Source organism: Pleurodeles waltl, chromosome 10, assembly GCF_031143425.1.
Source record: "Pleurodeles waltl isolate 20211129_DDA chromosome 10, aPleWal1.hap1.20221129, whole genome shotgun sequence".
NCBI classification, from domain to species: domain Eukaryota; kingdom Metazoa; phylum Chordata; class Amphibia; order Caudata; family Salamandridae; genus Pleurodeles; species Pleurodeles waltl.
The window spans coordinates 101,042,124-101,186,302 of NC_090449.1; the positions used below are offsets into that span (position 1 = coordinate 101,042,124).

The 144,179-nt window shown below is 44.1% G+C and overlaps 1 protein-coding gene across 1 annotated transcript; it reads left to right on the plus strand.

The window, feature by feature from the left end:
* The first annotated feature begins 1,468 nt into the window (after positions 1–1,468).
* GET4 (guided entry of tail-anchored proteins factor 4) lies at positions 1,469–115,728 on the plus strand. The gene is made up of 9 exons (XM_069209855.1): positions 1,469–1,691; positions 34,691–34,769; positions 37,283–37,364; positions 67,447–67,596; positions 98,027–98,165; positions 106,793–106,933; positions 107,023–107,098; positions 109,217–109,289; positions 114,326–115,728. The coding sequence occupies exons 1-9, from the start codon at positions 1,543–1,545 to the stop codon at positions 114,412–114,414; spliced, it is 978 nt and encodes a 325-aa protein (XP_069065956.1). The 5' UTR covers positions 1,469–1,542; the 3' UTR covers positions 114,415–115,728.
* Positions 115,729–144,179: the final 28,451 nt, after the last annotated feature.

The window sequence follows — 144,179 nt, forward strand, 5'->3', positions numbered from 1 at the left end:
TTTGTGCCAAATGGTTTTCTCTGGATAGGGTCCTGAATCCTGAAAATTCCAGCCATGACGGTCCTGTGTTAGCCTATGGAACACCCGGCTAGATAACTACTCTGCACCCGGGTGCTTGTGGGATTTCTGAAACTTACCTCTGGTAATTCCTTATTCCCTTAGCTCCTGGGATTCTAACACACACAGCTTGGTTTGGCACCTCCATTCTTATACCACTTTCTTAGTATATGGTTTGGCCCCCCTATAGGGTCCCATGTATTTCTATGCTTTTCTTGCTAAGTGTATATTTTGTGTGTAGATATCTCCAAGTGGAGATATACCAACATTAGTATAGAAGTAGTGTTGGAACAAAGAATACTTTATTTTTGTAACACCTGTTGTGGTTCTTTCTTGTGCGACAATCACTGACTACTGTGGTATTGTAAGTGCTTTACACTCCTCCTTGATAAGCCTGAGCTGCTCTCCACAGCTACCCCTAGAGAGCTTTGGTTATCTAGGCACCAAAACACTATCACTAAGTGTTGCCTGGACTCAGTATAGGGTGCCACACCATAGGTGTACAGCATAAACTGAGCCAACCTCCTACAAGTGTCATTTTGTCCACCATTACCTGTGAGTAAGAGTTATGGGTAGAGTGCTATGTATTTAGGTGTTTTCATGATAACATTACAGTTAGCTGTAGATTGGGGTGCACTACGCTTATATGTGATATTCTGTTACATATATATTTATATTAGGGGTCAGTGTGATATTTGTAGTCCGGTGGTGATGCAAAGATGTTTTCTATACATATTTTGTTACCTTTTCGCCTTATCGTTTATAAAGGCGCACAGTTTGTAGTAGTGTTGGTTAAATTATGCAGGGGTATTGCGTTGTGTAAATGAAAAGCTGTAGTCGAGCTGGCTAGAAGAGACTGTTATTGGAAGGGTCAAACTCATATTTTCTAGTTGGTAGTGTGTGGTAGAAAGGCCACTGAATTGCACAAACGTGGGTTATTTCTGAAATGAATTGCTGATGAGGATGCTACTCCGTTGTTCTACTTGCCCTAATGTATCACTTAAAGTGTTGTTACACATAAGGTACTAACATGTCACACATAAACAGGATGAGAATAGAGAAATGTCACACATAAGCAAAGCTAAAACTTGGCAGCTATTATCGCACCTACCTAAAATGTCGGTCTAGGGGTGCATCTCAGAGTTTGACCACTCTTATGTTAGAATAACCAGACGCCTTTTGCCTGTCTTTTTAAGACCAGTTTTGATTAATTAATTTTTAAATCAAAGTATCCGAAAAGCATTCACTTGCTCCAATTTAACAAAGACCGCAGCAATCCGTGTTATATTGTCTGAGAAGACACCGTTCAGGCATGGCTGCCACGTTGACGTATTTGGAAGAACCTAGACGCTACGAAAAATTAACTCTGCCCTCGGAAGTGACACGCCCGCTCCATCCTCACGAGCCACCGTAGCCAATCGGGAACAGGCTACGGAAGCCGGCAAGACGGCGTCCCCGCAGAGCCAGCCTTTAGTCTGGCCAATAATGTCCGCGATGATGTCGGAGCAGGAGGGTGCAAAGAACAGTGCTCGGAACCGGGGCGGCGTACAACGCGTGGAGGGAAAACTCCGAGCTAGTGTGGAGAAGGGGGACTACTATGAAGCGCACCAGATGTACCGCACCTTGTTCTTCAGGTAAGCCAGCTGGCGTCTCGCAACCAAAGCCTGGTCTTCCAGGGCTTTCTGTGCTCTAGTGTAGACTCACTGTCGTTAGGCCCGCCCCTCAGTCGCATTGGCCAGTTTTGCGGCGTTAGCGCGGATGTGACTTTCTGATAGGTCGGAAAAAATGCCAGTTTGGGGTAGGCCTTATTCTTTCCCATATAGAAAGTGTCAGTTGCTTTTGCGTCCTTTAAGTCTTTGGCCTTTGAGTGAGCATTGACCTTGCTCGTTGTCACATACGTACTGAGTGCCTTGTCCTAACCGCACCTTAGACGTGCCTTTATACACTGTTGAGCTGGGACTTAACGAGCTGTGCAATATATATAATTTATAGGAGGAGTTGGGAGAGAAGACGCAAGGAAACGCAGGTCAGCCTGCCACCACTGATCTTTTCACTAACCATGCTTGGTATGTGTTGAGTCTTTTTAACCCAGACCTGTAATGTTATAAGTACCACTCGAGTCTCAGAAGGCATTCGCATATTTGTTCAATAAAAGAAATTAGATTCCTTGACGGTGTCACCTCTGACATGAGACCGCTTGGATGCCATGGGATTCGAGAGCTCGTCTGAGCGTAAGGTCTCCACTTGTTGTGTACCCATTCCGGCTCCCCTCTCAGGGAGCGGGAACCGGTATCACAATTTAAAATGAATCCCAGTGGAAGCAATGTGGGCACGGGTCTAGGGAAAACCAGCTTCGCCGCTGTATGTGAATTCAGAGTAGCGATCCTCAATGTTTTGAAAAGGTACAGCACAGAAACTGGAATTTCACAGCTCCTTTTTGCCCGTGCGCTCCATATCTTTTAGTAGAGGTTGCCATCTGTGTTCCTGTTTAGAGCATAGTTTTTGAGCGGTGTCCACGCTGCTTCAAAAAGCTGCGTCTTAACGGACACTTCTCAGTATGTGAAAAACCTAAGAATCAACACAGACAGAAGGTTAGCAAGTGACAGCAGCAGGATTCCCAGAATGCTGATGTGGAGTATGATCTAAGCGAGAATGGTGTCAGAACTCAAAAAATCATCCAGCTATATCGTCTTCTCAGTGACTTAAACACCCACTTTGTAGATCTGACTGCAACTTAAATCGCATTTGAGACTTATGTGCGCATTTTGTGAGTGAGGCTGCTGTCATGCTATACCTGTTCTTTGACTAAGCAAAGATTGCGCTGCTGCTGACCGTATATGCAATGTGGAAGATTTGCGCTGCTATTGCTCAGACTGTCTGTACCTGTTCTCTGTAGCAGTGAAACCCGTACTGTTTCTAGCCAGGTGTAACTGTTTTATGAAGAATTATGTTTCCACTGTGTCCCCATTTTATGGAAAAAAATACCCATAGAATATACTGAATGCCCTTGGATATCATTCCCTATGAACCATTAACCTACAGTCGCGTGCAAGCTGTGTTCTCATAGAGGCAATATTTTAAAGGCCAAATGTGTTGACGGAAAAGAGAAACGGGATCTGTTGTTTGGTGACTCAAGTTAGTGGGCAGGTATATCCACAGGGCTCGTCAGCCAAGTTGTTGCTAGAATGAGCCAATCAAAGGTGAAGTGGAGCATACGGATTAGAATACTGGCACACATTTCTTTCAGGTACATTATGGTAAATTGTGTGCATGATAAATATCTTTAGTTTACTTTCAAATAGCAAAGAGTTTGCCCTTGTCGCCAGTGCTAGATATCCGTTTATCGACTCTCCAATATTTAATCACTGGTACACAATTTTAATATAAATCCTGAGATTTTAACAAATGGATAACATAAGTGTCTAAGTAGTATAACCTCACTCATATCGGGAACTCCTACCTGGAACATTATTGAGCCAATGAAGACTAGTGCTCTCAGATGTTTCCTACCACTAGATGTGAACTGACTGAAGCATGCCCATCTAGGTAAGCAAGGGTTCATCGCCTGATGTATGTACATGAATGTTTGGGTGTTCTGTGATGGGTTTCCCTGTTTCTTCCAGAAGTTTGTATTTTTTGCATGTTTGTCTTTTTTTAGAGTACATAACAGTTCTTCAACTTTTCTCTCTTCCTTTTTTAGTGTTAGCTATTTGAGTTGAACTTGTGCTATCGGTATGAGAGAGTATGATGTTCCTTCTTCAGCTGCTACCTGTCCTTTACGTATTGTTTGTTTTAGGGAAGTTTTCATTCCTGCTGTCCATGTTGTGCATAAGTGTTGTGTAGCTCTGTATAAAACTTTACACAAGACAAAACGATTTGTATTGCCCATGCTTGTTTTATTGCATGATCTGAAAGAAAGGGGGAATCCTCACAAAACATGAGAACATTTTTTCTCATCGCTTTTGTTGTAACTTGACAGTTCCATTCATAGGCTGCTACCATCTCGCTCTTTCTCCTCTCCCCCTCTCATAACATTCCCTTTTATAATGGTTTCCCCCTCTGCCTCAACTGTCATATGTGAGCATTCTACTCTGACTAGATTTCTGTGATGGCGAATAAAGCTACTTCGAAATGATCTGTGTGGAAATCTTTATTACGTATTCCTGAAGATTGTGATTACATTTTGGGATGATTTGAGCTGGGTTGGGGATGCGGTCCGGTTAAAAAAAAAATAAAAAAAAACATTTTTATTCAGTTGGGGGGGGGGGGGGGGGGGGAGGGTGGGTGGTAACGCCTACCTAACTGACCATCTGCCACCAGGTTGTGTTTCCAGAAGTTAGAAGTTCTGTGAAGGCGCAGAAGTGAAATCATGGTGAGCCTTGTTTACCCGCAACTGTGGCATCTAATTGGACAATGTAGCACACTGTGCTATGCACACATTTCACCGAACGAAGAGCGCATCATTGTGGATGGCGTGTCATGCTCGGTTATGCGCTAAGGAGTAGCGCCGACCCGGGTGTTTGTGCAGCGCCAGGTGGGGCTCTTCTATTCTCCTTCTGGAGTCATCGTGCTGTCTCATAATGGGGCGCTGCGCGTTAGGGTTGCAGTGCACTGACAGAGTTGTATGTGGGCTGCAGTACTGGAATAGTAACGGGCACTCAAGGTTAAAAGTGAGATATCTTAATGGAGCTATGTGTGGAATATAGTGTTGGTGTGCCACTGTTTCCATGTGTTAGCCTGGAGGTGCACTGGTGAAGCTGTGAGTAGGGCACAGCGTGGGAGTGGTATTGTCTCTGAACCACAGAAGCGAGGAGTCCTGAAGGGTGTGTGTGTGAGCCTCAGTACTGAGAAGAAATGTGCACTGAATGTTAGAATTGATGGATTCTGATGGAGCTGTGGGGGGTCCCATCAACAGTGGTGTTTGATGTTAGACTTGAGGGGCACTGGCTAAGCTGTGTTTTGCTTTTTTGGGTCCAGTTTCCTTAGCAGTGGGAATGAATATTAGAATCGAGCTGCTGTAACGGAACTGTATTTGAGCTTGGTCACAGCATAAGAAAGGAAGAGACCTTGCAGGGGGTAGAACCAAGGTGCACTGATGGAGCTGCTTGTGAGGTCCCAGTAATGGAACAGCAGTAAGTACTGACTGTAAGAACTGAGGGGTGGGGTTCTGGCACTGACATAGCTGAGGGCCTGGAGTGTGTGAACTGTGGTGCACTGATGGAGCTGCGTGAGAGGGATCCTCCACCCTTGCTCTAGGCACTGAGGACCACAGACAGGCACACTCGGTAGAGAAAAGCAAAGCCGAGAAAGGGCGGGAGCCAGGCAGCTGAGAGAGGGTGCAGAGAGCCCTTAAAGACCAATCTAAGAGCCTGATTTGTAGCCTGGTGTACAGCTAAGCTAAACTCGGAGCAAGAATGCTCTGAAAGTGAATAGGGAAGCTTCCATGGACAGGAGCAGGAAATAAAGTTTTTGTTTTTTAAGAGTCCCCTACAGACCAGATAAACAGGACAAAGCGTAATTACAGTTGGTCCCTGCTCCTACACAGAAAAAGGAGGAACAAACCGGCATGACTGACCACTAGCAAGCAAGGATTTTTAAATGACACTGAAACTAACAAAATAAATAGCTGGAATGCCAGAGAAGAAGTATAATTAAAAGTATTTAAGAGGTCATACGCTTACTCTCGACCTAATGATGAAGCTGAAAGCAAGTGAAGCGCTCCTCACAGAAGTGGATGGGAGGAGCACAAAATAATTCTGTCAGAATGGATTGCTTAGATTGGCAAAGACGTCCCCCAGCAAAACAAGAAACACAGTTTGAAGATGAGGCAATTTCAGCTGGAACGTTACTCAAGGTAGCAACATGGAGAAATACCATACTTGAAATATTGCAGTATAACTTTGCCTAGGGGTGCATCTTGAAGAGACTGCAAAGCCTGCCCAGGGTGTGTCTAACAGCACGAAGTTTCGGAAATGTTGCAATAACTGTACTTAAGGGGGTATCTTGAAGGCAGTGCAAGGCGATAATGGGACGCTGCACGCCCCATTGTTATGGTGTTTTGAGCAATACAGCCTAATGTCAAAAGTTTATTTCTGATGAAGGTTTATATGATAGTTGTACATGTTTTTAGTTAGAAGAAGGTAAACTGAAGTGCTTTAGTTATATGCAGGGCCACTGGAATTATATGGTAGCTAGTGACAAAATTATGAGACAGGGTTGACCAATTTATGTGGCAAGAAAAGTCAAGTAATGACTTTAAAATGCCAATAGCTCTGACTTTTTTAGCGCCGCATTTGCGTCATTTTTTGACACAAGCGGTGCATACTTGCAAAATACAATTGTATTTTGTAAGTTTGCGCCGTTTTTGCATCAAAAAGCGGCGTAAATACGGTGCTAAAAAAAGTTTAATATGGGCCTTAGTTTTTTTAAAGGATGCTCTACTAGTATCTATTAGAAACCATCTCAGACATTCTGGGGTTGTTTCATGTTAACGGTTAAGTTGTGTGGGGTGGGTGGCAGGGATGGGTGGGAAGGCAGATTCTTAGTGCCTAGTTGATTTTAATTAACAGTCCTCAGTCTTATTAGCGATGCTGACAACTGAATGGGGAAATTAGAGAGGAGGGATATGGCAAGCTCTATGCCAAGGTGCACCAATCCCACATCATTATTGACCAATTTCACCTTGCCTTTCTCTGGTGTCCTCTGTGCTTCTTCCTAGTGCTGGAGCATTGTGAAGCCAATATAATTTGCCCCCCCCTCTACCTGGGGAGAGTGAAAGGGATGTGGCATGGTTTTAACCATAGTGAAGCACCTATTACAGACGTGTGTCTCCTGTGGCACAGCCCTTCATGCTCTAGAAGGCGTAACTCTAATTCTCATTCCTTGCTTTGATCCGAAGATGAATGCTTCTATTTTCTGAATCCAACTGAAAGTATTTATTTAATTTGATTTGCACTGGAAAAAAACTATTAGATTTTGATGTCTAAAGGCATCACCGTATGGCCTCTGAGCATGTCAGATTACCTTTTAAGAGGACAATTGAAATTACGTTATGTTCAACAATGTCTATACACAATATAACCAGTATTCCGAAAGCATAGTATTATTGCAGAAATGTTCTTTTTCAAACACATTGGTGCTCCGCAATAGCAGACACACATTTGTAATGTGTGCTCCTTTATGGTTATTGCGAGGTTCTCTGGCTGGAAGGAACTTGTCAGCGTGCATGGTTGTGTCTAGTACGATTTCTCCCTACAAATAAGAGGAGTGTGGAGTTATAGGTTTACATCAATAATGCATTGCTGTCATGCGGGTTATGCCACAGTCAGTATCATTTTTGTAACTTTTATTTTCCTTTGTGTCTAGTCTGCCATTAATCTACCCAAGTTGAGTACAGGTGGGGTGGGGGGGGAGGTGGGGTCAAGGTTGATAATCCTCTGATCTTCACACCCCCTAGTAAAAGTAATGGCTCTGGAGTTTTAGGGAGGGAAGTTATTGAAGCAAGGCCAACTGCTAGCGGTGTTAGAGGAAGGCTGTAGTGCTGTTCTTACCTAAATTGCCGCAGAATATTGGCAAGTATTCTACTGATGGAGCTTCAGTGAATGGATGCATGAATATGACGACCATATGTATGGGTTCCTGACAGGTTGAGAAGTGAAAATGGAGGGCTCACCCTGAGCATTGAGGAGGTTAGTGCACCCAGAAGGATGACCAGAATCAATTCTGTTGTTGAGTAGGACACTCTTTATTGTGATGATTTATTTTTTTTTATTTATTTTTTTCTTCTTCTTCTTCTTCTTCCAGTTTCACATTGGATTGTACCTGTCTGGTGTGATGCGCCTCACCCCGCCCCGGTCTGACGCACCCCACCCTCCCCCAATTCAGTCCATTTCACCCCACTCAAACGACCCTGCCCCAATCAACCCCACTCTACTCCTATGCTCAGTGCACACCAACCCACTCCACCATGTTCAACCCGCTCTGTAACACTGCACTCTTGACACTGCTACAAACCACTGAACTCTACTCTCTCCTACTCCACGACATTATTCCAACAAATCAACTCTGCAGCACTACTCCCTATGACAATCCACACCGCAAACTTTTTGGCAGTGCTGAACAGCAAGCAGGCATACTGGTGTACAAAATGGCAAGAACACATTGCCAAACCAATAGCTCTTGTATAGGTGAGACCTGTTGGCTTTGCCAGTGCTTATTTTCTGCGCCGCAATTGCCACAAGAGACGCATGGTTAAGACCAATGCTTTTGTAACCTTGATATTTTTTTGTTTCTACCTGCAGGTTTTGTGCATAGAATCGGAATCTAGATATATTTTTTTGGATGTATCTGCATTTTTACGTAGTTGTAATGTGAGACAGGGTATTGTTCTTTGTCCCCCTTACCGACTCTGACTGCTGCGAGTTTTACTCGTGGAGTTAGAAGTCCTTTTTTCTTACTGGAAGAAAATCCTGCTTTTCGGTTATACAAGAGAGTATTTTGAACGCTGTTTACTTGGGTTATTGCAATGTCCACATGCTTTATCGTAGCCATTGAGTCGGACTTTAATGTGATAATGCATGTAAAGACAGGCTTGCGCACAGACTATTTGTGCCGTCCACTGTGTGCTGCATGTCACAGTAAACTTCAAAAAACACATGGCACAAACAGAAGAGGCTCAAAAAGTTTCTGCCTGTGTGGCTGCCCGCTTTACCAATGAGTGCTTGTTTCTGATTGTCAAGGATATATAGCCAGATATGGATCCCTTGCTCGCTGAGAAAAGGGACCCTAGCGCTGTCTCAGTGTTGAGGCCTATCAACCTGAAACCGGGGGTTACTTATTTTCCCATTCATGGGGGGGCACAACTCGGCAGTTGGGGTAAGAATGTTCCTGTTTGAGCGGGTCTCCCTGACTTCCATATGATTGGTTCCGGTCTGTCGTGACACAGTAGTTGCTTTTCTATGAGATTACACACACCCCTGTTAAATATTTGCAATACTTAACTGACAATGTCATTAACTGCAGTCATAAAAGGCCTGGTACTCCTGATGATGATGCTCAGTATTCCGTTTTTCTTTGGCACCTGGGCCCCCTTTTCTGGGTTGAAAGGGTGTTTCTTGTCAGCCAGTAGGGAGCTGCGGACCTCTTACAAAAGAAGGTACAGAACCAGTTATAAGTCCTCCACTCAATTTATTTCAACTGTAAGCATTTTGCAAACTTAAAAAAAAAAATACTTTTTAGCCTTTGTGAATGGTTGCCGACTTTTTAGTAGGTGAAGTAAAGTCTGGAAGACGTTTCAGGTGGTCTTGTGGGGCTTCACTGTACTGACTGGCGAACAATCCATAAGGCCTTGTAAGTGGAATAGGTCCTCTACCCTTAACAAGTGGACTTTATTTCTGCCTGCAGAAATCTGATCAGATTTTTTTTTTTAATTTCAAGCCACCCTGACACCTGAGTTTTTTTTTTGCCACGTGCCGTTCTTCAGATTTTTGGAAATGTTCCCATGGGAACAGTTGACCTACTGCAATCTGGAATTTAATATTGAGCACTGCAAGTCCTATGAAAGAGTGAGGGAAATGACATGGCTAATGTTCCCAAGTGACCGAGAAGGGGAAAAAATATTGCTGGCAGACGAGTTGATGATTTTCCCTCTGACCATCAGTATTTTGGCTTTGATGGCAGGTGTGTGACTTGGGGCCGGCAGTGGCAGTGTTTGTCCTGGGTACTAGGTATCTGAATTATTTAAGTATGACATTATTTTATATCACTGGATAGTTCTTAGTCAGGGTCGCTGGAATTATGCGATTGTGTGTCCCCAGCGATTTTCGCATAGTTACAGATTTGCCACATAATCCATCATCCGTTGCATAATCTGCACATTTTAACAAAAAATTTTTTTCTAGCTCAGACGGTTCAGAAGCTATTAAAGATGCAGCAACACATGTTGCTGAGTAGTATAAGGCTCTTTACAAAGGTTGACTAGTACTGAGTTGCCATCGCTATATTTGGGTGTTGAATTGATACTAATGACGTGCATCCAATGCCTAAACAGTGATAACAAGTTTGAAAATGACAAAATAATGAAGTAATACAATCACAAAAAGCACCGCATTATGCCACCGAATATGCCTTCTCTTGCAGCGCATTGTACTCAAACTTGCCGCATAATTTGACTGTCCCCTGCTGCATAATTCCAGTGGTCCTGGTGTCTGTTAAATATTGCCTGCTTTTACCTTTTATATGAAACTACATGTCGCTGAAGCACCATCGCTACCAGTAGTTATGAGGCAGTCTGTTATTACTGAACAGTGTCTTGATCTTGTCATCGTCATTTCACGGCCAAGGTAGCAAGGGTGAGTAATCACAGGCTTCTCAGGAGGATACTTGAGGGGGTGGGGGGTCGAGCTCAGAACTTGTCAGTCACCCAATGCTTCAATGTGCTTGTCTTTTAACGAAGGAGTGTACTTTTAAATTGTCTTCTTCTCTCTCTTTTTTTTATTTTTTTTTATTTAAATGTATCTTCATTGGCATTTGTACTTCACAAACTTTGTTCCAACATATGTGTGACACAAAAATTATGAAAATGGCATACAAAGCTGAAACAACACTGCTGATTAAACAAAGGGTGCAGCATAGTGGTACAGAAGAAAACATTTTGTTTATGTGAATTTCCGGTTTGAGATGGTTCTCTTATCAAGTGTCCTCCTCAGTCTGCTCTCCATTCACATCCATTGTGTAAAGTGACAAATCTGACAGTAGGTAGCACTTGAGCGGTCTCTTCAACTGGGGCACCCACAAAATGTGCTCTATGAATTGTAGGATTTCTGCACCCATTTGTCATTGGCCCATCTGAAGCACCAATAAGGGATTGATAAAAAGGGAGATCTAGCCTCAAAACTTCACTACCTTTCACCACAGACCTTAGTCACACCCCTCACCACTACCATCACCACTAATGTCATTCATCTTGCAATGTCAGAAAAAGCTTTTCAGCAGCCTTGATGACAAAATATGTAATAGATTTTCTAAAGCTGACCTTCTCTCTGTGCTGCACACTTAAGTGTCTGGATCTCCTTTTACCAGAATGCAGACAATACACTTTCATTGTCTGGGTAGACTGACCTCATCCTCCTGCGTGTGCTATATCAAAGCAGACACATCCCCCAAAAAATCTCCCTGGCTTCAGTACTCACAGGATCCTGCTACTGCATATGTGCTACATGCACCCTCCACATGACCCCATACTCTCAATATATGCACAGGATGTTGGTACATGATTCTGGTTATTCGCACGAGAGTGGAACATTACGCAAAGATTTGTCAGTGGCACTGGTAACTCCATCAGTCTCAAAACCTGATATGTTGCCTTCACTGCTTTATATGCTATACATGGGATGGGACAGTAGTCTTGTTTCCATTATGAGGGATTGCTTTGTGCCTTCCTCCAGGTCACATGACAGTTGCCAGACCTCACATAGTGAGGAGAGGCCTGGACCTCAGCGCGCCCTCTTAGATTCGTGTGATTCTAGGGCCAAAATAAAATTCAGGATACCTGATGCACTTTGAGATGCAGGGCAGGAGCACCATGCTGGGGACGTTTCTGCCCACAGCCTGTAACATAGTGTCATCTGATGGATAGCTTAGCCATCTAAAGCAAACACTTGTGAGACTCTGTGGTAACTGCATTTATATAGCGCTTACAGCCACTGACGAAGCATTAAAGCAGTTTGGTGGATTGCACCTACACCGTCGCCCAAAGGGTAGTGGTGAATAGAGTGATCATTAATTATCATTGTAGATTTGTTGGTTATTTGGTTAGTTTTGTGCTCTAAGTACAATGAAGCACTCACTCCTTTTTAGATGGAGGTGTATTAGAGTGAATTAATGCAAGTAAATAAAGAGGGGCGAACAAATAGGGTGGAAGAGGTTAGCTTAAAACAAAAAAAAAGGTTGAACTGAACGAGACTGATTTTATGGTGGGCAGATGAGTAGATAGATTAGAAAGGTTTTGCAGGAACTGTTAATCAGAGCTTGGGTGTGAATAGCTTTCTGAAGTATAGTAATGATTAAGGTCTCAGATATACAATAGAGTCAGGTGTACTCAGTCACAAAGTCACTTAGAGGAGAAAGCTTAGGGAGAGTATTTTTCAAATGGAAAGGTACGAGTGAAGCTAATGCCTAGTGAAAATCAAATTATTTTCATGCAGGGTTTCTTGGAATGTTGAGGTAGGATCCTTTCTGAGAAAGGATAGATTAGAAAGAAAGACTGAAAGTTGATTCCCTGTGGGCAGGTGATAAAAGTTGTTCAATCCTGGTTGTGATGTTATGTTATTGATATTGTTTGTTGTATATAGATAATGGTTATTATTGAAATGTTTCAACTTTGTGTCTGTTTATTAGTATCTAGTACTATGTCTGTTGGGATGTGGACAGTCACTGGGGTGTGCATTGATCACACCATTATGTGTTTGAGAAAGAATCATGAGTGTTGAGTTCCAAGGAGGTGTGGTTCTCCCTAATATTAGTTAGTTTGTTAAGGTGATTATACAGTGCCAACAAATATAATAGGACTGTGTGTTAATAAGAGCAGAACTTCAGATTGTGGGGACTGACTCCTTACATACCATCTGCAACTGTCAGCCCAATTCCTGGCTAACTCTTAGTGCCTCTCCTGAGCCCCTACCCTGACTGGGGTGGAAGGTGATTATGGCAACCTAACCATGACGCCCGACTCCCTAGGGAAGTCATGGAAACATATCTCACCCTTTTGTTGTATTACTCATGCATACCCACGTGAAACATAAGAGATACGAGAAGTTTCCAATACATTGGTTGAAACAATCATAAACTTGCGTAGGGATAATGAGCTGTGATTATTACGTAGATGTAGCAGAGTTATCAGCATTAGGGACATGGTAAAGATGATGAACAATACAACCATGGTGAATGAGTTTTAGAGGTTCCTACCTAAACCTAAGACTATACTGAGAGCATAAGAAGTGCACCCTTCTGCCTGCCCCAATCTATAGGGTTAACCTTAGCCCTATGCTTGGAAATTGAGTCCGGAGTTAGCATATAGTGTGAATGGCAAACCTCTCGGGAAGCAGGTCGATTATGGCCAGCTGAGCTGCATGTCAAACACCGCAATTGTCCCAGGATGGTCATGTCTGGAATGCCGTTCTGCCTTCTGAGTGAGTGCTTCATTTATATAATAAACTCACACTGTGTTAGTACAGCTCTGATGTAGCAAACAGGCTTAACAAGTAAGCAAATTAAAAGATAAACAATTTGCTTGAAAACAAGTGCCAAATTTAAACATTTGTGGAGGCTTCCAAAATGTCATTCATATTGCTAGTGTCAATGGAATCCAGAATGGATCCAGCTTCCGGAGGCGACAGAGGCCACCTTCTAAGAGGCCAACGGGAACACCCGCAAATTCATGACCTTAGATGGTACCATTTGCGTTGTAAGACCAATGTTGAGAACACCCTAGAAAGGACGCCAAAGACCGTTGAACACAGGCTGCACACAATAGAACCGTACTGGCTAGAAAGACAAAGACCAGTTTTCATTTAGTTCCTCCAATAAAGGTATGCCAAGGTACTGTATCATGTGTTCACAACACAGATGTGTGGTAGTTCCATCACCATTAGGCTTTAGGTGGGACATCTATTGTGAAGTAGCAAATGCAGAATTAAAATACCACCAGTTACGAATAACACAAGTGGTATGTCTCAAAATATGTTGAAAAACTGAATGTATGAAAGATGGAGTCACTCCAAAAAGTCTGGAAAATGCTGACAAACAGAGACAATTGCTTTAAACAGGTGTACAACACTCGCTGTGTTACATGCATTAAAGATGTGACTCACAAGTTCACCAAAATATCTTGGGAAGTTTTTAGTGTTTAACAGCGACTGTATTTGAGGACGACCTTGCAATTTACAATTCAAACGTTTCACAGGCAGATGTAGGTGGCACATTTTTCTGAAACAATAGTGCTTTCAGTCAGCCCAGCTTGTTGAAGTTAGCACTAAAAGTCTGAATGGAAGGCCACAAGCTAACTACCCTAATCTTATTCATGGAAGGAAACCGTACATTATCACAGCAGGTCACTATTTGAGTACGGACGCATAAGGGACACCTGCCCTCACAACAACCTTGATCATTCAGTATCAATTAACTTCCTTTGAAAGTAACTGAAACACATGGTGAATCCAGGAAACTAGGCCTCCCTTCAAGTACATGCCAGATTGGACATAGACACGTTACAAGCTCCGAGCAATGTGACCTGTTTACAGATCATTGAGTGGCACTTAGAAGTTTCACATTCATTTCCACTTAGAAAAACGTCCTTTTCCCCAATCATACATTTATAATCAAAGGTTAATTCTCACCCATGTATGAAACTCTTCCCTAAAACCTCATATCTACCTACCAGAAAAAGTTTTTATTCATGTTAACAAACGTAGAGTTTGGCACTGTGTATTAGCCATACTGCTGATGGTGTCCTCTGAGAGGAGAGAGAGATGTTTTTTTATTCCAGCTGACAAAGTGGAATGTTGTAACCATTGCTGACATAACTTTCCTGCACTGTAAATAGGGACAGTCCCTGTGTGCTGTGACTTTATATAGCAATGAGCTGGTCTGCTAGCTTTAAAACCCTGTGAAGATTTTGAAAACAAAAAAAAAAGAAATGTGCATGACAACCATGGGTGTCCACTAGCCGCAATAAGTGTGGTGTTAAATATACCATTCAGTACAATAGCATTGAACTGCTCTTCAGTGTAATTTACTAAACCTTGCCAGTTGTCAAAACGGGCACTTGAGAGAATACTGGGCAAATTTCTTTCTTTCATTTTTGCTAGACCTAGACAAGTAGTCTGATGCACTGTGTCATTTAGAAAAATCATCTGTATTGGATTTAGACACTCTTTAAATAAGGCACCTATTCCTTGCACTTGCCAATCTTTTGTTTCCCAAAATGATTTTAAATGAGTTTGCTCTTTCCAATATTCATTACCTTTTAATACCTAGTTGGGAAACAAATACATTTGAATACATTAATTTTGTGTTGGTCAGGATGGTTTCATTCCGTTTGAAGGTGTTAATTTGAAATAAGACAAGGATCTGAAGTGTCATGTCCAGAAAAATATGTGGGTTTATCTAAGTATGTTTTTGAACTACCTACTGGTGGAGTCGGGCAATGTTGCCATTGTCTATAGCTACAAATTGTGCGTGTAGTGCAAACTCTATTTAGTTTAAGATAAGCATGGTGATGATAACAAATCATTTAACCATAATTGACTGACTTTGTGTATATATCCCCCCCCCTCAAATACAGTACAATAGTTCAGAAAGCATTGAAGAAACTGTTTTTACATCCTAATCCTCTGACAAAGCACCTTGAGTCATCTCATCATCCATCACAGCTTTAAACATATGGAATTTGATTAGTCTCTGTAGGACCAAAGATATCATAGGGACCTTATCTGAAACAGTCCCATATGGAACTGGAACAGCAGTAATTTTTACAAGGGACAGGTCTCTTCTCACTTTTGTGAGAAGACAAATGAGGTGTCAGCACCTCAGCAACCAGCTCCACAGCAGAGCGTTCTGGAATATAATGCCAATTTATAAGCAAGAAGAAAACAGTCACAAATCCAACCCCCAAAAAGAGAGCAAATTAAGCAAGTATAATCCACTAATTGGATAATGGATAGATCAAATAAGTGTTTCAGTCAGTGAGGAAATGTGCTTATACCATGTTTGAAGTAGTAGAAGAATCATAAGAGAAGTCATCAGTGTTGACAAAGTACCCAGAAGCAGTCTGTGTAAAAACAGGCGCCTCAGCAGGTGAAAGAGAACTGGTAACCACCAAAGGTGGTTCATCATAAACAGCTCAGTTGCTTTGAGAAGTAGTGGAAAACTATAGACTTGTGTCTAGTGTATTTCATGTTTTTGCAGCGGTAACTGGAATCAACAAAGTTCATTCTTCGCCCTCCCCTGCCTAGGAGACACAACGTTGGGTGTTATTTAATACTCTGAGGTATTTCCTCTATGTTAGTGAGAGGAGTTAGGAAACTACCCAGGAGCCTTTGAGGCCTACTGTATAAGATCGGCCACATGATGCAATTTTACTCGATCAGTGGAGAGAAATTGTTTGTTTTTACATCCACCAAGTGGTAGCAAAATTGCAGTTCGTGTGCCTTGAATTCCGAGGACTGGCATCTGTGCACGGTATGATAGGCCAGATTCTTTCTTCACCGCAATATTTTCGCGAACCAGACCCCCAACTTTTGGACTCCAGCCAGTAGGTGCTGGTTGCTCCTTCACTCTTTCATTGGCAGCATGCATGGTAGAATGCTCCTCTCTGAACTCTTCAAGTTCCTGTAGGACAGTGGGACGTTTACTAATGTTAAAAGGTTATCTGCCCCCTCTAGAGGATCATCAAGATCTGGTTCATACATCTGATGCCAAACAGGAATTCATATGTGCGGCCACCCAAAGATGATCTAGGCAGATTTAGTGCTCTCTGGGCTCCATAACGGTAGGTGATGGATCCAACTACAACCTGAACCTAATACTCTAGCTGTTAAGGATTGCTTTAAGTCTCGTTTCTTTCTCTCCTATTGAATTTCCCTCAGGATGATATGGGGAGGAATAATGCAAAACCACCAGAGTTCCCATGGTGTCTGTGTATGCTATAGAGGCAAAAGCAGAGCCCTGGTCTGAGTACATATGTCCCAGTTAAGTCTTGCACATCTTTAATAACAGTGCGAGCTTCAGCCTATTTGCTGTGGCCACACCCAGAGAAATCTGGCGCAAGACTCTACGGCAAGTAGAATATATTTAAATTAACCATTTGAATTTAGGGGACTGCTATACTTTAGCTATACACACTGCAGTGGTTTGGTACTAGGAGGGGTATCTGCGGTGGACGTTTGATTGTGGAACCTTTTAATTTGTAAATGTCACAGCTAAAGACATACTGCTTTGCCTGTTCGTACAGGTCATGCCACCAAGTGTTTTTGTAGTAGAGAAACTAGCTGCCAGCATGGGAAGTTGCAGTCCCCGGGTGTGCAGCTATAATTAAATCTAGTCTGTGGTCTTAGTTGGTGATCACCCGATCACCTACTCCCGGAATGGTACATAAGGAATGTTTTGGGCACTTAAGTGGTAGGATTATCTTGCTGGATATGCTTTTGGAGTGCCGTGGCTTGAAGCATTAAAGCAACAATAATTTCTTCATCCACCCTCGTATGGGACCGAGTAACAGCAGCTGCAGTCTTAACTATAGATTTGGCTGCATCAGCAGCCAGTGAATTCCGTACAATGTGTACTCCAACACGGCAACTAAATGTGTGAATTACATGAGTCCGCGGCAGACTGCTTGAGTTCTGCCACTTTTTTTCCCTAAAGCACTTTATGCCTGATATTTATTTTAGAGTCTCTGAAACCATTTAGGTGTCGATGTAAATTTTCATTAAAAGACTGGACACAGTTGTACAAATCATACATTATAAGAGTGGGGAATTCAGGATCCATATGCTCCAGTGCCAGAATTAAAGCGTTGGGTTCAGCCCATGGTGCTGTGCAATCCCCTAGGGTCTGCGTAAAGGTTTATTAAGGGTGGAACTCTCATCTCTCCATGTACAGCTGGTCAAACCACAGAGTATTGGTGTTTGGTGCCTGTAGCAGGCTGCGCGGAACCATCATTGTATATATAATGTAAATTTGCGGATCAGGAGGCAAAATGTTAGTGGGCATGTGGTATTCTTGTTCATACTAAAGAAATTTTGAGTTTATAGTGGAGGGTCTACAACGAGAAGCTCATGAGCTACCAATAGCTCTCCAGCTATCTGTGAGTGGCCCTCCTGTGTGCAGCCCAGCCTCCTAATATAAAAGCTTTTGCTTGCTTGAATCATTTAAGTAAAGCAAAATTAAAAAGTGTGTATTTTCAGAACTCAAACTCCAGTTTGGAGAAAAATTGTTGCATTTCTAAAATGTATTTAAAGCTATTATTTGAGTTGGAGATATGTATTACTCATTTTCACCTCCTTGCCAGTGAGATTGCAGCTAAGGAATGTATGCATTACTCATGTAATATTTCATTTTCCTTTGTCAAAACCTGTCTTACATAACAGCTGTAAACCCTGCCTAATGCACTAATGTTATCATTGCTGATAATCTTGGATCAGGTGGTCACTATTACATTACTAATATTAGTAGCACAGGATGATTTTCATTGAACATAAGTAGCTTTTATTACAGAAAGGTTGGAGACCCCCTGAATGTGAGGCCTTTACGTTTGTAACACTGGCTTCTGATGGATACAACTACCTGTGGATTCCTCACCTAATGAATACTCCCATGGCGCCAGCATTCGCCGGAAATCTTCTTACTAGTCTCTGCACGTCGACGAGGACGTCACTCTAGCCCACGCGACGCCGTCTGACGTCATACAGGCAATAAGAGGTCCTCGACGACGTGCGGACGTCAGTTCCCTTTTTTCCGTGCATTCGAAACGGTTATCTTCGAGGGAGCAACTGTTACTTTTTTGGTTACAGTGTATTTTTGCTGCGTAGTCTTTCGCTGTGGTAATAATGTCGCAGAGAAAGTCTGGATTTAAGCCTTGTCGTGAGTGTGGAGGCAAGATGTCGGTGACGGATCCTCATTCCGATTGCCTTTGGTGTTTGAGCTCCGACCACGACGTCTCGACTTGTGATTCATGCCAGCACATGAATCCAAAGGCCCTCAAGGAACGTGAGGCGAAGCTGTTTATGGCTAAATCGAAGGAGAAGCATCACAAGAAGTCTTCTCCAAGACATCGGCGTCATCGAGACTCCCGGCGCCGTAGAGAATCTCGGCGTCATTCGAAGGAGACTCGTTCCAGGTCTTCGGATCGGCGCCGAAGGACATGGGAGATCAGTCCCACGGTTACGCCGCATCCTTCGACGCCGTTGCCCTCTCCGGCGTCTCCGACTTCACCTGGACAGGCGTCGGTGATTGAGGTATTGGAGCCTCAGGTGTTTTCTCCGGCGCAGACGCCGAGGTCGGGGTCGCCTCCGAGACAGGCACCTCAGTATCCGGCTTTTCCCACCCCTGGAGCCGATAGTTCCGCATTCTTGAATGCGATGTATGCCATCTTCCAACAGATGGCCCCAGGGGGTGCTCCGGCTGAGCCTTTGGCCTTTTCTTTGGGTGATCCTGCGCCTCTTCGGCCGGCACCCTTTATGCCCTTTCTCCCTTTTGGGAACGTGGGCTCGGCGCCAGTGTCGGCGCCGGTGGCCGCTCCGGTGGCTTCAGAAGGATTGGCCCCGGGGATTTCCATCCCGTCGACGTCGAAGTCGGGATTTCGGCCTGTGACTCCGGTGGGTCCATCTGCTTCAGCTGCTCTTTTGTCGGCGCCGAAGTTACCTGTGGCGCTGGACGCGGCGTCGGTGGCTTCTGAAGATCGGCGCCGATCTTCGACTTCGGCGGAGGCATTGTCGACTCCGCGTATTGAACAGCGACTTCATTCCAGGAGACGTGCTCTCCGTGTATTAGAAGAGCAGGAGTACCAACGAGCCCTGGAGGAAGGAGAGCTATAGGACTCGGGTGATGGGCTGCGTGGACTGGAGTCGGCCAGTGGGCTGGACACTTCCCCTGAGTGGGATCTTTCGTCCCCGGGGGAGTATACTGAGGAGGCCGCTTCCTTTCATGCAGTGGTACGGAAGGCAGCTAGTTTTTTGGACCTGCCTTTGCCGGTGGTGGAGGCTAAACAAAACCTTTTAACAGGTGCTACATCCGGCCTCAGCTGCGGCGGAGCCTCTGTTGCCATTTAATGACGCTCTGCTGGATCCGGTGATAGAGGTGTGGAAGAGGCCGGCATCTTCCCCAGCAGTTCATAGAGCCGTGGCCAGGAGGTATCGGGCGGCTCCGACTGACCCTGGGTTTCTATCTAGGCACCCTACGCCGGAGAGCTTGGTGGTGCAGGCCTCCTGTTCAGCCAAGTCAGCGACTGGTTCTTTCCCGACGGTGCCTGGGGACAGAGATTCAAAGAAGCTAGAGGCGCAGTCGAAGAAATTTTTTTCGTCCTGCAGTCTGGCGTTAAAAGCCACCAATGCAACCTGTATCCTGGGGAGGTATATTCGTGCTCTGATGGATGACATTTCCTCATCGTTTACAGAGCTTCCCCAGGGTCTTTTGGATCTTGTCTCAAATGCCCAGGCTGCTGCGACCCAGATTATCCAGACGGGACTGGATACCACCGACTCGGTAGCCAGAGCAATGGGCACAACTGTGGTGGCAAGGAGACAGGCCTGGCTCCGTAACTCGGGCTTTTCTGCAGATGTACAGTCCACATTGTTGGATCTCCCGTTTGATGGGGACAAACTGTTTGGAGCCAAGGCTGATTCGGCCTTGGAACGTTTTAAGGAAAGCAGGGCCACGGCTAAGTCGTTAGGGCTCCAAGCTCCTTCTTCCACGGCCTCTTCCAGATTTTTCAGGAGGTTTCGTGGATTTGGGCGTGGCTCTTCCTCCTCTTCCTTTCGGGGAAGATATCAGCAACCTGCCTCTTCCCATCCCTATAGATCTTTCAGGGGGAGAGGTAGGGTCCGCACCAGAGGAGCCTCTCAGCAGCACTCTGCCTCTTCCTCATCCTCTGGCGGGGTGCAGCAGGGGAAGCAGCCTTAGGCTTCCACCATTTCCCACTCACTCCTCTCCTGTAGGGGGAAGATTACAGCATTTTCTCACCAAATGGAAGACTGTTACAACGGACACTTGGGTTCTCAGTATTGTGGGAAAAGGCTACACCCTTCCCTTTCGGGAGTTCCCGCCCCTCATCCCGCCCCGCCCTTCTTATTGTTCAGAAGAACACCTCCTGTTGCTAGAACAGGAGGTACAAGCCCTCCTTTCCAAGGGCGCGGTGGAGTTGGTCCCAGAGCAGGAAAGGGGTCGAGGATGTTACTCAAGGTATTTCCTGGTTCCCAAGAAGGATGGTCGTTTGAGACCAATTCTGGACCTGAGGATCTTGAATTGGTTCCTCAAGCAGGAAAAATTCAAGATGCTGACCCTAGCACAGGTGCTTTTGGCGTTGAACAAGGAAGACTGGATGGTGTCTGTCGACTTGCAGGATGCTTACTTTCATATCCCGATACTCTAGTCACACAGGAAGTATCTCCGGTTTGTGGTGGGATCGCAACACTATCAGTTTGCGGTCCTTCCGTTTGGTCTTACTTCAGCACCTCGAGTCTTCACGAAGGTGATGTCGGTGGTTGCGGCAGAACTCAGAAGGAAGGGGATAGCAGTATTCCCTTACTTGGACGACTGGTTGATCAAAGCCAAGTCCCCGGAGCTTGTGTCGCATCATCTGCAGTCAACAACCCAGTTGTTGTTCGACCTGGGTTTTTCGGTGAACGAGCCCAAATCTCACCTAGAGCCCTCTCAGCGCCTCCTGTTCATAGGGGCAGTACTGGATACAACATTGGGTCGGGCCTTTCCTCCGCCTCAGCGGATTCAAGATATTCAGGATTTGGTTCCAATGTTTCGAAATGGAGCGGTAGTTCCAGTCCTCAAGGTCCTTCGTCTGCTCGGTCTGTTTGCCTCCTGCATTCTGTTGGTCACGCATGCTCGCTGGCACATGAGGGCTCTTCAGTGGTGCCTCCGAAGGCAGTGGTCTCAACACAAAGGGGATCTAGAGAGTACTGTCAAGATCTCCAGAGATGCTGCTGTGGATTTGAAGTGGTGGATTGCAAGCAACAATCTTTCACAAGGAAAGCCATTCCAGCAGTCGCCACCAGTGGCCACAGTCATAACGGATGCTTCCACTCTAGGGTGGGGAGCTCATCTGGGGGATCTGGAGATCAAAGGTCTTTGGTCTCCAGAGGAACAGATGTTTCACATCAATCTGTTAGAGTTACGGGCTGTACGTCTGGCTCTCAAGGCCTTCCTCCCTTCCCTTCGTGGTCAGTCGGTACAGGTCCTAACGGACAATACTACCACGATGTGGTACATAAACAAGCAGGGAGGAGTGGGGTCGTACCTTCTCTGCAGAGAAGCTCTTCGACTATGGTCCTGGGCAAAGGACCATCAGATTTGCTTGATAGCAAACCATCTGGCCGGAGTCTTGTGCGTGCGGACAGTCTCAGTCGCCAATTCTCGGCAGACCACGAGTGGCGTCTCCATCCAGATCAAGTCCGTTTAATCTTCCAGAGGTGGGGGTTTCCTCGGGTAGATCTGTTTGCCACTCGAGAGAACGCGCATTGTCCGTTATTCTGCAGCCTCCAGTATCCGATGCAGGGAGCGTTGGGGGACGCGTTTCAAATAACCTGGTGCGGCCAGTTGCTTTACGCGTTTCCTCCCATACCCTTGATTCCTCGAGTATTGAGGAAGATTCGCCAGGACCGGGCTCTAGTCATCCTAATAGCTCCGGATTGGCCAAGGAGGGTATGGTACTCCGACCTTCTCCAACTCTCAATGTGCCCTCCGCTCCGTCTCCCTTTCAGGGCAGACCTCCTCTCGCAGTCGCAGGGGCAGGTTCTACACCCCAACCTCCAGAGTCTGCACCTACATGCCTGGAGAGTGAACGGGGCAACCTGAGTTCCTTCTCTCTCCCGCCTGAGGTAGTGGATGTTATATTAGCGGCCAGGCGACACTCCCCTAAATCTATCTACGCTAATAGATGGTCTAAATTTGTTGCGTGGTGTGGAGAGAGGCAGATTGATCCTTTGCATGCTCATCTATCGGACGTTTTGTCTTTTGCTCTGTCTCTAGCGCAGAAAGGTTGTGCAGTGGCTACCATTAAGGGTTATTTATCGGCCTTGTCAGCCTTCATATGTCTTCCAGACCAACCATCTTTATTTAAATCCCCTATTGTTATCAGATTCCTGAAAGGTCTTCTAAATAAATATCCTCCAAAACCATTCGTTATGCCGCAATGGGATTTGTCCTTGGTCCTGACTTTCCTTATGGGGTCCCCTTTTGAACCTATGCATTCTTGCCCCTTAAGGTATTTGGTTTTAAAAACAGTCTTCCTGGTAGCTATAACATCAGCAAGGAGAGTGAGTGAGTTGCAGGCCTTATGAGTAAAGCCCCCTTATACAACTTTTTATGGGGATAAGGTGGTGTTGAGGACCAAGGCTGCTTTCCTCCCGAAGGTTGTTTCACCCTTCCATTTGGCTCAGGCAATTACTTTGTCCACGTTCTATCCTCCGCCTCATCCTTCCAAAGAGGAAGAAAGACTGCACCGTCTGGACCCAAAGAGAGCGTTGAGCTTCTTTATTGATAGAACAAAGGATTTCAGGCTGGAGGATCAGCTGTTTATTGGATACGTGGGCAAGAGGAGAGGAAAGGCAGTCCACAAGAGAACACTATCCAGGTGGGTTGTTCTTTGCATTAAAATCTGTTACTCTTTGGCAAAGAAGGATCCTCCTGAGGGCATTAGAGCTCATTCCACCAGAGCTAAGTCGGCCACTTCGGCCTTGGCCAGGGGTGTTCCTGTGGTTGACATCTGCAAGGCCGCAACTTGGTCGTCCCTTCACACTTTTGCAAAACATTACTGTTTGGATTCTGAGGTTAGAAGAGACGGCCATTTTGCACGGTCAGTGCTGCAGGATTTCTTGGTTTGACCATTTAGGCACCCACCGCCGGGCGTGGTACTGCTTTGGGACTCTATTCATTAGGTGAGGAATCCACAGGTAGTTGTATCCATCAGAAGAACGAGTTATTTACCTTCGGTAACGACTTTTCTGGTGGATACATTAGCTACCTGTGGATTCCTCACGGTCCCACCCGCCTCCCCGTTGCCTTTCTGGTCTTTCCAAGTAATCCTTGAGTGCGCTCCTCTTGGTCTTTGAGGGTGCAATGGATGTTGTATATAATATATTTATATATATGTATATATGTATATATCTTTGTGTATATACTTGATGTGTGTATATATTTTTAAAAAGAGAGTTATTTATATATATATATATATATATATATATATATATATATATATATATAAAAGATTTACAGTTATTCATGCAATGTTGTGTATTTTTACAATATAATGGGATGTTGCCTTGCTCTTTCATTGCATTGCCTGGTTGTTCTCATGCACGTAAAAAATGATTGGTACTGACGTCCGCACGTCGTCGAGGACCTCTTATTGCCTGTATGACGTCAGACGGCGTCGCGTGGGCTAGAGTGACGTCCTCGTCGACGTGCAGAGACTAGTAAGAAGATTTCCGTCGAATGCTGGCGCCATGGGAGTATTCATTAGGTGAGGAATCCACAGGTAGCTAATGTATCCACCAGAAAAGTCGTTACCGAAGGTAAGTAACTCGTTCTTTTGTGACAGCCTTGAAGACTGGGGCGGGAATAACGACAATTATGACTTTCCTTTGTCAGCCATCTAAACTGGAATCAGCATTTTTTCATTGGATGCAAAACTCTTTTCTGCATCTAAAGATAAATACGATTTAAATACAGTTGGCACTGTCACCTTCATTGAATGTGACATAACTAAATCCATTGCCACCCGGTATTATCTGGATGACCAAGTTTGTTTTATTGACATGTGTAAGTGTTGTGCTGCAAGCGTGTCAGTCTGAAATGATCTGAGCATGTGTGTACATTATGGTGTCCGATGTTTACTGGGGAAAAAAAAATAAGTCTGGGCAAATTAAATTGTACAATGGTTTTGTGTGTTTTTCACAATCTGGGATGTAGGTTCTACCAAACTAGAAGAATCCTGGCAAGTGTTGCAGTTTTTAATGGTATTTGTTGGATGCAGTTTTCAAGGACAAGTAATGCCAGGTTCCTCCCTCTTTGACTGACTCTTATCTGAACAAAAGGCCACTGAGAAGAGCAATTTTTATTTTCTCGAAGTTGAATTTGTAGCCATGTTCAGCAACTCCCAAAACAATGCCATGTACTCTTGTCAAATGAGTGTTTAAGTCATCGTCCGTCCAGTTCGTAATCGACGTAGGGCAGCAAAGAGTCGTGGTCTGTTCTTATACTCTTAATGGTGTCTGCGAAAACAGCGTTGTAACCCGAGCGCAGAAAATTGGTTAAATCCCTGCTTTCGGGCACCAGATTCTAGTAGAAAACTCCATTGACAATGTCCAGGGTTGTTTTGTATTTTTTATGGTCAATATTGTTCATTAATGCCGTACTGTGTGAATTTTGTATTGCAAATTTGTCTGTGGCTCTTTTTAAATGTATATAATCTAAGACTATTCTCTAGGAATGACCCGGCTTAGCTACTGGAAATATGGGGATGTTCGTGCAAGATACACAGGGTTCAATTACTCCCTGGTAATCAAGTCGTGAGAATTTCTCTCACAGAAGCTTTTGCTTCATGTTTTGTGGGGTATTGTGGTTGCACTTGCAGACTGGACCTTGTGAGTATTACACAAGGCGAGTCCTTATCCTGGCCCACATGGTTGCGGTGTAGTGCAAGAGCCCATTCTGCAGGATAGGCTTATTTTACGTCTTCAGGAACTGGACCGAGAAAGATAAAGGAGAGCTCTAACTCCTCATAAGGAAGAGTTCTAACAAACTCTGGAGGCAAATCCTTTTCAGACATTAGAATGTAATTACTGAGTTAGTGTTTCCCAGAAAATTACTTTAATTGTGCATTTTATCCCCCCCTCAATTTGTATTTTCAACTTATACACTATCTGGAGGGGTGACCCGCCGATCTGCGGTTTCGACTTGTATCTAGTCATTAGTTACTTTCACATTCAGAAACTCTTGATGATTCTAGTGAACTGTTGTAACCTCTGCCGCACTGTCTAGCAGAGTCACTGCCCAGTTCTGAAGTAATCAGTATGTGTGGAATACATAGCTGAAATTCCCTCAACCACCTTCTTTTTGAATTTGTATTTTTGTTGTGGACGTTTCTCTTCCTTTTATATGATGTCATACGAGTGTTGTGGGACCTTTTTTGATTTAATGTACTCTTGTCTGCGCCCTGACCGCTCCCCTCTATCAACCGATATATTGGATGAGTCCTGTAAGGAACAAGAAGGGAGTGTACTGATACCTATCAGTTTTTTTTTTTAATTGTCATGATGATGTAAAGTATAACGTTTTTCAGGGCTCTCAGTCTTTGAAGATTCTCCCCTTGATTTTTTTTTTTTTTTTTTTTTCTTCTTTGTTTATTCCAGCGAAGACTCTGGTGCCTGCTTTGTCTTGGTATTATCCTTTTCAGGATTACCTTTAAGCTACGTCTGATTTGGTCTGGCCCCTAGAATATCCCAACCTATGGTGTATAGGTTTCAGCAATAATTGTTGGTAGCCCACGCTCCTGACCAGTGTGAGGCTTTTTCGAACTGCCAGTGCTGCTGCTTCCGCTTTAATATTTCCTAAAATAATTGAGGATGCTGTAGCAGAATTGCCAATTAGTTTCATCCCTAAGTCCAGTGCCGGGCAGTCTCATATTCATTTTGAATCTGTTTTAACACATCTGGTAAAACAGCAAGAGATGGTGTACCGTGAGGTATGATGTAGTTTCAAGGTGGTGTTCTTATGGGAATGGCAGAGCCATGCCTTCTTTAATATTTCTAGAAACGTTCCTGTCTTTAAAGAGTTGCTTATAATATTTCTGCCTGGAGTAGATGCCAATATTAATTAAAGGTTATTTTTGAAAATGTATGAAGAACAGGTTTCTGAAGGGCGGCTAGCTAGGTCTTCAGATTCTGAAGGTTGAGTGTCTGTTTTGATTGTTGGCTTTATAGAATGTTAGGGGTTGTTTCTCTTGGTTGTTGGATAATAATCCAATTTGTCTACTTTGGTTAGATAATTAGTTTTTGGGTAATTGAACAAGTCTTGTTAAAATGAAGTACACATTTGAACTATCTCTGGATCTCAGAATTCCTATAGATTGCTTTGAATTTCCTTGGCTGGATATTTGGTATTGTTGATCCTACTTGAGTAGTGAATTTGTTTGGACCTTTGTATGATTTGTGCATTCTGGTATGTCTGTGTAGGGCCTTTTTATCCTGTGTCTTGTGCTTCCTGCACTAAAGTGTTGAGAGTAGTCCTTTTAGGTTTCTTCAGCTCTTCATTCATCCAAGAGACCAACTTCTGCCTTCTTTCAAAATTGTTTATGGAATTTATATGTCAACACTTGAGCCAAGCTCTCGCTGTTTGAAACTGTTCTGCCTGCTAGTTACTAGTATGTTTGGAGTAGGATAGTGTCCAGTTTGTTTGTGGGCACTAGTGTTGCAGTTGATAGCTTAAGTTTCAAGCACCTGTCAACTTATTTTTCAGTGTAACTGTCAGATAGCATAATGGGTAGTTGGTGACTGTTGATATATAAATGTCCCCTGCATGTTAAAGTGTTTATAACCCTGTTCTCAGTGATCTGCATATGAAGCTGGTATTCTGACTTAATGTTGGCGTCAGTACACACAAAATCATGTGTGCACACTGCTGGCCCGATCTGAAATTGACATTGAGGCCCAAGGTCAGTCTCTCCTGTTATGGAAAGGTTCCAAAAGCATGCACTTGGCTGGGCACACAACTGTTTTTTTCCCCTGGTCATGCACAGCAAGTTATGGTGCCTGCTCGCGTTTTTAGTGATCAGTATTTGAACAGGACTTTTTAACTGGTTGGGCATATGAGCTTGGTGCCTCCAGGCCACTTGAGTTAAGGTACTCACTTGTCATGAACTGGTACTGGGCTGACATTCCTGAGTGAATGTTGAGTGCCTGTATGCTAGCAGGCTTCCATATTGTTTGCAGCTGTGTATGTAAGTTGTTACCAGCGGGATTCCATTTGGATTGCCCCAGGCTGGACTTGGTACAAGATGAAGGTTGTGAAACAGCCCCTAGGGACTGGAGTGTCTCGCTGCTGAGGAGGTTGGTGTAGTTCTAGACACAGACATATGCAGGGTTGAGTTCCAGACTGGCTTTAAAAAAGTCTCAACTTTTTAGCAAGTGATTGGTGATCATTCTTTCCTGAATGCTGCCATTTGGTTAATGGTGGTGAGGCAGCAGGGACAATTGCTAGTGAAAGAAGTTGCTGAGGAGAGCCTAGACCCTTGGTTTTCCAATGAGTGGTCCATTGTAGAAGACTGGTCAGAGCTGGATGCAAATTCACTGACCGCGTTTGGTGACAAAATTGTCACTCTGCTGTGAGGGTCAACTCCCTCCCCAAAGGAAATCTCCACAGCAAAGGAAAGCTTAACTATGAAAAAACCCTGATAAACCTGTTTCTAAACTCAGACAGTGGATCTTCATACCTTGTCTGAAAATACACCATTAAAGTAGGTTACAAGCGTCCCCACTTTGTTCCAATTAGAGCTACTTCACTCCCCAAGAAGAAGTGTCACTGTGTTCCATGACTGGTATTTATGATAATCTGTTCCCAGAATGTGAGGGAGTCCTTGCCTGTCACTGCAGGTCTTCCCAGAAGAAGCTGAGGTTCTGCCAGTGACCCTGAGAGCTGCCTGCCGGCTGAGAGACAGTCGAAGAGAACATTGTCCACAAGGAATCTGCCACCCATATATGCAAACCAAGCTGCTGAGCCCTGTGTAAGGAGTAGTCCATAGGGGGTAGAGGAAATGCAGGAGAGCCCTCAGACCTGTGAAGGGTCTCCCTGCTAGACGGCAAAGTCAAATGTGACCTAGGAGAGGTTGTCTGGCTTGCCAGTGTCAGCTGCAGAGTGAAGAGTGCCTGATTCTGCCACGGAGAAGACACAGCCATCCTGCGCGATTCTACCTTTGGTGCACTTCAGTGATTACACTAGCGGGGATGTAGATCTTTGTGGCAGCAGGCTGACCATGTAGAGACTGAGGCAAGGTTACTTAAACATAAACCCAGGTGAACACCTGTGCTTGCCCTGTACCCAGATCTTGGTAACTTGGAGTGCACGCGCAATCGGGTAATTCTGTGCACATCAGCGACCTTTACTGTGAACGTTTTACTAACAAATTTTTTTGGGGGGGACAATTTATTAGTCATAGCTGTCCCCACACAAGAACTGCTTATTTACTACAGGCTAACCTGTAAGTCTTGGAACACTATGAAGCTGTTCTGCTGCAACATAGTGAACTTCCATTGTGAATACTTACATGTTGTAATTATGGACAGGACGTCTATCGTGTACCCCAATAGAATTGCTTACTCTGTTTCCCATTTCATTTGTGCTAAGGTTAAAATACTTAACCTTTCCTAAAAATACAAGGATTGGCCTGGATGCTACAATATTTCATCATTTGTTTAATTGTTTAAGGTCGCACTCTGGACACCCTACACAACATCCTTGAGCCACCTTGGTCTGCTCACTCTCGCTACCCTGAGAGTCCTATGCGGAAAAAGTGTACCTGGCCCAGTTTGCAGAGTTGGAGTAGGACAGGCTCCAGGACAGACCGCTCTCTCGTCTCCCCTTCCCAGCCAAGGTAACTGAAAAGGCTGTCAACATGCAACTCAGTTCCTTGAAGCAAACCAGGTCCTAGATCCCTCCCAGTCCGGATTAAGGAGCAACCACAGCACACAACTACAACATCTAAACAGCCCTCCTGGCATTCACCAACAACATCTTCGCCAAACTGGCCCACGGAGGCATGGCTGCCCTCATCCTCCTCGACCTCTCTGCCGCGTTCGACACAGTCTCCCAATCCGGTAAAGCACTGGAGTGGATTCTGTCCTTCCTCACCGGAAGAACCCAGAGTGTCAGACTCCCACCGTTCACCCCGGCACCCAAAGAAACATGCTGTGGAGTACTCCAGGGATCCTCATTAAGTCCGACCCTCTTCAACATCTACATGGCCCGCTCGCTAAAAATATTCAGACTGCACAGCCCAAACATTGTGTCCTACGCCGATGATACCCAACTAATTCTCTCCTTCACTGATGACCCATCAGCATCCAATAGATATTTCCATGACTGAATGAGAGCAGGCGCTGCTTGGATGGAAACCAGCTGCTTCAAACTCAACTCAGAGAAGACCGAGATCCTCGTAATTGGCTCCACCCCCTCTGCCTGGGTTGACCCTGGTGGGCAATCGCCCTAGGAAATACCCCCACCCCCTCCGACCACACACGCAACATGGGCATCATACTGAACTCCACTCTTTCCATGACCCACCAAATCAATGCAGTCTTATTGTCTTGCTTCAACACCCTGCACCTACTTGGGAAGATTTTCAAGTAGGTGCCACAAGACAAGAAAGACGATCATTCGCACTTGTCAGCAGCAAACTAGATGACTGCAGCACACTCTATGCTGGCATCACAAAGAAGCTCCAAACAAGACTACAGAGAATCCAGTAATCAGCAGCTAGACTCATCCTGAACATTCCCCACGACCGCTACATCCTCACCCACCTCAGAGACCTGCCCTGGCTCTTGGTAGACAAAACGCATTACCTGCTAGCTACTGGGGCACACCTACAAGGCACTGCACAACATAGGACCGGCCTACCTCAACCACCACTAGACCTTCTACACCCCCCATGCAGCACCGATCCTACCAACTCACCGCAATCCCCAGAATCAGGAAGGACATAGCTGGAGGCAGATCCTTCTCTTAAACTGCAGCCTACAAATGGAGCACACTCCCACTCAACCTCAGACAGGTCCCTTGCTGAAGCAGTTTTGGAACATCTCAAGACCTGGCTTTTTGAGTGAGCAGCACGCCCGCAACAGCGCCTTGAGACCCCACAAGTGATAAGTTGCTCTTTACAAGTGACTGATGATTGACACCACTGGCATATGACTTCAACCACCACGGTTGGGGCCCTGCAGCCTCTGTATGCCCTCCCAAATGGGGTCTGACAGTAACATTATCCTAATAACAAATCTACCAGTAGAGGTTGGATGACTTTGTGTTTGTTTGATTAAATCATCTTTTGCTGCGAAACCGTGTGTGTGTGTGTGTGTGTGTGTGTGTGTGTTTTTTTAATAATATGATTTCTGATCTTCAGACATTGTTCTGCTAGTCATTCACTCTTTGCTTCGTTCTACCGTATCAAAAAAGCTTAAGCAGTGTCAGTGCACACTGCATACATTTCCATTCCATAAAGAATTCCTCTCTACCATATCTGCTCGGACAATGTGTGCTTGATTTAAAATACACTGCAAGATTAAATATACTATGGTCTAAAATATATTATAATATAACGTAATATCAAGGGGAGTACTCTTAAATGTTATTTTGTTATTATTATTATTTTAACTTATGAAAGGTCACAGATGCTTCTGGGACACTGTTATTGAGGGCCCTTGCTGCAGCTTGCAGTGCTCCGCATTTTGAGCAGTCGCTGTCCGCGGTGGCTACCTTGAAAGGGCTTTTACCTTCTTTGCTAATAACAAAGAAACCCAGACACAATTCCAAGATGGCCGCTCCTGTATTCACATGCGTGCTGATGCATGAGGGGCCATCAAGTATTTTTTTTTTTTTTTTTATACTTAAGGGGCAAAACATTCCAAGGGGGCTGCCTCAAATCTTTGTTAGCATGTGGTCTTTTAGCTAGTTGCTAATTGTTAAATGTAAATAAGTTGTAAAGGCAGACAACTACCCTCTCCCAGCCTTGAAATCCCTCCCCTCTTAGCACTAATAAATACTTCCTTTCCCACTTGTTTTTTTTACTAAACATGACTTTCTTTTATGCAGCAAGTTGGAAAGTTTTATATACATTCAGCACTTCTTTCTTTACAAGCAGACTGGTGTGTTGAATGCAGATGTACACAGTTTAACATCTTTTCCCAGTTTTAATACCCAAATGTCATTATCCTCCTTGGAGGTTACTAGCCTGCAGCATGACTTTCGTATGCACACTCAAGCACCTTTGAAATGGTAGTCCATTTTAGCCTCAATGCTTTTTTTTTTGGCTTCTAGGGATCGTTAGACTGGTGATAATTCTTGACAGTGGTGACATGATAGTACTATTGTTACGAACTGTTTGTTGTGTGTTCTGAAATACAGATTGGTGTTAGCATATTCCTTGCTTACGGGATTAACAAAATAATTTTCTAAAAAAAATACTCTTATACGATTGTTTCCCTCTTTGTAGCTTCCATCACCTGTTCTCGGGACAATCAGAGAGACTCATTTTCTGGTCCTGATTAGTATTTTTACCACTGCCCTTAGTTGTTAAGTGTGTGCCTGTGTGTGTCAGTCACTCTTCAATGCACTGTTCTCACAAAACATTTGACTTGCGATGTCCTAACTGTTGTTGTAAATACTATTATTTTACATAGTACAAGTGGGGTAATATAAAACGGTATAAGCCATGCATGGAGCGGGCGTGAGTTAGGTTAATATAGTGTGGCTACCGAGCTGAATAAGCGGAGTATGGCTGTGCGTGAGTTATAATAATTTGAAGTTGTTGAGTAAAGTATATATTAAAGGTATAAGTTTAGAAGTTTGCATTTTTCTTTACTTTAACTTTTGTAGCTGAAGGATATATAAAGTTATATTTAATGTTGGTGTGTAAATTATAAATTTAAGGTATATCTATAGTTTAAACATTCCTAATGTTTGTGTATTTGTTTGGTTTGTATAAAAAGAATAAATACATTATTTTCCTAACCATCCTAAAGGTTCCAGAGACGACTTCTAAGGTGGGCTACCGCAAAAACTTGTGAATTTAGTTACACCAAATTTGTCAGGAAGCTGGCTCTTGGTCCGCAGACTGTGCTTTTTGTGATTTGGCGTAAATATATTCAGTAGTTTTTGAGAAATTAAGGCTGAAAAATAATTGTGTATCTGGATAGTTTGTTCCAGAGGAGTCTTTGGAGCGGTACTTTAAAAATAGAGCATTCTGATTGTCCGAGGGAGTTTTATGTCCCTTTGGCCATCTCGCTTCCACACAAACCAGACTCCCCTGGTTGCCAGCAACATGGGGAAAAATATTGCTGCCAACTTTTACAGGACTTGGGGACTTAGTCCCATGCCCTGAACTTTAAAAATAAATAAATGTGTGTGTATATGTGTATATATATGTGTGTGTGTGTGTGTGTGTGTGTGTGTGTGTGTGTGTGTGTGTGTGTGTGTGTGTGTGTGTGTGTGTGTGTATATATATATTTATTATGGGCAGGTTATGGTTATCCTGACCGCCTAAGCCCCATGGGTGGCAGCGGCACCCTCCATTACCCCCTCACACCCACCACCACTAATTCCCCCCCCCTGTTCTTTTCCCAACACCTCCCTTTTCCATACACAAACTAGACAAAAAAGCACTTTTTAAAAAAGTTTCATGGATGTTCGTCAAACGGCACCAAAGTTATTAGCAACACAAAAAAATACTTTCCTATGGAAACACAATCCTCACTATAACTACCCAGTGGTGAATATTTCCAAATATAAATATCCTTTTCTCGTAACATTTGGGTCCTTTCTCAAACTATTTCCCACTTATAAATTGTTAGTGTGTTCAATGGTTCTGTTAAAAAGTCTTCTAGTTGTACATTTGGTGTGCATGCTGACATTGTTTCTAAAGAAGCACTCATTCCTTACTTATATATGTACTTCACTTATACAGAAATAGGATGTTTAAGGCAGTATGAGTACTTGAAAAAAAAAAGCTGAGAGAATAGTTTGTCCCATTTTACTTCGGTCCTAAAGATAAGAGTATCTGCAGAAATGTTATATTTGACTTGGTTCGAGTTAGTTTATATTGTATTGTCGTCGTCTTTACACTGCTCCTTGAGGCTCAGTGAGAATGATCGTTTACAGCAAATCGTTTTGTAAGTTTGCATGTGACTTCATTTCACTCATCACTTTGTGCGGTAATTTTGGAAATGCTGTATGCTTGAGCTGTGTTATAAAGGACAATTTGGTTCTTGTATGGCTCAAGTATTTTTCCTGTATTTCACAAGAGTGGCATTTAAGGAAAGTTTTCTTAATATGTCCACCCTTAGGCATCTCTGTGAATTCTGTCCAGTGTGATATTTGAATGAGCATCCATACTAATTCAAGCATCTATTAGAACTACTCCTCCATTTTAGTACTCTTAATTGCTTCATTTTACTTTATCACCCCTTGTTAGTGCAGTGAGGTTAATCCCTCACTTCAAGTGGTGCAGTTGCAAGACTTCAAACACTGAATCAAATCAAATCATTGGGTGTTATTGGATAGAGAATTAACTTACAAGGGCAAAATCACTAAAGGATAGGCAAACCGACAAGGCACCTACCGTCATCCCTCCAACTTAGCATTGGCCACCTGATTTGATGATTTTTGTCTTATCATGTACTTAGATCAGTATTATTGCAGAGTGCAATACCCTGTCTTCCCAAGAAAAACCATGCCCCTTTTTGGAGTCCAGTTTTTTTTTTAATTGACCATTGAAGATGAAACATCTCCTATCCTTTCATTGTGCAACATACCGTTTTTCGTTATCTATGACAATAAATTAGAATGGATAATAAAGTGCATTGGATCAGTTTTGTTTAGTTCTCTTGTGCCTCGTTCATTCATAGACAAATACATTTCTTTTTTATTTCGTTTCTTCACGTTTGTCTGATTCTAAATTTCAGTTTTGATTTGTGGATAGCATGCATGTTATAATATCCAACACCATTAGTTTGTTTGTAATTTACTTGCTCTGAGTTGAATATGCAGCATGACAAATGGTGGTTTTATTTATTTTTTCGTTTGTAACGTTATATGGATACACAAGATAACTAACATAATTTCTTTTGTGTCTGTTTTACAGATATGTCTCTCAGAACAAACATGTAGAGGCAAGAGAGTTAATGTACTCTGGGGCTCTGTTGTTCTTCAGTTATAATCAGGTAAGTTGTTGTATAATATAGAACTACAGTTACAGGCTCTTCTTGAAGAGTATTGTGTTAATGCCACTTTTAAGCCACCTACTGTCCAGGTGCCCTGTTAGTTATAGGTTTTCAGGCAGCTTTTCAACCTCCACATTGACCTTTCATCCCTCCTCACGATTATTTGTGACAAGGAAAATTGACTTAGTGAGTGTGTTAGTGCTCCGTTGACACAAGTCTTAACCACTCCCATACCACTTAAGTCTCCCTTTTTACTAGGCTGTATATATAGTTCAATCTTCACCCAACTTTCCTGCCCAGTTGTGCCAGTTTGGGTACCTCATTGTCCCCTTCCACCTCGGATCACTGATCCATCCCTGCAGAGATGCTGAAACCCTGCCTCTTAAATCAAGAGGCATTTTCTGTTCCCACCCCTCTGTTCCATCTATAGGAATGTGAACTCTAACCTTTGGCTTTCGCCTTTGAGCCATTGCTTAGATGCATGCGCTCCTATTCTTTATTGTGGGTGCTGTCAGTTGCTTGGTGAGCTAATTTCTACATGTAGTCCAAAAGTATCATTCATATACTTGACTTGTATGTAGGGGGCTCCTTGGCAGGGAGAGCTGGTTCAGTAAGAGAATATGGTTTGGAGGGACCAAAGCTTTTCCCTGCTCAGTTTGGAGGCTGCCTGCTGTGCAGCAGCACTCTCACAACCCCAACGGCATGCTCATTTCAGTGACTTGTTGCTTGACACTGTATCTGTGCTAGCTATATCCACTTAGGAAGCTGACACTAAGAGGCACTGTTGTGTGTTCTGATCAAAGGCCAATCCAGACAATTGGTACTAGTAAAGCAATGCTATCACATGTGCACCAGGTAGGGAGCTACATCTGTCTGAGCACCTTAGGGTTGCACTGGTCTGTAACCAAAGAGGGCCAAATGTCCTTTAGTCATTGCATTGGCAAAAATGTTTCAATCCCCATGCAATGTAACTCTCAGCCTGCTTGAGTAATGAATTGGGAAGACTGGCATACTACTTGGTTTTAGAAATAAAGATCCATGCTTTGTCCTCTTTTCCTCCTCAGTTTTTTGCCCTTTGCCCTCCTACATCCGTTGCCTTGTGTCCCCTATTTTATTTGCCTTGTGCTTCATCCTTACTTGCTTTACAATCTTCGTTCTGAGCCATGCCGTGCACTCCCTTACCATGGCCAGTGTTTCCCCTTCAGATGATGGATAAGCCAAGTTGTTGATACCAGCAAGCATTTCAAACAATACTTGCTTAACTACAGTGTCAGTGGCATCTTTTTAATATTCTGAAAAAGCCTTTTTTTTTTATTTTTTTTTTACGTTTGATCAACATTTGGTTTCAGTCCATTGCTCTTGATATAACGTTAACAATGTCAGGTGGCTGCATATATTGTCAGATTTGCTTTTCCTGTGTGCTTCAAACGCTGAACTTAATTTTTTCGGTGTGCGCAAACTACACGCATATTTGTTTAGTATCTTTAAAGTTTGAAATGTTGCCCTATGCTGCAGAGTAATTTACCAAAGAGCACTTATTACTTCCTCACTTATTCAGTTACGTTCTTCATTACCATCGTAATATTTACTGTATGTGTTAAACAAGACTATAATTCTGATCAACCAGATACTACAAGGTGCTGTGATTATTCAGGGCTATTGTGACTGTGTGCCAGTGGCCTATGCGTTCAAAGCCTTTTTGTCGAACTCAAAAAAGAAACACTTTTCCACATACTCTTATGACCATTATTACTTGCTTTCTAACGGGAAATGCCAGGCAGTCTTTCATTCCCACATTTTTGCCAGTTACAGCATTGCTCAAAAAATATATCATGATAGTCATGCAGGAACTGTTCCTGTATCAATTGATTCAGGCAAAAATTATAGGAATCTGGGAGGTGGGTGTTTGTTCCAGCTTTGGTTGGGGGAACTTGCTTTCACCATAAAACTAGCTGCAGGGTTGATGATAACTGGGTGGGGTGACCAGAGGTGGTCCTGCAATCTTTACTTGCCGATAGTGCAGCTAGAGGAGGATTAAAATTGCAGCCTTTATGGCAAAAAATAATAATCCATGACCTGATGATAAAGAATGCCGTGGTGTTCTATTGGATCAACTTACTAATCTTGCAAATGTGGCTGGGTTTCATCATTTTGTTTGAGTGTGCTCAAAAGGATAAACATGCTTTTCTTTGAGGCCATCTGACATCTTCTAGAATCAAGGCTGCAATATAGATTGGGTTCAGTAGGAAACGCAGCAGTGGTATTCATTTTAGAAAGAAATTGCATATATTTCTGTTGAGGCAGGTACTGTCGTTTGTTTTCTGTCATCAAGGTTGCTACTTTCTTGAATCAATCGGATGCCTCATTGTTTGGCAGGTTTTACTTCCAAAAGCTAACCTGTTCTATCACACATCAATAATTCTTTTAATAAGAAAGTCGTTGGTATTTTGGTTAACATTTAACTGGTGTTTTTTTAATGTTCTGTTTTTAAGAAATGTTTGTGTCTCTTCTAGCAAAACAGTGCTGCTGATCTCTCAATGCTGGTTTTGGAGTCTTTAGAGAAGTCTGATGCAAAAGTGACGGACGATCTCTTAGGTAAGCATGCCTAGAATACAAGCGCATTTCTGCACGGTTTCTTGTCTCACTTTTCATTGAAGCTCTAGACTGGAAATCTCACTCTTTATAATACTGACAATTTATAATCCCTCCATTCTCCAACTTGAGTCTCTTGGGGACCATGGGCAAGGCATTGGATCTGTTTTGAAGCCCATATGGTTGTGGTTTCTGAACTAGTAGCGGTGCAGTAAATTGGCCAACTTAGTGCTTTTTGTTTGGCATAACTATTACATAAATCAGACGAGCATTCCTGTTCACCACAGCTGTAGTCTATTTCCTTGGTCACTAGTCATGTTTTTATTCCACATGTTTTTACTAGGGTACTTTCCAGTTGCAAGAATGGACCGCTTTCTTCCTTAACACTGCATGTTTCCCCAAAGAATCTACTGGTACAAAATACTTGTTAATGGTAGTAAGAAAATAGTCAATCATGTTTGTAGCATGCTGTCGTAAACTTGCTATCACACAAACAGAACATGTATCGTAGGGAGAAGGGCTTTGAGTGATTATGTAGGTAAGCTTCATTCAGGGGCGCACCTCTGAGTGTTTTTTTTCAATAACTCTGCTGTGAGTCTGCACAGCTGCTGACCTGGAAAGCTTAGTGACCGCGTGAGGAGCTAATTGAACAACCAGTTTCCATTTTTATAACTACGGATAAGAAAACATATTTATGGGATTTGTATATTATGATCCTAGATAGAAGACAATGAAATGCTGTATTCAGTCGTGTTAGTAAAAACAGAAAAATAACCTTGTAAGTAACATCTATTTTCTCAGGGTAGGTGAAGGAAAAAAAACATAATGCATTGCATAGATCCTCCTACACACACACACAAAACTAGGCTGTCATTTATTAGCATATATATCTTTTCCTGTTCCATTTGTGGGCTTCAAGAAGCTTTTTCGTGCTTGAAAACCCTTCCATAATATGTTCTTGATACACATAGGATGCTGCTGCACAATGAGTGATATTGCAGCATAATTTTGTTCTGAATTCACATGCTGTACATTATTTTGCCATTTAGTGGTTGGGTTTAGAAAGTCCTCCCTCCCCCCTTTACTTTAGTTTCTCACCCATTGGGTGGGTGTACCTCTCCCTTATGATGTCAGATGCTCCACTGAAGCCCCTGTGCATGGTTGATCGTGGCGTTGGATACGTCAGCAAGGTCCACAGCTCTGGGTCTATAGCATAAACATTTTTGAGGAAGCCCTGAAAAACTTGGAAGCCCAAAAAACACAATTGTCACTGAAGAACAACTCCGGAGGGGGAAGGCACAGAAGAATAGCTCTGAAAACAAGAGGATTCTATTGAGCTTTGACCACATGGTTGGAGAAGTCATTAGCAGGGTGGTGAAGTTGATGGGGTGAATTCTCTTGGGACTCAAAGGGATGGAAAATATTCTTTTTAGATTGCCCATCAAATACCACCACAGGGTCACACAAAAATTTGTGCCTATCAAAGGATCACCAGACGGAGTTGTGTTGAGCATGTGCTAAGTTCCTTCCTAAATCCTTAAGGTAGAGGAGAAGCAAAGGTGGACGCATTATGCCATGGCACAATCAAGTCCATCCCAAACAGTTAACTCTTAAGAGTCTTCAGCAGTGAAGAAATTATTGAAGACACTTAGGTGGCCTAGAGAGTTTAGGGGCTGGACGTCGAAGAATTGACGCACGCAGTCATGTGGGGAAGACACACAGTAAGGAACTCATTTGAGGGGAAACGGCAAAAACGCACAACAGCAATACCAAAGCTGTACCGAACTTTGTCCTTCAGGATCTAAATCGCCAAAAACAAGAGGTTATCGAAGGCAGGGTTAGATCTAAAGAACTCCACGGGTCAGGAACACGATGCACTGATGAGAGCACGGCTTCTCAATGCGGCTTGACTTTGAAAGAGTCACAAAGGGCGAAGGACAAGGAGCCGGAAAGGGCCCTATCAACTCTGAAAGAGATGAGATAGTAGACGCCGAACAGATGGCAATCAATGTCAAACACAAGAGACAGACTCAAACGAAAGTGACAACGCAGCTACAAAGACCAAAGAAATTGTGGCACAAACATGAAGATGCAGATCTCCAACTGAATACGGATGCACATTATATACTCATGTAACTTTACCTACACTTTTTATATGTTCTTCATTTGCCTCAAGTCCCTTTATGAGGATTGAGACAAAGGGGATGGAAAAGGTAGGGAAAATGGACCAGAGTGCACATGTACCACCAGTTCCCTCTCTGGTTGGTTGTACACATTCTGAACAATTAAGCCCAGTTCTTGCAGAGTTTACTGCTCTGGACTTAAATGATGGTTTTCCCACCTTTAACATTTGTCACTAATTCTGTTCCTAGGGGAACGTCTTAGAGATATTTACAGTACACCAAGTGGAAAACTATTACTCATTGATTGGAAAGCTTGTTTACCCTACCTAGTGATTGTCTAGCTTTCTGAAGCCTTGCGGGTCCTCCAGAGTATTGTATTCCTGGACCCACCCTTACGTTGTTGGAGAAGATGATGATGAATTTAGACCACATCCTGGGAGTGCTTTCTCTGGCTCTGAATGCCCTGAAGAAAGTCCTTGCTGTTAGGATTGTTTTTTTTCTCTTCTAAGCATTTCCCTTATAAGGTTATACATGTTAATAATTTTGAAGTGAAAGGGTGTGGCTAATTTACAGTGTACATATCTTTGATGCAATATTTCTTTGCAACGCGATAATCAAAGCAACTCTAACATACACAATATTTGATCTGAGCTGACTTTTCTGGACTAAATAATTGTTGCTGAGTTGTGAACAAGGTTTCACAGAAAGCTGATAACTTCGTGCATTGTTTATTGTTCAAAAACAGTCTTACCCAATGAAAATAAATAAAAGAGCATCAGAACGCTTTCTGCTAATTGTTTATCCTGAAATAATCAACATAGAGTAAATATTATTTAAAGTATGCACAATGTGTGAAGAGAAGAAAAGGAACTCTGTGCCAGGCTGCACAGACATGAGTGGCCATGCAGAATTACATGACCTACTTTGGCTGAAAGCTAAATAAGTCATTGAGCCATCACTTGCCACGCTTATCAGCCCAGTTTCCCAGCACAAGACAAGACTAACAGGCTCTGCTATTTCATTGTTATTCAAACATGTATGCAGATGTGCACCATTTCTGAAACTCAAAATATACTTTCTTTTTAGTACCAAGATTAAGGTATGTGGATAGGAGAATGTCAGTGAGATTACTGTAATATTGTACAGCAGCTATATTTGAATATTTTTTGTTGCTCACAGTTTTGGCAAATATTGCAACTACCATTCAATCATTATTGTAGTCACAGTTTAAATCGTGCACTGAGGTAGGATTTTGATTTTAAAATAAATCTTTAAAATCTGTACACTGTTTCCTAGTATTCTTAAGTGTGTTTTTCTTTAATGAAAGAAGGTTAGGATTCCACTAAGTAACCCTGTGATTTCTCAAAGTATTGATTGTTTCCTGAAACACAGCTCACTCAGATATTGCTCAGTGGGTTGCGGGGCGGTTGATGTCCTCCATCTGGTTTTCGGTATGGGATTGTCAGATTCTGATTTATTTTCTAGAGGATGATCGAGAAAATAAATCACTATTAGTAGCAAACAAGTCCGTGATAGGATCTACATGCTAGCTTAGGGCTTGAGTCTGGTCCCTTTTTCCTCGGCTTGTGCATGTCTTGATAAAACTGGTTCTCCAGGAGAGGTGGCAGTTCAGGAAAAGCAGAAAATATTCCACAAATAAAGCACTCGAGATTGAGAGCCATCGTCCCACAAAAAGAGAGAATTTATCCTTTAAGGCAGTAGTTTCAGAAGGTTCTTCTAACTTAGCCAGTTCAGGCTGAAAGGGTAGCTTGCTACATCTTCTTCTTCTTTTTTTTTTTTTATTATTTTTAAAAAAAAAATTTTTTTAAAGTAAACAAGCTAAGAAGCCGCTATAAAACTAACCGAAGTCCAAGTGAAAAAAAGGAAGCGCCTGCACTCCATGCCAAAAAGTTTTTGTTATAATCGCTCTATAGTAGGGTTTCTCAGACTTGCCTCTTCCACTATCCTAAGACATAGTGGTTATGGATCACACATAACAGAAATGATATATCAGCTTGGTCTTGACTTCCTGGAATACTCATTCAGGAGCTAGTCTCCTGGTAAGACTGGGCCCTTATTTCAACCAAAACTTGGAGATTGTCTCTTGGAAATATGGTGGTTCCCTTTACAGGTGATCAAAAGAGATTTTCTTGTTAATTTCAGATGCAGCTGTAAATTTGATAGCAAGAAAGATAGGAAAGTGGTAATTTACAGATGGAAAATGAGTTTTAGTTAGTAGTCCCGACATAAGTTATAGTCCAGATCATGCTACTGATGGGATTTTCTTCTTAGTATAAGAAAATTGCTCTTGAAATTATGTTGCCCTTAAACACATAATGAATGTAGTGCAATATTTCTGGTTTGATGCTATAAGATCCATTTCGGAAAAGGTCGGTTACTGTTTATCGTGTATGTGCTCCAGGGCCTGACTAACACATTACTGCTCGCAAACCTTAAATTTATAGACAGTACAATAGTAAAGGAACAGGCTGATCAGATCCGAATTGTTGGTGCTTTAATGCTAAATAGTTTATATCATGTACTGGAAATCTATAGAAATGATGAAATTGGGAACAAGACTAGCAGGCTATTACTTGCCTTCTCGGAGTACAGTAGAGCACATAAGAATGGATTACAATTCTAGAGAAACTGCAGGAGCTGGGTTGTGGCTCATTATTAGTCGAATAGAAGTGGATTCCCCAGCTACACACATGCACAAAGGCACTAACAGTTCTTCAATAATTGATTACATGGTTTTCTTATTGTACCAGCTCCCCTTTGAGGCTTTGGTGCTTGAAAGTGATCACTTCATATTAAGCTTAAAACTGGCTCACGTCCTCAAGGAATTTCTGATGCCAGAAAGAAGTACGCAGACCTATTGAGTTATTATCTGTACTAAGTTGCTTAAAGAAGTTTCTGGTATGTTATAGCTCTAAAATGTGGGATGAAAGAAAAAACTTTGGTGATCGCGAAGCTTTATCAGGAATGAACCTACTGTTTTTATTACTTGTACGGTATAAGGAGAACTGTGAAATCTGTAACAAGTGGGGATGAAGCATTATCTTCACCCTGACTTGGGTCAGGCAGAGTTACTTATTACCTTAGTTTAGGTCTCCCCCCCAATCTACCTCTGCCCCCCCACCCCCCCACTCAAAGAAAGGAGGTTATCAAAGGGTTGAGATACAAAGGAGCAAACAATAGGACATACTAGATTCATATAGCACTTGTGAGAAAGGAGCCTGGTTTATGAGGCACATTTATTGACACAGTTTTGCTACTCTTACACATCTGGGTGTATCCCAGACATGGTCCGGTAGTATAATATTTCTTTTACATAAAACAGGTCCCATAAATGCCCCAGTAGTTAAACTCCACTATCTCTTGGATTCTGTGGGCAAGAGCATCTTCTAACTTGGTCAAATGTATATTGAATTATCCTGTGTGAAGAGTCCGGCTTTAAAACAAATTGCTCACTTTGGTTTACCTAGCTTTTGTAGAATCCATCTTGGAAAGATAAGTGGAGGATTTGAAGACAACTAGTCTGTGCTGCATTTATTGACTTAATTGGTGATTGACGCAATATTTGAAGAACTTTGCTTGTTCTAGAGATTTCCTCATTCTTTTGATATTTATTATTGCACTTCCCTCATTAACTTAGTGCAAGGTTCTCGTTGGATGTAACTGAGGTCTTTCCCTGAGGGCAGAGCATCAAAATGGTCATAAACTGATGTGTACTACCTCTAATTCTCTCCTCAGTATATATACACATCGTTTCTGTAAAACACTTGCAAATTAGCTAGGTTTTCCACCAAAACTAGCGTCTTTTAGGTGGTTGGGGTGGTGACTTAAGCGCCATACATAAATCTTTGGTCCCCAGACAGTCTAAACGCGTTATTAACATCTATAAGGCAAAAATGTCATCCTTATTGATGTATAGAATTGAAGTAATACATTGAACACATTGTGGCCTTTGCTAAACAATATAGAAGAGAGACTCCTGGGTAAGATGTGAGGTCTCCCTTCTTCTATTCCACTTCAAGCTCTGAGGCTGAAGATGGGATTGTCAAATATTTTTGCAACTGCTTTAACTGCAGCGATTTGATGGAACCACTGACTGAGCCATTCCATAGAATGATCTTTGCAAAAGGTTTAAAGCAATATATTGTAGCAAAAAAGGGTACCTACAGTTCCTACTGTAATAATCTTGTGTGAGCACTACTAATCTTTGGTCTCTCTGTGTTTGAGCCCCATAGCCAGTTGAAAAAGTCTCTAAAAGAGCGAGTGTTGAGAATTTTTCTTACCAGTACCAAAAAAATCTATCCATTGACAAATATTTATATCAACCACTAATGGCTGAATTGCTAGGCTGTATATTCTGTAAATAGAACTGGTGTCCACTTCTGATTGCACTAATAAGACATCATGGGCGACCAATCTGAGGGAATTGATCTCATCCAGCTCCTGGTGCTTTTTCTTTACAAACAGACTAAGCTGCTGTCAATTAACTCCAGGCACAAGTTCATTTATTTCCATTTTTTAAATAGACTGTACCACTGCCCTGAACCTCTACGCAAAATTGCTGCTTGTCACCCATCCCACTGTCATGATGCTCAGCGGACCCGCTGGCTTACTACATTTGGCCTGGAAATGTCTTCCAGTAACTAGATTTTAGGTAGATGTGTCGCAAACCCTTGGAGATATAACCTCTTTACAATTTAACTTTAAGCCAGTGATTCTTCTCGATTTAAGTTGCAGTTGACCTAGTTCTCTTTGATGTCTAATCACTATACTGCTGGTCCTGGCCAAGTATAGGGTAGCTAAGGCCTATACCAGAGGCTGGTTGCCTAAAATAAGACTTATAAGATGCTGGCCTATACCATAACCTCTCTGAAACATTTGTTAAAATGCAACCCATAACAGCATGACTGAGGGGCATCTGGAGGTTTTTCAGGGAATACTTGCTTATTACTGACACCACAGCAGATTAGAGATTGGCTTAGGCCTGGATGTTGTGCTGTCACTAAGGTATGTTGTTCCAATGCACTTGCAAGGAGGGGCGTGGAACTGAGTGCTGAGCTGTGACTGCTATGCAAGGAGTCCATGCTGGGCACATAGCTAGACTATCACGTGATTTTGTTAGGACTTCTCCTTTCGATCTCCTTTAAATGAGTGAAAAGAGCTTTTGAGTCCAAATGTTTGGTGCATCAGTGGTGCAAAGTGCTTGATTTGATGTATTGTCTTTTGTATGTGTGATTGCCCAAAGCCTGTGATTTTTCTGGAACTACTTGGTGTTTTTAAATATGTATATTTCTAGTGAGTTAATGTGCTTATTGGGTTTTTAATTGTTAGAAATGGCCAACCTTTGGCTTTGTTCTCAGTCATGGTAAAAAACAAATATCTGTTAGAGACTTCTAGCCGCAGATTCCTTACCTTAGAATTATCCCCAGGAGTCAGGCCGGATTTGGAACTTTTTTTGAGCAGTACCTGCGCATGCCAGCTAGATAGTCTGTACCACATAATGCATTACCGAAGGTAAGTAACTTGTTCATCTGTTGGAGACTTCTAGCTGCAGATTTCTTAGCTTAAAATAGATACCCAAGCCATAACCTTCTGGCGGTGGGCTGTGGACAGATCTTTACACTAAAAAGCCCTGCAGGACTGAATGAGCAAAGTGTCCGTCTCTACAAAGCTGACTGTCCAGGGAGTAGTGTCTTGCAAACGTGTGCAGTGATGCCCACGCTGCTGCCCACACCTCGTGGTAGCCCAGTGGTAGCATCCTTGCCACTGGTGGAATGATAAAGAGGCTGCTTCTTGGCCAGTGCATAACAAATCTTAATGCAGAGAACGACCAGCACGAAATGGATAGTTTCTCCCCTGCCTGACCCTTCTTTGCTCCCACGTACCATACAGAGTTGGTCATCTACCCAGAACTCTTTTGTGTGGTCAAGGTAGAATGACGATGCTCTTTTAGGTCCAGTCGATGGAGTCGCTCCTCTTCCTTAGAGGGATGCGGTAGAACAAAGATGTGCAGGGTGTTGTTTTGACCCAGGTGAAATGAGAACACCACCTTGGGGAGGAAAGAGGCATGAGTGCTGAGTACCACCTTGTCTGGGAACACGGTGAGATACGGCAGCTTTGCTGAGAGAGCCTGCACCTCACTCACCCTCATGGCTGATGTTATCACCACTAAAAAGGCTGTCTTGATGGTGAGAAGCCAAAGGGGACAGTTATGTAATGGCTCAAACAGCGCATACATGAGAAACATGAGAACTAGATTGAAGTCCCATTGAGGCAAAACAAAGGGCCTATGTGGAAACATGTACAAGCCCTCTGAGCAATCTATGTACAATAAGTGACTTGAATAATGAAAGCTGATCAGGCAGCCGATAGGGCGGAAAGATAGCCTTTGAGAGTGCCCAAGGCAGAACCCTTTTGGGCAAGCGATAAGATCAAGAGAAAGATGTGATAAAGAGAAGCAGAAAGAGGATCAGTAGATCTTTCTGTACAATAATATACAAAGTGTTTCCAGCGACAGGCTTATACGTCTTAGTGGAGGGGTGCCTGGCTGCCAGAAAAATTTACAGACTTCGGGAGGAAAGTCGAAGGATGTCAACTGTCACTGCTCAATCGCCTCGTATGAAGGGGCAGAGTTGACCGGTTCGGGTGCCTGATTGGAGGGTCAATGCTCATTTTCATAAGCTTGTGATACCACACACTCCTTGCCGAGTCCGGAGCCACCAGGATTACTTGGGCCCAGTCGTTCTTGATCTTCTCCAACTCCAGGCAGAAGTGGTATGGGTGGAAAGGCGTACAGGAGGACCTGAACTCCACTCGCAATGAAAAGTGTCGCTGAGCAAGTGCCACCTTGGAAACTCCGACGCACAATACTGCTAACATTGCCGTTCTCTGCGGAGGCAAACAGATCTAACTAAGTCTCTCCCTATTGCAGAAAGCGTCCTTATGACACCTCCGGATGGAGACACCATTCGTGATCCATAAGGCATCGACAGCTGAGTTCATCTGCCCTGGCATTCAGAGAACTTGCCAGGTGTTTAAAGTTATGCCCTGATGTTCCAGCCATGTCCAGAGACAAAGGGTCACCGACCCCACACTGCCCTGCTTGTTGCAATGCCACATTGCGGTAGCGTTGTCTGTGAACACCTGCACCATCTTCCCTTTTTACAACCGGAAGAAATGCTTTCACTGCCAGTTTGATTGCCCAGAGCTCCAGTAAGTTGATATGGAGTCTGGATTCTGCCGGAGACCAGAGGCATCTGATCTCCCCCTCTCCCAGTAGGCCGCCCCATCCCTGAAGTGACGCATCTGTCACTACTGTGAGATCTGGCTGGGGAAGGGAGAGGAGTCTGCCTCTAACCCAATCGCAGTTCACTAACCACCACTGCAGATCTTTTGCAGTTCCTTCCGAGATCTGAACCATGTCAGTGAGATTCCCCTGATGCTGTACCCATTGTAACTTCAAGTCCCACTGCAGAGCCCCTCATATGCCATCTGGCATACTTGACTAAAAGGATGCAGGAGACCATGAGGCTCAACAGCCTCCGAGTCTGTCTCAACAAAATCCAGGATAGAAGCCAAAATATCGGTATCATAACCCGAATATCCTGGACTCCCTGCTCGGGAGGTTAAGCTTAAAACTTTGTTGTGTCCAGAACAGCTCTGATGAAAGGGAGCTTCTGAGAGGGAGTCAGGTGTGACTTTACCACATTTATAGTGAATTCCAGTGAATTCAGGAGGGTTGCCGTAGTCCGAAGGAGCCTTCAATAGCAAGTCTAGGTAGGGGAAGACTGAAACCCCCAACCATCGCAGATGAGCTGCGACCACCACCATCACTTTGGTGAACACCTGAGGGGCACTGGTAAGGCCGAAGGGTAGCACAGTAAACTGAAAATGATTGTGGCCTACCTTGAACTGCAAGAAGCGCCTGTGGGCAGGCAGGATGGGAATGTGAAAATACGAATCCTACAAGTCCAACACTACCATCCAGTCTCCTTGGTCTAGAGCAGACAAGACCTGAGCCAGAGTGAGCATCTTGAATTTCTCCTTTTTGAGGATGAGATTGACGACCCACCAATCTAGAATAGGGCAAGGACCCTTGTTCTTTTTGGGTACTCAGAAAGTAGCGGAAATAACAACCACTGCCTACTTCTGACATCTGGACCCTTTCTATGGCTCCATTGGTGAAGAGAGCCGTAACTTCCTCACGGAGCAAGACTGTCATCCTCCATCAGCCGTTCTGTTAATGAATGCATAGAGGGAGGGAAAGACTGGAAGGGGAGGGAATCGCCCTTCTGTATGATCTGCAAGACCTATTTGTCCAAAGTTATGGACTGCCGGTGAGGGTGATGAAATTTAATCCTCCCTCCAACTGGACGTGTGTAGCCTTGTAGAATCACATTGGGAGGACTTGGGTGCTTTGGAGAAAGGGGGGCTTGGTGGTGGGCAACCTCTGGTCAGACCCTCAGGGTGTGAAGGTACCATTATCTTGTCCCCACACAGGAGGCTGACCTGACCGAGGAGGGTGGCTGGTCTGTGGATGATATGGTACCCCACCCCTTCCGAAGCTTCAAAAGGGGTGAAAGACAGAACATAATTGAGGGGTCGCCGGGAGGCCCCAGGATCTGGCTGTAGCCTGGGAATCCTTGAAGCACTCTAGCGCCAAGTCTGCTTTTTCACCAAATAGGCAGGGACCATCTCAGGGCATGTCTATAAGGTTTGCCTGGACATTCCCCGAAAAAAGGGCCACCGTCGATGAAATCGCTCTACCCAGTGAGTCTGTAGTGTCCAAACCACATCCAATGGTAAACTTGGCACATCTCTCCCATTTTTGACTGCTTGTGAGAGTGTGTCCTGCATGCCCTCTGGGACCTGGAGCAGCACCTGCGCCACGGTATCCCATAAAGTATGGCAAAAAACGGCCCAATAGACATGAGGTGTTTACTGACCTCAATGCCAGGCTGGAGCCTCCTGGATTCCTATCCAGGGAGAGCGGAAGGGAAGGTGCCATGGGAAGTGGAGGCTTGGACCACCAAGCTCTCCGGGGTGGGGTGTTGTGTGAGAAAGCTAGCATCATTTGGAGCTGGGCGATGGCGGCTGCCAACTGTCCTGTTTACAGGAGCCCCTCTGCTGGGTTTGGACCACGTCCCCAGCAGGACATCAGTGAGGGCCTCATTAAAGGGTAACATCGGTTCCGAAGTGGAAACCCCTGGCTGAAGCTCCTCAGTCAGGAGGTTAGTCCTGACAGGTACAGAAGAAAGATCTAGGTCCAAGACCTCAGCTGCCCTACACACCGCCATAGCATAAGATGCTCCCACCTCGTAGCAACAGTGGAGTTGAGAGCATCTGGAGAGATCCTTCCTCTTCCTCCTTCTCCTCACCCCCCCCCCCCCCTCCCCCCCCTAAAAGAAAAAAGCTTTCGGAGAACACGCCCGGCAGTCGGCACACAACTTTGAGTCTTTGCCTGGTCCTGCGGGTCCATCACTGACATGGCGAGGTAGCAGGTGCCTCATGGCTTAAACCCTGTCTTCCTAGATGACATTCTCGCACAAGCTTGAAAAAATCTTTGACGAAAAGGTCGAATAAGGCCTGTCAAAAAAAGACAGAGGGTAGTTCGATTCCGGATCTGCGCTAACCAGCGCAGAAGGAAAATAACTGATATACTTATGCCTGGGTGGTGCCTTTATAGGTGACCATGACGTCACAAACGGCTCGAACGATGCCACCCGAGAAGGGTATTGCTCTGCTAAAGTTCTGGATTCCAAGCCTACGGCAGGAAATTCTAAGGTAAGGAATCTGCAGATAGAAGTCTCTATCAGATCATCTCTTAATAAACCCTCGCTGCTTCCACTGATGGATTTATTAGTACATGCACAGTAGAGTTGCCCCCTGAAAAAACTGCTGGTGAACTCACTGACCGGTTCTAGCCAGCCTTCCACCAACAGACAAGAATCTGACCCCCATGGCTGAGAGCTTCTGCTCTTGAGAGGTCAAGAAACAGAAGCCTGTCTGGGCAGGAGTGTTACCCACACCTCCCCACAGGATGACCTGCATTCCAAGGCAGGAGCTTCAAAGAAGCCTACCGCCTTTGTTATGCAGATCTGGCCTTCCTCAGAGGAAAATGCCAACTTCCCTGCCCCAGGGCCCATCTGGCACCTGGACAGGCAGGAAAATTAGCTATGCAGGTGGTGTGTCACACTTACAGACTCTGAGCACCCTTAGGTTGACATGCCTGAAGTAGGCACAACTTAGGAAATTCTGACGTCTTGCTGGTGGTGGAATTTAGTAACTCTGGGCAAGGTGATTACCATTTCATGTGGGAAGTGGGGAATCTATGGCGTGTAGTGACCACAAGCAGCCCATTGGCTACTACCCTCCACTACCCTTAACGCCCCCTAAATTGAGTATTTAAGGGACCCCCTGATACCAGGACCTCAGATCTTTCCTCCAGAGATGAAGCCCACCCGAGCTTGCCCTCTGTGGACTCAACAGCATCTGCAGCATGATTCTGCAGACAACCCCTCCCCACCCCCCCCAACCTCCCCTGCCGCCTCTGACGGAGACCCAGCGGTCCACTACACTACTGCACCTAGATGCCCCGGACTGAGGAGAAGAGGACCACTGGTGTCCCTACGTTTCCCAGGCTCATGAGGCCGAAGCTCACTTGTTGGTTCGGCTGGACTGGACCCTCCAATCCACACCTGCAGCCTGTTTCTGTGGGCCTTCTGCACCGCAACTGCCTTGGTAACAGTAAACCAAAGGGAACAAACCACCTCTGCACCTGGACATCACAGACCGAGGGGGACAAGACCACTGGTGTCCCTACGTCCCCCGAGCATAGCAAGAACCAAATCCCTTCTTTGGCTTCCCCAGACTGGACTCTTTCCACCCCTGCCGCAAATTTTTGACTGGACTGACCCCCATATACTTACACGGGGCACCCGCCATGCTGAACTGCACCACTGCACTCTGCTGCCCCTGTGTCGCCCGAGGTGACCTGTTGGTGTGTCTTGGACGAGGTAAGTAACTTGATAGCTTTGACTAAAAGCTATTGCTTTACATTAGCTAAAACGTAAGTGTGTTTGTACTTTTTACACGCATTTCCATACTTAATTTATGGTCATTCACTATCGGTGTTTTTAGGATCATTTGAGGTGCTTGGAGAGTTGGTCTTGGTTTGGCATGATTTTAGCAGTTCTTTTGGTCTTCTTTTGCACATTAGACTCTGTGTGTTGTATGCCACAACCCAGCTCAGCTCTGCAGCCCAGTGTTGTAGTCTCGTTGCTGAATCCAGTTCCTGCACAGTAATGCATTATAATTTCCTGCAAATTTGGTACTGGTTAATGTTGCTAAAGTTTGAATGTTTTTGAGGTAATGGGTCAAGCCACAAGCAAAACAGGGACCTTGCAGCAATAAAACTAAGGATGAGTTAAATCTTTTATAAATAGCAAACAAATGTGCACATAGTCTGGGATGCACTCATAGGTCCCTGTGTTAACTTTAATGTCTATATAGTTATCTTATTGTTGAATGGGAACACGTGCCTAATGATCTACCTCAGATGAGACTTGGAAGACTTGTGTTTTTAGAACCACCTTAGCGTAGGGGGCAGAGCTTTGGTCTTGTAATCTGAAGGTCATGAGTTTGAGCCATTGTGTGAGCATGTGTTTTGCGGTTTAAGTGTTTGCATTTGATAATTCTCCAGCCACCTATTTTAAGGTATACTTAACATTCTATCTTCTCCCAGTTTCTGTTGTATATCAGGATATTGTTTGTAAAATAAACATGAGCACACAATACTTCATCAGCCAAGGTTATTAACTGTACTTTAGATCCTTCTACATTTTCCCATTGACAATACAGTCTAAATTATTAAGCAGGTACTATACGTCTACACTAAGGTGCTTATTTTAGTTGTGCTGGCAAAATGTAAGCAATAGAATTAAAAGCTCACATTACTGTAATTATTGGGCACAGCTGTTTGCTCTAGATTGTTGGGCATTCGGGTGAGTGACGTAGACATGGATTTCTCTTCGCGTTGCATGTTGGAGTGAGCACATAGGGTGTTGCAGAAGAGGTAAAGGTTGGAGGGCGTTTGGGGGCTGAGGGAACGGGGAACAAAATGCATTACAATTTTGCCTCTAATTCTCATTCCAACCCACATGCAAGGGTGTTTAGGATGTGTTATCCTTTTCTATAGCAACATGTGGTAGCAAGAGAGGCAGGTGGCTCAATCACACTGCCTCCCCGGCCCCCCGGTCTGGAACAGCAAATGTGCCCGGGGCATATGGCAGTGTAATAAGTACTTAGCAAAGACCGGGCTGTTTGCTCCCCCATGCCAGTTTAACCATTAGAGATCTAAGTGTCTTAAAATATTTTGGCAGCACTATAGCAATATTCAGGGGAAAAGATAAAGAAATTTAAGTAAAACAACCATTTTCATCAGCACGATTCTCCTAGTTTAGGGGGGCAGCAGAGTTGACTAATGATTAATTTCCATTTAAAGATTCGACAAGATTCATTGTTGATCTGTACAACCCTAGAGAGATATTGATTAATCCACACATGTAAGTACTTGAGGGTGTGTGCACTTCTTTGAAGTGGGCACTTATATGAACAATGTTGTATGCAGACAGTAAGGGGGAATATGAGAGATTTGCTCCAATTAATGCATAGACCTGATAATGCAATGAACTTGACGAGTTCCATTGTATTCGAGGACAGATTATTCCTCTGGTTTCAAATATATAAAACCCTGGCATCAACGTATAAGGCTAGTATCAGCTTTCTGCTTGTGAAGTTGAATGCAACTTAGGAGTTTCACTGCCTTAGTCTAAAGGCTGGTGGTTCCACCACAAGAGCAAATAATATAGGGAACAATGGACATCCCAGAGTAGTGAGGTGAGTTATATTTCTAGTGTCTGAGACCATCCCAATAACTTGGATTCATGCTGTGGGAATGCTTTCCCGGAGTTCTATTAGTGCATTAGAACATGCTGGCATGCCCATCCTCTGAAGAAAAGTCAATAAAAAGGGCCATTTCAAGAGTCAAAAGCTTAATCTGAATCTAGCAGCTCCGCCACTGCCTGCAGCTCTGGGTCGAGCTGATTTACTTAAGCAAAAATAGTATGCAAATTGTGCGGAGTAGATCTAGTCGCAACAAATCCAGACTGATCTGGAAATATTAGATCTGCCACGGTTGACATGAACCTTTTCCCAAGTGATTTTAGCTAGTATTTTGGTGTTCTTATTAATAAACCATAGAGCCCTACATGACTCATCCATTTAATTGCTCACACAGCTTAAGTAGAATAGCAAGGATAGTCTCATGGTGCAAGGGAAAGAGCACCTTCTTCTCACATGCTTCATTGAAGACAGACAGCAGGTGAAGGGCTAATAATGAGCTATATATTTTATAGAATTCACATGGTTAGGTTGTCTGCTTTATTAAGACATGCCCTGTATTGTCGATACTACCTTCTCTACAGAGGTGGACTGCAATGGATACTCTGGGCCTGATTACGACCTTGGCGGAGAGGATTACTCCATAACAAAACTGACGGATATCCAGTCTGCTGTTTTACAAGTTCTATCGAATATAATGGGACTTGTAACACGACAGGTGAGATATCCGTCACGTTTGGGATGGAGTAATTCCCTCCGCCAAGGTCCTAACTAGGCCCTCACTTAGCCAGGCAGCCTTTTAACTGACCATTATCTATGTGGATTTTAGAAGTGTATAGATCAGCATAGAAATTGGTAAAAGCTTTGAGTATGTTTGCGGCATCTTGGATGTCGATCACATTGCTTGGGTTTTGTTGCGCTGTCAGTGGCAGCCCATGATTTCCTAATCATGTCTACCAGTGTCCTGCCTGGGTGTCCTACCTGGTCTCCCCCACCCCCGTACCCTCACCGTATGATCTAGCCTAGGTGAGTTTCATAAGATGTTTAATCTCTTGCACCACCACCTGGTTATGAGCTCTTATTTTGAGAAGTTTGTCTGCCAAGTTTAGGATCTAGCTTGTCTGCCGGTCTAAGTCTAGTATCCCCCTTTCTAGCCAAGATCGGTGTGTACATAACAACATTAATATCCTCCCCAACCCCCCAAACGCACACAAACAAGCCCACGCCCCTTCAAATGACCACATCGAAGGCCTCCCATAAGTATCCTTACTATCCACTCTTTCAGTATTTCTGTTAAAAGGAGAAAAAAAACAATCTTTGATCTCTACAGGAAGCTCCTCACGACAGACCACATCAAGTAATGCTTCAGGTCAACCTCCAAGTGGAAGGAGTGCAAGGTGTGTCTGGGATGGACACTTTTTTTTGCAAAGTCTGTGCTGTGTTTTCTGAGGTAGGCTTCTTGCAGCAGAGTGACACTCACATTTTGTCTGCTTAAGAAAGCTAGTCAAACTTCAGTATCAGTATTCATCTAAAAAAATATTTATAGTCACTGAAAAACCAAAGGTTACAGGGACGTTATAGTTAAGTCCTGAATATACTTCCACAAAACCAGAGAAATCCAGCAGTTACCTGAGCTAACTATAACTTGTGGCCCTATAATGCACTGCTTATGACATCACATATTACATCAATGATGACCTAGTGGGTGACATCACTGATGACTGTCAGTGACATCACTGACGTCATCCAATATCTTTAAGTGGTTATTTGTATGTATGGCTGAAGGTGTGAGTGCTTGTATTGGTGAGATAGTGGTTGTTCGTTTATGTATGAAACCCTAAGTGGATGTGTTGCTAGGTGTATGTACGAGGAATTGGCTGTGCGATCGTCTGCATTGGTACAGTGAGTGGGTGTCTGAGTAGTTGTATAGCTGAGAGAATGGGTGTGAGAGTACTGCCTGTATGTTTCAGCAACTGTGTAAGTGTGTAACTCTCTCTCTGATATTGAGAACATAGATGAGGGAATGCCTTTATAAGTGGCTGTATCCACAGGTAAGTGGGTCTGTTACTTGTTGTGTGGTACAGTAAGTGTTATGTGTGAGAAAGTGTACACATAATAAAGAGTATGAGTGGCTGTTTGGGTAAGTAAGTGGGTGAGTGAGTGTAGTATGCATTGGTGACTGGGAGTTGGAGTTGTATGGGTTATTGGCTGTGTATAGTATTTATATTGCTGGGTAAGTGGTTGTGTAACTGTATGGGTGAGGTCATGGGTGTGTTTTTGTTGTATGTGAGTGGATATGTCTGTGATTATGTGTATTATCTGATAGAAAATTCTAGCTAGATTCCTTACCTTTGAATTCTCTGGCGTCGGCTTCAAATCCGGAATTTTTTGCTGAGCAGTACCTTGCGTGCGCCATCTGGTGGCGTCATTCGAACCTGCAGGCAGCGTTCAGCTCCGCATGGCATAGTCTGAGCCATCTGTGATGTCACAGTCGTCTATAAAGGCCCCACCTCAGTGCGCATACGTCAGTTATTTTCCTTCTGTGCCAGTTAAGTGCAGGTCTGGGATTGAGCTACCCTCTGCCTTGTTTTGGCAGGCCTTTATCAACCTTTTTTGTCTAAGGTTTTTTTCATCTGTGCGAGATGTCCTCGAGGAAGACTGGGTTCAAGCCATGTGCTGCATGTCATCGTGCCATGTTGGTGACCCACCCCCACCAGGTATGTCTCTGGTGCCTTGACAGAGACCGTGACTCGAAGTCGTGCTCTGACTGCTGGGCCTGGGCCCCGAAAGCTTTGAGAGAGCGGTCTGAAACTCATGGCAACCCAGCAGTCGATGTTTGGTGTGAGGAGGAGGTCGCAGGACTGCTCCAGGAGCCCCCAGGTCATCATCTCCGCACTCTAGGCACTCGGGAAGAGGCACAAAAAGAAGTCCAAAAGGACTTCAACCTTGCCATGCCCGTTTGCCGACGAGGTGACTCAAGAACATCGACATTCCATGCACGGTTCCGCGGAACCGATGCCAGGGCCGACTCTGCACCTCCCTTCTCTCACCTGCCTCCCCACCCAAATCTGGAAGCTGGAACAACCGTCACTCAATTTGAAGAATTTTACGAAGCCACGTGCCTCATATTTGAGAGGGCTGCCCTGCGGGGTTGGCAGGGGCCCCATCGAATTCCACGTCGGTGGCTTTGGCCCCGACGCCAATGGGGACCCCAGGATCTGATATCAGATCCAGATCGACCCTGGTTCCACATAGTCGACCTCCGGCATCGGTCCCGATGTCGACGCTTCCCCTACAGCCGGCGCCCACCGATGGTGCGAGCCTCACCCTCACTCCGGATGATCCGGAGCCAGAACGAAGTCGTACGACTGGTCCCAGATGAGTGCCTGAGGCTTATTTCAAACAGCCAGGCACATGTGAGGAATGGGAGGGGTCTGAGGACCCTTTAGAATATGGATTGGAGCAGGACTGGTATGAGGATCTAGGGGAAGTCAGTAGCCTGGGTACTTCTCCAGGTACTGGCATGCTTTCACCTCCTTCTGTGGCTACGGTGGTGTGTAGAGCAGCCGAGGTATTGGACCTTGAGTTACCTATGGTGCCAGTCAGGACTAACATCCTGACAGAGGTGCTTCAGCTGGGAGTTTCCACATGGGAACCGATGTTACCCTTCAACAAAGCTGTAGGAAAGCAGCATCTTTCTAGCATGGTTACCCCAACTTTTTGGGTTGTTTGTCAGTGTTCACTGGGATCCTGCTCACAAGACCCCAGTGATTATACTCTCTCCCTTCTAACTTGGTAACTGTACCTTTTTCTTCCCACAGTTGACATTCTGCCCCCCCCCCCCCCCCCCCCCCCTTGTAAGTCCCTAGTATATGGTATTTGGATACCAGGAGATCCCTATGGGCTGCAGCAGTTATTCTGCCTCCCATAGGGAGCCCATGCAAAGGGTTCTGCAGGCCTGCCATTGCAGTCTGCACCAGGTCACTGTGTCACCCCATGGGAGGCCTTCTCAGCCCAGAGGGCAGGTTGCAGGTATCTGTGTGTGAGAGCACCCCTTCCATTGCAGAGGTGCCCCCACAAACTCCAGGCCCATTTGCCTGGAATTTGTGAGTGCGGGATGCCATTTTATGCATGTACTGGACACAAGTCACGACCTACGTCCAGCTACATATTGGTAATTCCGAACCTGGGCATGTTTGGTATCAAACGCGTCGGACTCCTACCCCAACAATGTTGCAAGTATTGGAAGTATGATATCTGGGGGCTCCCTACAAGACCCCCATCATTGCTACCATCAGTCTTACAGGGTTTTCCCGGTAGCCCAAGCTGCCGCCACCCCTCAGACCGTTTTCCTCCCTCCTGCTGCTTGATCTGATCAAGCCAAGGAAGGCAGAACAAAGGATTTTGTTTGGGAGAGGGAGATAACACCATATCCCTTTGGAAATAGGTGTGACTAGCTTTTGAGGGGTAGCCTCCCCAAGCCACTGGTAGCTTTGAAGGGCACATTTGGTGCCCTTAGTGCATAAGCTAGTCCACACCGGTTCAGGAACCCCAGTCCCTGCTCTGGCGTGAAAATGGAAAGGGGAGTGACCACTCCCCTGTCCATCACCACCCCAGGGTGGTGCTCAGAGCTCCTCCAGAGGGTCCCTGTGTTCTGCCACCTTGTTTCCTATGTGTTTTTTCAGTACTCCCAGCTCCCCTATACACATTCCACTTACCTAGCTGGGGGTCCTTTGCTCGCATTCTATTTTGTTTTAGTATATGGCTTGGGCTCCCCCTAGGGTGACTATTGGTTACTGCAGTTTGCACTGTTTTCTAACCTTTTCTATGCATATTAATGTTTACTAGTGTATATATTTAGTGTGTTACTTACCTCCTATTGGAAGGTAGCCCTTCTAGTGTTTTGTGTTATTATGTTCCAACGATAAAGTAACTTTATTTTTGTACAGCTGAGTGTTTTCTTTCATATGTGTAAGTGCTGTGTGCCTACAGTTGTATTGCAAGAGCTTTGCATGTCTCCTAGATAAGCCTTGGCTGCCAGGCCAGAGAGCCTGGCTTCTAGACACTGCCTACACTTCACTAAGAGGGGATACCTGGACCTGGAATAAAGTTTAAGTACCTTAAGCACACACCAGGCAAGCTTCCTACAGAAGCTGTCACTGATGTCCTGCTGGGGACGTGGTCCAAACCCAGTACATGGGTGCCTGTAAACGGGACAGTTGGCCGCCTCCATTGACCAGCTCCTACGGACCCTAGTTTCCTCATCCATCACCCCACCCCGGAGAGCTTAGTGGTCCAGGCCTCCACTTCCCATGATGCCATACCTTCTGCTCCCCCGGATAGGGAATTAAAGAGGCTGGATCAGCTTGGTAAGAAGATGTTTTCTTCCTCCAGCCTGGCATTGAGGTCTGTAAACACCTCATGCTGTTGGGCAGTTTTTCCCATACTGTATGCGATACAGTGGCACAGGTGCTGACCAAGGTCCCGGAGGGCGTACGGGACACTCTCACTCAAGCTGTTGAAGATGAGAGAGACCCAGCCAAGTTTATGATTTGGTGTGGTTTGGACATGACTTGCTGGGCAGGGCAATTTCATCCACAGTGGCCCTTCGATGCCACGCCTGGCTTTGCACTTCTGGCTTTTCGGGACTGTCAACACAAACCTTATTGACATGCCCTTCCAGGGCTCACACCTTTTTGGAGAAAAGGCAGCTTGAGTGATTCAAGGACTCTTGGACTATGGCCAGACTGTTGAGGCTTTTGGCGGCAGCTCGCCAGCAGTCTGCCGTTCTAGGCTTCGGAAGGGGTGAGGTACCACTACACCTTCAAATCAGCCACCGTCCTCCATCATCTCAGCATCCAGTGAGAGGACGAGGTCATGGTACCTTTATACCCAGAGGGTCTAGCCAGAGGTTGGCCACAACCCAGCCCTCCTCCTCCGCAGGGCCCAAGTCCTCCTAGTATGATTCTGCAAGACCATACACGTCTAGTTGGAGGGAGGATTCAGTTTCATCTCCCTCACTGTTGGTCCATAACATCGGACAAATGGATCTTGCAAATAATACAGAAGGGCCATTCCCTCCCCTTCAAGTCTTCCCTATCTCTATGCTTCCATTAAAAGAACAGCTGATGGAGGATCACTTAATTTTGTTCTGCGAGGAAGTTATGGCTTTCTTGGCCAAGGGAGCTATAGAAAGGGTCCCAAAGTCCGAAGTAGGCAGTGGTTGTTATTCCCGCTACTTTCTGATTCCCAAGAAGAACTTCACTCCATTCTGGATTTGCGGGACATCAATCTCTTCCTCAAAAAAGAGAAATTCAAGATGCTCACTCTTGCTCAGGTCTTGTCTGCCCTAGACCAAGAAGACTGGATGGTTGCGTTGGACTTGCAGGATGCGTATTTTCACATCCCTATCCTGCCTGCTCGCAGGCGTTACTTGCGGATCAAGGTGGGCCACGAGCACTTTGTTTACCATGCTCCTCTTCGGTCTCACCAGTGCCCCTCGTGTGTTAACCAAGGTGATGGTGGTGGTAACAGCTCATCTGCGCAGGTTGGGGGTTTCAGTCTTCCCCCTAACTCGAAGACTGGCTGTTGAAGGCTCCTACGCCCCAGGCTCTTGTCACCCACCTTCAGAGTACGACCGACCTCCTGCATTTGCTGGGTTTCACTATAAACGTGCTGAAGTCACACCTGACTCCCTCTCAGAAGCTCCCTTTCATCCGAGCTGTTATGGACACAGTGCTGTTTCGGACTTACCCTTCTAAGCAGCGAGTCCAGGATATTCAGATTATGATACCAATATTTCAGCCTCTATCCTGGATTTCGGTGAGGCAGACTCTGAGGCTGTTGGGACTCATGGCCTCCTGCATCCTGTTAGTCAAGCATGCCAGATGGCATATGAGGGCTCTGCAGTGTGAATTGAAGTTCCACTGGGAGCAGCATCAGGGGAATCATACCGACACAGTTCAGATCTCAGAGGGTACTGCAGAAGTCCTGCAGTGGTGGTTAGTGAACTGCGATTAGGTCAGGCAGACTCCTCTCCTTTTCCTAGCCAGATCTCACTGTAGTGACAGATGCATCACTTCTGGGATGGGGCGGCCGTCTGGGAGCGGTGGAGATCAGAGGTCTCTGGTCTCCGGCCCAGTCCGGACTCAATATCAACTTACTGGAGCTCCAGCGATCCGACTGGCATTAAAAGCATTTCTTCCTGTTGTGAAATGGAAAATAGTGCAGGCGTTCACGGACAACACCATCACAATGTGGTACTGCATCAAACAGGGGATGTGGGTTGTGGACCCTATGTCAAGGGGCTTTGCGTCTCTGGACATGGCTGGAACAGCAGGGCATAATCCTGGTAGTTCAACACCTGGCAGGTTCTCAGAACGACAGTGCGGATAAACTCAGCCATTGGTGCCTAGCGGATCACAAGTGGTATTTCCACCCAGAGGTGGCGCAAGGACTCTTTCAGCAGTGAGGAGAGCCTTGGTTAGATCTGTTCGCCTCAGTTGATGGCTTTTGACCTTCCTCCTGAAGTCTGTAAAGTTATTTTGGCAGCCAGGCGTCCCTCCACTAAAACGGTATATCCCTGCCGTTGGAAATGCTTTGTCTATTATTGTACAGAAAGGTCTATTGATCCTCTTTCTGCTTCTCTTTCTGATATCCTTCTCTTTATACTATCCCTTGCCCAGCAGGGTTCTGCCTTCGGTACTCTCAAGGTCCGTCTTTCTGCCTTATCGGCATTCTTTCGCCTGCCTGATCAGTCTTCAAATCTTCCATTGTACATAGATTCCTCAAATGGCTTGTACATATGTTTCCCCCTATGCCCTTATGTCCCATTGGGACTTCAGTCTGGTCCTCACATTTCATATGTGAGCTCCCTTTGAGCCCTTACACAACTGTCTCCTACGGCTGCTCACCATCAAGACAGCCTTCTTAGTGGCAATAACATCTGCCAGGAGGGTGAGTGAGATGCAGGCTCTTTCATCCAAGCTACCGTATCTCACCATGTTTTCAGACAAGGTGGTTCTCGGAACTCATGCCTCTTTCCTCCCCAAAGTGGTGACCCCATTTCATCTGGGTCAGAACATAACCCTGCCCACCTTCTTTGCTCCACCGCATCCCTCTAAAGAGGAAGAGCGACTCCACAGGCTGGACCAAAAAAGAGTGTTGTGGTTCTACCTTGACTGCACAAAAGAGTTCCTGTTGAATGTGCAACTCTTTGTGGGGTACGTGGGAGCAAAGAAGGGGCGGCAGTGCAGGAACACAAACCATTTTGTGGTGGGTCAGTCTCTGCATTAAGATCTGCTATGCATTGCCCAGGAAGCAGCCTCCTGAGAGCTTGAGGGCTCATTCTACCAGGGGTAAAGCTGCTACCATTGCGCTAGCTCGGGTGTACCAGTCCTGGATATCGGTCTGGCAGCAATGTGGGCATCCTTGCACACATTTGCAAAACATTACTGCCTGGACAATCTGGTGTGAAGGGGCATACACTTTGCTTGTTTGGTCCTGCAGGACTTTTTTAGCGTGATGAAGATTTATCCGCAGCCCACTGCCAGGAGGTTATGGCTTGTGTATCTATTCAAAGGTAAGGAATCTGCAGCTAGAAGTCTCTATCTAGACTGAACAAGTTACTTACCTTCGGTAACTCATTATCTTGTAGAGACTTTATGTTGCTGCAGATTATTTACACCCACCCATGCCTCCCCGCTCTGCGAATATATCTAGTAGGGTTAGAGTGTATCTCTTTTAGGGCCCTAGTTTTGCACAGACGAACTGTTGGTTCTATTCATGACTTGGCACTTTTGGTGTGGAAGTTTGTGGGTAAAAGAACTGATGTATGCGCGCCAGGGTGATGCCTTTATAGACGACCAAGACGTCACAGGTACTGCTCAGCAAAATAACGGATTCGAAGCTGACGAAGGGAATTCAAAAGTAAGGAATCTGCAGCTAGATAGTCTCTACCAGATAATGCATTACCGAAAGTAAGTAATTTGTTCTTATAGTAGATTTGTGAGTCCTGTATGGGTGAGTGAATGGGTGTGTCAGTGGTGTATTGGGCTGTGAGTTGGTGTGTGAATGATTGTATGAGGGTGGTTAAAGCATAGTTATGTATGTATGTATGCATGAGTGAGTGAGTGGGTAGTTAGTGTTGTGTGAATGGGTGTGTGACAGTAGTTGATTTGCTCTGTCATTGAGTGTTTTAGTATTTGTATGTGTGGTGATCTAGGTGTTTTGTGTAAGAGTATGATTGGGTGTAAGAGTGGTTCTGCGGATTACCTCATCTGTAATGTCATTTTAGATGTCCTCCGTGATATCACTGACCATGTCGTGAGTGATGTAATATGTGATGTCATACGAGGTGCATTACAGGGACGCAAATTAAAATTAGCTCAGATAACTATAACTGCTGAATTTCCCCGGTTTTGTGGAAGTAAATTCAGAACCTAGCTATAATGTCCCTCTAACCTCAGAAATTCTTTGGAAAAAATTCAAAGGTTTTTTAAAATTCTATTTTCTAACTATAATGTCCCTGTAACCTTTGGGGGGTTTTCAGTGAATTTCTGTGTTTTTTAAGTCGAGTGTTTGCGTTTAACCTAGTGTATACTTTTAGTATACTTATTATGGCTCAAATTGATCTCATTTGTTAGTTTCAGTGTCCTTTAAAAAGTCTTGCTCTCTAGTGGTTAGTTCTGCCTTTTTCTCCCTCCTTTTTCTGTTTCAGTGCAGTGACCAAATACTGTATTATTCCACTTTGTTTTTTTTTTAATCTGTTGCTGTGGTGGACTCCTTTTTGTTATTTCCTGGTTGCTTATTTTTCACTGTGGGTGTTTTAAGCTGTTAGCTGCCTGAGTTTTGTTGCAACATGCTGTCCTCCCATGTTGCTGACATTTGTTTTGGATTTATTCCAGTGTTGTCCTCGTTTACCTCTGGCTCCTAAAATAAGCTTATTTTACAAAAACACCCTGTGACAAAACATTTAGCTCACGAAAGCCACAATATACCCTTTCTGGTAGAATGTAGCTAAGCCTAGAAACAATGATGTGAACCTTGCAGAGCCTTGCATCTGGAGTCTCTCCCTCCAGGCCACCTTCCTGCCAGCCGTCAGACATCTGAGCACAGGGCACTGCTTATCTCCTTTATTGGGGCCATGAATCTTCTCAGGCTGCTCTGCTATTGTTAACCTCATTAGAGCTTTGTTGAAATGCAAAGCAAAAAAGCTTCCAAAACTTTTCATTCTGTTAACATAAAAAGAAAAACGCTCTGTTTAGACGTTTACACAAGTTTCTCGTCTCTCCTCAAGGGCTTGTTTTGTTTGCTTCTGCTCTGTATCAGAACGGCAGCTGCTAAGTGGATGCCGTCCTTCATGTTTACGACGTCATTGTTGAACGCTTTTGTTCGCTCTCATTGCGTTATAGATCTTGAACTCTGCACAAAGGTATTGGCTCACTTTAGTTTTTTTCTTTTTTTTTTTTAAGTGTTATATAGTGCAAACTTGACTCCAAGTTATTGCAGCGCTTTATATGATTACTGGTTACATAACACAAGGACACTTTTGATGAGCAGATGCTGAGATTCTAAACATGTTCCCCCCAGCTCCAAAGTATGCTGCTCTGGCCGTTAGGCCCCAACCTCTCCTTTAAGGTTCTTTGTCTGGTGTGTACTTTATCTAAATGTAGCAATATTTTAAGATGATGTAACCTTTAGTTTCACTGATGACCTGGTTGTACTGTAAAGTGCTTGCAAACCTTTGGATAATGTCTGCCGCTATATAAAAATTCACAAATACATAGAAATATATTGCACAAAATAATAATGCCTCAATAAACTCACAAACCTTATGCTTTACAAATGGGTACATCACAGAAGAAAATAGCAAAAGAAGTCATAGCCCGGAGTAGTGCCTGAAGACAGCTCAGCGTGTTTTGTGCGCTACAAGTGACTTTCATACTGTTTCGTATGGTGCTTTTATTGTTGTTTACTTTGTTTTTTTTTTTGTTTGGTATTTTGGTTTAAATGTGCTTAATTATTCCATAGCCTGGACTAGCGACCTCAGATCGCTTGGCGTCATCTAGGCACAATATTTGCAGCCCTTTTAAAAAAAAAGTTATTTTCAGATGCATCCATACAGTTAAGCTGAAGCAAGACTACACTCCCTGTGTGCCGTGTTGTGCTAACCGAACACCCAGCATAGTACACACAGGGGCTTATTAACACGCCCCTTGCGCCGCCGGTGCGTCACTTTTCCCCACAGGAAAAGTGATGCACCTGTGGCGCAAGGGGCTTTTGAATAAGCCTCATGGTCTCTATTGATATTGAATTACCTGGTAGCTCTGGAGTAGTTTATAGTTTGCCTGACTAAATAAAATCCCAGTAGGAATGTCTCTGCATTTCATCTTTCTGAGACTGATGCAATGAGTACAGTTGAGCTGAACAGCAACAACACCTAATAGCGATAGTCACTCAAAACTAACATCTAGTAATGCATAAAAGACTGTTTTAATATTGTGAATGTCTCGAATCTGCATTATACAAGTTTTCTTTAATACACAGAAAACATATCCGAGCTCTCAAATAGCATACTTGCTGCACCATGGCTCCACCCCCACCTGCTGCTACTTCCGGCTAGTAATATGCCTTGTGTTCTGTTATTCTGCACTATGCAGCCCTTCCAATGGACACCTCTCTCACCCCAAAACCCAACTTGTGCTAGGAAATATATGACTAGATGCCAACACTTCACTCAGCTGTCAGATAGGTCACAACAATTTTCACACAGTACACCAATGACCTGAACGGAGAATACAGCTTTGTAATAAGTCCTTGAAGTATGATGTCACCAAGTTGCAGGCTTCCTCAGGAGAGTGATCTTGACCATACATACTCTTTAATTCCATAGTGTAGTGTACTGTACTTTCCATTTCTGTCAAGTACACACGAGGCTCCGCTTCACTGATAGTGGAATATTTCAAGATAGCATGCCATGTGAAATCATTGCAGCACAATGAGTCACATTCCAACTTCACTCATATTTCAGATGATCAGACAGTGTCAACTCTTCCAAAATCTAAGTAATGTGTCTGTATTGCAGGCTGCAGATAGAGGAAGAAGGTAATTGGAAGTGCTTTAGCTATATGCAGGGCCATGGGAATTATGTGGCAGGAAAAGACCAAATTATGACCAATTTATGTGGCAAGAAAAGTCCAGTTATGCATTTACCATGCCAATTGTTCTAACTCACACAAACTTGAGACCTATTGCATTGCAAATGCTTGTTTGAATTATATTTCCTAACAATAACGTCCCTGTGCCCTTTGTTTTTTTTTCCAGTGGATTTCTATGATTTTTTTAATGTATAGTAATTTTAATTACTATATGTTAATCCAACCACCGCCGTGCACGGCCAAAGGGAGTTGGCCGCAGTCTATCTGGGTGTGACAATAGGTGTAAGAGGGTGTATCTGGGTTGAGAGTGGCTGTGAGAGTCTCTGTCTGGGTCTGAGAGTGTGTGCATCAGTGTCTTAGTTGGTGCGTCAGTGTCCGAGTGGGTCTATAAGTAGGTGCATGAGGCTCTGAGTGGTCTCCAAGTGTGTGTATGAATGTCTGAGTGTGTGTGTGTGTGGGTGCATCATTCTGAGTGGGTGCATGAGGCTCTGAATGGGTCTGTGAGTGGGGTCATGAGGGTCTGAGTGGATTGGTGTGTGAGGGTCTGTGAGTGGGTGCATCACTGTGTGGGTCTTTGGGTGTGTGAGGTCTGTGTGGGTCTTTGTGGATGCATGAGGTTCTGAGTGGATTTGTGAGTGGGTGCATGAGGGTCTGAATAGGTCTGAGTGGGTGCATGAGGGTCTGAGTTGGTCTGTGAGTGGATGTGTTAGTGTCTGTAAGTCTGTGACTGGGTGCATGACAGTCTGAGTGGATTTAGGAGTGGGTGTGTGAGGGTCTCAATGGGTCCGTCAGTGGGGCCATGAGGGTCTGAGTGGATTTGTTAGTGGGGGCATGAGGGTCTGAGTTGGTCTGTGAGTGGATGTGTTGGTGTCTGTGTAAGTCTGTGACTGGGTGTGTGAGAGTGAGTGGATTTATGAGTGAGTGTGTGAGGGTCTCAATGGGTCTGTGAGTGGGTGCATGAGGGACTGTGGGTCTGTGAGTGGGTGCATGAGGGACTGTGGGTCTGAGAGTGGGTGCATGAGGGACTGTGGGTCTGTGAGTGGGTGCATGAGGGACTGTGGGTCTGTGAGTGGGTGCATGAGGGTCTGTGAGTGGGTGCATGAGGGTCTGAGTGAGTCTGTGAGTGGGTCAGTCGGTGTCTGAGTGGGTCTGTGAGTGGGTCCGTCGGTGTCTGAGTGGGTCTGTGAATGGATGTCACTGAGTGAGTCGGTAAGTGGGTGTGAGAGTCAAGTGGGTCTGTGAGTGGGTGTGTGAAGGTCTGAGTGTATGTGTGAGGGACTGAGTGGGCCTGTGAGTGGATGTGAGGGTTTCAGTGGGTCTGAGACTGGGTGTGTGGGGCTCTAAGTGGTTGTCTAAGTGTCTTACTGGGTCTGTGAGTGGGTGAATCAGTGTCTGAGTGTGTCTGTGAGTGGGTGCATGAGGGTATAAGGGGGGCATAAGTGTCTAAGTGGATGAGTGAGGGGGCACATAAGTCTCTGAGTGCATGTAAAAGTGAATGAAGTAGTGTATTAATGAGACTGTGGATTCTCTTCCAAATTTTTTCATAATTGCAAATATCATTTTAAACCCATAATTTGCCCCTAAAACACACCTATATCACACCCATGGGGTCAGGGTATCTCCACCCTGACCCTTTATGCCACTTTCAATGAAGATTTTCACCCCTGGAGACCTTGTCCCGTGAAATAAAATGGCGGTATCAACTCTCTAGTCAGGTTGTGATCAGCCAATTACAACGCTTCTTTTCGCATATGCAGATATTCACGAATTATTCGCGAGGCCAGATATACAAATTTGGATTTCCTTTAATATCTCAAACTACTGAACAGAATTCCACCAAATAAGCAAAAACATGGTCAGAGTACCAAAAGTTAGCTTACTGTCTAATTTAGTATAATTCTGTCCAGTGGTTCGGGCTGTAGTTATGCCTAAATGTCCTATGGGAATTAACTTGGGAAAGACAACATGCTTGATTCACATCCCTCGCCCCCCCCCCCCCCCCCCACCACCACCACCCCCTTTTCTCAGCCCCCGCTTGATGGATCTCACCCAAACTTTCCACGAACAACGAGAATCATCAGAACACTTTTTTTGAAAAGTTTGTGAAGATTTGTCAAATGGTGCCAAAGATAGAGGCGTGCCTAAAAACGCTCTTTCTATGGAAACTAAATCCTAACTATAAGTACCTACTGGCGAAGGTTTTATTTATATTTTTATATATTTTATATATAATATTACTAATGGGATGGTATATTTAAAGGTTTTCTGCAGTGTTCATGGTTTTTAGGATCGAGACTGCAAGCGCATGCGTCTTGTATGTGAGACTTAAGTACAATAAAGGGCTTGGAGCCCGCTTGTCGTTCACCATTTGTTGGTTTGTGTAGCACTCTTCTTCACAGCCTCGTAATTCGTCAAGGCAAGCCTGGCATCACTTCGGTTTCTGTGTGTAAAGCAGGGATCAAGCACTAATTCATGCAACTTATTTAGTGCTGGTCCGCTGCTCCAGACATGATCACGGTACTATTTGTTGTTTTTATTTTTACCTTTGAATGGCCTGCAAACAGAAGGCTTGTGACTGGCAAAAACGCACCTATGCGGTGTTGTATTTTTTTTTTTTTTTTTTTAAAGCTAACTTTATTTTATTTTGCCAGGTCATCTTTTCAGTTTCTTCTCTTGTTTTCTTTTGTTTTGGTTGTGGACGCTGTTGTCAAAAGATGACAACTTGTTTGAAATATGCGATACCTATTGCATTGCAAATTCTTGTTATAAAATGAACTGCTGCTTGAAAGGGGTAAGGATATGCATTGCAAGGAAATGGTGGCCAATGCCTTAATGTAGTGTTAGCTGATTGTTTGAGTACGATGTTGTTGTTTTTTTTTTTTCTAGAAAACCTGGCAAAATTGTTTAGCCTGATGGATCCAAACTCGCCTGAGAGAGTAGCATTTGTGTCCAGAGCGTTGAAATGGTCTCGAGGTGGATCAGGGAAACTTGGCGATCCAAAGCTGCACCAGCTATTAGCTATTACTTTATGGAAAGGTAGGTGTGATTGATGCACTTTCACTAACAAAAATGCTGCTTGAGTGGGGTTAATAAACTACAACACAGCTTTTGTACTAGTTATCTACTGATGGTGTCACCTGAAATGAACTAAACAGATATTAGAGAGGTTGTGATGGATTGGTTTACCAACAGAGTAAACACTTAAGTGAAGAACAATTAGAAATTGTGGATATTATTAAATATTGGGTAAACAGTACAAAAGTAAGATAATATATTCACATACGAACATTGTGTGGGGAAGCAAGATATTTAAGATTCTTACTAAGAAGAATGCATAAAGGACAAAGATCTGAGACTTATTATACAGAGGATATGAATAAAAATAGTCCAGATTATAAGTGGCAATGTAATACCGCACATTGTATTACTGATACTGAGCAGTGTCACTGTGATTTTACCTGGTCGTTATCAGATTTCGGCATGTTATCCCCAATTTGACATCTCAACTGTATTATTACACTAATTTCTGCATGTTTTCACCAAATGCTGTTGCATTTTCTTTCACATAGCCGCTTTGTCTTTGCAGGTGGGTATTAGCTCGGCAATAACAGGACAATGGCTTCTGTGAAGCCAAAATGCATCGCTCTTGTCGCTCAACAAGTGGTCGGCTGTGCTAGGAGTGTCACCTTTTCTTCAGAAAGTTCCTGTGCATGTGCATTCATATTCTCACTGAAAAAAACAAGTTTTAAAAGTGCGTTATGGTTCGTGCTGGAATGAATACAACCACTGAAATTCTCCAGAACACACACACAACATGCCATAACTCGGGTGGAGGAGGAATACTTTCCAGAGAAAGGACAAAATAAAAATGCTGACTCTAAACTAGGTTCTGTCTGCCTTCTGTCCTAGAGACTGGATGGTGTACTTGGTCTTGCAGGATGTATAATTTCATTTGCCAATCCTGCAGTTCCATAGACATTACCTCTGGTTTAAGGTGGGGATGGACCATTGCCATGCCCTCAACCTTCCATTGACCTTACCGTAAATCTGTGAATATTCACAGAATCAAAGGTGTTTGTCATGTGCCTTCTTCGCAGGTGGGGAATGGATGGATGGATGTATTCCTGTATGTAGACTGCTGACTTCTAAAAGCAACATCACCTTGCCTAGTTTCGGACCAACTGAAGGCAGTTTTGTTGCTTTCTACCCTGCAGTCTCATCTTTGACCAGCGCAGGAGATTTCCTTAATTGGCCCAATCCTGGACGCTATGGCTTAGAAGATCTTTCTGCCCCACCAGTGAGTCTGGGACGTTCAGACTACAATTCCAGTGTTGCTGGCTTGAGCCTTTGTTCTATCTTGCATAGTTCTTCTGGTCTCTTGGCCTCATGTGTTTTGGCACATTCAAACTCTGCGATAAGACCTTCAGCTACAGTGAGCCCAGCACTGGTGGTGACTGACAATTTACATGTCTCGAACAAAGGAGATTAGGACCTTCAGTGGTGCATGATCAAAAAATGTGTGTGTGTGTGCATGTATATGTGTGTGTGTGTGTGTGTGTGTGTGTGTGTGTGTATATATATATATATATATATATATATATATATATATATATATATTCAATGGCATGTGTAGCTGCAGATACACATGCTATGCATATCTTTTCCGACATCTAGTGTTGGGCTCGGAGTATTACAAGTTGTTTTTCTTCGAAGAAGTCTTTTCGGAGTCACGGGATCGAGTGACTCCTCCTCTCGGTTACAGTGTGCATGAGCATCGACTCCATTGTTAGATTGTTTTCTTTCCGCTGTCGGGTTTGGACGGGTTTCCTCTTGCGTCAAGATTTCAAATCGGAAAACCTTAGAAAGCCTATTTAATCGTCTGTATTGTTTCGATCGCAATTTCCCTCTAGTATCGAACCGGTAGTACCGTCGGAATCTTCATTTCGCCCTTCAGGGCGCGTGTGCCCGACTCGGGCCTGTTCGGGCCTACCGCGTGGAAGCCTGATGGATCGTACTCCATTTCGATTTTGCCCTCAGTGCCATGCCAAGTTCCCATATACAGACCAACATCTGGTTTGTAATTTGTGCCTTTCTCCGGACCATCAAGAAGAAGATTGCGAAGCCTGTCGATCATTTCGATCGAAGAAGACTTTAAGAGATCGCAGGGCCTGAAGACTAGAATTGACATCGAAAAGCACTGAACATCTCGACGTCATGGAGGAAGAGCAAGCGCAGACAGCAGCCTCCATCCGAGACACTGACTCCGAGCAAGAATCGGAAGATGAGACCCATCACTGCTGGCCAGCACCTGAGTACGCCTGCCCCTATGACCATATATAAAAAACAGCAGTTAAAGGCTTTGGGTACACCACTGCCGGAAGGCCATGGTTCGGCCTGAAAAAGGTTGTTGGCAACCGGCCTTCGGGATCGGCACCGAAAAAAAGGCCAATCCTCTGTCCACTTTGGAGTTGAGCATGTCAGTTAAAACTTCCACCTTGGACTCCAGTAAGCGTCCTCACTCTTCAGAGTTGAAAATTCGACGTCCTGCTTCAGAACCGAAACACCAGACTTCTTTTTCGGTACCAAAAAAAGATTCTAACATCGGAACCGAAAAAATCCTCATACACAGAGGAACAAGGACTTTCGAGTAAACTTTAAACAAATCTCGAAGCCCATACAAGAACATCACATACCTTCTGAAGAAGAGACTGAGATTGAGCCAATATTGGAGGTTATGGATGAAAGACGATCAAGAATCCATATACATAAGGAGACTGGCAGAATTCTAACAGCACCTCCTTAAAGACTAAAAGAAAGATTGGCCTTTCAAGAGGAATGAGACTCTATTCAATCACCAACAAAGTTTCAGAAACTAAAGGAGAAACCACCACCTCTCCCTGTCTCTCCTCCTCACTCTCCACAGCTTTCTTTTTCGCCTCCTCAAAATAGTCCACCACCATTGCCTTCTCCAACACACTCACTATACTTGCATGGAGCTACAGTGGACTCTTGGGGTCTGTATGATCCTGATCCCATTCCAGACAATGATCCTGATCTATACCCATCCAAGCCTTCTCCACCAGAAGACACTACTGCCTACACTCAAGTAGTTTCTAGAGCAGCTGCTTACCATGGGGTGCTTATGCACTCTGAACCCCTGGAAGAAGATTGGTTATTCAACACTCTGTCTTCCACTCATCCTAGATACCAGTGTCTCCCAATGTTGCCTGGAATGGTCAAACATGCAGACCAAATTTTTAATGAGCCTATCAAAGCTATAGTGATTACCACTAGAATTGACAAAAAATACAAGCCTGCCCCTACAGATCCAGACTACATCACACATCAGGTCCCTCCTGATTCAGTAGTAGTGCGGCTAGAAAAAGAGCTAACAGCCAGTCATCAGGAGAAGCTCCGCCTCCTAATAAAGAAAGTAGAAAGTATGATGCTTCTGGCAAGAGAGTAGCCGCACAGGTGGCCAACAAATGGTGAATTGCGAATTCTTAAGCACTTCTTGCCAGGTATGATAGAGCCCATTGGGATGAGATGCAAGAACTCATACAGCACCTCCCAAAAGAGCATCAAAAGGCACAACAGGGTGTTGAACAGGACAGGCTTTAAGTAATAATCAAATAAGGTCTGCCCTTGATGCTGCTGATACAGCCGCAAGGAGTGTTAATACTGCCATTACAATTAGAAGGCATGCATGGCTATGCTCCCCTGGTTTTAAACCAGATATTCAAAAGGCAGTACATAACATGCCTTTTGATAAAAAGCATTTATTTGGGCCTGAAGTGGACACCACCATAGAAAAACTCAGGAAAGACTCGGATACCTCAAAGGCAATGGGGACACTTTATACCACACCATATAGAGGCCTCCTTTCGCAGGCCACGGTTTAGATGAGGATTTAAGCCACATTCCTCTGAAGCTTCCACCTCCCAGGCAAAGCAGGGACAACAAACACAATATCAAAGAGGGGGATTTAGAAGGTCCTACAGAGGTCAATATTTTAGAAACAGAGGCAAGTTCCAAGACTCAAAGCATGCCACTACACCATCCAAGCAGTGACTTCCTTCCCACCCCTCCACCCCACAAATCTCCTGTGGGGGGAAGACTGCAGCAGTTCCACTCTCTTTGGCAAAATATCACCACAGACAATTGGGTACTATCAATTATCCGCAATGGCTATTGCCTAGAATTGATCTCCAACCCTCCAAACATTCCACTGCATTACCACAAATTGTTCCCAGAACACAATGTTCCGTTACAACAAGAGGTACAATCTCTGCTATTAAAACAAGCAATAGAATTGGTCCCACATTCTCAACAGGGTACACGAGTATACTCACTATGCTTTCTCATTCCCCAAAAAAACTGCACGCTCAGGCCCATCTTGGACCTCAGACCCCTCAATCTATACATCATGTCAGAACATTTTCACATGGTAACGCTGCAGGATGTAATTCCATTACTTCAAAACAAGATTACATGACTGCTTTAGACCTCCGATGCGTATTTCCATTTACCCACCTATCCAGCTCACAGAAAATACCTAAGGTTCGTCATAGCAGGAAACCATTACCAGTTCAAAGTTTTGCCATTCGGCATAACAACAGCTTCAAGGGTGTTCACAAAATGTTTAGCAGTAGTAGCAGCCTACTTAAGAAGACAACACATTCATGTCTTTCCATATCTAGACGATTGGCTAATAAAATCAAGCAATTTTACACAATGCCAAAAACACTCAGTATGTGATACAAACCCTGCATACACTAGGGTTCACTCTCAATTACCAAAGAATCACACCTTCAACCAGCACAAGTACAACCTTACCTAGGTGCTATTTTAAATACTTTTAAAAGCCCTAGCATATTCAAATACACAAAGGATACAAGCTTTCCAAAATGTCATTCCACACATACAGCCAAATCAACCATATACTTTAAGATTCATCATGAACATTTTAGGGATGATGGCATCTTGCATAGTCATAGTTCTACATTCAAGGCTAAACATGAGGCCCATACAACATTGCCTCTCACAACAGTGGTCTCAGGCACACGGTCAACTTCAAGATCTAGTGTTTATGGACCGCCAAACACACATGTCCCTTCAATGGTGGAATCTCAGCAATCTAATAAAGGGGCGGTCATTTCAAGATCCTGTGCCTCACACCATAATCACAACAGATGCATCAATGATAGGTTGGGGAGCTCTTCTCAACAATCATACCATTCAAGGGAAATGGGATCCCAAACAGAAACCGCTTCACATAAACCACCTAGAATTATTGGCTGTATTTCTTGTTCTAAGGGCGTTTAAACTCTTCTCAAACAGAAGACTGTTCTAATAAAGACAGACAACATGACCACCATGTATTACCTCAAGAAACAGGGTGGGACATATTCATCTCAACTGTCCCTACTATCCCAAACAATATGGAAATGGGCAATTCACATTCACTTAGTAGCAGAATACATTCCAGGGCTAGACAATCAGCTGGCAGATCTCCTAAGCAGGAATCACCAACAAACTCACGAATGGGAGATTCACCCACAAGTACTTCAAAAGTACTTTCAAAAGTGGGGAACCCCAGAAATAGATCAATTCGCATCCAGACACCCACATCCCCTATCCAGGGGCAATGCTCTATGGATCAATTGGTAAGGGGTATTTGCTTACGCTCCACTTCCCCCCCCCCCCCCCCCCCCTTCCCATTCTGGTCCGAAAACTATGTCAAACATCACTCACTATGATACTCATAGCCCTAACCCGGGCACGTCCGCATTGGTACACATCACTCCTAGATCTGGCTGTAGTACCTCATTACAGACTCCCAAACAGACCAGATTTGTTAACACAGAACAAAGGTCAAATCAGGCTCCCAAACCCCAATGCTCTCAAACTAGCGATTTGGCTCCTGAAGTCATAGAATTTGGTTACCTAAAACTTCCATTAGAATGTATGGAAGTAATTAAACAAGCATGTAAACCTACTACTAGACAATGCTACACGAATAAATGGAAAAGATTTGTCTACTGTCAATCTAAAAACACTGATCTACTTACAGCATCTATACAAGCTATTGTATGTTTACTTCATTTGCAGAAATCAAATTTAGCTTTTTCAACCACCAAAATCCCCCTTTCTGCAATATCTGCTTATTTACAAACTATTCAACACACTTCTCTATTCAGAATTTCTGTTATTAAAGCCTTCATGGAAGGATTAAAACGCATTATTCCACCCAGAACACCACCAGTTCCTTCTTGGAATTTAAATATTGTACTTACCAGACTCATGGGCCCACCTGTTGAACCCATGCACTCTTTCCAAATTCAATTTTTGACATGGAAGGTTGCCTTGTAGCTATTACTTCTTTAAGAAGAGTTAGTGAAATACAAGCGTTCACTCTGGAGGAACCTTTTTTCCAAGTACACAAACATAAAGTTGTACTTAGAACACATCCAAAATTTCTACCAAACGTAGTATCTCCATTTCACATCAACCAAACAGTGGAATTGCCAGTCTTCTTTCCACAGCAGGCTCTGTGGCAGAAAGAGCTATTCATACTCTAGATCTCAAAAAGAGCTCTTATGTACTATATAGACAGAACTAAAGAATTTAGAAAAACAAAACAATTTTTTGTTGCTTTTCAACAACTACATAGAGGCAATCCTATATCAAAACAAGGGTTAGCAAGATGGATTGTTAGATGCATACAAACATGTTATTTCTGATGGATACAACTACCTGTGGATTTCTCACCTAATGAATTCTTCCCTCAATGTGCAGCATTCGACGGAAACTTCTTTCCAGCTCTGCACGTCAACGTCACAATTGCCCGACTCCACGCGACTCCGTGTGATGTCATCGTGGCAGTAAGAGGTCCTCGCCGGCGTGCTGACATCAGTTCCCCTTTTTCAGTGCCTTCGATAACTGTTATTTCTCCAGCTCTTGTCTCGATTGCTGTTGAAAGGGATACTTTGTGTTTTCGGAATGTCTGCTCCGAAGAAGTCCGGGTTCAATCCTTGCAGAGAATGCGGAGGTCGGATGTCAGTCACTGACCCCCATAACGACTGTCTGTGGTGTCTGAGCTCGGACCACGACGTCCAGGAGTGTGGTTCGTGCCAAAATATGAATCCCAAGGCTCTGAAGGAGCGTGAAGCCAAGTTGTTTTTAGCAAAGGCTAAAAAGAAGGGGAGTCACCAAAGATCTTCGTCGGGGAAGTCTGAGAAGAGTCATGGGTAGCGGCGCCATCACGATTCCCGGCGTCTTTCCAGAGGGAGCCGGTCGAGGTCGAGGTCTCCATCTGCTCAGCACCATAAGTCATGGGAGGTCAGTCCGATGGTGACTCCTCAGCCTTCGACTCCGCAGACTTCTCCGGCGCCGTCAGTCTTTGAGGTGGTGGGGCCTCAGAGTCCTCACTCTTCACCGGTGCATCCGGATGTCCAGGATCCGGGTCCGGCTCCACAGGAGTATCCTACTCCGGGGTCGGATCCAGCGGCATTCCTTAATGCCATGTTTTGCCATGTTTCAGAGCATGGCACCGGGAGGTTGTGCGCTGGCTGGCCCCACTGGTCCCTTGGCATTTAATTTGGGCGCTCCGGCTCATTATAGACTGACGCCGTTCATGCCATTCTGTCCGGTAGGGGACGCTAGTCTGGCGCCAGTACTGGCTGTGCAGCCGTCTATGTCGGTGAAAAGACCTTCGACGCCGGTGTCTGTCCAGATGGAGGCGTCCCGAAGTCTGATGGCGTCGATGGGTGGAGATCAGCTGTCCACGGCGCCGATGGATCCATCTCCGGCGTCGGATGGGTACGGTGATAGAGTGGTGACACCTTCTCGACACCGCTCTTCAACATCGGCCAACTCTTTGTCGACGCCGGGGCTGGAGGCAAAGTTGCATTCCTGAAAGAAGGCCCTCAGATTGGAGGAAAGAGAATACCGGAGACAGCTCCTTGAGGAAGGGGAGATTGTGGGTGACTTTCAGGGGTTAGACACTGCCAGTGGGCTGGATACTTCCCCGGAATGGGATTTAGCCTCGCCAGGGGAGTATACCGAGGAGGCAGCCTCTTTCATTCTGTCATCAGAAAGGCTTCCTGTTTCCCAGGTTAAGACGAATATCCTGACGGAGGTGCTACTACATCCTGCCACTGCTGTTTCGGATCCATTGCTGCCTTTTAATGAAGCTCTTATGGATCCCATCGTCGAGGTCTGGAAAAAGCCTGTTTGTTCATCGGCGGTGAACGGGTCGGTGGCCAGAAGGTATAGATTGGCTCCAGGGGACCCTGAGTTCAAAACACCCGTCTCCGGAGAGTCTGGTAGTACAAGCGTCTTGTTCATCGCAGTCTGCTCCTGGCTCCTTCCCTGGTATGCCATCCGACAGGGAATCCAAAAGGATGGAGCAGTCTGCAAAGAAGGTTTTCTTGTCTTGCAGCATGGCGCTAAAGTCAGCAAATCTCACGTGTATCCTGGGTAGATACATTCATGCTATCATGGATGCAGCTAAAGCGGTGTTGCCTGATATGCCCCAAGACTTGCAAGGACTCCTCATGGATGCTCAGGCTGCGGCGACGCAGGTCATACAATCAGGACTGGACACCACGGACTCGGTGGCTAGGGCAATGGGAACCTCCATCGCTACCAGACGTCATGCTTGGTTACATACGTCTTGGTTCTCGTCTGATGTCCAAGCCACTCTGTTAGACTTGCCTTTTGATGGTGAAAAGTTATTTGGCACTAAAGCTGACTCTGCGTTGGAGCGCTTTAAATAGTGTAGGGCAACAGCGAAATCCTTGGGCCTGCAAGCTGTTTCGACCCCTTTTAGATCATTTAGACGTCTTAGGGTGTTTGGATGAGGGGCGTCCTTTCATGGAAGATCGCAGCAAACAGGCCAACAGCCCTAAAGTCTCCCTTACGGTTCTTTTAGGGGGCGGGGTAGAGTCCGCACTAGAGGGGCCACCCCACAGCAGCACCCTGCCTCTTCCTCAGGGGGGGTGCAACAGGGGAAGCAAACCTAGTCCTCTAACCATTGCGTCCCATGTATCTCCAGTAGGGGGAAGGTTGTCTTTTTCTTCCCATATGGTAGTCGATCACATCAGACTCCTGGGACATCAGTGTGGTGAGGAAAGGCTATGCCCTTCCCTTTCGGGAGATTCCTCCTCGCTCCCCTCCCCGTCCTTCCATTTGTTCAGAAGACCATCTCCTGTTGTTAGAACAGGAGGTCCTATCCCTATTGTCAAAAGGTGCAGTGGAGTTGGTTCCCGAGCAGGAGAAGGGTCAGGGATGTTATTCGAGATATTTCCTGATCCCCACAAAGGATGGATGTTTGAGACCTATCCTGGACCTGAGGATTTTGAATTAGTTCCTCAAACAGGAGAAATTCTAAATGTTGACTCTAGCACAGGTACTTATGGCGTTGAACAAGGAGGATTGGATGGTGTCTGTCGACTTGCAGGATGCTTATTTCCATATGCCCATTCTCAAGTCACACAGGAAGTATCTCTGGTTTGTGGTGGGGTCGCAACACTACCAGTTTGCGGTCCTTCCTTTTGGTCTTACTTCCGCGCCTCGAGTCTTCACAAAGGTGATGGCGGTGGTTGCAGCAAATCTCAGGAAGAAGGGAATAGTAGTATTCCCTTACCTGGACGATTGGTTTATCAAAGCCAAGTCTCCGGAGCTCGTGCTGCATCACCTGCAGATGACAACCCAGTTGTTGTTCAGTCTGGGCTTTTTGATAAACGTGCCCAAGTCTCTCCTTGAGCCCTCTCACTGCCTCCTGTTCATAGGGGCAGTACTGGACACGACATTGAATCGAGCCTTTCCTCTGCCACAGCGGATTCAGGACATTCAGGCGTTGATTCCAATGTTTTGAGAGGGAACGGTTGTTCCAGTCCTCAAGGTCCTTCGTCTGCTCGGTCTGTTTGCTTCTTGCATTCTGTTGGTCACTCATGCACGCTGGCACATGAGGGCTCTTTAGTGGTGCCTCCGCAGGCAGTGGTTTCAGCACAGAGGGGATCTTCCTGAGTCGATAAACCTCTCCAGAGACACTGCAGCGGATCTGCAATGGTGGTCAGTGGACGGCAACCTTTCTCAAGGAAGGCCTTTTCCGCTACCACCTCCATTATCACCGTGGCCACTGGATGCTTCCACCCTGGAGTGGGGAGCTCACCTGGGGGACCTGGAGATCAAAGGTCATTGGTCTCCAGTGGAGCAGGTGTTTCATATCAATCTGCTGGAATTGCAGGCGATACGTTTGCCTCTCAAGGCCTTCCTCCCTTCCCTTCCCTTCCCGGTCAGTCGGTTCAAGTCTTGACGGACAACACGACCGCGATGTGGTACATCAATAAGCAGGGAGGAGCATGGTCCTACCTCCTCTGCAGAGAGGCTCTGCGGCTCTGGTCCTGGGCAAGAGACCATCGGATTTGCTTAATAGCAAACCATCTGGCCGGGGTTCAAAACGTGCATGCGGACCGTCTCAGTCGGCTACTCTTGGTCCTTTCCATCTTTCGGATGTGGGGGTTTCCCCAGGTAGACCTGTTTGCCACTCAGGAGAACGCGCACTGCCCATTGTTTTGCAGCCTTCAGTATCCGGTGCAGGAAGCGTTGGGGGACGCATTTCAGACGTCCTGAAACGGCCAGTTGCTTTACGCGTTCCCCCCCATACCTTTGATTCCTCGGGTTCTGAAGAAGATTCGCCAAGACCGGGCCCAAGTCATCTTAATAGCTCCGGATTGGCCAAGAAGGGTGTGGTACACGGACCTTCTCCAACTCCCACTGTGCCCACCGCTCCGTCTCCCTTTCAGGGCAGACCTCCTCTCGCAGTTGCAGGGGCAGGTTCAACACCCCCACCTCAAGACCCTGCACCTTCATGCCTGGAGATTGAATGGGCAATCTGAGTTATTTTTCTCTCCTGCCGGAGGTGGTGGACGTTATTTTATCGGCCAGGCGACACTCCACCAATCTGTCTATGCGAGCAGATGGGCTAAATTTGTTGTTTGGTGTGGAGAGAGACAAATTAATCCCTTAAGTGCACATTTGTCAGATATATTGTTGTTTGCATTGTCCTTGGCACAGCAAGGCTGCGCTGTTGCTACTGTCAAAGGCTATCGTTTGGCCCTCTCAGCCTTCTTATGCCTTCCTGATCAACCCTCTTTGTTAAAATCCCCTTTAGTATTGAGGTTTTTGAAGGGACTTACCAATAGATTTCCCCCCAACTCCGTTCCTTATGCCCCAGTGGGATTTAAATCTGGTTTTAACCTTTTTTGATAGCCTCTCCTTTTGTGCCGCTACATTCTTAAGGCCATCACGTCTATTAGGCTTCAAACTCTTTGTGTTCACCTTCCTTTTACAACCTTTCATACGGACAAGTGGTGCTGAGGACCAGGGCGCCTTTCCTCCCCAAGGTAGTGACTCCTTTTCATTTGGGGCAGTCTATCACTCTCTCGTCATGCTATCTTCCTCCACATCCATCTGAGGAGGAGGAGGAGAGACTCCATCGACTGGACCCAAGGAGGGCCTTGAGTTTTTACATAGGACGAGAGAGTTCCACTTGGACGACCAACTCTTTGTCGGATATGTGGGGAAGAGGAAGGGGAAGGCCGTCCACAAACTAACACTATCCAGGTGGGTCATTCTTTGTACTAAGATATGTTATTCATTAGCAAAGAAAGTTCCTCCTGATGGTATAAGTGCCCATCCCACCAGGGCTAAGTCGGCCACATCAGCCTTAGCTAGAGGTGTTCCAGTGGCAGACATTTGTAAGGCTGCAACTTGGGCGTCCCTCCACACCTTTGTAAAGCATTATTGCTTGGACTCTTAGGTGAGGAGGGATGGCCATTTTGCGCGGTCTCTGCTGCAGGATTTCTTGGTATGATCAGTCAGACTCCCACCTCCGAGGTGGTACTGCTTTGGGACTCTATTCATAAGGTGAGGAATCCACAGGTAGTTGTATCCATCAGAAGAGCAAGTTACTTACCTTCGGTAATGCTTTTTCTGGTGGATACACTAGCTACCTGTGGATTCCTCACGGTCCCACCTGCCTCCCCGTAGTCTGTCTGGTCATACCGAGGTTTCCGTGGGTGTATATTTGTATGCTGCTTTTTTATGAGAGAGTGTGTGTGTGTGTGTGTGTGTGTGTGTGTGTGTGTGTGTATATATATATATATATAATGTAAATATGTGGGTATACATATATGTGTATTTGTAGAGTTTTATGACTATTTTGGCGTATGTATATATATATATATTGATATTGTTTACCTTTTGTATAAAAGTTTTTTTCTTGGATATAATCAAAATGAGTGTGGATAGTCGGTAATTACCTATTCGCTTCAAAGGCACGTCAAAAATGGTGTAAACTGACGTCAGCACGCCGACGAAGACCTCTTATTGCCACAGTGACGTCACACGGAATCGCGTGGACTCAGGCAATTGTGACGTCCTCGTCGACGTGCAGAGCTGGAAAGAAGTTTCCGTCGAATGCTGCACATTGGGGAAGAATTCATTAGGTGAGGAATCCACAGGTAGCTAGTGTATCCACCAGAAAAACCGTTACCGAAGGTAAGTAACTTGCTTATCAAAGCAAAACAACAACTTTTGATCACTCCTAGAGCACATTCACAAGAAAAAAGGTGCGTCAATGGCATTTTTTGGAAACATACCAATTTCTGATATATGTAAAGCAACTACATGGTCAACTCCTCATACATTTACAAAACACTACTGTGTTGATGTTTTTTCGCAGCAACAAGCCACTGTAGGTCAAGCTGTCTTAAGAACACTATTTCAAACAACTTCAACTCCTACAGGCCAGCCACCGCTATTTTGTGTGAGGACTAACTACTTTGTAGTCTATGCATAGCATGTGTATCTGCAGCTACACATGCATAGAACGGAAAATGTCACTTACCCGGTGTACATCTGTTCGTGGCATGTAGTGCTTCAGATTCACATGCACCCTCCCTCCTCCCTGGAAGTCTGTAGTCGATCAAGTTTAACGTTTGTACATATGTAGATACATTTATGTTTACATGGGCATCTCTTTGTATTCTTATACTCTATCACTCCTTCCTTCACCCTTTGCAGGAAAACAATCTAACAATGGAGTCGATGCCCATGCACACTGTAACCGAGAGGAGTCACTCGATCCTGTGACTCCGAAAATACTTCTTCGAAGAAAAACAACTTGTAACACTCTGAGCCCAACACACACACACACACACACACACACACACACACACACACGCTGTGCACATCCCGCCATCTAGTGTTGGGCTCGGAGTGTTACAAGTTGTTTTTCTTCGAAGAAGTCTTTTCGAGTCACGAGATCGAGGGACTCCTCCCCTTTCGGCTCCATTGCGCATGGGCGTTGACTCCATCTTAGATTGTTTTCTTTCCGCCATCGGGTTCGGACGTGTTCCTCTTCGCTCCGTGTTTCGGTTCAGAAAGTTAGTTAAATCTCGGAAAATTTGACTGTATTGTTTGTGTTCGGTATCGGGTTAGTTAATGCAGATCGACACCGAATTTTGAAGAGCTCCGGTGACCCTTCGGGGTTTCGATTCCCCAGCGGGGCCTGGTCGGCCCGACCACGTGCGTCTTCCAAGCTAATGGAACGGACCCCATTCCGCTTCTACCCCGAATGCCACAACAAGTATCCTTACACAGATCAACATCTGGTCTGTAATTTGTGTTTGTCTCCCGAACACAAAGAGGATACCTGCGAGGCCTGTCGGGCGTTTCGGTCGAGGAAAATGCTAAGAGACAGGAGAGCAAGAAGACTCCAAATGGCGTTGGCGCCGTCAGGACACCAAGTCTTGGAGGAAGAAGAAACCTTCTCCATCGCGGATTCGGACTTGGTCGAAGTCGAAACGGAACAGACGCCGAAAACCGTGAGTAAGACGCCCCTACCCAAGACTCACAGAAAATTCATGAAAGCCCAGGGGACGCCACCGCCAACAGGCCATGGCTTAACCCGAAAATTAGGTGACCGGCCATCGGCACCGAAAAAGGGCACACGTGTCGAAGTCATCCGACTCCGGTCGAGATACCGGCACAGAACAGACTCAACCCCGAGACACCGGGTCAGAGCAATCTCGACATCGAGAGAGCGGCACCGAGATATCGGAACACCGAAAGGTAAAAAAGTGTCTTCGGAGACAAAAAAGACGGTCAAAAAGGTTTTGATACCGAAACATCCGGCCTCGGAGCCAAAACCAAGTTCCTACACCGAGGAACAGGGCCTGTCCTCACAGATGCAAGGTCACAGATTCGGATAGGAGCTAGAGGCAGGGGAGTCAGATTACACTCAAAGAAGGCTCCACATTCAGAAGGAGACAGGAAAAATCAGTACTCTCCCTCCAATCCGAATTAAAAGGAAACTTGCCTTCCAAGAGAAAGACAAGCAACCACAAGCAAAGGTGGCAAAACAAATAACTCCGCCATCATCACCACAGCGCTCACCACAACCATCACCGGTAGCCACTCCACCAATGATGCAGTCTCCAACTCATACAGGAATGAGTCAAGATGATCCTGACGCATGGGATCTTTATGATGCGCCAGTATCAGATAACAGTCCCGACTGTTATCCAGCGAGACCATCACCACCTGAGGACAGCACTGCCTACACACAGGTGGTGTCAAGAGCAGCCGCGTTTCGTAATGTCACCACGCACGCAGAACCAATTGATGATGACTTTTTGTTTAATACTCTGTCGTCCACACATAGCCAGTACCAGAGTCTCCCTATGTTACCGGGAATGCTGAAACATTCAAAGCAAGTGTTTCAAGAGCCTGTGAAAGGCAGGGCCATCACTCCAAGGGTGGAGAAAAAGTACAAACCTCCACCAACGGACCCTGTGTACATCACGCAGCAATTGACACCGGACTCAGTGGTGGTAGGGGCAGCTCGCAAAAGGGCAAACTCGCACACCTCGGGAGATGCACCACCACCCGACAAGGAAAGTCGCAAGTTCGACGCAGCGGGGAAAAGGGTCGCGGCACAAGCAGCCAACCAATGGCGCATTGCAAATTCACAGGGCTTGCTGGCTAGATATGATAGAGCTCATTGGGACGAAATGCAACATTTCATAGAACATCTACCCAAAGAGTTCCAAAAAAGAGCACAACAAGTGGTGGAAGAAGGCCAAAGTATCTCTAACAACCAGATACGGTCGGCAATGGATGCAGCAGACACAGCTGCAAGAACTGTAAATACAGCGGTCACCATACGGAGACACGCATGGCTGCGCACCTCAGGGTTCAAGCCGGAAATTCAACAAGCGGTGCTAAATATGCCTTTTAACGGACAGTAGTTGTTTGGACCGGAAGTGGGCACTGCTATCGAAAAACTTAAAAAGGACACAGATACGGCCAAAGCCATGGGCGCACTCTACTCCCCACAGAGCAGAGGCACATTTCGGAAAACACAGTTTAGAGGTGGGTTTCGGGGACAAAACACTGAACCCTCAACCTCACAAACAAGACCCACATACCAGAGCCAGTTTCAGAGGGGAAGTTTTCGTGGACAATACAGGGGTGGCAAGTTCCCTAAAACTAGGGGAAAGTTCCAAGGTCCCAAAACCCTTCAAAATAAACAGTGACTTCAGTGTCACAAATCCCCAACACATAACACCAATGGGGGGGGAGACTAACAGATTTTTACAGGAAATGGGAGATAACAACAGACACGTGGGTTCTAGCCATTATCCAACATGGTTATTGCATAGAATTCCTACAATTCCCTCCAAATGTCCCACCGAAAACACACAACATGTCCAAACAACACATGGATCTATTACAATTAGAGGTCCAAGCATTGTTACAAAAGGATGCAATAGAACTAGTACCAAATCATCAGAAAGTACGGGGTTTACTCCCTGTACTTTCTCATACCCAAAAAAGACAAAACTCTGAGACCCAGTTTTAGATCTCAGCACACTAAACCTTTACATCAAATCAGATCACTTTCACATGGTAACACTAGAGGGCGTAATTCCCTTGCTCAAACAACAAGACTACATGACAACATTAGACCTCAAGGATGCGTATTTCCATATACCCATACATCCTTCACACAGAAAATACTTAAGATTTGTAATCCAAGGGGTACATTACCAGTTCAAAGTGTTGCCATTCGGAATAACCGCGCCAAGAGTCTTTACAAAATGCCTGGCCGTAGTGGCAGCTCTTTTCAGAAGACAGCAAATACCTGTGTTCCCATATCTAGACGACTGGTTAATCAAAACCAATACGCAAGAACGGTGCTCACAACACACAAAATATGTAATAGAAACCCTTCACGAGTTAGGGTTTTCACTCAACTACCAGAAATCACACCTACAGCCTTGTCAAATACAACAGTATCTGGGAGCAACAATCAACACAAGAAAGGGGATTGCCACTCCAAGTCCACAAAGGGTACAGGCATTCCAAAACGTAATACAGACCATGCACCCAAACCAAAGGTTCCAGGTAAAATTTGTAATGAAACTACTAGGCATGATGTCCTCATTTATAGCCATTGTCCCAAACGCAAGACTAAACATGCGGCCCTTACAACAGAGCCGGGCATCACAATGGTCACAAGCACAGGGTCAACTTCAAGATCTAGTGTTGATAGACCGCCAAACATACACCTCGCTTCAATGGTGGAATACTATAAATTTAAACCAAGGGCGGCCTTTCCAAGACCCAGTGCCTCAATACGTGATCACAACAGATGCCTCCATGGTAGGGTGGGGGGCACACCTCAACCAACACAGCATCCAGGGACAATGGGACACTCAACAGAGACAACTTCATATCAATCACTTAGAGCTACTAGCAGTATTTCTAGCGTTGAAAGCATTTCAACCACTAATAACCCACAAACACATTCTTGTCAAAACAGACAACATGACAACAATGTATTATCTGAACAAACAAGGAGGGACACACTCAACACAATTGTGTCTCTTAGCTCAAAAGATATGGCATTGGGCGATTCACAACTACATTCGCCTAATAGCGCAGTTCATACCAGGAATCCAAAACCAGTTAGCCGACAATCTCTCTCGGGATCACCAACAGATCCACGAATGGGAAATTCATCCCCAGATACTACTAACTTACTTCCAAAGGTGGGGAACACCGCAAATAGACCTATTTGCCACAAAAGAAAACGCAAAATGCCAAAACTTCGCATCCAGGTACCCACAAGCTCAATCTCGAAGCAATGCGTTATGGATGAGTTGGTCAGGGATATTTGCATACGCTTTTCCCCCTCCCACTCCTTCCATATCTAGTAAACAAATTGAGTCAAAACAAACTCAAACTAATATTGATAGCACCAACTTGGGCATGACAACCATGGTACACTACACTACTAGACCTATAAGTAGTACCTCATATCAAACTGCCAAACAGACCAGATCTGTTAACTCAACACAAACAACAGATCAGACACCCGAATCCAGCATCGCTCAATCTAGCAATTTGGCTCCTGAAATCTTAGACTTCGGACATCTAGACCTTACACAAGAATGCATGGAGGTCATAAAACAGGCTAGAAAACCAACCACAAGACATTGCTACGCAAATAAGTGGAAACGATTTGTTTATTACTGCCATAATAATCACATTCAACCTTTACACGCATCTGCGAAAAACATTGTAAGCTATCTACTACACTTACAAAAGTCTAAGTTAGCTTTTTCATCCATTAAAATACATTTGACCGCAATTTCAGTGTATTTGCAAATTACGCATTCAACTTCATTATTCGGAATCCCAGTTATAAAAGCATTTATGGAGGGTCTGAAAAGGATTATTTCACCAAGAACACCACCAGTTCCTTCGTGAAACCTCAACATCGTATTAACACAACTCCTGGGTCCACCATTTGAACCCATGCATTCATGTGAAATACAGTACTTAACATGGAAAGTAGCGTTTCTAATTGCTATCACATCTCTCAGAAGAGTAAGTGAGATACAATCCTTTACTATACAAGAACCCTTTATACAAATACACAAACATAAAGTAGTTCTACGCACAAATCCTAAATTCTTACCTAAGGTCATATCACCGTTCCACTTAAATCAAACAGTGGAACTCCCAGTGTTCTTTCCAGAACCAGACTCTGTAGCTGAAAGAGCATTACATACATTAGACATCAAAAGGGCACTAATGTACTACATCGATAAAACCAAACAAATTCGCAAAACAATTGTTTGTTGCTTTCCAAAAACCTCATACAGGGAATCCAATATCCAAACAAGGCATTGCCAGGTGGATAGTTAAATGTATTCAAACCTGTTATATTAAAGCAAAAAGACAACTGCCTATTACACCAAAGGCACACTCCACTATAAAGAAAGGTGCCACCATGGCCTTTCTAGAGAACATACCAATGACTGAAATATGTAAGGCAGCCACATGGTCTACGCCTCATACATTTACCAAGCATTACTGCGTGGATGTGTTAACAACATAGCAAGCCACAGTAGGACAAGCAGTATTAAGAACATTATTTCAAACAACTTCAACTCCTACAGGCTAAACCACCGCTTTTGGGGAGATAACTGCTTACTAGTCTATGCACAGCATGTGTATCTGCAGCTACACATGCCATCGAACGGAAAATGTCACTTACCCAGTGTACATCTGTTCGTGGCATGAGACGATGCAGATTCACATGCGCCCTCCCACCTCCCCGGGAGCCTGTAGCCGTTCTAAGTTGCCAAGAAAATTAAACTTGTACATTTGTAAATTTGTTATATCACTTTTAGTCAAATTTTGTACATACATACTTACTCCATTGCATGGGCACTATTACCATATACACGACTCCTAACTCACCCTCTGCGGGGAAAACAATCTAAGATGGAGTCGACGTCCATGCGCAATGGAGCCGAAATGGGAGGAGTCCCTCGATCTCGTGACTCGAAAAGACTTCTTTGAAGAAAAACAACTTGCAACACTCCGAGCCCAACACTAGATAGCGGGATGTGCACAGCATGTGAATCTGCAGCGTCTCATGCCACAGACAGATGTACACTGGGTAATATCTATATCTATATCTATATCTATATATATATATATATATATATATATATATATATATATATATCATCCGTGATGACATCCCAAATGAGTGTTAGTTTGTTTTATATTTTACATAGTGTCAGGTAACTAGCATATTACTTCTCTACCTAATTTTGTACAGCCTGTGTCCAGCTAATGGGTGTAATTGTTTACAAAGCCCATGTGCTGCTAATGCATTGTAGGTGCGTACAGGTCTTGACTCGTTATAAACCTTTGTACTGAAGAGTAACTCTGTGTGCAAGTGGCAGCTGACAAGTTGTGTTCAGTGTGTTGCACATAAGGTTTTTTTGGTCCTGCAGGAAACGTTTCAAATAGGACTAAGATTCCAATATTATGTATTGTATTGTAAACAGCTGTGAGTTATTAAACAGAATCTTCTTAGCATGACAATTTCTACATAACGTAAGACTGTGTGCACCAGGTACTAACCTCTGTATGTGTGCCTGATTTGCTTCAGAAAATGGGCTATCTGTAAAGTTTTCACCACAGTATGAAGGCTAGTATGATCTTTAGCACCTTCAGACCTTGGTTAATTTAAGTTAATTATCTCTCTTTGAACAAGTTTTGCATTCATTTTACACTATTCCTAGTAGATACTTTTTAAATAATCTGTGGTGTATTTCTCCTCAGAGTTTCACTGTGCAAACAATGTGGTCCCGAGTAAATGCTCTCCATAGGGTAAGCATTGTTTACACTACCCACTTTTCTAGTCCTACCAACTTCATTTCTCAATTATGTTTGTTGACTGTGATAGGTTTGATACAGATAAAGGACATCCGGAGTAGGGTATTAGTTGTGTAACAGAAATGGAGTATCCTGAGGACCTTGTTTTTTTCTGAACAGTTGTATACACATTGAACACTGAGTGCAGTACCTTTCTATTTGTGGTTGAGAGTATGAACTCTGATACCCATGGACTGTATGGTTTAGGGTCAGTGTTACACATAACACAAGCTTGGTGAATTTCTTTGGGTTTTTTTTTTGTTCAAAATGTTAACGTTGTCACTGAGAGATTCACCTAAACATAACATCACTTTAACCTGTTTTTTCCAGTAAATTTATTTTTTGTTTGTTTTTAAAACAAAAACATCTGTTCGATGGCATGTGTGGTTGTAGATGCACATGCTCTACATACTCCTGCCATCTAGTGTTGGGTCCAGAGTATTGCAAGTTGGTTTTCTTTGAAGAAACATTTGAGTCACAGGATCGAGTGTCTTATTCTTGATCATACTGCGCATGGCCATTATCATGCCTTTGTTTGATTTTCTCCACGTGTCTTGTTCGCATTTGTGTTTTTGCCCGGTCTTTCGACTTGCTCCAGTTCTAAATCTTTCCTTCCATCTTCTCCTTAATACAGTATTGTTTCTTGATTGCGTATTCCCATCTTCACGTTCGCCTCCTCTTGTTGGTCTGGGCACCAACTGCGCACCCTCATGGACGACCTTGTCCTTTTTGGGCCTACCTCACCACGCAGCACCGAAGAGTATGCTGAGCAGATGGAATGGACGCCATTTTTCTTTCTTCCCTGGTGCCACTCGCAATTACCCCATACAGACCAGCATCTGTCATGTAACCTGTGCCTCTTCCTCTGATCACCAAGAAGCTACCTGTGATGCCTTTAAATCCTTCTGGTCGAAGAAGACCCTTCGGGACCTAAGTGCTCACCGGTAGGAGATGACGACATTCTGGACATCTTTGGGGAGCAACAAATCCAGGAGGAACCGGAAATACGAAGAGACCTTCTTCATCCAGGGTTTCAACTCTGATGTCTAAGCGGACATCGAAAGCCATGAGGTAACATCTGCAAAATCTGTGAGTACTGTTCCCCCCCCCCCCCCCCCTCCGTCCTACCCGAAGACTGTGGTCACCGGACTGCCACTGCAACCAGGCCATTGTCGGACCTGAAAAACTGTTTTGGCTGCCCCTCCTTCTGGCGTGGCTCTGAAATAAGCCAAGACCAAAACACCATCTTTGATTTAGACCTCTGGCACATTGGTCCAAGGCACTTTGGTCCAAACTTTGGCTCGGAGTATTTCAGTACCGACCCAAACAGCTACCACCTCCACCTCTACCTCGGTGCCGAGCAAAGTGCACCACCTGAAAACTTTGGTGCTGAAACGCCTTCACCTGTGGATCCCATTTTGGAGACCATGCACGCTAGACCACTCCCCCTCCATATCCAAGCATGTAAAGGGCGCATTACTGCTTCCCCCTGTACTTTCCAAGAGGAACTAATCCTTCTTTGGACACTTCTCCACCTCTGAAGAAGGCTACCAAGGACAAGGATTCTTGCACACCTACCAAGCCCTCTCCACCTCCTCCACCTTCTACATCCCCTCCACTTCCCACCCCTCCTCATCTCCCTCACGTACTGCAGGGGACTTTACTTCTCAGGGATCCCCTGTATACACTAGGGAAGTTTTGGGTGGAACACAGCAGGACCCAGATCCATGGGACACGTACGACCCTGAACCCATGTTAACCAACGGCCCAGATTTGTTCCCCTCACGACCCTCCCCACCAGAGGTTAGCACATCCTATCAAGAGGCGGTAGCTCATGCAGCCGCCTTCCGTAATGTTGAGCTGCATCGCATACCCTTACAACCACACACAGGGATATACAGTTTCTGTTCATGCTCCATGGCAAGCTACGTCATGCAGTCAACATTTTTAAAGAACCTGTCCGCTCTAGGGTTATCACCCCTAGAGTAGATAAAAAAATAGAAGTCTGCTCCCACTGACCCCATAAATATTAAGTCCCAGTTCCATCCAGATGCCATAGTGGCCACCACTGCACTGAAATAGTCCAATAGTCAGACCACAGGGAACTTTCCTTCTCCAGAGAAAGAGTAAAAAGCTGAATGGCACCTGCAAACGTGTGGTTACCCAGGCAGCTAATCATTGGTGTATCGCCAATTAACAGGCCTTGCTAATGAGATCTGACTTGGCTTACTTGAGATGGAGGAGCTCCTCCAATTTCTCCCAGATGAGCACCGCAAAAGAGGACAGCAGATTGTTGCAGAGGGGCAGACAATCTCAAATAATTGCATCCGCTTTGCCCTCGATGCTGCAGACACAGCTGCATGTGGTATTAACAATAGTGTGTTAATAAGGAGACATGCATGGCTTTGATGCTCTGGGTTCAAACCAGAGGTCCAGCAGGCGGTGCTCAATATGCCCTTCGACAAGGAGCACCTTTTTGGCCCTCAAGTGGACTCCATTTTTGAGAAGCTGAAAAAAGATACAGACACCCCAAAAGCCATGGATGTTCTTCAGTCCCCCTCACAGAAGGGCATTTTCCGTCTCTCCACATTCGGAGATGGATACAAATGTACAACCTCAGAGACTTCCCAAACCAGACAGCCTTCAGCCTCATCAGCGCAGCCTATAGAGACAATAACAACTGAGGTAGAGGTAAGAACACTGCCAGCCGATGCTCTACCTCCACTGCAGTGACTACCTCTTCTTCCCAGTACAGTACAGGGCCTCTGGGATCTGTCACCAATCCCTACATATCAGTTATCTTGAGCTTCAGGTGGTCTTTCTAGCCCTGAAAGCATTTCTTCATCACCTGTCGCACAAGGTCGTCTTAGTCCTCACAGACATGACAACCATGTATTATTTACAGAAATGGGGGTGAGGAGAAGGTACACAGTCTTTCCAGTTGTCACAGCTCTCTCAGACAACATAGAAGTGGGCTCTCCACATTCACCTGATGGCAGAGTATCTCCCAGGAACTGACAATTACTTTGCAGACCTGCTCAGCTCGATGCACCATTAAGTCCTCGAATGGGAACTCCACCCCAAGTTCTTCAAAAATACTTCCTAACATGGGGAACTCCTCAGATTTTTTCGCCACAGCAGGAAATGTAAAATGTCCCAGCTTCACCTCCAGGTATCCACACCCTCTATCCAAGGGCAATGCTCTATGGAAGAACTGGTCAGGGATATTTGCTTACCCTTTTCAACCTTTCCCTCTCATTCCATTTCTGTTTCAGAAGATCAGACCGACATCTCTCACCATGATCCTGGTAGCTCCCACTTGGGTGCATCAATCATGGTTCACCACACTTCTGGACCACTGAGTAGTTCCCCACAAGAAGCTCCCCAACAGGCCAGACTTTCTCACTCAAAATCAAGAACAGATCAGACATCCAGACCCCAAGTCACTCAGCCTTGCAATAATGCTCTGGAAATCATAGTTTGGTCAAGGAAGCTCGTAGACCCACAACCAGAGCATGTTATGCTGCAAAATGAAAACGTTTTTGTATGCTACTGCCAACCCAAAAGTATTAATCCCATTAAAGCTACTGTCCAAGACAACGTTTGTTTTTTGCTACACTTATAGAAGGAAAATGTAGCTTACATTTTCATTTGTTTACATCTTGCAGCTATAGCTGCATATCTGCAGAACAGACAACATACTTTCTTGTTCAGAATCCCAGTCATTAAAGTTTTAATGGAAGGCCTTTAAAAAGGGTGTTCCACCTAGAGTGCCTCCTGCACCATCCTGGAACCTCAGTATTGTGCTTACCAGGCCCATGGGCCCTCCTTGAGCGACTTCATTCATGCTCTTTTCAGTGTCTTTCTTGTAAAGTGGTGTCCTTAATCGCTATCACATCACTCAGATGTGTTAGTGAGCTCTAGGCCTTATCCTTGAAAGAACCTTTCTTCGAAAACCATAGGAACAAGGTGGTCCTTTGCCCAAATCCAGAGTTCCTTCGTAAAGTGGTTTTCCAATTCCATTTGAACCAATCCATTGACCTACCAGTCTTTTTTCCACAGCCTCTTTCATTTGCGAAAAGAGCTCTACACACTTTAGATGGTAAATGAGAACTTACGATTTACATTGACAGAACTAAAGATTTTAGGAAAACAAAACTGCTCATTGTAGCTCTTTTGCTACCTCATAAAGACAGCCCAGTATCCAAAAATAGCTAGATGGGTAGTAATGTGTATACAAACTTGCTATGCTAAAGCAAAAAGACAGTTACCTGTTACTCCTAGAGCACATTGTACAAGGAAAAAAGAAGCCACTACGGCTTTCCTTAGAAACATACCTTTGATTGACATTTGTAAAGTAGCTACACGGTCTTCACCACATTCATTTACAAAGCATTACTATGCGGCCATACTAGCACATCAACAAGCCAGTGTAGGTAAAGCTGTGCTACAAACAGTTTTGCAGTCCACTGCAACTCCCACAGGCTAGCCACCGCTAACATGGAGGGCCTGCTTTGTGGTCTATGAAGAGAATGTGTATCTACAGCCACACATGCCATTGAATGGAAACTGTTTCTTACCCAATACATCTGTTCGTGGCATGTAGTGCTATAGATTTACATGCACCCTCCCTCCTCCCGGACACCTGTGGCTGTTTCACCTGCCTTTTGTTAGAATGTCACGCGGCCTTCTCCCCCTTTTGAAATAATGAATAACTTCTTGAGGCGGTGCCCCTACCTGGGTGATTAACTCCCCAGTCTTACTTTTGGTTTCTACATTAATTGAACTAAAGAGCACAGAGAAGGCAGCTTACTTTTTGTTTTAGCTGGTGTGGAGAAAGGGTAGAATGTCCAAAAAAGGACCTTGTCGGTGAGCATTGCCCTTTGTATCTAGTTTGGTTGTGCTCTGATCAAAATTAAGCCTTTTTGGCTTATTCAGTCAGAGCAAAATCTAATATTATAGGTTTGGTGTGGGTTGTTCCGATGCTGGACAGCTTCACAAGGTGCTATTGCCTTGATTCTCAGGTCTGCAGGGATAGCCACTTCACCAGTTTTGGTCCTGAAGGACTTACTAGTTTGAAGCCCTCTCCCCAGACTTCTCACTTTGTTGCGGATACTCCTTTGGTATTGTTTCAAAGGTGAGGATTCAGTAGTTGGAAGTATCCATTGCATGAACAAACTACATGCGTTTGATATCTCTTTCTGGTGTGTACTCAGTGTAACATTAGATTCCTTACTGCTGGTCCACTCCCCATTCTGTGGTGTGGACATCCTGTGATTAACACAATCCCACATTAGGTGAGGCACAGATTCACACTGATTTTCCTCATTTGTCACCTGATGCTCACCCAAATGTATGAGAGATTGCTGATGTTAGGGCAGATGTGGCACCTATATATGGCTCTGTGTGATCATGCCTGGAGGTGGAGTAGAGTTGATCCAGAGGCTGATGCTGCCACCTGTTGACCTGGAAGCTGCAACACTCTACAACTCCATCAGCATCCCTGTTTTAACGTATTTGCATTAATCATTGCTCATCATTGTTACTTATTTCTTGAAACGTGTTGGTCACTGAATATATTCCATTATTTTAAGTGTTATTGTTTGAGAGTGACAGTATTAGAAATTGGACCTCGACAGTTGGCCACATTTCTTGTTCACTTGCTTCAGCATTGTAACACTAGATGGATCACACTTAAATAAGGCATTGCAAATAGTGTGGCATTGTGCATAGAAATTAAGGTTGCTGGTGTAGTAAGCAGTCTTCGAGCAACATCCCAGCCCCTAAAAAACCTGAGAACCCCAGAACCAACTCGAACCCCAGCTTTTAACTGGATGAGAAGTTGCAGGTAGTGTTATATGCTGTCCATGCAAAGGCAGCATAAAATAGGGAAAGATGTTTTTCCTGATGCAAATACGTTAGATGGAGACGTATAAGTAATGAATGCAGTGTAGAGCACCAAGCCTACATATGTAATGTCAAGGATTCTTAGTTCTGTAGTACATGTGAGTATTTCTTAGTTTGAAGTGTTCGATTTGGGTATTGTAAGGAATATTTTCTTATTTTGATTTTGCCCAGATTTTGATGTTTTCAGCTTCAGATACTATTTATACCAGGTGTTTGCTCATATAACTTTTATTTCATCATGACTACAATGATACTAATTGCCAGCTGTGGTCTGTAAATGCCTTATGTATTTAAAAAAAAAAAAAATGCGTGAATCTTTTTTTTTTACTCATTGGGCTACTAACTCAACGTTTCTTTGCTTCTATTTTACATGGTGGTTGATGAGTGCCTGTTGTAATTTTGATTTGTTTTGAATGACTTTTTTTTTTTTTTAAACACATTTTAGGTCTAATCGAATATATTGGAGTAGACTTGTGCTGCATGCACCTCTCTACGTATGTCTCCTTTGTGGCGGCAAAAGCTATTACATCAGAAGTTCATTCTCACAGTTCCTGGTTAAAAATTTCAATTTCAAATCTCTTTTCTTTCCACCTATATTGTCTCGTTGGCTCTAACTGTACCAATGAGGCTGTTGGGTTTGGACGGTAGCATCACCTGAATTGTAAAGAACGGAGTTCGATCCCACACCATGTGACAACTATCGGCCTAATCTGTTTCCAGCCAGCTAGCAGCGCCTCACCTATGCACAAGACCAGGAGTGATTTGCGGCAGCTGGGTGCATGACACTGACTTCTCATGGAAATCATGGTGGATCATATCTCATCCTTTTTTCTGAGCCCTCGAAGAAAGCCAGCTGGTTTTCTCCCTCTCTTCAAAAGTCCAAGCACACCTGCAGACAGCTCAAGAAAAGATAAGGGAGCAGCAAGACTGTGGTAGACCATGCAGCCTTCAAAACCACCATCACCACCTTATCAGAACAGCAAAGAAAGAAGCCATACAGGAACGCATCTATGCCAACGCACACAACAGCAAAGAGCTCTTTGCCGTAGTTAAAGAATTTGCCAAACCCAACACAAACAGCCGACATGTCCCCTCGTCAAAGCCATTGCAGCAAGCTTGCCACCTTCTTCCACCGCAATATCAAGGAGATCTAAGACAGCTTCGCAATGCAAGACCCACTCACCCCACCAGCAACCACGCACCCAAGAACTCCAGACCCCAACAGATCTTATCCAACTGGACCACCCTTGCCCCTGAAGACGCCCTCAGGATCGTAAAGAGCATCTACTCCGGAGCCCCCACAGGCCCCTGCCCTCACCACATCTTTAACAGGCGCAATGGGGTTGCCAGCTCTGAACTCTCCTACACCATCAACTGCTCCATCGAGTCCGCCACCTTCCAGGAAGACTGGAAACATGCAGAGATCAACCCCCTGCTGAAGAAACTCTCTGCCTTCCCGACTAATTTCAAGAACTACAGACCTATCTCACTGCTCCCCTTCCCAGCCAAAGTCATTGAGAAAGCTATTAACACCCAACTCTCAGAGTTCATCGAAATGAACCACATCCTGGACATCTCCCAATCGGGCTTCTGATGCAACCACACCAAGAGATTGCTCTTCTTGCCACTACAGACGACGTTCACACCCTCCTCGACCGGGGCAAAACTGCTGCCCTCAACCTCTTGGACCTATCAGCTGCCTTCAACACAGTCTTCCACCACACCCTCTGCGTATGACTTCACAACACTGGCATTTGCGACAAAGCCCTAGAATGGATCCACTCCTTCCTCACTGGCCAAACTCAGACTTAGACTTCCACAGTTGAACCCACAACAATCAGCTGCGAAGTTTATCCTGGACTCTTCGCTCTCACTGAACTGCCAAAGCAACGCTGTTTTGTAATCCTGCTTCCATTAATCCACCTGCTTTAAAAGATCTTCAAGCGAATCCCCACAGAATCCAGGAAAACGATCACCCATGCGCTCACCAGCAGCAGACTAGACTACCGCAACGCACTCTACCCTGACATATCCCAGGAGCTCCTAAAGAAACTACAGAACATCCAGAACGCCTCCGCCAGACTCATCCTGAACATACCACGCTGCAGCCACATCACCGACCACCTGAGAAACCTCCACTGGCTACTTATCAACAAAAGAATGACTTTCAAGCTCCTCAAGCATCCCTACAAAGCCCCCCACAAGGCCGGATCTGCATACCTCAACTACCGCCTCTCCTACACTCCCAGCAGACATTTCCACTCCACCCAACTGCTCCTGGCCACCATCCCACGGATCCACAAGACCACGGCTGTAGGAAAATTGTTCTTCTATCTTGCTGCAAAGACCTGGAACTCCCTTCCTCTGCATCCCAGGCAATCACCATCTCTGCTGCAATTCAGGAAGAATCCTCAAGACCTGGCTCTTCAACTAATCTGCAGATCCACTCCCCCCTCTCAGCGCCTTGAGACCCTCACAGGTGAGTAGTCGCGCTGTATAAGAACCCTGATTGATAGATTGATGATTGAATGAGTTACATTTGTCTCACACATTCAAAGACAAACATAAGCAGAAAATGGTTCAGTAGGTTTTATTGAATCAGCTGCGTTTATGATAAAAAGACATGGACTGCAATAATTAAGGTGATAAAACATACTAAAAACACACCATACTGTCACTATGCGAGATGTAAGATTCCTACCTATGCCACTAATGTTCTATGTTGGAGCACAGCAGGATAAGCCCTAATCCCCCTTCATGACCCCCAAGATGTCATCCCCCATACCAGAGTATGACAGTAGTGAAGGAGCCTATAGGCCAGGGAACCGGCAGGCTCAGCGAGCAGATGTAACAAAGTCAGACAGCATGCGGTAGTGGTTATCTGGCTGGAACCACCCTCTAATGTACAGGGGCAGAGAGATGTTTTATAGTAAAACAGCGAGTGTCCTGAGAAGGGTCCGCATGTGAAAATACGTATTTTTCTGTGAAATGTTAGAGATGCAATGTACCACTTTGTGCCACCAATCCTGTCTTGTTGCAGTCTTGAGCAAAGCACAGAGTGGAACAATGCTTTGCTTAGAAATGTAAATGCATTCCTAGGTGAAAGAACTGCAAGATCGAGGAAAATTCTAAAACATCACCACAAAAGTGATCATTTCTAAAATAATGAAATTGAACTAGGCTAAAGGGCACAGGCATAATGCCTATTTGCTAAATAAACGTGCCCAAACACACAACTAAAAATGGCTTCACTACAGTATCACCTTTCTGCCCATAAGTCTTTCCTGTGCTCTCAGTTCAGATATCTGTACTGAGTACTCAGTATTCATCCCTTTCTCTGTCTTCCTTGACTACCTCTGCCGTTTGTGATTTCACCATCTTTACTATGACATCCTTTGACTTCAATATTCTCAAATATAAAGCAATTCACGTGTTTGACTTTCATGCACTTAAATTAAACTGTGGGTGCGCTCCTCCTGTTTGTTCACTTTCTACAAATTAATGTATTGCTAGGACACCCGTTTTTCTTGGTGTAACCAGAGTATTGCCTGTAATATCTACAGTGAATGAGTTCTGTGAGGAATTATAGACTGGGTTCCTGATTCATCATTGTTTCCTAAGTATGAGCCTTATGTTACATTTTACTGAGCTGATTTCCAGGATGCCTGCTGAGACATCTCAGTTCCTCAGGAGCACTGAGAGCGCCTTCGATTAGAAGTGTCAAGTCCTCTCCCAACAAAGCCAGAGAGCTGACTACGCTACTGGCCATAGAAACAGCCTTACTAGTGTGTGGGCCTCAACCGCGCTAGGGTGATTCATTCCTTGCCGCTACAGCGCATGTCATGCCTCTCCAAGTCTCCAGTGGGTGGAACAAGGCTTGGCTGGACCTAAACATGTACCAATGATTGCAGTTCATCACGTGGGTACTGGATACTGCCTTGTGTTGGGGGCAGGTTAGAGCAGTACTCTTTATGGTCTAGTCCCTCTCGTGGATGAGTGTTGCATTTTATCATAAGGCCAAGTAGAGAGAGAGAGAGAGAGAGATTTGAATGAGAGCTCAATCTGTTCAAATGGAATTTGACCACTGACTGAATAGTGGGGTACGGGCATGAATAGATGAGGGAAGCTACTGTCCGGTTTTCACGTAAGCTATCCATCGTTTTCCGTTCTTGGTCCATTTTCACTTTTCTGTTTACTATTGACATCACTCCATGCACATAAACATATGAATTTCACTGGCAGGCGTTCTAATATGTAAAATGTGGAGAGAAATGCAGAGGCTGGGATTTGAAGATCGAGTAGAAGGGCGACAAAGCCCAGTTATATGCCGTCCTATTATGTAATGAAACTTTTTTTGGTTGCCACCAACTTTCCTCACTGAGGTGGTATTGGATAGAGAACATATTACCCTAAAGTATTATTGTAAAGGTAACTTTTCCTGCCTGTTTGTAAACATGCACCTTTCAGATACCAGACGGCTTTTCTTTATTTCTCTAGTTTGCCATGCTTTCCATTACAAAACAGTTTGGTGTGACAGAGGAAGCTATGCAGTGGACAGATTTTATTTTGTCCATCTTTTAAGGTCACATTGGAATAGTTCAGGTTACATTTATTTTTGAATGTGTACTTGCTGTTCCATCTTACATATTTATATAGTTCACATTTTCTTGTGTTAAGGTTTTTGATCCCACAACAGCAGCAGGATTCGTTTTAGTTCATTAATCTTTGCATATTTTTCTTTCAGAGCAAAACTATTGTGAATCTCGATATCACTTCTTGCACTCAACAGATGGCGAAGGTTGTGCAAACATGCTTGTAGAATATTCAGCCAATCGTGGATATCGAAGCGAAGTGGATATGTTTGTGGTTCAAGCAGTTTTACAGTAGGTGCTCAACATTTTTTTTTTTTTTTTTTTTTTTTTTTCTTTAAAATCTCTCAAAATACATTGTGCTTTGAAAAAAAGGTCAAATTTGCAAGGTAGCTGGAAAGGGAACTGTGGTCGTTTGTGCAGCCTGAGTTGTAATGTGGAGTGTGTGAGCAAGCCTTTTTCCTGATGTGCATTGATTCTATTCCATACATGAAATGACACAGTCAGTGCCTATCTTATGCCCAAGGGCACTTTTGGAGGTAGGGGGAGCACAGGAATCAAAAAGGCTCAAACGTTCCCTCTCCAGTGCCCACCTAACCGTGGTCAGGTGCATGTATTCACCGTATCTGGCCATCGGGGGTATCCTTTCCCTTGTTTATTGCGCTGATGGTCAAGCTTCATTGAAAGAATGAGCAGCAGGTGCAATCTGCCAGTCTGCTTTTCAATGTTGCGCTGTTCTCAGTGACGGTGCATGTTTTGGAAACTGCACATTTTACTGTGTAATATTGCACACTGACTTTGTCTGCTTCGAAGGTACCCAGTTGTGGATGCACAATACATCTTCTGTCTTCCCCCTCCTATATTCAAGCCTTGACTCTACGTTAGGCTTTGATTAGGATAATCTTCAGGTTTTGTTTCATCATAATGAGGACCATCCAAATCTACTCCAACATTGTAGTTGTTACTGGGAAAGGATGTGCAGATACTGAAACACGTTTTTTTTTGTTTTTTTGTTTTGTAAATTCCTTCACAAGAAGGTTTGATTGATTGAGCTGCTGAACTAGAAACAACACTGAAGAATGACGAGCCTTTAATGCTGGGTTTCCTAGAGCCGGCAGTGCAAATGTTTGACACTACTTCTATCTGATTTGGGTAAGGAAATGAATGGTTCGCCCTGGTTATCCATTTCCCCCACAGACAAAGATCCTGCTTATTCAGTGATGGTTTCAGCTAGAAAGAATAGTGTCATCCCCTGGAACAGCTTCTTCTGGGCATCTGGGGAAGGACAATAAGCAGATGGACCTTCTAGCAAAAGGACCCACTGTGCTGCAAGTTGAGACCCGGATCCGTTCTTTTGTTGCAATGTCACTTTGGGATAAGTTAGGAATCATGATGCTTCCATCATCTTGTGGGCCTACTATGGAACACATCATTTAATCGGACCAGCAGAGCTAGGGGAGGGATATGAAGACAGCTGGGCATGGACACCTCTGTCCAGATCGGTAACCAGTAATTCTGAATTAACTGACCATGCCTTCTAATACGAGGCAGATCACACTTGTCCTGGCTACATCTGAAGCAGCTTGAATGATGGCAGAGACTTGCTCTGTTTAGCCTCTAAGGCATCCAGTGCCTGTCATGGAATACCTTGCAGTGTAGGAGGCGGTCATGGTCTTCTGTTAAGGTCACTCATTTCTTCAGATTATATTCTCAACCCAGGGCTTACTGCCATTGACATGTAGTGGAATTTTCTAGTGACTTTGAAATGGATCGATAAACAAAGTTCCTTATAGTCCTTAGATTACTCCCTTATATAGAACCCCCATGAAGAATTTGATTAATTGTTGAGACTAAAATGTCTGTCAAGGACGGTGGTTCAGGGTTCTCTGTAAGCAGTTTCTTAGCTGCAAGTACTGCCAGTGTTTGAACAAGACAAGCCCCAAGTCCATCCTTAGAGTTGCAAAAATCTCTCATGTCCCCTTTCAGACTGGATAGTAGATGCATCTACTGGCTTAGGTGGACTGATAAAGGAATCTGTCACCACTTAAATTACAGGCATTGTTCCCAATGGGCGCATATTGAAAGTTAGCTGAGTGCCATTTTCCATCTAAAGAGCATCATCTGGATTAACAAGTGTCACTGATAATATTTTATAAAAGTAAATTGGGGAAGTATCTGAACAGTTTAGTAAAGCCTTTTCAGTTTCCCCCATATTGTCGTACCTCTTGGTTTTGAGGCAAGTAATATGCTGTTTCGGACAAGTTTTGTTCTAAATAATATGAGCTTGTGTGTGAGAGCCGGATTACAACAGATGATTGTCCCCAAATTGTTGGTGACCTTAAGCTAGGTTACTCTTATTGCAGGTGTATCGCCCAATTTTTGTGTGTATTTGAGAGAGTAAAAATATGCAAATCTGCATGCGGAGTATGCACAGGACGTAGTTGTATCTTGGCGATACAGTCAGAGTGGTTATATATGTGATACCCACATTTTCCAGTGCATGAAGTTCTTACATTTGTTTTGGCTGTCAAGCGAAGCAACTTCTCTTCTGCCATGTTATGGAACTCTCTGTTTGGATTGTTGAGATGAAATGTTAAAAAGTTTAATCCAGATGGCATCCATCTCCTGTTGTAACTGGAACGACTGGCCGTTGTGGTATGAGATAAGGTTAGAGCTTCCCATTTACTATAATTTATGTAGTATGTGTACATGTTACAAAATATGTGGATTACTAACATTAGTAAGGGGCTAGAGACTTCTGTCTTGGTCAACGTCATCTGTATATCAACTGTATATACAAATGAAAGTATTTGCCATTGTGCAGTATGACACTGAGTGTCTGGGACATATTGCAGAAAACAGGTGCTCTGGAGCAAGGAGGAAGAGAATAGGAGAGAGTGGGCTTTTATGACTGGTACTGTTTTGGGTCTTAATGGTCTGATAGGAATCTAGTACAACTAGTCCTCCGCATGGGCGATGTGTGCAGTGGACTTTGTTGATGAAGTCCTAACCAATACCTGCACTTTCCCTTTTTAAAAAAAACAAAAAAACAGATAGTCCTATTCAACCCTGTCAGATGCCTTCTGAGATTGCTCAAGTGCCACTTAAGCGCTAAGGTCCTTAAATGATTCTGGGACCATCAAATGGGTACAGACTCCACTCTCTCTCACAAGACAGAAATGGGATACCTTTACAGTCAACAGAATAATTTCTCGGCTGTATTTTTCTCATCCACATATATTAATGATACTGGCTTATAAATGGAGCAGTGTACTTGGTCTTTTTCCCTCTTTGGGGACTGGAAGTATCTTGACCATGTTGGATATTGGTCCTGAGTATCCTGTGGTCTGGGCCTTTTTATAGGCAGCGTATAGTAATGGTGGTAGGGGTGCCATCAGCTTTTTTTTTTTTCTGTTAATCCCCAAGCTTTTGAGACCTTGGACAGAGGTAGAGGGGCGCTTCACCTTTGTAAAATTAACAACAATGGACCAGACCCTAGTAATGGGGGCTGTTCAGGCACCTAACTGGTTCAAACAACAGTTCCTGCCATACTCGTTGAGACTGTTGACAAAATTGGGTTCACTAAGAGAGGGAGGAGACTGGAACTTGGCCATTGACTCCCCCTTGGACAGGACTGGAGACTGGCTAAACAGAATATTTGGGTTAGGGCCATGTTAACTGATGCAATGAATGATCTTGAACTTCCACTACTGGCATTACCAAATCGACAAGTACTACACATTTAGATCATGGCCACATACTACTGCATCCTGTGCTGAGGGGTATCGCCTTACCGGCCAGAAAACACTTACTTAGCAGATTTTAATAAATGGTTGCCCTGTTGTCCTTATGCTTGAAATTATTGTGGTAGGCAGTCACAAGTCTGTGTTCAGCTTGCACTGGTCCCCTTAGAGTAAAATGATAGGGCATGCCTTTGTTTTCCCAAAGGGTGAGGGGAGAAGGTGGGTGCGGGGTTACTGATTTACTTGTCGGACTATAAAGTGTTATATTCCCAATCTGTGTCATGTCGAGAATAACGTCTATAATCAGTGAGACAAAGGTTGTTCCTTACACTGACTTCATATCCAATAAGCTGCAGCAGTAGGAGATAAATATCAATCAGAACTGGCGCAAAAGTGTTGAGGAGCTTCACACTCCAGTTGTAGTCCTCCAAAGAAGCTGCATTGAAGTACATCTATACCTGTGGCGACATTAGGTCTCCTCCATTTAGACCGAGGTCTCTGCATATGTCTACCAACCCCCAGGCAGCCCTACACCTAAACCCCCAACACTGATTTCTTGTTTAATCAATTTTTAACAGCTGTGCCCACCTCCATTCAGCTTACGCACTAGAGTACTGCAGCATGTGGTGTTGCGTGGATCCTCTGCCTTCTTGGGTCCTGTGCTTGGTTCAGTTTCCTTTGTTCTTCCAGTCATAGATGCAGTCTTGTTTCTTTACCCTCTCCTCGGCTGCACCTCCATACCGCCCAGGAGAGATAGTCAACCTGGTTAAAAGTGCTGGCTTGTGGAACATGTTTAAGGAGTCGCCATCTTTGATGGGGCCAGGCCCTGCCCTCCTTGTATGCCCTTTTGTTCGAGGTTAGTATGGCCAACCTCAGTGATTTCTTTCCCTCTGGCAATATTTTTGTAAAATCCTGGGGTTCAAGGTGGCCTTGAAATTGGCAGCAAATCTTTCCTAATTGAATTATTTGCTTTAACCCCTTAGTCTCAACAAAAGTTCAAGGAAATACATGCAAGTCATCTGCCTTCTGCAAATTATGAGGCCTGTTTCAGAGTAACGTTCAGGCTCTTGATTCAGACCTGTTGTGTGTCAGACCTGGATCCTGTCTTCTGTAGTTTAATGTTGTACCAAGACATTAGATCCACCACAATGTAATTGCACTGAACCAAATATTCTTTATTTGATTTCAGAGGTAGCTGGTACTATATTAATACATCTCGCTGCTGGTTTTCACTTTGTATTATGGAAATGAAACAGGAGAACATATGTTATATTGTATTAAGCTTCAGAAAGAAGCAGGCGTATCTCACCCTCATTGATGTGCATCATGTGGAAGATTGAAGTAGCAAAGTAGATTTTGTTTATTAAACAAGATTTGTTGTGTGTAAAACCACTGTCTGTTATTGTGTTGTGAAAGAAGATAACCATTTTTAGTGTTCCACAAGTTTTGATTATTAAGGTGCGATATAATTTGTTGCCTCAGTGTTTTTACAAGCTTAATCCACTCCTTATTGAATTGAATTCAGTTATTATCTTTGAAATTAGTGGAAAAGCCAACTGACATTGTGAAATACATACTCTTCTTTTTGCAATGTTTGAAACTTGATAAAATAAAGTTTGAGTATTCGAATCAACTTCTAAATTTTGGGTCTGCGTTCTCCAAGTCTCTTCAGATTCTTTGTGATTAGGCAAACTGATAGAGACTTCTAGCTGCAGATTCCTTACCTCATTGTATTATTATCCTGTAATGTAGCTGGGTTAAAAGATAAAGTGGTAGATCAGGAGTGGGGGACAGTTTATAAATAAATATGATTTAATTTTTATGCAAGAGACATGGGCCATGTATCTGATCCATAGACTACGATACACAAACTAGCATTGAGGCACGACCCTCTAAAAGGGGGTGCCCGTCCAGTGAACTGATTATTTTGGTTAAAAATTGCCTGGATTCAGAGATGAAAAAAAAAAAATTGGACATAAAAAGCCAAGATATTTTGGGCTTGGCTATGAGGAGAAGGGGGTGGGGGCGGTGGACTGGATGAATGTATACAATATTTACAATCGCACCAAACAGCGTAATAGGGAGTTGCCTACCTTGGTGATATTAGATTGTCATTTACGTAATAAGAGGAAAAGACGCTTGGTAATTTTGGCGAGTGACTTTAATACCACCTTTGAACCATTGGAACATGAAGAGGCTCTAGCTAGAGGCATTCCTGCTCTGGAGGCTGCGCCTCTTTCATCCTGGCCCCATGCTGCAGTTCAGCTTCTGTCCTTAACATTAAACAAGCAGGTGCAAGCATGTAACCAGAGATTACCCTAAGATAGGAAGTGTTGCGTTGCCTTTAACCGGGGGATCTTTGACAATGTGCCATGGTTTTTGAAATTATAAAATGGTTGGATAGTGACCATAACGGCTCCAGCTTTTGTTTGGGGGGGGGGGGGGGGAGGAAACTATTTTTGGGCAGGACAAGAGCCCCGGGACATACTCAGTAGCATATAAGTAATAACAGGAGAACGGTCAGATGGGTAAAGCTGCGTGTAGATGGAGAGTTGACCAGTATTTATAACACACTTATTAAGTGTGTGAGACTGAGTCCTATTGAGAATTCAACTATAGCGGACCAGCATGTAGCACTGTTTACTGCCCTAAAGGACCTATATAGTTTAAGCTAGTGTTGGGAAGGTTCTAAAATTGCATCTGCCTAACTGGTATATTAAGAAATGCTGGGAAGTCAAGGGGGAGTTTATTAGGACATTATTGGGTGGGGAACCAGCAGAAGATTAAGTTAGCAAGGAAAAAATACAAACAGGTAATCGCCAGGCAGAAGCAGGAATGGACTGATGGTAACTGGATGGAGCTGGTGTAAGGGTGGTTGACGCTAGAGACCTCAAATCATTTTGGCACAATTTGCCCCATGGGTGCACAAGATCTTAGTCCTTTGGAACTCGTGGTACAGCTCTGCCATTGGCTGGAGCACTTTACTAGAAGTTATGTGCCACCTTCCAAGGAGATCGAGGAGGCGGAAGTAGTAGATAGTGGGACACCTGGGATGGGTCTAGGTGGGGAGACCTTACACTTCTCACAGAAGGAAACTTTACAGGAAACATTACAAGCTATTTGTGAAACACCTCCAGGCAAAGCACCTGGACCACATGGGATCCCTGGGGACTTGTATCAATTTAACCTATTAGTGTGGGGCCCACTTTTTAATCCACTTGCCACACAGTGGCAGGGGGTGCTATTCCTGATTCCTGGCTTAATGCAATAGTTATACCTGTGTACAAAAAGGGTGACAGAAATGCTCCAAATAATTACCATCAAGTTAGTCTAATCGACCATCTACAGATCTTTTGCCGTCAAGAATTGGGTAGACTAAATACCTGGATAGATGAGACTTCAATTCTCTCCCTTGCAGGCAGGGTTTAGGCAGAGGTGAGCACAGTTTACCAAGTGTTTAGGTTTGAAATTATTGCCTCAAAATATTTGAGGCAACGAGGGGACCACCTATATTTGGCCTTTGGTGTTCTAAAGGCTGCCTTTGACCTGATGATGAGGCGGCTGCTGTGGACCACAATGGCCAATATGGGTATGGAAGGGAATATATTGGACACCTTGATTAAGGGTTCGTGGAACCACCACAGCCCAGGAGAGATTGGGGATGGATGGTGATCTCACTGAACGGATTCCAGTTCATTGTGGAGTTCGCCAGGGCTGCGTTTTGGCACCATCTCTTTTCTCCCTGTATACAAATAGGGCTGTTGACCTTTTTTTTTTTTTTTTGTGTGTGACTGTATTCATGATTCCCCAAAATTGGCAGCAACATCAGTCCCCGCATTACCGTTTGCTTACGATTGGCTTTCAGAATCTTTTAAATAAGTTTGCTGATTTTTGTGATGCTCGGGGCTTGGAGGTTAACACCACTAAAACAAAAATAATGTTTCTTAATTGGCATAGATCCTGTAAAGGGTGATTTAGCATGAAGGGGGAGCTGTTACAACACGTCAATTTCTTTTAATAACCTTGGGATAAGATTTGATAAATCTAGATCCTGGAAGTCCCACGTGGAAAATTGTCGAGTGGGGTGGGGCATGCTGCTTCGGTTATTATCAAGAGGGTCCAGTGGACCACCCCAAAATCCCTCTCTCCAGTGGTTGAAATTTATAAGGCAAAGGCATGAGCTGCTGCCCTGTATGGGGTAGAAGTATGAGGTCATTCAAACACTAGGACTTAAATAGCTAAAGAAAACACCTTTATAAGGGCACTTTTCCTTTTACCCCAGAGCACCCTGATCTTTCCTTCATGTTTTGATTTAGGGCTAAAGCAGGTTGGGGGATCTGGCAGCTCTAAGACCACTCCTGTACTAGGTTAGGTTATGGTGTATGGAAGAACTCCACCCTTCTAGGTTGGCTGTAGTGGAGATGATTAATTTAGCAAGGCCCATACTTTTCCCTGGTTCAGATTTGTTAAGCACCATCTTGTTGACTTGGGGCTAGGAGAGTATTAGTTCTGTCCCCAGGAGATTTGTATAGCAGCTAGGGGCAGGAGTATTACTGCCTATTGGGAGAAGAGGTTTTTGGAGTACCAAAATGAGGCTAAGCCAGGGAGTTTGGTGGAGGACTTCCTAGATCGAAAACCGCTGCCTTAAAGGGAGGCCTATATAGATGCTATATGTATATATATCCTCCTGTCGCTCGCACGCTCTTTAAGTTCAGGTTGGTGAATCCTTATAGTGATGGAATTTGTGAGCAAATGTAAAACTGTTTCACCGACCCCACTTGAATGTCAGTTTTGTGGGTATGAGCGTGAGAATATCTAACTTGAGCGAGCCAATTGTTTGTGGAGTTAGTAGATATTTATATGCCGTTTGGATAATCAGGAAAAAGATGGCCACATTTTAAAAAAAATTTAGTGATTGTATTTAAGATGTGAATTTTTAAGGTGAGAATGATTTTATTTAAGTTGTAATAAGAAGGTTGTTTCATTTTCTATTCCTTAACATGTCTAGGTTTTAACATGTTCCTTTTTCATGAAATGTACCTATTGTCTGCTGTGCAATTTATTTTATGGGCAAATGCCCGAAATAAACTAATATTGATTGATATGATCAGAAATAGTTTTTTTTGAGTGAGAACAAAAATGTGATTTTTATTTTTCTTATTTTTTTGTTTCTTACAGATTCCTGTGTTTAAAAAACAAAACTAGCGCTTCAGTGGTTTTTACAACATATACGCAGAGGCATCCTTCAATAGAAACGGGACCTCCGTTTGTACAACCGTTATTAAATTTCATTTGGTTCCTGTTACTGGCAGTAGAAGGGTATGATTTCCTTTCTCATTTTTTAATGAGATAGTGTTTTTCTGCTCTTTAAAACTTGTTCTTACTTCTTTCTTAATTATTCTTTTCAGTGGAAAATTAACAGTATTTACAGTCTTGTGTGAGCAGTATCAGCCATCCCTAAAGAGAGATCCAATGTATAATGAGGTGAGTAGCCGGGTTGGCAGAGCTTTACGTTGGCTTTTGCTTGTTGGGTTTGTTGAGTTATTTGGTCTGAACCCATAGGCTCATCTTGATTCTTTTTGTCCACTTTTTTGTTTTGTGAAACGTTCTTAATTTTAAAAGTAAACCTTTTGACAACATAGTCCTCTTTATGGCCCCTAGATGGTAATCTATTTTTTTAATACAAGAGCAGGCATTTATTACTGTCCTTAAAGCAGGATGTTCATATGTCGCAGTCACTTCAAAACTTTTTCATTGTGTGCTTTTTGTCCCCTCAAAGCCAAGTTCATATATAATCCATTTCGGCCAGGTGGCCTTCATCTAACTGAATTGTGTAGTGGCAGAAAGTTAAGGGCTGACCAGGAGAGCCATCTGGTCAAGCTCATAGGGGGTGTCTGGATGAATTTAAAAACCAAACAAAAAAAAAGTTTGTAACTTTTACATTTTTGGCCTTTGAGAAAGGATATGGGTAAGTCCTCCAAAGCTGGAACTAGACTGGTCCATTGTGGACCTCTGATGATGATTGTCCTGTGTTATATGTGAAGAAGTGTGGACATCCTGAAGTCCAGGCACCAAAATCGGTGGCCCCAATTAACAAATCAGATAGCTAAGATAGTGGCCACACTTGCAATTCAGGGTAGTTTTGAAACAGTAAACATATGCAGTATTTGCTTTTTCATGGTATGTAAGTCTACATGTGTTTGTGCTTGCTGCAGGCAACGTCTGTGGTATCATCCAGGAAATCAGCTGTAAAAAGTGGTTGACTAGACTATAACCCAGAACTACAAACAGCCCACTAAAAAATGGCCTACACACTGACCTATCGTAGCAGTCTTCTGGCAGAGCTAGATTGCATGTAGACCAATCCAACCTTGCCTTCTACTTTCGGATGAAAAGATTCAGAATGCTGCTTTTCTACCTAGTCTTATACTCTGGCGAGTCTATGCACAGACTGTGTTTCTGCAGCATGACTCCAAACACTCAGTCATCCCTTCCACTCAGTTTCTGGTGAGGTATATAAATTAATCTCACATCGGGCAGTCACCAGCAATAGAGAGATGGCCACGCAAATTTTATTTTTGCCGTCTGTGCGGAATTGATTGCTTTTGCCCTGTCCCTCTACGTGTTCTAGTTCACCGAAAAGGCAGATGGATTTTTTGTCAAGATCAGACCTGCCCTCGAAATGGTTGGTATAGTAATACCCTGAATGCTAATGCAGGGTGGCCATCGCGGCCTACCTAGTTTGCTGTGGGTACATCACCTTCTCAGGTGAGTACCACTCTTCAGGTGTGAAGATATAGCACAGGCAAGACTGGGTTTATGTTTTTTATACAGAAACAACCTTTGTTGATAGTTTGTGTTATTAATATCTATTCACTAATGTTGCCTCTAGGCATTGAAGGTGTTGTTTGCAGAGCGCTGTTTTTAGTCAGTTTTTTATGGAGATCACCCTAAACAGTATTTCCAAACGTTAAAATGCTTAGCACGTTGGTCTATTCTGTGGGCTTTCTGTGCAACAACCTTCACGTTGCTCAACTTAGAATATTGAATACTCTTTCCACTGAGCCTTTCCCTATTTTAGCACCACAGATGTAATATAGTAAGGAGTCAACTGTGATCAGAGAGCTGAATGTAATTGTTTTCCTCACATTCTTCTGTCAGTTTAACAGATTGAGAAAAGAGCGCTTCTCCCACTCCTGCATGCTTGAATGCCAATATTTATGCAATGACCGGTTCGTCAAAATGTCCTATCAGCTATAGCATTAAATCTTTATGCATGGCAGTATGCTAAATCACCTTGTCCATGGTCATTTTCAGCAACAATTGCCTCCTCTTTCCAGATGAATAATTAGGGTGTGGTAGAAGCAGTGGAACTGATGAAGAGTTTGAGTTTGCAAATGTATAAAATTAAAACCATGTACAAGTTCACACTGTACAGCTCTACCCATATCCCATTTTATTTTCTATCGCTGGCCTTTTACAAAACTGCGACCCCCTCCTTTGATGGTCCAGCAACCTGGTTAGTCTAATTTGAGGACTCTCAATTTGTTATATTCATTTGTGTTCATGTGCAGAGTTCTCAAGTTGCTTTTTATTTTGCAGTACCTCGACAGGATAGGGCAGCTATTTTTCGGAGTACCGCCTAAGCAGACGTCGTCCTATGGAGGATTATTAGGTAACTAAAACAGGATTCTTACTAACTTTGTTGCTTAAGTAGAAAGGGAGCGTTCGAAATTGCACCCAAAAAATTATGTTGCACCTTCATGGGGTTTCTGTTCACTCATGATAGGAATCTGTGAATCTACAAACTCCTGAGTAAACCTTGCATATGCTGTGGAATTGCAGAGCTAAGCATAACTAACATCTAATGTAACTAATATGAATCAGTATACATTTTCATATTTTTTCAACCACACCAATATGAGCTCTATACACGAAGGCCCTTATTATGAGTCAGGCGGTCCTGGGCCTGCCATAGCAGTGGGCCGGCCTCCACATTCTGACCGTGTCGGAGCTGCCACAGTCCAACTGCCGGCACTGCCAGGTTGCTGCCGATCGACAGCCCGGCGGTGCTGGTGGTCTTAATCCGCCAGGACAGGGCTGCAAGCAGCGCTTCCCTGGGGAATACGAGTCCCCACTCTGCCGGCTTTTGCATGGCAGTTCAACCGCCATGCTAAGGCCCGCAGAGATGGGGTGCCGTGGGCACTCCCTTCGTGCTTTTCGCTGCCTGAATTATGGGCAGTGGAAAGCTCGACAGATTTTGTCGCACCCGACACACCGCAACATTGCTGTCGGCTCAATTGTGAGCTGGCGACAATGTTGTGGCATGTTTGCTGCTGCGGGAATCTCATAATCGGGCCAGCCGGCGGAAAACAGTAGTGGCGGTTTTCCATTCTAAAGAGTTTGGGGCCTAAGTGTTGTAGTATTACTATTAAGTATGTTCTTCAATGAAAAACCACAGTTTTTATTATTTTTTTGTATTTTTTTTATTTACCTTTTCTAGATTAGTCCTGTATCTGGTTGAGTAGAATGAAACGTCCTTTTTTTTTTTTCTCTCGCATGTATTTTTGAATCTGCTAATTACCCTAGTTTTTGTGCTTTAATTTGTGTAGTCACTGACTTTTTCTGAGCTGGCCATTCTTGTTCCAAGTCCACAAAATATATACCTTCCCGTTTATTTGAAGGTTGATAGTTGAAGGAACTGAATGCCAAATTTGTGGAACACTTACTTCACAGGGTTGTTCTGTCTTCTCTCCCCCTTAAAATAATAATAGTAGATATAATAGATATTTTCCCAGGTTTGACTCAATGTGTTTTTGCGTGTCTGTACTGCAACAAGGGATGGTATTTTGTTTCATATTTAGTGGTCAGTGATTGCACTACTAAACAAGCATTGGAAAACCCAGTCTGTCTGACATTGGCTGGTAGCCTTTTGGCCATGTCATTTCCTGTATTGCCATGGTTTTTATAAAACGTTTTTGAGGAAGCTACGAGGCTCTCTCCAATAATAAAGAAAAGAAATTGGGGCAAAAAAGCATTTATTTTTTTCTCCAAAAAGCACACATTGCCCCAGTGGTACATAGTATTGAAAGGAACTACGTTTTGGGCAAATGTGTTTCTTTCGAAAGAGCAGAATACAGTAACTCACACTAAAGTTAGCCAGTAACTAAAGTGGGCACCCAACTGCCCCATTCTCTATGCACCCCCAAAAGTAAAGAAGAAAAATTGATAAAGGGGACAGGACACTAAAAGGACAATGAAGAGAGACAATGGCTACAAAACTCAGAACAAAAACAGCTGAAAACGCACAAAATGAGAATGAAGATCGGCAGAAAGCACAATCACATAGAGCTAGAGTAATGGCACAAAACATGGAGTAAAAGGAAAATAATGAATAAAGATGAATCTGCAGAAAAAAACTGGAAAAAAATCCGAAAGGAAAGACTGCAGACTGAGAGGAAGACGAGTTTGAAACCAGAGATAGGGAAACAGCTTAACCAGAAAAGAATGAACCTATAAAGAAAGGCAGAAAAGGCTTTATATGTTGCTGGTTAAAATGTGAGATTCCAACTGAGATTAATCTACCTGTTACAGAGTTTAGTTCGAAATCCACAAGTCACAGATTCACATTCTTGTGAGAAGTCAGTTAATGAATAAGTTGACCCTGGTGGAGGTAAACTTTGAACATTATTACGTCTAATTCAACATCCAAAAATGCTGTACTCGGATATATTATCTCAAACTTGAATTCTGTTATTAAATCACTTAATAGAAATCTTCACAAATTCCACAACAGCTAACATGCGTTTTGAGGTAAAAACCTCTTTATAAAGGCACCAAGATATGCGTTTGTTATGTCATTGGGTGTACCCATAGGATACATTCATTAAGCGGTAGTTCATCTTTCTTCCAGATTTTTCCTATGGGTCTCCTAAGGAAATAACCACGCATTGTAATGCCTTGTCAAAGAGGTTTCTGAAATAGAAACACGTTGGCTGTTGTGGAGTTTGTGAAGAATTCCATTAAGTGATTAAATATAAGAATTCCGTTTTGAGATAATATATTGGATATAGCATTTTTGGATTTTGAAATACACATTGTGAAACTGTTTAAAGCTTACCTTGACCAGTGTAAACTTGATGGGGAAAAAAATGCACCATTGGGTTTTGGTGCTTGAGGCGCCAGGCTGATTGTTCCTATACCCCATTCCAGTGCAATAATAATTGTACTGCAGAGACCTGTGTCGTGTGCGGGTCATTGGATCCCAACCTAGTCTGAAATCATAGGTACACACACTTACTGCTGAGATCTGTGTGTAGCGTGCAGCTCAGAGCCTGTAGTGTCAGTGAAAAAGTTAAGTGGTTTGGTGAACCTACAGCAGAGGTGTAGGTCACAGCTTCTTATCGTAGTGAAACAGACCTGTCATCAGAAATAAGGCTGTAATATGTGTCACTAGTTTCACCGCTAGTGTAATACCTTCCTTCAGGTAGGATACTGGCTGCATGAGCTCTATTAGAAGAACCCTGGGTTACAAAATTAAAAGAATTAAATAAGCAGCTGGAAACATTAAATTCTGAACTTCCACACTACAAAGTTTGAAGGTTACATATGCATAGGAGGTATAGGAACAAAGAGTCTATGTGAACCTTTCGGGTGAAAAGCATTCTATGAATTGGTTTCCAGGAAATGGGAAATACCATTCATCTTATACATTGTCCATTAAACGGTTTACATGAAATGTTTTCTGTGATGGCATCCCATGAGATTGTGTTTTTTTTTTAATCACATTGAACCGTGCTTTACATAGCGGTATACGATGAGGGTATTAGGCTGTCTTGGTTGCTTTACATGCTTGGTCAGTAGGCATTCTGGCCTGTGGGTAGTGTTTGGCGTTCTGGGGCAGTGTGAATAATGGCCTGGCCATAGTGATTTAGGGCCTGTGGGTAGTAGCTTGGGAGCAGGGCTTTTATCATTGTTAATACTAGGTTTGCGATTGTGCTTTACAAAGTTAGGTACGGTTAAAACACATGTTTGTTTGCAACTATATGTACTGAGACATCGTAGAAAGTGGTCCATCTACAATGCTTAATGCGCTTGAGCAATATTTGCTTGGTTGTGGTGCTTTACATATGGAGTCAGTGTGAAAACAGACGTGGCCAATGTGCTCCTGCTTGTGCGCTGCAGAAGCTCTTTGGGCTTTGGTGCGTTTAGAAACTGGATGATTGAGGACCCTGGCATTGGTGCTTTTGTACTGGAGAATGTCCCAAACTGGTAGGACTATGGTAATTTACATCTGTAATCTATTGCTACGTGTAATGTACTTAATATTTAGTATAAGTATTAGTATTTGTATAAAAAGCATGTATCTTTTTTTTTTTTTTTTTTTTTTTAACTAGACAGTTCTTGATGGAGGGACATCATTACCCAAACCATAATGCATTTTGTGTGGCGTTCTCAGTGCTGTCGTTCACTTGTTTTCTACATCCCACCTTTCTTACGTTGTTCAGAATTTTGGTGCACTTCTGGTTTTCCTGCTTTTTGTGTTCTGGTCCCGAAATGTGCAATGAAAGTGTTTTCTGAGCATGTAATAAACGTGGAGAAATACCCCATTTATCCTTGATTCTTTTTTTTTTCTTTTTTTTATGGAAGCACACACTTGTGTTCTGCTTTAAGCGGTCGGTCTCAACTGCTACACCTGCTTGGTGTAATATGAGGTTGGAGTCACATTTTCCAGGGCTGCTTTTGGTCCTTTTCCGCCTTAGCTAACGTCCAAAGTGCTCTACCACATTATGTACGGAGTTTCTAATTGTCATGAAGGTCGGTAGTTGACCTGCTGCTGACATCCTTCAGTGATCTGAAGCTCTTCTTTCTTTAGTGACAGATAGCTGAACAATGCACATAAAATATGACCAACAGGTCCGTTGTGCAATCCCTCAAGGCTTAGCACATTTTTGATGCCATCAGTCGCTCAGATGTTCTCCTTCAGGCTAGTATGCTACGGCTGTGCCAACAACATCCCGATCATAGTCAGTGACAATCCATTGGAACACTCACGATCTGCTTAACTGTCTTCACAAAGTATGAGCCACCTTGCATGCCCCTGCACCCTGCATTTGCTGCTAGTAGATACTTCAAGAGTAGCTACCTTATTAGGGAATTTAACAAACGGAACCATTAAAAATCAACACTTACTGGAAGATTGTGGCTTTGTTCTCATATACACATGTGCAACCTTTAGCCTTCACGTGGTAAGATTAGAATTTTAAAAATATGATTGCCGTCTGAGACCTATCAGGTTTTCTAATCAATTTGTAAATCTAACATTAAATGCCTCCATTTTTGCAGTCTTTCTGACGTTCTTACACTTGGTAATACGTTCGGGCGAAGGATTGCACTGGGTGTACGCAGAAATACATTATAGAAGGACTAGTGATGCCTTCGTGTAGTCTAGGATGTTTACACTGCTGGGTCAATGCAGATTCAAAACTAATACCAACTATTAAATTATCCATTATTATGTTCTTTAGCTTGTTATACGCAATAAAATAGCCTGGCAGAGGTGAAGGAAAATCAAGCAAACACAAAGATTATTTATTTTGCTTTTAAATTATTCAGTTTTTAAATTGAAAGTTATGGATAGGTGTTTTTTTTTCCTTGGAGGCAGAAGTATTCTAAAACTGTGGATTTTAACATAACTATTTTGTCTTGTAGGAAACCTATTGAATAGCTTGATGGGAGCTGGAGATGAAGACGATATTGAAGATGGCCCAGACGACAGTAGTCCCATTGAACTGGATTGAGAGACATGCTGTTTTCTTCCAAGGAGCTGCATGAATTAGAGATAAATGATAACTCAAAAGACCATTACAGGATTCTAGTCTGGCAATTTCTTTCTATGCAGATGCCAGGACACAATGCATTCTGTTAAGCAATGGCTTCAGATGTTGGATCTCTAATATTTATACCAGAATAGTAGGCAGACGAACTGGTCACAGTGACAGTTGGCAAAACCTTAGAAAGGAGATTTTTTTTTTTTTTCTTTCTTATTTTTTTATTCAGATGTAGTCTTTTGGGTTCAAGAGCAGTATTCCTTTTTCAGAGATGATGCACAACTTAGCCGAAACACTTGACTTTTACCTTTAATTTAATAAATTGGACTACATCTGGTCCACAAAAAACGAATATTTTGAGCTCTATCACAGCGGGGTGTGTAGAAAGCCTGGGTAAGTTATTTTTCTGTCATCCTTGTGCCAAATGCATTGAAGACCAGCCAACAAAATAAGACCAGACTGAGTACGTAGGCTCGCACAAGCCAGGGATGTTGGTATGCCAGTCATTGTCCATGCTGTTGCAGTCACTACTCAGAATAGCAGGTTTCAAGGAGCGGTTGGTAAAGTTTTGTCGGCTGGGATTCCTTCGATCTCTCTGCTAAATTTACGTTTTTATCTGTTACCTGCTTTTTCATCTACACTTCATATAAAATAGCACATGGCACATTTTGAATGTAGATAAAGGATCAGATTGTAATTATTGCTTATACGCAAACCACAATGAAATACGTAACCTTGCAAAACTGTATGTCTTCTAATCCACCTCTATACAAACAATCCTAATCTTTATTTCACTCACACACTTAATGTACATTGAATCACTTTTTATGTTTGTGAGTGATGAAGTGCAAGAAACTAGGTTTTTCCTAAAAGAAGTAGAACTCTTTTTCAAGCTAAGTTGAACATAAATTGATACTAGTAATCTAGTAAAAGGGATACTCCCAAAGGTGGTTTCATAAATAATAATACAATATTTATTTGTATCTCTTATTTCCTTTAACATTTTACATATACAAAATTAAATGGCAAAATATTAAAGGAAATGCAGCTTGAAGAAGCACGGGTTAGTCAAGTAAGCCTGCACTTGAAAACCTTACAGATCACTTGTTACCAGTATGATTCAGGAATAGAAGTATCAAACATGTTTCCTTTTTTTAGGAAAAAAGGAGCAAACACAAATATCATGCATTCAAAAACATTTTATTTTTGTGTAAAAAATAAATTACTTGAAAGAGTTTGTGTTTGTTGTAGGGTTCAAATAAATTCTTTGTACTGGGATTGTCACCACTGGATGTTTTTTTAAAATTTTGTCATAATGTTAATGAGACTTCACTTATTATTTTTTTTTAATACAGGTTATTCTTACTTCACTTTTGTAACAAACCTCGCTAAATTATCCATCTAAAGCTACCACCCTCCATGCATTCCATGTTTATTCTTCTAAAAAGACTTCTGCTTGAGTGCATTACTCTGTATAGCACACAAACTTAAATACTAAGGACAATACTGCAACAAGAAAATGCCCAATATAGATATCCTTTACGAAAGAGGCCCAACTATCATTTCAAGTAATAGTACAAGAACAGAACTCTCCCCATTGGTTTTCTACAACCTCTTCATTCTCCGCTCTCTCATATTTACCCAGTTCAATGTATTTTCTGATGCCGCAGTTTGAAGCATCTCTGAGCTTGCATTTTGTATCTTTGTTCTTTGCATAGCAGAAGGCGCTCTTAATCCCCAGTAGAAAACACCGGCATTGTCGTTGCCCATATACTTAATTCCATTTATTAATAAGTCGTTCACTATTTTATCATGTCTATACATAAAAATCTTTCATGTTAAAACACAAAAGCCTTTTGTTATAAAAAGACAAACCAAATGGCTTTGTTAAAACGTGTTGGTCATTTGCAGGACACGCCCTGCCAAACTGTGAAAGCTTTTAAAAGCACACATTGAATGAATCTATATCTTTGTATAGTTTATAATTAATTAGTAGTCCAACGATGCCTCCAAGTTGCATGGCAGCTTTTTAAAACCACAAAATAAAGCATCATCAATATTTTTGAAAAAGTAGTTATTAAATAATGACTTCCTGGCTTATGGCTTATTTTCTTTTCCATACTCTTTCTTTTTTGCTTTAACTATATCAAGCTTAATAATTTGCTGACGGGAACCTTAAACGACTTGGAGAATAGGTGATAATGGAAAAACAGAGGAAAAAACGTATTTTCACATTTGTTGCACGTGTGTGTGTGTGTGTGTATCAAACTACCAGCTGTTCTTTCGGTTTTATTTCAGAGTTCAAAATCAGAGGTAACGTGCCACGGCTATGCCCAAATACGTGTTTTCTGAAACCGTGTCTCTTGCTCATACCTGTGACTTCCTAAACTTCACATTTAGGGTCTCGCCCATGAAGCTGCCACCACATTCCTGTACTGTGATTCTCTCACTTCCGATGCATCCCTTGCCATTGTAAACAGAAACTCTGCTTCCTTTGGCGCCCATGATATGTAGTCCTTTTCAACCAAGGTCACTTGTGGCTTTATTTGTTGAAGGATGCTTCAAAGAAAATGGAAGCTAGGGGACAGAGGGGTCATTGTCTTGATGGGAGCTGGGACTGCACTCTCACAAAGCTGAAACAAAATGACTCCTATTTTAGAAACCTCAGTTGTTTTTTTCACTTGTTTTACTTACGCTCTATGGCCATCAGTCCTAAGAATCCTCCTCGACTCCTCCCCATCTATGACCCGACAAGTAAACGCAGTCACCTCTTCCTGCTGGCATACCCTCTGCCAACTCCGCAAAATCTTCAAATGGATTCCGGTCGACTGCCGCAAAATAATCACCCACGCCATAGTCACTAGAAAGGTCAACTACCACAACGCACTCTACGTTGGCACCACAACAAAGGACATCAGAAAACTACAACTCATCCAAAACGCAGCCACAAGACTCGTCCTGAACCTCCCCTGCCAATAGCACATCTCCCAAAACCTGAGGACCCTCCATTAGCTCCTAGTAGAGAAGCAAATGAACTTCAGACTACTCACCCACGCCTACAAGGCCCTGCACAACACTGGACCAACCTACCTGAACCATTGCATCTCGTTCCATAACCCTGCCAGACCCCTCCGCTCCATCCAACAGGTGCTAGGTACCATACCACGCATCTGAATAACCACAGCCAGAGAAAGATCTTTCGCATACCTCGCAGCTAGGAACTGGAACAACCTGCCCGCGCGCCTCAGAAAAAGCTCATCTCTTAACATCGTCAGGAAGAACCTCAAAACATGGCTCTTTGAATGAGGCCCAGACCCACCACCATTGCCTTGAGACCTTCACGGGTGAGTAGTTGCGCTTTACAAAAACTAATTGATTGTTGTCTGATTAGTAATGCCTCTTTCCTTATTCTCTCAGTAGATTAATTATTCCGAAACAGACTGATACTTTGTCAACCATTTGACAGCACTCTACTAGAATAAGAAAGGTTGTGACATATTTAATTTGTTCTAAAACTTGGGAATTTTGTATGACATTTTCAGAAGAAAAATGAAAATAAATAACTTAAAAGCTCATGTTAGAAATGGGGTCTTTGGTTGGCAGCCAGGTTACCCCCTGGCCATGCAAGGTCCCTCCCTCTAGTCAAGGTAAAGGAGACTCCCACATTGTTAACCCCCGCTCACCCCCTTGGCAGCTTGGCACGAGCAGGTAGGCTTAACTTCAGAAGCAATGTGTAAAGTATTTGTACCAACACACACAGTAATCAATGAAAACACCACAAAATAACAGATCACCGGTTTAGAATAATAGAGAATATTTATCCAAACAAAACAAGACCAAAACGACAACAATCCAACATAGACAAGTAAAGTTATGAATTTTCAAAGAATAAGAGACTTAAATCCTTTAGAAAACAGTGAGAACGTTGATAGCATACAAAAGTACCTGTGTAGCGTCAAAATAATAGAGCACTGGTGAGTGTGCTTCGGAAAAGGCCAGCGATGCGTTGATTTCTCACTCGCAAGCGAGACCCTGCGTCGTTCCGCTTCCTGTCTGGTTGGCGTGCATTGTTTCTCTCCCGCAAGAGAGCGATGCATCGATCTGGACAGGCACCTTGGGTCCAGGCAGGCTTTGCGTTGTTTATCCGCACCCAGCGATGTTGTGCTGAAAATCCGTTTGCACGGTATCACAAAACTGCTCTGCATGGGGTTTGCGTTGTTATCAGCTTCCGTTAGCGGTTGTTGTGTGTCATTTCTCCAGCTGCGTTGCGTCGATCTTCCAGTCACGATGCAGGTGGAGCATTGATTTCAGTCACGAAGCATGCAGCGTGGCGTTTATCAGCCGCGTCATGGAAGGTGCATCAGAAATTTGCCTGCACGGCAGTCTGTACATGGATTTTCAGTCTTTGTCTGCCAGATTCACCTTTCAAGGGCCCAGAAACTGGACAGGGCACCACTTGGCAGGGCAGGAGTCTCATCAGAGAGTCCAGGTGCTGGCAGAGGAATTATTTGATGACCCTGAGACTTCAACAACAGGAGGCAAGCTCAGTTCAAGCCTTTGGAGATTCTGCACAAGCAGGAATGCACAACACAGTCCAGTCTTTGTCCCCTTTCACAGACAGACGCTGCAACTGCAGAATAGCTCCACAAAGCTCAGTCACAGGCAGGGCAGCACTTCTCTTCAGCTCTTCTCTTTGGCAGAGGTTCCTCTTGATTCCAGAAGTGATCTAATTTTCAGGTTTTTTTTTTGGTCCTCTTTTTATACTCCTTTCTGCCTTTGAAGTAGGCCTACTTCAAAGGAAAGTCTCTTTTGTTTGTAAGATCCTGCTTTGCCCAGGCCAGGCCCCAGACACACACGAGGGGGGTGGAGACTGCATTGTGTGAGGACAGGCACAGCCCTTTCAGGTGTGAGTGACCACTTCTCCCCTCCCTCCTAGCACACATGGCTCACCAGGAAATGCAGGCTACACCCCAGCTCCCTTTGTGTTACTGTTTAGAGAGAGGAGCAAATAGCCCAACTATCAAACTAACCCAGACAAGGAAACCACAACAGGCAGAGTCACAGAGTAGTGTAAGCAAGAAAATGCCTACTTTCTAAAAGTGCCATTTTTAAACACACAATCTCAAAACCAACGTCACTAAAAGACGTATTTTTAAATTGTGAGCTCAGAGACCTCAAATTCCAAATATCTATCTGCTCCCAAAGGGAATATACGCTTCAATAACATCTAAAGGCAGTCCCTATGTTAACCTATGAGAGAGATAGGCCTTGCAACAGTGAAAACCAAATTTGCCAGTATTTCACTGTCAGGACATATAAAGCACATTACTATATGTCCTACCTTAAATATACACTGCACCCTGCCCATGGGGCTACCTAAGACCTACCTTAGGGGTGCCTTAGATGTAACAAAAGGGAAGGCTTAGGCCTGGCAGGTGGGTACCCTTGCCAAGTTGAATTGGCAGTTTAAAACTACACACACACACACACACACTCACTCACTCACTCACTCACTTGCCAAGTCGAATTGGCAGTTTAAAACTACACTCACTCGATCACGATCACACACACGATCACACACACACACACACACGATCACACCTGTGGGTAGGCCCTGCATTAGTTTTTGGCACTGAAATAAAACAATACCCACAGGAAATGTATTTTATGATAGTTGTTTAGCAGCAAATATCCTTGCTTAAAAAGTAGCCAATGGAAACAACAAACTCTTTTACATTCTAAAGACAAGTTCTATAATTTGCCTTGTTTCACAATGACCCAACTTTCAAGGAACTCTTCTACTGTAGACCACTTGTTAAAGTTGTGAAAAGTGGTTCTCGCAACCTATATTAAGGCCACAGCCAAAAACTAGTCATTCTCGATATGATTCTCATCATGCAAATTTTAATTACGAATAGATATTGCAGCAAATGGGGAGGGTTGCTCTCATACATCACCAGGTAAATGTGTTCAGGGATGCTAGCCTCAAAGCGCAAGTCAGCTGATTACCCTATGTTTCGCCCCATATCCCACCTCCTTGTTAATCAGCACTTTATTTTATTGTTGAGGAACTCTGACCTGTTTCTGTCACCTTAGGCCTTGTTCATGAAAGATCCTAGTTATGGTTAATGTAACCTTTGGGTGGACATCCTGAGTAATAAACAGCCCTTGAAGTGTTGGAATACCTAGACCGTCCCAAAGGACTTCTGCACTCTCCCTTTCAGCAGGATATACACTGGGTCTAGTCTCATCCGGCAAGCCCAATATCCCTCTTAACTATTAGGCCCTCTTCCTGCTCAGATCACAGCCTAATCACGGAGTATTGTACCTGAATGTAACCACTCAAGTGACCATATTAAACCAGACTATCCAAATCATCTGCATCTACAGAAGAAAACTGTTTGGACGCGGTTTCAAAAATCCTTCATCGCTATGGATGAGCCATCGCCACTAACTGAGAATAACCAAGGGGTTCACCATAAGCTAGTCCACCCAGAAATCTTCAGACTGCATGTAGTGGTTATTTTTAACTTGGGTGCGGCTGAATAGACTACCAACAATTAGCCAACCCAGAACTGGTTGATATTAAAAGGCAGAGTAGAAAACTGAAGAGACGGTGGAGAGAACCTCTATTGTTATCTCGGAGCAAATTGTGTAAGACTTGCATGAGAAAATACCATATAATTATCTAGAAGGCATAGAAAGGCCACTTTGCAGCCAAACTGGGCTGGAGCAGGCAATAGATGGAATGTGAATAATATATGGGTTTTCCAGAGGTTATGCATCTGGAGTTAGTAAAAAGTGGTGTTCTTGTCCAACCAACTGTGAGAAAACCTGGTGTTCGGTGTTTTTGGGAACACAAGATCCTAAAAATCTGGCTTGCGGTACAGAAGAAAGCAGGGTCCCCACCTTACAGGCTGAGGGAGCTCCACAAAAAAAAAAGCTTCTTAATGACTTCTGTTGTTATAAACCCTGAAAAAATGTCTTCAGCAGCTCAGTGACCATAACTGACCATTTCTTTACACTTAGTCTGGCGACAACAAACATCTTAAATGCAGATCTAAAGCAAGGGGTTTCTCAGAGTGGTTGAAACCCCGCAGTAATCACTTGGTTATTGAAAAAACTGTTCGGAACAGTGAATGACACTCTCTCTTCTAAACTTTTTTTTTTTTTTTTTTTTTTAAACAAGATCACACAAGAAGATAGAACTTGGCTTGACAGCTGCAAGAGTTCCTAGAATCAAACTTGTACATGCACGACATTCTGCTCTCAGATCTGACAGGACAGAAACCACAATCCGTAACATCTGAGCAAATCTATCTTACTGATTAGATTTTGGTCGTTCAGTAATCCTACTCCTTTTTTTTTTTTTTTTTATCTGTTTGCAGTTAACTGCACTGTACACTACAAAATGTTACTCGTGCCGAGGAGGCAGTGAGCCAGTGACACGATAATGACTCTCCTGTAGTGTAATTCCGTGCTGTGAAACTGGCCAGCAAAGTAAAGTCAAACTCCTCATAATCGACAGTAAAGTCCATCACTTGCAGGAAACCCTGTTGCCTCTTTTGTTTAACATCAACATTGACCTGACCATTGACTACTGTACCAAATGAATAAACAATCTGCTCACAGAGTATTTCCCAAAGTGATGTTAGCGTCCATCCCGATCTTGGGAACCAGTAATAATGGTCCCTTCGACATGCAGACAGTCCACCACAAAGTACAGTTTTGCGGTACTGATGGAGATCTGCTCTACTGCACAGACACACCTCACTGCATTAGTGAGGCTGGAGTGCCCTGGGACGTTCATATAACAATCCAGACACTCGGAGGCAAGCAGGAACCCTTCCCTGGTTGGCAGAACAGCCAGTAAGCCCTCGCACGAGGTCCAGACCGACATTGAAATACAATCTTTATTAGCCTGTAGGCTTACCTCCACATAGAGCCTCGTTTGCCACCTAATTCATTTTTGCATTCCAGCATCTCAAGAGGTTGAGCTTGTTCGAGGCATCCGAGAAGCTAAGCTAACTGGAATGGAGGTTTGAAATGAGGCCCCTTGGTAGGGATGTTCTTTTGTACCTGCCAGTCCCTCAGATGTTGCCAGCTTTCACCACAGTCCTCACATTCTGTCAGGGGGCTCTAACCCAGTGTGGACCTACCACAGAGGACAGACACTTGGTTTGGGAAGAATCTGGTGTAAGAAAACACATGGAGCACAATATTCCCATTCTCACATCCATTTTCCATTTGTCCAGGGTCTGGCGTGAGTTGGGGCACCTGGATTTGAGTAGCCCGTGACGCCAATGTGGAACTTGGTACAGGTCGAGAGGGCCAAGCTGCCACCAAGGGCAGAGTCCCAAGTGGAAGCTCTCATGGGTCCTTGGGGCCCACATGCTTGCCAGAGGGAGTTGGTAATGTGCCAAAACGGAGAAACATGGCTGCATGGAATACTTAGATTTGCTGCGGCATCTCAGACGACCCTGAAATTGAATTTGCCCTGGGCCAAAGGTCAATCAGCCCCAACGGGGAGCAGATTTGGGAGCCCAAGCAGGAGGCATCTAGTGCCTTATCTGGTATTGGAGTGTGGTGGGAAGGTACGGCGTCCCGCTTGGAATTTTTATGGTCTTTTCTTCAACTTACCTGAAGACTTTAAATGCAGCAGTCCTACAGTAATGCATTTGTGCTGTTACAGGTCGAAGGAAGGTCCTATTCCCAGAGTGTTCCAACCTTTGTGATGTAGAGTTTTGTCTCATGGTCCCAGACGGTGTTCAGATTCATCAAGGCGCAGTCACTGCAGGCTTTGGTCTCTTGTTCCAACCACAGGCAAACTTGATGTGGGTCTGTAAAAGCCCTTTACTTCCAACAGTCCCCAGAGGATTTAAGCTCTGTGGCCTTGGGCGGCATTTTCTTGTCCCCACTGGATTTTAAGAATAATTCTGTGATAACGATCTTTTGAAGGAGACAAGGTGTAGCACCTGATCTGTGCCAGGTGGCGTGCAAAGAAAGTAGCTGACAGTGCACGATTGGCACCTGGTGCACTTACACACATCACCTGCAGAGAGAGAGTAACAACGTCAGCACAGAGCTGCACGGTGCCACCTTCTGATACGCAGGGGAACTGCTTAGAAAAGTGTCCAGATCCAGTGTCAGGAGTATTCCAAAGGTAAGAAACAGGTGAATTTCTATGGTTTTGTACGTTTAAAATGTGAGCCTAACTATAACGTCCCTGCAACCTTTGTTTTTTTAAAGTGAATTTCTTTTTTTTTTTTTTATTCTATTTCCTAACTATAACATCCCTGCAACCTTTGTTTTTTCAGTGAATTTATATATATATATATATAATTTGTAATGACCCCATATTTAAGACTTAAACATCCAGCCCAGAAACAGTTTTGAAATTGTTACACTTCACTATTACACCACATGATCTGTCTCAGCCACTGGTGGTGTGGCCTATTGCTTAGACTTGCTTTCTTGCTACAGTGGGCACCTTTAATCAGTGCAGGGCGCTGAACAGCCTTACTTTACACACACCAGCTGATTTAATCCTGTGTTGTGCTGCAAATGATATCCTCACCCTACCCTATAATGCTTAACCAAAGACGTTGGTGTACGGCACCCATGAACCTCAGCATGTTTTAAAGTATTCTGTGGCCGAGGTTGAGGAGTATGTTTGGCTCCGAACTCTGTATCAAGCTCTTGCTGATTATCGGACCGTGCCATGTTTTACTATATAGTAGTCCAACTAAGTTTATTTGATCTTTTAACTCCAGGAATATTCATTTTCAGGAACAGTCTGTAGCCTTTCCATACTTTATAATTTGCATTACTATCAGGTTAACCCCCCCCCCCCCCACTCCCACCCCACACACACACAGGAGGCCCAGGGTGCCCCTACCCTGCCCCTTATATCACATTTAATGTTATTTTCTAGTTCTAAGATGGTGGCCGCAACATTTTCCAACAGGTTGTGGCCAGCCCATCTCCGTGCCCTGTTGGCCTTGCTGATCCACTGCGGTTAGTCGGAGGCAACCAATCTAGAGCACTACTGGATCTGTGTCTATATATAAATACATTTTGAACCTTAATTTCTCATAAATGACTTATTACGGATTTACATCAAGTCACACTCTCTGGACCCAGATCTAACTTTCAGCTACATTTGGAGTAATACTGTTCACCCATTTTTGTTTTTCCTGTTCTATTTTCCTATGTTTAATTTGTTGGGGAAATAATGTTGTAGGATGACCTTTTTTTCTTGGCCCTACCTTGACAGATCACCCTAGAACTTTCCAGGAAGCGGCAGAGGTGGATGAGCCTTTTTTTTTTGGGGGGGGGGATGCTTCATGAATATTCGTCAAATTACGTCAATTAGCAGCAAAAGAAAAAATGCTTTTCCTGTTGAAACTTAGTCCTAAATATAACTATCCACGGGCAACAGCCACTAGATATTAAATATATATGATCTGCAGCTTCTAAAGAATATGTACATTCTCTCTTTCTCTTTTCAGCAGCTTCAGACCTTCCAGGATCCAGCTGACCTGCTTGTTCCTGTGACTTCTTACCAGGAAAGCATCTCAGATTATAAGAGCAGCCTTCACTGGCTCCGAGTACAAAAGTGCCTTCTGTTCACATGTTTATGCTTCTGCCACAAATCCATGCTTGGAAACGGGCGAGGTTTCTTTGAACCTCATTAAAAAAAAAGTGCATTCGTTCTCTTGAACCCTATCAGATTCCTGATCTCCAAAGTTGTCATTTACAGAGGTTAGAATCAGTAAAGCGCTACATAAATATATTTTTTTTAAATATGCATACTGTGGGATTGCATTTTAAATATATTGTTTTCTGAAGCATGACGTAATAAGTTATTTTGTGTCCTGCAAAGTTTGGGAATTATTACGAAAAGCAGTCTTCAATCTAAGTGTAATCTCTGATTGAAAACGGTAGAGTAAATGGAAGCGGGAGCAGCGGTCCGTTTTTAGTTACACTGTGAATTTGCTTACTGCAGCACACTTTTGTTCTTGGATTTATTTCTTTTTTAAAAACTACTGATAGGTTGCCTTTTTCGCACAGCACGGTGTGAGTGGCGGGGTTCCGGCTTGAGAAAATGAGGTGTACGAAGTACTGTGATAAAGCAACGATAAGGTTTTGTACTTAAGGCTCCACACACTTTGAAAAAGCTGACTGGTAGAGGGATTGACAAAGCAAAACATGACCCTGAGAACTGTATCGGGGTCAAATGAATCAAATGTAGGGTTTCATGGAAACAATCTTTTTTTTAACGCCTTCCCCCTACAGTTTATCTCGTGAGGTATTTGCTACCTTGTAAAGGAGTGTCGCTGTAGTGCTTTTCAGTGTCCACTAGATGGAAGCAGAGCCACAACCTTTATGACTTTAGTTTAAAAAAAAAAAAAAATCGGAAACGTTTAAGAATTGGATGAAGGAGTTTCTGGAAGCAGGCACGACCTTTTAATGTGTATTAGCGTTTTTGTATACCCTCAAGGTTGTCGGAGCACTTTACAAAGTTTACTTTGTTACATTTTTACTCTATACCCTTTGACAAAAGTAATCGGGAGAAAGTGCTGCTAACCCTCCAGTGGCTCCCCAGTTAAGCCCGGGCCCAATTCAAAAGCGCTTGCATGGTCCACAGAGCGCTCCACTCCTCCTCACCCTCCTGTCTAAACGAGAAACTGAAACTCTCCATAGCTAATCGAGGTTCCAGAAATGCCCAATCCCTGCTCCTGGAACCCCCCACCTTCAGGCGAGCATGATACCTGAATCAGTCCTTCCCTGGCAGCGCCCCTACAAGCTGGAAAACTCTGCCTCCCTCATGCTGTCTAACCACCAGCCTGGCAACCATCAAAAAGGATCTCAAGTTCCTATTTGACAGACATCTTGGTTGATTCACCCTGGACCAGACATTTACCTTCTCCAATGACCCCGATATCTACCTCGTTTAACTGTTCATGTCCTCTGCCTTTTTGTTGTAACTATCCATTGTGGTAACTCCTGTATACATACATAGACTGATGTAAACATTTGAATTCAATTACTATTAATGTAATCCGCAGTAACCCTGTACTCGGTGTGTTGTAAAGCGCTCTGATGCCTTCGGGCCATGTATGCGCTTTATAAAACTGCAAAAGTAAATAAAGCGGTATTAGTGTAAATAACGTACGTCCATGTCATAGAATTATTACAGTGGCAGACTATAAACATAGATGCCCCAGTCCTTTTACAACGCTCCCCATAATGTTCTTGCCCATATCGGGGGGGGGGGGGGGGGGGGAGATTTAAAGATTTTTATAGCCCTCTGTTGTGAATTGGAAACACAATGGGCCCCTGTGAAGGAACAAGGTCCCTAGTCCAAAGCCTTCAGTCAGTTTTTTGGCCAGGTATTTTGGGGGTACACTAGTTTTGAGGTTTGTGCATGATGGAGCTCCACTTGAAAATACTGCACATTTCTATGGGTAACCACTGAAATGGGATGAGGATGTTTGTCTCATACCAGGCTAGTTGTGTTGTTTAAGTGTGCTTTTATTGCTGCTAGGTGCATGTTGGAGTCCTGTAAATTAACAAAATATTATAGTCCAGCCTAGAAAAGGATAAGGTGTGCTTGCAAGGGTATGCCCAGACGTGGGTTCTGTGCTCACTATTCTCCTGTGACCTGGCTGCAACCAACTAAAGATGCCCAATTAGGCTTAAACAGTTCTGACTGAATGTGTTCTGGTTAAGAGAGGACCTGGCCTGGAAGTTAGGGCTGGACTCTTCATATCGGAGCAGGACCAAAGGCCAATTTGCATATGGATGGGTCTAATCTGAGGTGGAATGGTGTGCACACACACATTTTGGAAAGCCACCTGAGTGATTGCCAGTGGTTAGACTATTTGCAAGTATCCCTTCCTTCTTCTTTTGCATGTTTGAGGGATGGTGCACCCGCGTCACATCAGTTCTACCACACTTTGGAATTCTACTTCGGAAATAGGGTTAGGGTAAGTGTTTAATAAGTTAAGGGCGACTTAATTAAAAAATTATAAGGGTAACTAAATTAAAGTGAGGATTGTGAGGATCTTCTGTTAGATCATATAACGTCCATTGATGTAATGGTATCTGACATAGCAAAATGGAACTAGAGTTTGGACTACCTTTTTGAAAGCCAGTTTCTGGGTGTAGGATTATTCTCATGCAATACTCTGAGCTGGTGCTGGGTGCTTTTAGTTTGTAAATAAATAAGGGCTTTTTAATTGTTTTTTGGCTAGTGTAAAACTAGGAGTTCCATTTAGTGAGTGATTGAGCCTAGAATTTAAACCAGCCAATGCATGCTTGAGCGTATTTAAATCTGTGAGTGGGTGACATTAGAAGAAACTTTATTTTCGGAAGATCGAGCATTGGCTATCCTTTAGAACCTGAGGTAAGATATAATTAATGGAGAAAAGATTTGAAACCCTTAATATTATCCTAAAACTAGTCAGGTCCATATTTTGCACTACCAGACCCTGTACTGTATGGGGTGAATAACTGAGCCACAACCCTTGAAGGTGGTTGCAAAGGCCTCTTCCAAAAAGAGACGTTTGAAAAGTGGTAAGAATAAAAATTGTGCTTTTTCCAGCACATATTTCATCATGAACACTCCCCTATCCTTGTTTATCTAAATTCCTCTTTTCCCTAACCATTGCACTCTTCCCAATCACTCCTTTATTTGATCACTTCTCACTAATGATCTCCTTAACTCTTATTTTTGTTTCTTCTAGTTGTCGCCCTGCTCCCCTCCTTTCCTCCTCCCTTTTTTCTCACTACCAAGTCTCTTGTTAAAGCCCTCTTTCGTCTAATCCTTATTTCCCACCTTGCTTTCCCTTTTCGTTTCTATTCCTGTCTGCATTTTCCTCTTCTTCTTACACTCACTCCTCTTTAGTCTCAAAGGTAGGTACCAGCAAATCCTGATAGAAGTTCAGCCTGTAAGACATGCATGCGTGTGGAACAGTTTTTAGTTTGAGCCAGTGGTGTGTGGTGCACAGCACCGGCAGTAGATTATCAATACTCGCACTTATTGCAGTCTGCCACATAGTGGCGCTGTTTATCTGATTTAGGGATGAGCACATCAACAGTTGTTTATTAATTAAACATACATTAAAAATGACCCATACCTGCTGCCTTAGCCATTCTTATAGCTTTTAGGGGGGCAGGGGGGGCTATGAAATAGTCTGAATTGTCACACATGTATGTGTGTGATGGTTAGTAGTTGTGTTGGCAGTGGGTAGAGCAAGCCGCAGTGGCCTTCTGTCAAGGGCCCTGGCGCTTATCTTATTTTCCACAAATTAGGCATTGTGGTGGAAGGGTCAATGACCGTGGAAATCTTGACATGCGTGCCATTAAAAATTGGTCTTGAAATTGGGTCACTGATGGTCTTGACACCCAATAGGATTGGCACTGGAAAAGGCAAGGGTAAATCGGACATAAGGCTGGGAGCATAACACATGCAAAGCTGTACAGATGTGTAATCTTTGCACAGATGGCATTTGTATATCCTTGACAGAGCATCTCTACTTCCCTCATTTTGAGACTTTAATCAGTTCAAGTCTTCCTCTCAGCCCCTCTCCACATCACTCATACACCCACCGCAATCTCTGCCTACGTCACACCGCACTAATTTCAACATTAGTTTTGGTTGCACTTCCGCTCAGTGTTGTCATTCACTCGCCAATGTCCTGTGTGGCCAAATGGTGTGCTTCTGGGAAAGTGGCTTTCCTTGTACCTCTGTTCACTCGTCTGCCAAAAACACTTGGAAGTTATGACTTACACATCAACACATTTCTCCATATACACTAGACGTGTTTACTAATTTTTCTTGCACCACTAGGTAGCAGGCAAAGTTGTGCGTGAAGCAGCAGAGTAGAAGTGCCAATTTGCTAAGATATGGCACAAAAACAATCTTTGGAAGCATTTTCCTCTTTCTATGTGTGCCCTAAAATGCGGCGCCCGTGGAAATAAATATATTTCTCTTTGTTATCCCTCTCTGTGGTCTTATTTTGGGGCAATCCTATGCTTACTACCTTTAGTAAGTCGTAGCATGCGTCGCATTCCACGGGTGTAAGCATGGAAACACCCATGCTCTACCAGGGGACGCTTAACACAATGAAGAGCAACTCAGTGCAATGCAGCACAAATAGCCCTCTGCTTGGCTTGGTAAATACTGGGCCGCAATGACTTAAACACTTTGATGCTTGAGTTGCCAGTAGGCTGCAAGCATGGACTCCCGCACAGGGTCCCTGAGGTAGCTGCGCACTGAACGGCTGCGAGCACGTGCGCACACGCATGCGCGCGCAGACAGAAGATCAGCCAGACACAGCCTTGGGCTAAGCAGAAAGAAACACACATTCCAGAGAGTCCATCGCTCCCCTGGTCTGCACCGAGCTTCTTCCACGTGCAGCAGCAGCGGTTCTTAAGACAGCCAGGGACGCTTTGTTAAGGACTGAGGGAATCCAGATGTCCTGCTTATAAACATTGGCATACCCACAGTCCTTTGCGAACTCATCCTAACATTCTGAGGGATTACGTAAGGGCCATGCCTGCTCTGAGCGTTAGGCAGAGAGGCCAAGGGACTGGATGAGTTTATCCTGAGCACCTTTTTGCCTCAATGACAGTGAGAAATTCACACTGCGTTCAGCCTCATCTCCAGAGCGGTCAATTGTGGCCCATTATAAATACACACAGGCGATTCAGTTCAAAGTATGGGCTTAGCAAGAGTTATATGCTGCATGGAAAAACCTTTAGGAAACACAGCACCCTGGAAAAAGTAAACACTCTTCCGGAATGCAAAATTAAGTGAAAAGTGTGAAATATGAACAAGAATTACATGGCAGACACAGATAACCCTAAGGTTTTTTTTTTTTTTGCATTCATTATTCAGAAATCGATTAGTGTTTATTTATTTATTTTGCCTACAAAGGAGAGGACCTGGAGGGACCTGACTCACTTAAATCCTGCATATATTTTCACTATCTATCTTTTTCATCAACTCTTCCCACGTTTCTTTCTCGGTTTGCCTTCATCTTTTCCTCTGTCGGTCCGAAATACATATTGTCTCTTTGTACATGTCACTTAATCCATGCTGGTGATATTTATTGCGGGCAGACCAGTCACAGACCGGCGAGCCACAGAGAGAAGAGATCGGTCAGGCCAGACAGCCAGGAATTCATCAAGCGTACTAACGTCTGGCAGACTCTGGGAGGAAGAGCAGACCACACAGATGCCAGGCAGTGCACCATGAGGGACACAGGGGCAGATGGACTAAGGGTCGACACAAAATCATTTTTGTTATTTAATAAGCCATGGAAAACCAGTTAATATCACGGGACACAAGGTAGTGCTATGTACTGCCTTGCGGTACCTTGAGATGGGAAGGCATTCCATGGTTGGAGCATGGGTGTTCCCACACATCCACCCTTGGATTTTGGCGTTCTCCGATTTACAATGACTTATAGACCAGCAAATGCTTAAAAATTATGTGAAAAATTAGCAAATCTAAACCATCATGTGTGGATAGGTGTCATGAATGGCCATATCGACATCAACAGACAAACCGCACAGCCCAGAAAACCGACACTCATAGGCGACTAGTATTCAGCTTGCAGGGTGATCAGATTTTGAATCCCAATAACTAGGACAGTCCTCAAACCCAGAAGTAGGTCTACAGTTTTGCATGAAATGATTTAACTAACTGCTCAACAGAGACAATTTGGCAAAAAAGAAAATAAATGCAACTTTTAAAAACATCATCTAAGTTAACTAAATTGTTTTCTACTACGGGCAGTACCTAATTTGAGCCGGTTGGGCATGGCACAAACTTTTTGGGGACCAGCGCTTATTTTTCATTTGACATTCACCGCTGGCGAGAGAGTGGAAACCACACAATGCAGAAAGACATAGGAAGAGAAAGCAATAAAAACCATCAAAAGGGAGAAAGCAGGAACCAACAAGGGTGAGACAAATGGGCAGGGAGTATGGCAGTGGATTAAAGAGAAATAAGGCAGACTTAAGACTATGCAGCCTTGGTTTTCGGCCACCAACATTAATTGCTCCGGCCTCTGCCTTCTGAGGGGGAGCTTTGGGCACCGGCACCCATACATTTACAAACTAAGCATTGGCTATGGGCTGCTAACTTTTTCTGGTGTGCAACACTTGAAAACTTGCCTACCTGTGAGTTGTCAACCCTGGATGAAAACCAGGACCTGTGCTGTAGGTAGTGAATTTTGACAGAACAAGTGATAAACTGGGATTGCTACATTAAATTAAAGACACATGGGCACCCTAAATGTGGCACCATTCACTGATCTCTGTGTTAATGGGCGGGCACTGGTGAAAATAAGTTGCTTTGTAATTTGCTGACTGTTCCTGAGGTTGCATAGCTGGTTTCTGATTGCAAAGCAACTGACTCATGTTCGCCGGGTCTGTCATGCAACCATAGGGAAATAGGAAGGAGACTGCCAGCGGTGGAAGCCGCAAATCTCAAAGGGACAGGTGGGCGGGGGGAGGGACAGGGGGGAATACATTGTTTTGTAATTTATTTATTTTTAAACTTACCACTTCCCGTCACCTCGCTCCTCAGTTTTTCTTCTGTTGCCCTACTTTCACTGGGACACCAGCACAGGCTCCCCAGCAATCCTGGCCCTGTTTTCATACTAAACCTAGCATGAAAGCAGCATCAGGATTGGTCTGAGCAACTTGGATGGCTGCTCAGACACTGCCCTGGGGTCTGTGCAGTTTCTCCAGCCCAGCAGTTCAACACAGTTTGGTTGAAGAAACCTATGTGTGCATGTGTGTTTGTCCGGCCTAAGACGGCTGACCAAACACCCATACACATTTAGGTGCACTCTTTCCTAGTTCCCCTCCCCTCTCCTCCCTCCCTCCCTCTTGTGGCCCAGCCCCTCCCCTCCCCTCCTTTCACTTGCTGCTGGCTGAACCAACACCTGAAAGAGAAAACAGTAAAGAAACATTGTTATATTTTTAAGCTCCTGGTTTAGCTGGGGAGGGGGGGGAGGGGACGGGAGGGGGGGGGGGGGGGGAGGGGTACTCCTTCACTATTGGAAAGGAGCCACTCCTGGAGACTGCATTTCCTTCTGGATGGAACTGGGCAGTGGGTGTTTCCATGGATTGACCAGCTCTTTTTTCTGCTGTTATTAGAAGGCCCTGGAGCATGCAGATCATGTGTTGAGACCCTCGGAGAGACAGAAAAACGAGGGGAGTCTCAACTGCTATGGACAGCGAGGTGGTTTGGGAAGATTGATGGCGGTAGGGGGCAAAAACTGGTCCTTGAGACCATCAGTACATATGGGACTGCCCTGTGGCCACTATGGCCATGTCAGCTCTGTAAAGTGCATATTAATGATGGTGTGATTGAGATTAGCCTAGAGATTCAGGCCCACATTTACAAACCATCCGGTACAAATTCCTACATGTAGACAGCAGTGCAGGAGTATGATATGCAAGATGTGTGCTGTAGATCAATCAAGCATACCATTTAGGTATATCACAGATATACCACTTGTCCAGTTGCATTTCTTTGGTGTTGGATTTGTAGCAAAGCCAGATCAGGCCAGTTGACTAAATCAGAATTTGCATAAAAACCAAGCCCCACATTTATTAAGCCTTTGTGTTGCCTTGTAAGTAAGATTTACAAAGCCACACAAGGGGTGATATGTGCTGCTTTGTGCTACATTTCTTTGTAAAGTCACACAACACAGCGGGTAGCACTTCATTACAAATTTCGTACTGGATAGAGGTTCCATGGATGGTTCATGGGTGTTCCCTTACATTCACCCAGAGAATTTGACGCAATCCCAAATTTACAGAATTCAGTATCCATAGGATTGCGCCAAAATGGTACCCCACCTGACCATGGCAGAACGAGGAGAAATTTGTGTATTTCGTCTCGTTATTTCCTCATTCTATGCACGATGCAGTCTGCATGAGATATAGAAACCAGAAATTCCTTGCTAGACGGCACAGAGGACAGCAACAACTCCAGCAATCACCAGCACAACAACGCAGCCCACAAAGGCAATGCAGCAGGCAGGAGAGGGTCTTGAGAACCACGACAACCCTCCTTGGTCTCAGGGACCTGGACATTATTAGGACCTACAGACTGAACCGGCAAGCCTTACTACACCTGCTGCACCACATTGAGACACAAATTACAGCCAGCCTGCAGACCCCACACAACATACCACCTGTGACAAAGCTGCTCTGCACATGCTGACAAGTGGTTCCTTCCAAAAAACGGGTGCACTGGTTGCTGCTGTCTCACAGTCTTCGTTCTCTGCATTCCTGCCAAAGATGTTAGATACTATCATCTCCCTGACACCCCGCCACATCAGCATCCCCAACACTCAACAAAAGCAGCAGGAGAACAAACAGGGGTTCTATCAAATCCATGGCTTCCCGCATGCGCTCGTGCAATTGACTGCACTCATGTCCGGCTCTTGTCACCTGCAGCAACAGAGCACTTATACCAGAATCGCAAGCACACACATTCCATTAATGTGCAGGGCATAGTGGATCACCGGGGACAATTATTAAACATTTTGGCCAAGTATCCTGGGAGTGTCCATGACGCCTACATTTGCCGGCATAGTAGGATCAGCGAACAATTCTGTCTCCTTGTGGGTAAGTCAACAAATCTAGCAATATACACACAACACAGCAACCCTGTCGGATGCCCAAGACATACACCACTACGGTAACACATGGCCAGGGTAACACATGTGCAGGTGATAACACATATGCACTATGCTGCAGTACAGCACAATCAGTGCATAACAAAAATACATGCACCCACATGTACGTAACACACCCACAACTTGACAGGCACACCACGTGAAGGACAGGTGCAGACATGTACCCTTTGCTAACAGTAGAACTACACAGACCACTATAAGTGCCCACGGGTTGCCTACTACATACACTTCACACACAGTACACCAAACAAAGAATATCACAGACATGTCAATGGCATACATCATGCCCATGTCATGTAAGTTCCAAATAGGCACAGATCCCTCAAGTCATGCCGTGCAAATTACTGCCAGAACAAATATCAAATACCAGATGTTAGACATGGCATCATTGGCATGGTCTCTCCTAACTTTTTGCCTCTACTTCCCAGGTGTTTCTGTGTGCTGTACTCTGTTTTTGATGTTTTGTTTGCTCTGGACACTTTACCACTGCTGACCAGTGCTAAAGTGTTAGTGTTTCCTGTATAAAGTGTATTGGCTATTCATGACTGGCATATTTGATTTACCAGTAAGTCCCTAGTAAAGTGCACTAGAGGTGCCTAGGGCCTGGAAAACAAATACTACTAGTGGACCTGTAGCACTGATTGTGCCACCCACATTAGTAGCAGTGCCGGTGATTGCCATTTTAAACTGCCAAGTCGACTTGACAAGTGTACCCACTTGCCAAGCTTTAACCTTCGCTTTTTATACATGTAAGGCACCCCTAAGATAGGCCCTGGCTAGCCCCATGGGCAGGGTGCAGTGTATGTTAAAGGTGGGTCATGTGTTTTACATGTCCTGACAGTGAAATACTGCCAAATTAGTTTTTCACTGTTGCAAGGCCTATCTCTCTCATAGGTTAACATGGGGGCTGCCTTTAAATATGATTACAGTTCAGATTCCCTTTGGGAGCAGATAGACATCTGGAGTTTGGGGTCTCTGAAATCGCAATTTAAAAATACATCTTTTAGTGAAGTTGGTTTTTAGATTGTGTGTTTGAAAATGCTACTTTTAGAAAGAAAGCATTTTCTTGCGTAAACCATTCTGTGACTGCCTGTTTGTGGATTCCCTGTCTGGGTCAGTTTGACAGTTGGGCTGTTTGCACCTCTCCTCTAGACAGTGACACAAAGGGAGCTGCTGGGGTGTAGCCTGCCTATCCTGATAGGCCATCTGGGCTGAGGGGAGGAGTGATCACTTACACCTGAAAGGGCTGTGCCTGCCCTCAAATAATGCAGTCTCCAACCCCCTAATATGTGTCTGAGGCCTGGCCTGGGCAAGGCAGGATCTCACAAACAAGAGAGACTTTCCTTTGAAGTAGGCCTACTTCAAAGGCAGAAAGGGATATAAGAAGAGCACCCAAACCCCTGGAAATTAGATTACTTCAGGAACCAAGAGGAACCTCTGCCAAGGAGAAGAGCTGAAGAAGCTGGAGGAGGAGGAGTACTGCCCCTTTGCCTGTGACTGTGCTTTGCTGGGTTGGCCTGCATTAGCTGCTTCTACCTGAGAGAGGACAAAGACTGACGTTTGTGTGACTTCCCAAGGGCTTAAAACTACTGAGCTTCCCTCCTGTTGTTGAAGTCTCAGGGACAGCAAAGACTTCGCTCGGCCAGCACTTGTGCTTTCTGCTGAGAGTCCTGCCTGCCAAGTGGTGCCCTAACTTGTCTTTGGGCCCTTGAAAGGTGCAGTTGGTGGAAAAGGACAGAAATCCATGCAAAGACCGCTGTGCGGGGAAACTTTTGATGCACCACCCGCTTCGTGGCTGAAAAACGACATGCCTCCGGCCTCGCAGCAAAAATCGACGCTCCACCTGCATCGCAGCTGGAAGATCGACACAACGTGGCTGGAGAAACGACGCGCAACACCCGCAGCGACTGCTGTTAACGACGCAAGTCCCTACGCAGCGCAGTTTCTTGACACCGTGTGACTGGGTTTTGACGCAACATCGCTGGGTGCGGAAAATCAACGCAAAGCCTGCCTTGACCCGATGTGCCTGTCCGGATCGACGCATCGGTCTCTTGCGGGAGAGAAGAAACAACGCATCGCTGGCCTTTTTCGACGCGCACTCACCCGTGCGGCTTTATTGCGACGCTACCCAGGTACCTTTGTACGCCAACAACGTTCTCCCTGTTTTCTAAAGGTTTTAAGACTTTTTCTTTTTAAATTCATAACTTGGCTTGTGTATGTTGGATTTTTATTCTTTTGATCTTGTTTTGTTTTGGTAAATACTATCTATTTTTCTAAACCTGTGTTGTCATTTGTAGTGTTTTCACTGAGTTACTGTGTGTGTTGGAAAAAATATGTTACAAATACTTTACACTTTGCTTCTGAAGTTAAGCCTGCCTGCTCGTGCCAAGCTACCAAGGGTGTGGGTGGGGGTTAACTGAGGGTGATTCTCCTTTACCCTGACTAGAGTGAGGGTCCTTGCTTGGACCTGACTGCCAACCAAAGACCCCATTTCTAACACCAGACAACTTGTGCCTATATCAACTGCATCTAATCAACACATACCTGACTTACCTGTAGAGTACAGAGACATCTGCCTGACGCATTGGCTCACACACACATAAGAATACAAGATCAATGCCCATCACATACCATGTGCCAGATGTGTGATGTGGTACCACACCTACTGTAGTGCCACTTCACATGCAACACTCACTGACTCACAACACCATCATGTCTGTACCAGATAGAATAAATGGCCCACCATGGGGCAGAGTCACTGTCAGTGCAGATCTTGAATGTCATGGTGGGACCCAGTAGGAGAGAAAAAAGGACATCACTGACCTCACATGCACTGTGCCAAGGGACACATTTGCAAAGTAGCTGAGATCCATCCCATAGCCCGTCTAGTGTATAAATGCACATTAATGTTTTGGAAGATAGGAGAGACACTGGTAGTTATGTTGATCATCCTGTGACAATGGGATACACAACCTTGGACACTTCATGGCTGCCACAAACATTAGCTGCCACTCTCGATCACCAAGGGACCTATGTAATAGCCCACAGTTCCATTGTCAAGGCCTGCACTGCGTGTATACCTTGTCAGATAACCATTTCACAATGACTTGAAGGCACATAGTAAATTGGCCACCCTCCCATGCTGTATGTAGTGTGGAAGGGGTGTGCAATGTGTGTCGCTGCAGGTCTGTCACCACAAGATACATACCATGATGATGCTGACTCACATGTAGCTTTCACCTAAAACCTGAGGAAGTGCCAACAACAAACACCACCCAGGGGTGCTGTATGCAGGTTGCAATAAGGAAGGAAACTGAGCTCTGAACTCAGATGATTGTGCCACCAATGCATGCTGCATACTGCTGCACACACAAAGAGCCAATTTGCCATCAAAACAGTATACATATAGCACAGTGTACCTTCCTGCACAGATACATCCACCTCCAAAAGGCAGCTAGCCAAGTACCCTGGTGCAGGGAAGGGAGTGTCAGTGCACGGATGCATATGAGCAACTGCCGCAGGAGACAACAAAGGGTTGCCAAGTAACATGTCACACATGGGGCATTCTTGCATAGTCGAAATGTTGCAGGACAGTGAAGCATATTTTGGAGACGTGCATTCTCACTTACCAATTTCAAAGGCCCTAAGGGGCATATTTATACTCCACGCTGAAATAGCATCATTTTTTTAACGCTATTTCAGTGCACACTTAACTCCATATTTATATTTTGACTCCAGACCCTTCTAGCATCAAAATATTGTAGTTTAAGTCATTTTTTGCCTGCCGAAAACTATCTTGTGTCAATGAGATGCAAGCTAGACGTTCCCGGGCAAACAAATGCCACCAAGGCCCAGGTGCCTTATTTATCCTCCCGTGCAAAAATGGTGCACGGGAGGGAGGCGGTCCTAAATAATTATTATTTAATGCCTGGGTCGGGGCAGGCATAATGGGACCTGTGGGCCTTTTTCCATGGTGTAACACCATGGAAAGAGCCCAAAGGTGCCCTTCCCAGGACCCAGGGACACTCCCACCCACACCAGAGGGACAGCGGAGGATGGGGGACCCCATCCCAGGTAAGTAAAGGTAAATACATGACACTGGGTGCAATGGCCAATGCCCAAGGGACCCTTGTCCCCTGTGCTGGCCATTTGGGTGGTGGGCATGACTCCTATCTTTTATAAGACAGGAGTCATGTGGTATGGTAGGTTTAGTGTCAATAAATGACGCTAGGTAGGTTAGAGTCATCATTTTTTTTACTCTAACCAGCCTAATGCCATTTTTTAATGCTAAACCCCCTTCTCCCATACCGCCACCCCCACCCGGCTAACGTAATTCTCCATGACGTTAGACCACCCTCTGCACCGGATTGCGCCATTCCATAAATAAGATGTCCAGCCGGCGTCTTGGAACGGCACTAGCCGGCGGTATACTTTTTGACTCTAAACTGCGTTAGCGCACTTTAGCGTCAAAAAGTATAAATGTGGGCCTAAGTTTCACACAACATCTGCAATGACACATGTCAAAAGGGATGTGATGTCCAGGCTCTGTAGTGCTACCATGTTGCCACCACATCTGACCCCATTGTGTTGTGAGGATGTGTCATGTCCCCTCTAGTCATAGCACACTGAGACACAGGTGCACTACACAACGCATGGTACATACATAATGACCAGCAGTGTGTAATCCAAATCATATGTCCCAAGTCCGTTAGCCAAACACAAGATTATCATGTCCAACAACCTAGTGCTGAGGAGTCATTACACGAGGATAGGAACTCATACCATACCACAAATACATATGAGCCGCAACCAGCTCAAAATATCAACTGACATGCAACATGACATACCTGTTGCAAGCCTTAACAACAACTTAGTCCTTTACTCTTTTTCAGTGGATCAGGGTTATGACATACAGTCATGGATAATGACCCTATTTCCCAAACCCAAACACAGCAGCAGAGAGTGCATATAATGAGGAACATCGGAAGACACAGACTGTTGTGGAGAGGACATTTGGCATCCTGAAGTCCAGATTCAGGTGCCCGGACATCACAGGAGGAAGCCTCCTATATGCCCCACACATTGTTTGCAAGATAATCATGACATGTGCCATCCTGCACAACATATGTGTGCGGATGAATGTCCCCTTATATGAGCAGGTTGATGTCCTGCCTGAGGAGGAGGATGGTGGCGAAGAACAGCACAGCACAACACAGCTGCTGGGCCGCAAACTGCACATCATTGAAAACTTCTTCACTTAATAATCACGTCACTCACCTTGTACATTTTGTCAATAAACACCTCACTTATTCACAAAATCTGTCTTTGGTCTCTTCAATCTACACTAACATATACCTCAGGATTGTGAGTCTAACCTCAGGGAGCATGTCAGAAACACTAATCTGTTGAGTACAGTAGCAACATCACATGTGTTGCGTAAGATTGAACTGCTACCATCACACATGTCACAAATAGCCTCATCACTTGAATGTGACAACTGAAGGACACAATGTATGGACCACAACATATTAATTACACCCACGTTGACAACTTGTACAACAATAGCTCATCACACAAAACAACAACATGTCCAAATAGGAGGCAAACAAGGGGCCCACACATGAGGAAGTGGATGTCAAATCATGGTGGGACTGTAATGTTTGAACAGACCACTGACACAACTCAGTGTGAGAGTTGCGATAGCTGCATGGAGCATGTGTGCCAAGGGGGGGACATCATTGGTGACAATGGTCATCATGATTAGCTCAGGTATGACAAGCAATGTGAGAAATTGAGCCTGCACAGTACATCCATGGAAATCAGTCCTGCCACTGCCATGGGGCCCAATCCTGACACAGTGTTCACATGACCTCGCACTTAGGACGGACACGCCTGTGGAATGCACATCAGAATGGATACATATGCAGCTAGTGCTTCAGGCCCACCACATAAAAATTAATATAACACTGCTAAATAGAATGACTTTGATCAGACTACTGTGTTGAATTATTGGAATGTAGGCAGAGTATGTCAATCACGGTATTTACCAAATTTATACACGTGTGCGGACTACACATATGTCTGACAAGTCACCATATACTCATGATCCACATATGGAGACAGTTGTCGGGTAACATTTGCTAGATAGCATTCATCAGTCATCATCAATGCCCGAGCTGTGTATGTCGTCTGAAATTTAATGCTCTGTAAGCTAACTAAACACATCACATAAGTAAACACATTTCACAATCACATTCCATAACTGTTGCATAGTACTGACTCCCATACATAAGTAGATACACTGTTGTCACACATGCATACATATGCATAACGTGAATACATTTGCATGCTGTTGATTCTGTAACACACACATTGGTGTAACAGACCAATCACACCCAAATCACATTGTTAAATGGAATACCACATGTGGCCATACAAAAAATCCTACACTGCAGGTCAACCCATTCCATTTGTATGTTGATAGAGGGTGCATCCTTTGACAATGGACACAAAATCACGCAATCAGGAATAGAGATTCAAAACAAATGACGCAGATGCGTCGAAAACATCTGCAAACGCAAAGTATATGACCCATGGGCCATTAGCGTGAATTCCACCTTCACCCTCATCTCAAAGCTGATTTACTGTTAAATCGACGCAGAAAGGTTATGCGTCAATAATAAAAGACGCTCGTAGGTCATGAGTCAGAAATATCCACGCAAATATCAGATGCATCAAATAAATACATACATTACTGAAAACGTGACGCACGGGGACAGGAAGTGATATAATAGGGAAATCCTGTTTACCGGCATGGTACAGTGGGTGTACTTTCACTTTCTCTTTAAAGTCTGTGCCTCTTTTGACTGTGTGGTTGTGTCTTGGAGTTGGTGGTGTGTTATCGCTCTGTATTGTATCTTGTGGTGTTCCTCCTATTATGTTTTCTGTAGTATTTGACTGTACTTTGTCCCAGTGTTACTGTGTTTGTGTATTTTTTGTATCTTTCATTGTACAACTAACAGTTAAGTTGGGTTAGTTGAGAATGTTATTTTTGGGGCTTAAGTTTCCTTTACTTAATTTATTTTTTACAACCATATTTTTTTGTCATCCTGTACCCCAGAGATATGTCTGATAGGGGGAGGCTGACTAGGATGGGGAGGAGGAGCTGGTAGGCTGTGTGTGGCTGGTAGCCATCTACCTCGCATTAATGTTGGAGATGGGGGGGGGGGGGGGCGTGTGATACAGGGCTACCGCACGGGGGCAAGGCGGCTGCAGTGGGGCAAGGTGCTCCACCACCTGAAGAGGGTTTACTGAAGCAGCCACAACGACCACCAGCTGAAACATCGCTGGGAAGATCTGGTGGCTAGGGAGCAGGATCTGCTAGACCATCTTGGTATGGTGATCAGTGTCTTCCTTTGGCAAACTATTTACTGTTCACCGCACTTGAATGACAGTAGCAGATGTGTTGGCGTGCTGCATGCAATGCTTGTGGACAGGTTGCATGCAACCAGAATGAAGTGTCATTGCGCCAGTATAGACCTGGGGTTCACATATCCTACCATTTTACCAATGCAAGTCAGATGTTTGATGAGTCATGCACAACCATCACTAAGTCACACGTTTCAGGGGCCATGGCAACATCTGTGCCCCAGCCTTGTGTCATGTATGATAGGCAAGACACCGTCAGCATGCCATATGTAACTGGATTGTGATAAAGTAGGGCAATCCATGTATGTTGCTACATTGTCATAATATACATACATCATCCCCACCTTTATGTTGGCAAAGGGGGCATACCACCCTTAGGGGGCACTGGCAATGTGGCATTTGATACCATCAGACAACTTTGACACATCAGTCATGGGTTACTCGATGTATGAAAATTGCAGACTAAAAATTGAGCCGCTTGTCCTTTACAAAGTGCCTCTGTGTGCCTTGCAGGACAAGCCAGAATACCTGAGTCAGTTGTCTTGCAGAGCACCAGGGTAGTATCATGTATCTGTCACCCAATACCCCCTCATACCATGGAGTTCCATTTTCTACAGATTGCCCACATATGGTTGTTGCAGGGTATAGCACTAGATGAGTCTCAGGCCCAGTGTAAGTATGCAGTTGTGTGGCTCTCACTCACCTGAGTGTCAGTGCCATTGTGAGTTTGCAGTGGTGTGTCTGTGTCACTGTCCTCAACTGGGATAATTAGCTCACTCCTCTAAAAAAAATACACAGTGAAATATGTTGTCCACTAGTAGTGACAGTGATATGATACTAACCATTGTTTTCCATCCATATCTTTCAGGTGGATCTGCCCCCTTCACCATAGGTGAAGTGGCAAGATTTGAGGACCCAGATGTATCCGGTAAGTGTGATTATGTCTGTCCTATGTAGCGATTAAGGCTTTTGTGTGAGTGAGTCATATGTGTTGCACACAATGCTAGAAGTGATGAGCTGTCAAATGATCAGATATCAAAGCAGGTTGGATGGTGACACTGTGCCGCATTTAAGGGTTCCCCATGCACGAGCAAAGAGTCATATCTTGTGAGGCTTGTGGCGCTTAATAGGCAGCATTGTGTAAACAAGGTGATGACAAGCCACATGTAGGCCCATATGTGACTTAGATGTGCACCGTTGTGAAAATATTTGCACTGGGACACACCGTCATTCCCACAACACAGTGATGCACCATTTTGTACACAAATTGGTGCATCCCTGTATTGTAATGTACATGTAGGACTAGGTGGGCAATTATCCCCCCAGCATGGTTCCGCATATATTGTACTCCACTTACGTGACACTTATATGAAATGTAATAGGCGTGCATGCAGGTCAAGTCCAAACGTGTGCTGACATGGATATGGGTGTGTAAGGAATAGTATTGGCTGATCTGATATTGATGGGTGTCTACACCTGGACACATGAATGTAGATGTGAAAGACCTATGGATACCAGCTTCCTAGTTGTCAGCCCTCCCAACATATGGTCCACTCCATGACTCCATGTATGAGTGGGCATGCCTTGGTGGATGACCTGGACAGTTGATATGAGGAACTGCATGGCCACCTCCCCAAGGCAACAACAAATTTGTAGCTACATGTGATGCTCACAGTGTAGGTGACAGGCATTTTGATCAGGCTTCCATGTGTACCTATCAACACTGACCCCTTATGGTTACCAACTGCATTCCATACTCCCAATAACAGATTTAAGTTAATGGTGATGAATGTTTGAAATTTGACACAGATGATGAGGAATAGTGGCCCAGATCTATGTGAAGTTGACGCTGCCTTTGCATTGTTACACATGGCACAAAATCAATGCACATCTAATTGTTTGTTTCCCAATCTTGTTGTGAGTGACTATGGTGTCAATGAAATGATGCTAAGACAGCGCTGTTGTTTTATCCATCAGGGCCATTGTATTATCCAGAATGTGTGTTTGAGTGCATGTGCAATTTGATGTAGAATGTAAGCTAATAATCTGTACATACTCCACACAAAGCTGACGCACATGGTTGCCTGTCTCATTTTAACAGCTGCCAACATAAACAGCAAGGAACTGCGTGCCTTTCAGAAGAGGGCAGTCGGCTATCGGCACATACTGGCCGTGGAATCTGGGTTCCGGAGGATGGCACTCCACTATCGCCCGGAGCGATCCACCGGTGAGAGGCGGGCATTCACCCAAGGGGGACCCACACTGCCCACACAGGGAGGACCAAGCACCACAGCTGTGCAGGGGGCCACAGCTGCCACCATCACAAAAGCCCCAGCTGCTGCACCTTCAACATCCATGCCACAGCCGACCACACCGCATGGACATGAGTGCTATTAGGGATCTACAGAGGGTTGTCACACTGGTCATCAAAAAGTTGGACTCTCTTGAGAAGGAGGTGGAGAAGAATACGAAAAGACTAAAATTCATAAAGAGAAAACTCAAGAGGGCCAATCTGTGAATGGCATAATGACTCCTCCCCAGTTCAGTCCCCTCCCTCCTCATTTGTTTTAATGT

Bases quoted from the DNA above. Each gene is read 5' to 3' on its own strand.
- GET4 (XM_069209855.1), top strand. From the start codon at position 1,543: ATGTCCGCGATGATGTCGGAGCAGGAGGGTGCAAAGAACAGTGCTCGG. The intron at 37,365-67,446 runs GTAAGCATGCCT...TTTTTTTTCTAG, and splicing joins AGTGACGGACGATCTCTTAG to AAAACCTGGCAAAATTGTTT. The intron at 98,166-106,792 runs GTAGGTGCTCAA...TGTTTCTTACAG, and splicing joins GTGGTTCAAGCAGTTTTACA to ATTCCTGTGTTTAAAAAACA.